Source organism: Glycine soja, chromosome 16 (assembly GCF_004193775.1).
Source record: "Glycine soja cultivar W05 chromosome 16, ASM419377v2, whole genome shotgun sequence".
NCBI classification, from domain to species: Eukaryota; Viridiplantae; Streptophyta; class Magnoliopsida; order Fabales; family Fabaceae; genus Glycine; species Glycine soja.
In genome coordinates this window covers 31,624,826-31,747,450 of record NC_041017.1, presented here as the reverse complement: position 1 = coordinate 31,747,450, position 122,625 = coordinate 31,624,826, and the positions used below count along the sequence as shown (strand labels likewise).

General features: G+C 31.1%; 16 protein-coding genes, 1 long non-coding RNA gene and 1 other non-coding gene across 26 annotated transcripts; 11 read left to right on the top strand and 7 right to left on the bottom strand.

Moving 5' to 3' along the window:
- The first annotated feature begins 2,191 nt into the window (after nucleotides 1–2,191).
- Nucleotides 2,192–4,978, top strand: LOC114389438. Its single transcript, XR_003661771.1, has 2 exons — nucleotides 2,192–2,564; nucleotides 4,597–4,978. It is a non-coding gene; the product is annotated as an uncharacterized LOC114389438 (long non-coding RNA).
- An 849-nt stretch (nucleotides 4,979–5,827) lies between these two features.
- LOC114390216 (WPP domain-associated protein-like) lies at nucleotides 5,828–12,551 on the top strand. The gene is made up of 6 exons (XM_028350917.1): nucleotides 5,828–9,119; nucleotides 9,223–9,349; nucleotides 9,686–9,787; nucleotides 9,931–10,011; nucleotides 10,622–10,852; nucleotides 12,420–12,551. The coding sequence occupies exons 1-5, from the start codon at nucleotides 6,382–6,384 to the stop codon at nucleotides 10,667–10,669; spliced, it is 3,096 nt and encodes a 1,031-aa protein (XP_028206718.1). The 5' UTR covers nucleotides 5,828–6,381; the 3' UTR covers nucleotides 10,670–10,852; nucleotides 12,420–12,551.
- A 456-nt stretch (nucleotides 12,552–13,007) lies between these two features.
- LOC114389088 (tyrosine-specific transport protein-like) lies at nucleotides 13,008–17,050 on the bottom strand. 2 transcript variants are annotated; one of them, XM_028349680.1, is made up of 8 exons: nucleotides 16,861–17,050; nucleotides 16,529–16,757; nucleotides 15,794–16,184; nucleotides 15,458–15,595; nucleotides 15,216–15,375; nucleotides 14,721–14,868; nucleotides 14,485–14,601; nucleotides 13,008–13,641 (listed from the first exon to the last, which is right to left on the bottom strand). In XM_028349680.1, exons 1-8 carry the CDS (start codon nucleotides 16,998–17,000, stop codon nucleotides 13,447–13,449), a joined length of 1,518 nt encoding a protein of 505 aa, XP_028205481.1. In that variant the 5' UTR covers nucleotides 17,001–17,050; the 3' UTR covers nucleotides 13,008–13,446. The 2 variants fall into 2 exon arrangements, with proteins under 2 accessions (XP_028205481.1, XP_028205482.1); XM_028349681.1 differs by having other exon boundaries at nucleotides 16,529–16,754; nucleotides 16,861–17,049.
- A 2,589-nt stretch (nucleotides 17,051–19,639) lies between these two features.
- Nucleotides 19,640–23,904, top strand: LOC114390393 (alpha-(1,4)-fucosyltransferase-like). The gene is made up of 3 exons (XM_028351117.1): nucleotides 19,640–20,224; nucleotides 20,954–21,127; nucleotides 23,228–23,904. Exons 1-3 carry the CDS (start codon nucleotides 19,664–19,666, stop codon nucleotides 23,792–23,794), a joined length of 1,302 nt encoding a protein of 433 aa, XP_028206918.1. The 5' UTR covers nucleotides 19,640–19,663; the 3' UTR covers nucleotides 23,795–23,904.
- Nucleotides 23,905–25,040: 1,136 nt separating this feature from the next.
- LOC114389660 (septin and tuftelin-interacting protein 1 homolog 1-like) lies at nucleotides 25,041–31,399 on the bottom strand. 3 transcript variants are annotated; one of them, XR_003661795.1, is made up of 4 exons: nucleotides 31,078–31,399; nucleotides 27,734–30,379; nucleotides 27,118–27,349; nucleotides 25,041–25,725 (listed from the first exon to the last, which is right to left on the bottom strand). XR_003661795.1 is itself a non-coding variant. In XM_028350386.1 (3 exons), exon 2 carries the CDS (start codon nucleotides 30,359–30,361, stop codon nucleotides 27,773–27,775), a length of 2,589 nt encoding a protein of 862 aa, XP_028206187.1. In that variant the 5' UTR covers nucleotides 30,362–30,379; nucleotides 31,078–31,399; the 3' UTR covers nucleotides 25,041–25,725; nucleotides 27,734–27,772. The 3 variants fall into 3 exon arrangements, 1 of the variants encoding a protein (XP_028206187.1); XR_003661796.1 differs by having other exon boundaries at nucleotides 27,268–27,349; XM_028350386.1 differs by lacking the exon at nucleotides 27,118–27,349.
- Nucleotides 31,400–33,369: 1,970 nt separating this feature from the next.
- LOC114389192 (probable inactive shikimate kinase like 1, chloroplastic) lies at nucleotides 33,370–36,865 on the top strand. Of its 4 annotated transcripts, XM_028349813.1 has the most exons (11): nucleotides 33,373–33,496; nucleotides 33,527–33,591; nucleotides 33,695–33,735; nucleotides 34,456–34,510; nucleotides 34,649–34,721; nucleotides 34,796–34,883; nucleotides 35,476–35,558; nucleotides 35,854–35,980; nucleotides 36,081–36,159; nucleotides 36,264–36,328; nucleotides 36,579–36,865. In XM_028349813.1, exons 1-11 carry the CDS (start codon nucleotides 33,396–33,398, stop codon nucleotides 36,645–36,647), a joined length of 846 nt encoding a protein of 281 aa, XP_028205614.1. In that variant the 5' UTR covers nucleotides 33,373–33,395; the 3' UTR covers nucleotides 36,648–36,865. The 4 variants fall into 4 exon arrangements, with proteins under 4 accessions (XP_028205613.1, XP_028205615.1, XP_028205612.1 ...); XM_028349812.1 differs by having other exon boundaries at nucleotides 33,370–33,591; nucleotides 36,087–36,159; nucleotides 36,579–36,862; XM_028349814.1 differs by having other exon boundaries at nucleotides 33,370–33,591; nucleotides 36,264–36,356; nucleotides 36,579–36,862.
- A 2,294-nt stretch (nucleotides 36,866–39,159) lies between these two features.
- On the top strand, nucleotides 39,160–45,659 carry LOC114389436 (syntaxin-132-like). Its single transcript, XM_028350109.1, has 13 exons — nucleotides 39,160–39,359; nucleotides 41,222–41,332; nucleotides 41,464–41,520; nucleotides 41,667–41,715; nucleotides 42,194–42,282; nucleotides 42,366–42,439; nucleotides 43,213–43,255; nucleotides 43,345–43,405; nucleotides 43,510–43,535; nucleotides 43,633–43,710; nucleotides 43,874–43,954; nucleotides 44,674–44,739; nucleotides 45,276–45,659. The coding sequence occupies exons 1-13, from the start codon at nucleotides 39,342–39,344 to the stop codon at nucleotides 45,447–45,449; spliced, it is 927 nt and encodes a 308-aa protein (XP_028205910.1). The 5' UTR covers nucleotides 39,160–39,341; the 3' UTR covers nucleotides 45,450–45,659.
- A 3,833-nt stretch (nucleotides 45,660–49,492) lies between these two features.
- On the top strand, nucleotides 49,493–50,828 carry LOC114389433 (ethylene-responsive transcription factor ERN1-like). Its single transcript, XM_028350105.1, has one exon. The coding sequence runs from the start codon at nucleotides 49,602–49,604 to the stop codon at nucleotides 50,610–50,612; it is 1,011 nt and encodes a 336-aa protein (XP_028205906.1). The 5' UTR covers nucleotides 49,493–49,601; the 3' UTR covers nucleotides 50,613–50,828.
- Nucleotides 50,829–53,632: 2,804 nt separating this feature from the next.
- On the bottom strand, nucleotides 53,633–58,874 carry LOC114389432 (tubulin alpha-3 chain-like). Of its 2 annotated transcripts, XM_028350104.1 has the most exons (6): nucleotides 58,663–58,874; nucleotides 56,830–57,041; nucleotides 56,557–56,756; nucleotides 55,515–56,023; nucleotides 54,020–54,140; nucleotides 53,633–53,934 (listed from the first exon to the last, which is right to left on the bottom strand). In XM_028350104.1, exons 1-6 carry the CDS (start codon nucleotides 58,773–58,775, stop codon nucleotides 53,857–53,859), a joined length of 1,233 nt encoding a protein of 410 aa, XP_028205905.1. In that variant the 5' UTR covers nucleotides 58,776–58,874; the 3' UTR covers nucleotides 53,633–53,856. The 2 variants fall into 2 exon arrangements, with proteins under 2 accessions (XP_028205905.1, XP_028205904.1); XM_028350103.1 differs by having other exon boundaries at nucleotides 53,633–54,140.
- A 964-nt stretch (nucleotides 58,875–59,838) lies between these two features.
- On the top strand, nucleotides 59,839–63,539 carry LOC114389235 (superoxide dismutase [Cu-Zn] 2). The gene is made up of 7 exons (XM_028349865.1): nucleotides 59,839–60,049; nucleotides 60,133–60,234; nucleotides 60,858–60,953; nucleotides 61,052–61,083; nucleotides 61,363–61,438; nucleotides 62,824–62,877; nucleotides 63,281–63,539. Exons 1-7 carry the CDS (start codon nucleotides 59,956–59,958, stop codon nucleotides 63,307–63,309), a joined length of 483 nt encoding a protein of 160 aa, XP_028205666.1. The 5' UTR covers nucleotides 59,839–59,955; the 3' UTR covers nucleotides 63,310–63,539.
- A 1,212-nt stretch (nucleotides 63,540–64,751) lies between these two features.
- Nucleotides 64,752–67,905, bottom strand: LOC114391092 (eukaryotic translation initiation factor NCBP). Its single transcript, XM_028352079.1, has 6 exons — nucleotides 67,619–67,905; nucleotides 66,607–66,702; nucleotides 66,402–66,506; nucleotides 66,160–66,237; nucleotides 65,381–65,500; nucleotides 64,752–65,266 (listed from the first exon to the last, which is right to left on the bottom strand). The coding sequence occupies exons 1-6, from the start codon at nucleotides 67,781–67,783 to the stop codon at nucleotides 65,135–65,137; spliced, it is 696 nt and encodes a 231-aa protein (XP_028207880.1). The 5' UTR covers nucleotides 67,784–67,905; the 3' UTR covers nucleotides 64,752–65,134.
- An 8,008-nt stretch (nucleotides 67,906–75,913) lies between these two features.
- LOC114390829 lies at nucleotides 75,914–77,998 on the top strand. Of its 2 annotated transcripts, none has more exons than XM_028351724.1 (2): nucleotides 75,914–77,001; nucleotides 77,608–77,769. In XM_028351724.1, the coding sequence occupies exons 1-2, from the start codon at nucleotides 76,318–76,320 to the stop codon at nucleotides 77,632–77,634; spliced, it is 711 nt and encodes a 236-aa protein (XP_028207525.1). In that variant the 5' UTR covers nucleotides 75,914–76,317; the 3' UTR covers nucleotides 77,635–77,769. The 2 variants fall into 2 exon arrangements, with proteins under 2 accessions (XP_028207525.1, XP_028207524.1); XM_028351723.1 differs by having other exon boundaries at nucleotides 75,949–77,001; nucleotides 77,627–77,998.
- A 6,581-nt stretch (nucleotides 77,999–84,579) lies between these two features.
- On the bottom strand, nucleotides 84,580–84,708 carry LOC114391312. The gene has a single exon (XR_003662105.1). It is a non-coding gene; the product is annotated as a small nucleolar RNA U19 (small nucleolar RNA).
- A 3,351-nt stretch (nucleotides 84,709–88,059) lies between these two features.
- Nucleotides 88,060–88,618, bottom strand: LOC114390120 (arabinogalactan protein 14-like). Its single transcript, XM_028350801.1, has one exon. It carries the CDS (start codon nucleotides 88,497–88,499, stop codon nucleotides 88,332–88,334), a length of 168 nt encoding a protein of 55 aa, XP_028206602.1. The 5' UTR covers nucleotides 88,500–88,618; the 3' UTR covers nucleotides 88,060–88,331.
- A 9,517-nt stretch (nucleotides 88,619–98,135) lies between these two features.
- On the top strand, nucleotides 98,136–98,948 carry LOC114389964 (mucin-7-like). Its single transcript, XM_028350657.1, has one exon. The coding sequence runs from the start codon at nucleotides 98,136–98,138 to the stop codon at nucleotides 98,946–98,948; it is 813 nt and encodes a 270-aa protein (XP_028206458.1).
- A 674-nt stretch (nucleotides 98,949–99,622) lies between these two features.
- On the bottom strand, nucleotides 99,623–100,913 carry LOC114389506. The gene is made up of 2 exons (XM_028350193.1): nucleotides 100,490–100,913; nucleotides 99,623–99,930 (listed from the first exon to the last, which is right to left on the bottom strand). Exons 1-2 carry the CDS (start codon nucleotides 100,646–100,648, stop codon nucleotides 99,826–99,828), a joined length of 264 nt encoding a protein of 87 aa, XP_028205994.1. The 5' UTR covers nucleotides 100,649–100,913; the 3' UTR covers nucleotides 99,623–99,825.
- Nucleotides 100,914–110,400: 9,487 nt separating this feature from the next.
- LOC114390140 (glutamate dehydrogenase 1-like) lies at nucleotides 110,401–115,334 on the top strand. Its single transcript, XM_028350826.1, has 9 exons — nucleotides 110,401–110,635; nucleotides 111,136–111,249; nucleotides 111,756–111,977; nucleotides 112,114–112,188; nucleotides 112,620–112,736; nucleotides 113,118–113,368; nucleotides 113,784–113,859; nucleotides 113,952–114,038; nucleotides 114,863–115,334. The coding sequence occupies exons 1-9, from the start codon at nucleotides 110,528–110,530 to the stop codon at nucleotides 115,046–115,048; spliced, it is 1,236 nt and encodes a 411-aa protein (XP_028206627.1). The 5' UTR covers nucleotides 110,401–110,527; the 3' UTR covers nucleotides 115,049–115,334.
- Nucleotides 115,335–116,365: 1,031 nt separating this feature from the next.
- On the top strand, nucleotides 116,366–120,562 carry LOC114391194 (ADP-glucose phosphorylase). Its single transcript, XM_028352221.1, has 3 exons — nucleotides 116,366–116,972; nucleotides 118,529–118,819; nucleotides 119,644–120,562. Exons 1-3 carry the CDS (start codon nucleotides 116,505–116,507, stop codon nucleotides 119,908–119,910), a joined length of 1,026 nt encoding a protein of 341 aa, XP_028208022.1. The 5' UTR covers nucleotides 116,366–116,504; the 3' UTR covers nucleotides 119,911–120,562.
- The last annotated feature ends 2,063 nt before the right edge of the window (nucleotides 120,563–122,625 follow it).

Sequence of the window (122,625 nt, the reverse complement as noted above, 5' to 3'; positions counted from 1 at the left end):
GAATGGTTGCGCCACTGCAGTGGTAGCAACACACGCTGCGAAAAGTAGTCACTACACACGCTGACATAGCCTGTCCAAAAGTGATTGCGTCACTCTAACTGTAGCAACCCATTGCGCAAAACTTTTGACACAACAACTCAATGTCACATGTCAGTTCCCCGTTGAATTGCGCCCCTGCCTTTGGCGTAATGCAAATAAAAATAGAGCTCTTCGGTAAATAGTTTGAAAATAACCTCCTTTTAGTAAATAGTTTGAAAAAGGATCCCAAACTGATGCTTTTGGATACGTAAGGTTGGGTGGAGAAAATAGTATATACTAGTTATTTTTATTTATCCTTAAGAATTAAGGATAAATATTAAAAACTTATAACTCATATATCCTATCCAACTAATTAAATTGAATTTTCTTAGTATAATATATTAACCTCAATGTAATTTTGTTTATCCTTGATGTAGGAGTGATCACAATATTTATACTAACCTCACAATTTAATTTTGTTTATCCTTATTGTAGGAGTGATTGCAATATAATTTTTTTCATTCTAAAATGTCATCGATCGAAATCAAACATAAAAATAACTTATGTCCATTTTCTAGACACCTTTTTACAATGATTTGTTTTTTTTATTACATCACTCACTGGATATTGTGCTTGTCTCTTCTTGTTTTCTATCTTTTCATTGGAGAAATAATTGAACAAAAGAGTTATAATTATAACATATTAATTTTATGTTAACTTCGTAATAACTCCATGCATCCATACAAGTCCCGTTCCCCTCCTATGACCTCCCCATTGACAGGTTTTAATGAAAAGTCCCACTTGTTGGGTGTCAATTTCATCTTTTATCTATATATTTATTATGAGCCCCACCCTTCTTAATATAGAGGTGAGGCCATGGAAAGTGTCAACCTACAGCCTGAGTCTATGACCATCGCATAGCTTCTTTGGTTATTGACCAAATTTAGCAACTTGATACTTCCTCACCAACCTTTATTACAAGCCACTTGTTTTTTGGCCCAAACTTATACACTAGTGACAATTTCAACTCAAAGTCCACAAACCTCCATAAGTATTGTCTAGAGAGAATTTTTTCATATTTGAAACCTCAATTTATGATGATTCTTGAGTGTTTCGGAGTAAATAATACAAACTAAGTTGAACAAATGGACTTCAAACGAGTTAAAATTCACTGTACTGTTTATGCATCAATTAACTTTTGTTGAGTTATGTTCAACATCAAAACACATGGAATAAGACCAATTTTCCTTTGGGATTTGTTCAACTAAAGCTACTCCTTTTTTCTGTATAAGTATTGCGCCAAAAAAAATAATAATAAAGCTTTTGAAGCTTTGAATATCGATTAAAAAATGGTGGTATCTAGGTTTAACTATGTGATGGAGAAGACCAGAGATTGTTATTTCAAGAGAAAAAAATGTTTCGAAGTTATTGGAAATGACTAAGTTATTGGATGTTTGGAAGTTAGAAGACCAAAATTGAAATAAAAGATTAAAGAAAAAATAAAACAAATAAATTAAAAGTCCTAAGCACAAATTTTACTAATAAGTATATTATCAAATAGAAGGGTATATATTATCATATATAAATAAATATATTGTATTATATACAGTCAACACAAATAAAATATAATCAAAATAATAAAAAACTATTTTTATTAAATATTTTATTACAGTTACTTTCTATTATTTACATAAAGTAACAATGATGTTATTATTATTATTATTATTATTATTATTATTATTATTATTATTATTATTATTATTATTATTATTATTATTATTATTATTATTATTATTATTATTATTATTATTATTAAAAAATAATCCATCATGACCCTTCCCAAGAAGATATAGGTTTTTTCTCACAAACTCAATATTTATTGATAAATATCAACTGAGTTATATTCATTAGATTTATTATATTTACTATTAATAACACAAATTACATATTATATATTTATTGGAAGATAGAATAAAATATCTTTACACTTTTTTTTTTTTGCTTTCTTTCTAACCTGTATTTTTAGAACATTGTTTAAGGAATAAAATAAAAAATTATTATGTAACATGAAAAAGATCCTCAGGAATATAATTTTTTGTTTTCTAATAAAACATTTTCTTAATCATACTTAGGAAAATAATTAGCATTTATTTATTTTTCTTATCTCTCTAACTTTTGTAGTCTTCCAACCTCAACTCAAGCTCCGACTACTAGCAATATAGCATATAGAGAGAGAATCAAAATTATTCAAAACCCGAAATTTATCAACTACAATTGAGACATGCATCTATGGCCGACAAAGAATCTCCGAGATTCCTTCAAGCATTCATACCTCAAAAGGCTCGAATGGAACTACCAGAGAATGAAAGCGGAAAAGGACCAACAATCTTCAACGGAACAGAAACTTCTGGAGAACGAAAACCAGGATCAGAGCAACAACGGTGACGCACCCAACCTCCTTAATTGCGAAGCTGGCTCGGTCTCTTCCCTGTTCCAGGAACTGTTGTTGGTTCTCTCTTGCTGCTACTGCTGCTTTTGCTGTGGTGGTAAGTAACTAACTAACTAACTCACTCTCTAATAATTAATAACCCCTTTTGTTTCTTGGTTTAGTTTCTCATTATTTGATTTGTTTTGTTTGGATTTTTAATTGCTTGGAGGGGGATCGTTGTTTTGTTTCAATTGGGTTTGCGGATTGCTTGTGAAAAGTGTTGTTTTTTGTGGGAATTTTTATCTGGGGTAATAGGTATTGAAATTGATGGTTTAACGTTTTCTAGGTCTGGTGTGGTCGTTCTGGCTGAAATGGAATTGGTGAACTTTGATTAGGATGAAACTTAGATGCTGTTTCTTAGGTGATTTTGGTGGTGTTTTCTGATCAAAGTTAGAGTTTTAGCTTGGTAACTTATGTTGACCTTAAAATGCAAACCTTTATTACGAGGATTACTGAAGTGGAAGTGTGGAACTTCAATTCTGATTGGAAAATAGTACTAAAGCTCCTATGGAACTGCATCAAAGTTTTTTTCTCCTTTTGATTACTTGTCAAGTTTGTTTTAGTTTTAGTTTGAACATGCTATCTAGTATTGATTGAAATCTATTGGAAATCACTAAATTTTGTAATCTCACCTCTTATGTAATGAGTTTCACTCATGATTTTATCTTATCCAACTAATTTTAACAAATAATAGAGAATGGGTTAGAAAGAGTGTGTTGCTACCACTCTTCTTTTTTGGGTTATTGGTTTTGGAATCAACAAATGTATGGTTGTTCTAGCTATTAGGGAATCGGTCAGTATTGATTACACAAGGAAGTAGTTCTTGTGATTTTATTTTTTCTTGTTGGTTCTCCCTTGTATGATTGATTGAGCTGGAAGTTAGATAAGAAAAAGAGAAAAAAGGGATCGATTCATGGATTGCCAAAATTGAGTTGGAGGAAGGGATAACATCAACATGTGTTGTATTAATTCCAGTGATTAATATTCAAACAGTACTACTGTACTTTAGAAGCTTTTCTAGAAGATTTTATGGTCTTAAAAGCCAAATGACCGTTGTGGATTTTTGTTGGGAGAACTTTTAAAAATTTAAATATGCATAGACTTTGAAGAAAAAAAACCATTGAGAAGTTTCTTCCAGAGGATCAAAGAGACATTTCTTGCACTCTTTCATTGCCTTGTGTCCCCCTTTGTCCTACTTTTCTCTCCCTCACTCTCTTGTTTTAGTTCAATTGAAGATGCTTACAATCTGTGGATTCTGACTTTATCCCGCATAAGCTTCATTTTCACACTAGCTAGCTTATGTTTCACGCGGACACTGCAGTTTCATGATCTGTTGTTTTGCATGCAACTTTTTTCTTTTATTTCAGCCTTTGTTTTGAACACTTCAGCCTTTCTTTAAGAAGCTGCAACCTCTGTTTTGGAGTTTCACATTACTATTCTGTTTGGTCCTCTCACTTTCTTCGTTTTCTTTTCTTGGGAATTATATTTACCTCTTTTCTTGTCCTGGACCTAAGAAAAATTCACTTTCACGGCTTTATACTGATTTATGTTGTTTATGATTGAATTTAATATCAGTATTTTGTTTAGTTGATTTCAAAATTGAAATATTTTATTTTTTGTTTTTTGGGGATGGGAGTTCTTTACTAAGTACTCATTTACATGATGTCTCTAACTTTTCAGGAAGATCTGATCATCCCAGTATTATTTTGCTGTATGGGGTTGAATATTTATTACTAATTCAATTGTATATAAGGCTTCTAAACACTTGATTTATGATTATAATATCCATATGTGTGTGTTCTTCCTCTTTGCTACGGAAAGATAATGTATTGTTAATTTGTTCTATATAAAAAGACAACAAAATTGCCATTTCTTTTTAATTCCAATACGTACATTTTAGCTTTCCTACATCAAACTGCATTACCAATAGTTTTAATCTGGATAATCAGCATGGTTAATTTGCCATTTTGCTTTTCCTTTGCTTTTTGAGGAGGGGCATAGTAGTTTGTAGGAATGTCTAGTGCATTGAGTTTGCTTTTTTTATTTTGAAGCTCCCGTTGTCTCATCTTAACTGTGTTTTTCTCTTGAAGCTTGTGTTGATGAGAAATAAGGAGCTACATGGCAGTGCTTCTATTCTATCCTCGATGCTCTTGGTGAAAATTTGTGCATAGTACAGTGATCAAGTTTTGTACATCTGGTTATTGATTTTCTTATCATTATTTAGATTTTAACATTATTATACAATTATTCTGTTATGTGATTCGTAAAGGGTACTAACTAATAGACTGATTGATAGGATTTGGTTCCTCTTTATATTTTCTACAACAATGCCTTTTTTTTTCTTTCTAGTTTAGATTTATTTTCATGTTAAATGTCTTTTCATTGAAATGACATCAAGGATGAGCTCATAAACAATTTATAAACGACCTCATTGTTGATCAAATGGATAACGTTGTAAGGTACATTTTCATATGCTTCCAACTTGTGATTAAGGATTCTGAATAGGTTATTTTAAAGCATATATATGAGGGGTGGAAAAAATAACAAATCATGCTCTTCAGTTAATTCAAAACATAGCATAAAGCACACACTTGAGCTTCTCGCTAAACTATGCTCTTCCTTTGCTCACGTTCAAAACAAAAGGGTAATGGTAATGCTATGCTCATGAATCAATTTCTCATTTAAAATGTATTAAGTTTTGAAGTTTGTTTCTAAAACAAGCATTTTAAAACTAAAACAGTTAGATGTTTTCTCATTTTCTTCTTCTGTTTTCTTCAAATGCTCTTGTTCGGGAAGTCGATCAACATTATCATCTTTTAGGAGTGACCCTTTATTGGTATATTTTAGAAAATTGCGAACTGTTTTTCAAAATAAAATAGTAATCAAACAAAGCTTTTAAAATTTGAGTAACGTAGAATCACAAATGTTTTCCTTTCCCTGTCAATAATTGAAATAATTTCATTTTGTTTTACAAGATTCTCAGTATTTTCTTATTAACATTTATTAGTGTCTTTCTATTTACTTAAATACAAGTCGTTCCTTATTAAATTTATCTTTATCAACAACAGCACAAGAATCCTATTTTATAAAAGATATAATGTGCATTTTATTTGAGAACTATTTGTTAATAGGGCTGATCTGAATTATACGAATGATTTATTTATTTTTAAATAAATAGTGATCGTTTGTATTTGACAGAAAATAAGGTTGGTAAATATAAAAAATGTTGACCAATCAAAATCATTCATGTCTTTTGTGCAGTTGATCTTTGTTTCAGCATTTCCTTTTTACTTTCGTAAATCTTATTTACTACCATATTTTTTACAAATAGTATTCATCTAATTCACCATTAGTTTTATTTTTAACACATCTAAATATAATTTGAATATTTAATTAGAATATTTTAAAAATCACGTTACCTACAGGATTCTACGTGTATATATTTTTACCACAATTTCGGATACAAAAAATTAACTATATTTTTTCAAAAAAATGGTAGGAATTAAAAACATTGATAAAATTCTTTACGTTGTCTTGCACTATTAATTTACAATGCTTGAAGCTTTCGTGTGGCCAGGAAAATGAATAAATAAATACAAAGAGCCACATTAAATATTTCAAAGAACAAACATATAAAGCTCCTTAAAGAATGCCTAGAGACATGCTTATTGCTTACCACTAAAGTTCCTGAAAGGGTCAATTCTATCACCCGCTTCTAATGGAAATTTCAGATCAAACTTGCATTTTCTTTTACTTCCTTTCAGGTTCTGCATTTCAAACTTATTTGATGAATTTTCTGTAGATTTTAATGATCACTACCTCATTGTTGTAATAAAGTTGCAACTGGCTCTGTGTAGTGTGTTTTTCTTGGAGAAATGGATGGGATTTTTGAATGTATTGATGGAAGATTTGAAGTATCTTTAGCAGATTCTACAATGATGTGGATTGTGCACTATGCCATGAACAAAGCTCAAGAGAAGATGAAGGAGAAAACAGGAGTCATTGAACGGTTGAATGAGATATCAAAGTTCTATGAACTAGCAGTGATGCAACTTGAAGGTTGTCTAAGCATTGTTCATGCAGAGACTGAAAGCAGCTTTCTTGAGAGCAGCCATGAAGAGGTACTCAATGATTTGAGAGACATAAAAGATCGCCTTCAATGGCGTCTCAAGGAATCTGAATTAGCCATAGTAGAGAAGGACAAAGAGTTGGCACAGAGATTAGAAAATGAGTTGCAACTCAGGCATTCTTTAGAGCTGAAAGAAAGACAATTGGTTTCTTTGGGTGTTAGCCATGGGATTGAAATAAGTAATCTCAAAGCTGAGAATGATGAAACAACAAGAAATGAGCATGGTGTTGGTAATGGTGAAGGCGGTTTCTGTGAGTTGAGTACTAGTGAGAATCAGCAAAAGCTTGAGCCACAACATGACATGTCAAGTGAGGTACAAAATAATGGTATTGTTGGCAGGAAAAAGGTTGAAGAGATGGGTTCTGACATAGATATACTAAAGCAGACTATGGATCTTGCTTTTGGGAAGATGCAATCTGCCCTTTTCAGGTGTGAGATGAGGTCAAAAGAGAGGGAATGGAAGTTGACAATTGAAAAGGATGTAATGTCTATATCAATTGGAAGCTTCATGAGGGATTTCCAAGAGAACATTGAAGCAAAAGTGAAGAGGGATGAGAATCAGGTTGTCAAAGTTTGGAAGGACCATTGGCCGCGATTGATGAATGAGTTTACAAATTTGCAGCTTGAATTTGCCACTTTCCATGACACATATCCTGAGGATTCTGACTGTTCATCACTTTCTTCCCCATCAAAGCCTTCTTCACCGACAAAGCCTTCTTCACCAGAAGGAAGTCATGAAATGCCTAACAGGTTCTCTCAGAAGATGGAAGAGACAGATAAACCACCCGAAGAGGAAGAAAATGAGGATGGGAGCAGCAAATATGTTGCTAAGTTGATAAAGAATCATGAATCTATTATTCGCCGAAAGAGTGAAGAATTGAATTTGAGTAAGCATGGAATATCACAAGAAAGAAAGGCCTCATACGTGAGGAGAAGAAAGGAACTAAATCGTGTGAGAGAAAGAATCCATGTTGTCGTTGAAAAATTGGACAGTTTTATACGTCGCAATGCTAAACTTATCGAATCTCTTTTCAACCAAAGAGCTATTCATAATGCAGAACCGTTTTCAGGGAGAAAGTTATCAGAAGTAGATGAAATCCATACTATCAAGGATGTTGAAAGTCATAGAAGTGCTGAAAAACAGGTAAAAGGAGTCTGTGATGCTGAAAATGAAAAACAGAATGAATTAATAGGGATGTCACAAATAGAAAGAAAGGAATATAACACAACGCAAAATTTAATATTAGAAAATGTGTGTGGTTTTGTAAATGATCAGGTAGAAGAAATCAATAGTAAATCCTGCAATTTTGACTTGGAGAAGCAAATACAGGAGTGTGTATATAAATACTACTTAAGGGAAGTAATCAATGAGTGGAATGGAATCATTGAAAAACAAACAATTGAAAGGAAAATTAGAGATGAAATATATTTGATTGTCTTGTCTGAGGCAGTTATAGATATCCGTGCAAATCAAGAATTTGCCTTAATCAAGGGAAATGACGGTGAAGCTGAGGAAAGTTGTTTACAGTGCTTGACATGTAGTAACCAGGTAGATAAAATAAATAGTACCATAAATGACAATATATGCATGCTTGTCTTTAGGAAAACTGTTGATGAATTCAACAAAATGATGGCAGATTGCAATGCAGACTGTGTCATAAGAGAACATATACATCATATTGTCTTTGGTGAAACATTGAAAATTTTTGTCAATTATGCAAGTTTTGCTTCAAAGGAGCGAGAAAACAGGATTCAGAATGATTTTCTAGATCAGTTACAGTTTATAACCATAGAAAGTTTTCTGAAGGAGGATGTGTGTATGGTTGTATTTAAAGCTATGGTTATGGAATGGAAATTGGAACTAGATAACTATTATATGGAAAATTACATCAGAGAGAATATAAATCAAGTTTTCTTGGCTGAGACATTGAATGATGCCTTTCTCTTGTCCATGGAAGCCAAATCAATGGTTCAAGACAATACCATAGAAGATAGTTGCTCTACCTCTACTATGATGTTAAATCAAGTTCGGAAAGTTCATGGAGAAGAGAACTTGACAATTATATTGTTAGAGTCTCTACTTAGTTGTTTTGAAGCAGAGGAGAATCTGATGCTAAGTGCAAAGTGTGAGATCAAGGAACAATGCAGGGAACTTGACTTGGGTTCAGAACGTGGAGACCTACATGAGCACGAAATATTTGAAGATTTGATAACTGCGGAAGAACAGACATTCTCTTCACTGACCAGCAAGGTAGAAAATGTCTTGCAACAATTAGGTATAAGCAAGGCACTTCTTAGAGAGTTAGGCACCAACTTAGGGCACAGTTTACGTGACTCAGAAAGTTTTCATAATAAAAAATCTGCTAATGAAGAAGGTCAATTGAGGCTGTCTTCTTCTGCTTTCATGCCCCTTTTGAATCTTTTACTGACATTTGCTGAATTTGGGTCAATGATATGCCAGAAATTTGAGATGATGGCTGTGAGGTATTCCACCAGTCATTGTTCATCAATATTTTTCGTGTATGTACCATTTACCTGTTACCTTATGCTTCCTTCCCCTTACATTTTCCCAAAACTATGCATACAGGTTGGCAAAGATGAAATGTTGTTTGGATCCTGTTATTGAATTGGTTGGTTGCTTGAGAAGCAAACAGTCACTTTACCAGAAAGCCTTCTTTAAAAGGTGCCAGAATCTCCAAAAAGCCGAGGCTGAGGTCTGTAGCATAATCTCAAAGTCTGTACATTCATGAAATCTAAGGCTCCATTTGGTTTGAGAAATCACTTCCTGTATTCACTTTTAATTACAAAAATACCACTTTGTTTTCACTTTTTGTTTCCTATTTCAAAAGTTTGTATTGAAAACAATGAAAACATACTATTGAAAACAAGTAACAAAATGAAAACAAGGTGACATTTTTGTGATTAAAAGTGAAAACAAAAAATGTTTTCTCAGATCAAACTGCCCCTAATATTTATGGTTGGTCGTTTTATTGGAAATGCTAGTATTGTTGGAAACTACTCAAAACTAAAGTTTATCTCTTTAAATATAGGTTGATCTTCTAGGTGATCAAGTGGATTCACTTTTAACATTACTTGAGAAGATATATGTAACCCTTCATCAGCATGCACCAGCTTTGCAGCAGTACTTTGAGGTAAGAAGTTCACATTCTATTTGATTTTCTAGTTAAAACTATGTCCTGACCTCAAATCATTTTGAAATATCATTCTCTTGGTTTATATCTTAAATTTGGTGCACCATGATTCTTCAATTATTTTTTTTCTAAATCTTCAACAGGTCTATGAAATTTTGGAGTTAATAAAAAGAGAGCTGACTAGCGGAGCTGTTGAGGCTGCAAGTATTGTGACACAAACAAATGTATGCTAGCTGTATACCTGTTGAATATTCATTTCTATTTCTGTTTGAAAAGCACAGAAAAATTGTGTCCTCCATCAGAAAGTCCACAAGAAAATAAGAGCTCTTCCAATTTGCTTAAACAGTCATTGATCTGAAATGTAAAATTGCAAGTCAAGTTAGAATATGAAGTCAGGTTAGATGACGAGTCTAATATCCCATTTTTTTTGTAAATAAATTAAAAAGGTTTTATTTAAAAATAAATGTAGTTTTAGAAAAATGTTGAGATTTTTATAATTAAATAAATAAGGATAAATGATGTTATTAATTAAAATAATGGTTTGAAGGAAAAAAAAAAGATATTTAATTTATTCATTTGATAGGAAATAAAATAGAGTATTTATTTATAAAATAATAAACAAAAAAATAAAGTAAATAATAGGTTGTGAGTATCCTACCAAGTTCGGAACTCATTTCTGAACATGCTCACCGTGGGGAAAAACATGTCAGAGCCGAGAGAAATACACTTTGTATCGTAGCTTTTTCTTTTCTCGCAGAAACCCACAACGGTCTCAGTAAAACTATGATCACAGACTCTTAAATCATTGGATTGTTGTGAAATTTTGATATGTAGTTCCCGACTCATTTACGCACATCTTCACTGTTGGAATTTGCAAACTAATGTCTATGGAGGGAGAAATACTCATCGCACGTAGATAGTGGAATGGAAGCTTCAATCTCTTCTCCTTCTCTCCAACGCTTGGAAATCCTATCAGAACAATAAGAGGAAAAGCTTGAAGAATCTCAGGAAACCACTAGAGATGTCGCTATCGCTGTCACAATACACACGTGAGCCCGCTTAGAGGTAAGGGATGAGTTATTCACAATTGGGGGTAGTGAGAACATGTGTAGGGATCCTTAGAGTATCAATTGGAATGAGTTTTTGGGGTGTTTCTGCAAATTTTGATTCTATTTTTATAATTATAACTGTGAATTATATATGTTTGATGAATCAATTGATGTCCCAATAAGAAATTGCTATGGAATTGATGTGTTCTTGTACTGAATGTGAACCCTAAAAAATATTAAGTTCTTTTTATTCACGTGAATTATACTCTAAATAATATTATTTTAATCACTTATTTTATACAAATTATTATCTTGTTCTATATTTTTCCACGATGATAATCAACATGTTATGTGTGTGTGTGTGTGTGTGTGTGTGTGTATATATATATATATATATATTGTAATACTAAAATAATAAATTAAAGAAAATATGTGTGTATGTGAGCTATGAATTATATAATAACCCGATCAGTGTTTATCTTGAAAAAAATGTTGATGCGTAGTGTTAAAGGAAAAATGTAGGTTTCCTAATTAGGAATCAGTATTAAATTGTAGCGCAATGTGTAAAACGTGTTTGAAACACGTGTGATGTCGTGGATATTGTATAATTCATGAGCAGTGTCTGCTTATAATATTATTGTTGAAATCGAGTATAAGTACAAAGTTAAACATGTGTTAATTTGTGAGATACATGTAAACTTGTGATGGTGGATTGTGACATTATGAGATGTTAAATTGTGGGCATGATATTTGGTTGTGAATAAGTGTGTGTGTTTTTAACACTTATGCAACGATAATTGTGTTGTGAGCTGTGAATTATACAATAATTCGACCAGTGTTTATATTGAGAAAAATGTTTATGCGCAGTGTTAAAGAAAAGGTGTAGGTTCCTAGTTAGGAACCAGTGTTAAATTGCAGCACAATGTGTTAAATGTGTTTGAAACACGAATGTGAGGTCATGAGTATTGTATAATTTATGAGCAGTGTCTGCTTGCAAAAATTGTTTCAGTGGTTGGACCTGAATCAGGAAGATGAGGACCTAACGGATTCTTTAGAGTCTAGGCCTTAGGGGTAAAGACACTTGGTTTGAATGCTCTTGTAAGCCTATGTTGATCTCATATTGTTGGAGCATTCTCGCAAAACAAAGTGACTCTGACTAGTCACCTTACGATTTTACTTAGTGAGAGTGACCTGACATACCCATTGTGTGGTGTGTCTTGTTATGTACTCCTAAGCGCCTCAGGATAGTTTTTCACTTACATAATACCACATTGCATGTAGTCTTGAGTCTTAGTATAATTGTTGCATAACGTTTGCTAATTATTTATTATAAAATTGATTAATGTTATTGCGTCTTGACTCGAGTGTGTGATTCATGTGTAATGAGATTAGTGATTGAAAAATGAATTTTAAAGATAAAGTGGTGAAGTGATGTGAGTTGTATTAGGCTGAGTTATGTTATAAATATTTCCATAATTTATTTTGATTACGTCTTGTTATTTTTTTTTTTGTGATAACTCACTCTGTGTGCTATTTGTATTTGGATCTTGTGATGATCTCGAACCTTGTGTTCGTGGGAGCAGATGACTAGGTGAATGACTTTATGGATGACTTTAAAGAACCTCGTGTCAGAGAACGTTGAGACACAATGCTCTAATAGGATGTGATATTGAGGATTAGTTTTTATTTTAATTGCATAATATTATTTTATTTTACCTCACTGATTAAACAAAATATTTTTTGTAAACTTTGACGGCCTTATTTTGAGCCAAATATGTTTTTAATAAGTCTTATTTGGTAATAGTGAAATGAATGTGAACCTTTTAATCATGTGAATTTGTTGATCAATGTTTTTATATGTTTTATTTATTTATATGTATATCGAGGTAGAAGGTATCACAAAGAGAATATAAATTAAGAGCAAGAAAGATAGTTTCAGTTGGCAGGTAGTGGTTGTTTTTTGTGTAAGGACTGCCTTCGATCACCTAATTCATCTTATAATATGAGAATGAAATGTATGTAACTGCAGAAGCATTTTTCACATACAACTTGTGTTATATATATCATAGGACAAAATATATCATTTGTGGTCAGATTCAAAACTGGCTTTGGAGCTTATCCAGACCAACATTGATATCTTTCACCCTCTCGCTAATCTTTGATCAGACAAATTCAACAAATGCTGGCTTTTAATTGGAACGCTTGCTTTAAACACTTTTTACGTGAAGCTAATGCATGTGCTGACTGGCTTGCAAAACAACATGGAGCAATCCATGCAATAGCCCCCCTAAATTTGTAATAATGTCTATTACTAATGGTTATTAAAATGCAGTTTATGTACATCCCGAAGAAAACGGACATGAATCAATGACCGAACCAAATATTTGAATAAGGCTTCAAGCTTAGCAGCCTTTGCTGCTAAGTCAAATGTAATGAGCAAATTCTATATTGCTTCATAAATTCTTCAGCACCAAACTTTTGGCATGCACCATGACAAATCTCCCTTTCCTTCAAATTCAGCACACATGATTCTATTCCGAAGCAAGCGGCATGAGGAGGAAAACCTTGTACAGAGAATTTTGGTAAATGTTTAAACAGGAAAAAAGGTATTTATGAGTGCAGAGCTGGTATATCTTGCAGGATTTGCTCCACCACAATGCCACAAGCAAATAGTTCAGCCACAACAAGTGCAACATTTGCATTTAATAATTCCTTTCGACCATAAAGCTCGGGTTCCCTCTTGTGCATTGCCCATGCCATTGCTGGAGGAAGCACTCCATAGAGCACTGTCATGCAATAGCCCCCCTAAATTTGTTCAAAATAAAGGATCAACCATTTCACCATAAAAACCAGAATTTGTTGCATGTGATTTAAAGGAACATCTACTTGATTTAAAGCATTAACCATTTAATTTGAGAAAACGTTTTCTATCTTCATTTTTATTATTCGTAGGAATCAGGCGGTAGTGTTAGACTCCTTCTCTTTTCTATATTAATTTTTAGATTAAAATATGTTTTCAATTTTTAATAAATATTTAATTTTGTATTTTTTATGATAATTTTTTCTTTTGCATTGAATCCTTAATAAAATAATAATTTTATTTTTAGTTCTTAATATTTTTTTAATTATGATAAATTAATAAATTTTGTGTTTGTTTTCTTGATAATTCTTTATTTATTATTAATTTTTCTCAAATAGACTAATAACAAATCAAAATTTTATCAAAGAACAAATACAAAATTGGTTATTTTACTTGGGATTACAAAAATGTCAATGATGAAAAATAAAATTTTTATTTTTACATGGAACAAAAACAAAAAAAATATATATTAGAAAATAAATACAAAATTCGGATATTCATTAAAATTCACAAACATTTTAGTTTAACTTTTAATTACAAAAATGTTACCTTATTTTCATTTTATTTCTTGTTTTAAAAAATTTATATAGAAAACAGTAAAAATAGAATATAAAGATAGAAAACACTCTATTTCCTATACAAACTTTTGAAAATAGAAAACAAAACGAAAATAAGGTGTCATTTTTCTAATCAAAAGTAAAAAAAATAATGTTTTCTCTACCCAAACTAGCAGAATCTTCCACTGCCACACAAAGAAAAAAAAAAAAAAAAACTATTTCTCAGCTTACAGCAATATCTGTGGCAGCAGAGAATGCATCCGGAAATGTTGTTGAGACAAAGAGAGAGGGAGCAACTACCATTGTTGCAGCTATGACATTTATTTTATTCCTGCCCCACCAATTTTCCTGTCCAAAGAACTTTCTTCATTAAAACATAGCATGATTCTTTATTGACTGTGTTATAGGCAAAAAATGTAACAAATTGCAATTAATAAAGATATTAAAAGTACATAATTTACTTTTACCTTTTTAGTGGGAAGGGAATGCCAGGTTCCATTTTTAAGTTGCTCCTTGAAGAACTCTGAGAAGGCTAGGAGGGTGCCAATAAGTGATGTACCTACTGCCAAAAGTGAGAAGGCAGCAACCATAATAGAAACACCATTCCATCTCAACCTAAAAAATTGACATTTATGAATTTTAGTTGTTTGAGGTTGAAATTTAACAGTCTAAATATTTGAGACATAATTGTGGAAAGCTCTATTTCTTGTGATAGGTGGAGATTAAGTAAAAAAATAAATATATGGTGTACTCCTTGATTCATGATAATGGATAAGCTTGCATCAATACTTTCATATTCATAATATATTAAAAGTCTAATTGCATCTTGCAATCTATGTAACCAACCTCACCTGGTGGGATAAAACTTTTGTTGAATGATTTTTACACTAGGTTTCTTAAAATACTTTATGGTTAATTATCAACGCAAATGCCCCCAAATTGTTCTGCAGGAGCAGAATTACCTATATAACAACTGAACCGGATCAACCACTTGTTCTGCTTCAGCTGCAAGACCAAGTGCAACTGCATCCCAGACAAGCACTGCCACCAGTGGCACAAGAGCACCAAGAAAAACAGAAGTTTTTATACGACGAATGTCACCTTCCAAATAAGAGCATATAACTGCAAGGTTTTAAAAGCAAAATGTTTTAGCAAAACTACTAGTTTCAAAATATATGTAACATTAGAATTTTCTCATTCTTACATGGTGTTAGATCATGAAACACTAGGGAAAAAATAATCACAGGTATTGTTGGTGGAATTTTTGTCCAGTCACTAATGCCCCCAACTCCTGACCATCCCCCAAATACAACAGCTAGCACCTCAATAGCCAACAATAAACCTGCTTACAAGAAGCTACTCATTGTTATGCAGTCAAAATGTTACTCATCACAAAATTCTAGATTGAAATACAGCCAGATAAACCATAATAAGAAAAAACACAAAATAATTCAATATTTGTAAAACTATGCTCAAGTTTGCACAGTGGCAATAATAAGTTACAAAGCATGAATAGCTTAAAAATCAAAACTTTATGCACCAATCATGGAAGCAGTTAGATACTGGTTGACTCGATCAGTGGCGCGAGTTCCCCAAATTGAGACAAGCATTGTAAAGAGAGCAGTGAATAGAGAGCCTGAAACTGGTGCTGGGAGATTGATGAGTTGGAAAAGGATCTCCCCAGATTTGGAACTATATGCAACCATGGAACTATATCCCAAGAAAACATAGGCAATAGTAGCTATTGTTCCACCCCAGTCCCCAAGTGTTTCTTGGGCCATGGTTCTGATAGAAATGACATCCAACTCATTGTCTTCCTGTTTCTTTCCTTTGTTCCTCATCAAAGCCACATTAATTTCAACCAGCAAAAATGCTTCAATGAGAAGAAAAATCCAACACACTATCACTGATATAGAACTTGGTATAATTCCCTGCAATTGTACATAAATGTTCTGGACATGTCAGCATGAAAAAGACAAACACTTTCGACTATTTTTTCTTAAGTAAAATATGTTTCTGTTCCCACCAAATCTCTCGAAATTCAGTTTTAGTCTGTATAAAAATTTAATACATGTTCAGTCCTATATTTTAACAGAAACACACGATTTTAGTCACCAATGAGGGACTAAAACCATACCAATTTTGAAAAAATGTTGGGACTACGCATTTATTAAATTTTTATAGGGATTAAAACCAAATTTCAAGATATTTGAGGGGAAAAAATATTTTTATCCTTTTTTTTTTTCATTTTTTCAGCTCAGAGAAAAGGGAGTACAGCAGGGAAGGCTTTCTCTGGAAGTGCAAGAATTCCAGTACCAATACTAGTACCAATGATAAGAGCAACTGCACCAGCAACAGTACCCTCTTTCTTCTCAGCTACTTTGCTAGTTCTCTTGCTCAATCCAGTGGAGAATTTCTGGGCCTTTCTAGCAAAATGCTTCCTTCTAATCACTGGCTTTTGCTGTTGCCAGTGGAGATAGCACAAACAGCTATTATAGCTTCTGCTGGGAGGAGTTGGAACTCATCATATAAGATGCAGAGAGAGAAGAGCAAATACACTTCTACAAGGCAATATTAGAGAATGAATCATGGTAAATCATGTCATACTTGCGCATTTTAAACTCAGTTGTTGTTGTTGTTGTGTTCCTGTGTAGATTTCTTGCCCATGATGGATTTACTTTTGCATTTCTCTGGATTTTGAGACGCAAATGTAAAGAGGGAGATGAAGTAATGCATCTTGAATCCATGAGAGAAAGTGCAAATGGCTAAGGTGAATCAATTGTATGGTGTCCAAATATCTTGTAAAATGGTCCCTACGCTATATTGAAAACAGTCGAGTGTTTTTTTCCCTAATAATAAAAACATATTATTTTGGTTGCCAACAGGTCTCCTCCTTCATATTTATTCTTATTTAAGGCATGATTAGACCCTAAATATAAATATTTCTTTCAATGAAAAATCGAGTATTAAGAATATATCTTTCAATGAAAATTCGAGCATTCATTATGAGGGGCTGTGAAGCTACTCAATTTGATGATCTAATTCAAGTGTACCAAAAATGAAAATTTGTTAGATGAACTATATGATTCAAGCTCAACACATTTTTTTTTTTATTTGATATGATGATTTCGTGAGAGATCTGAATTTTCATTATTACCTACGTGTGATCTTTGACGATATTTTTTTTTAACATTTAATAAAAATATTATTAAATTTTTTTGATAACATTTAAAAAATATAGTCAAATTACGAATAAATGTTATTAATTTATTTTTATGACATTTTAGACTTTAACAACATGGATTATATATAATATTTAATAAAATATCAAAAAAAATTAATAATATTTATTTATAATTTAACAATATTTTTTAATTAGTGTTAGACACAAAAATATTATTAAAGGTCATATATATATATATATATATATATATATATATATATATATTACCTGTATTTTCATTACCTTGTGATCTTGTTGTTACTACTCTTTCATTTATTTTATTTTTTGTTCCATCTTACCCATGACTAAATTGCTCACCTTTATCTCATTTTGATATAATTCTAGGTGTAGATCGATTATCCTCCGATCATGCCCTTTTGAACTGTTATGATAAATCTTTAGTATTTAGTTAAATTTCCAATGTCAGTGAGCTACCCATGGTTTATGAATCTCTTGAATGTGCATCTTTGATTTTAAGTCGAGTAAATGTAGCTTGGATAAAAGAACTTTAGTAGAGTTGTGAGAGTAAGTATGTACCCAGATATTCTCACACTCAAGACTCTGTTAAAAACCTTTCCTCTATGCATTAAACTTCCGGTGTGCCTTTGCCCCAACAATTCTAATTTCTTCTTGAATAACAAAACCATTTAATGTTGACCTTCAAGAAATGGTTAAACAATAATGCAAAAGGGTACCGGTTTTATATATTTGCTTTGATCTTGGTAGATTAAACTCACCATTTGAGAGTGAAACTACATGGTTTAGGTACCCAAATCGTGATTTGAACTTGTAAAAAGTGTCAACTTTGCAACTGCATAACTCCTTGCACGGATTGTTTTAAAACATGACTTTTTCCTATACTTTTATATTGACAAAGTCTAAATCTCTCCAAAAACCAAAATCATCTAACTTTTGTAGCTTAATTTGGACCTTTCGATCATTTTGATAAAAAACTAGTTCATTTTAAAGTTTAATAACTCAATTTGCCGGTAATAAATTTGAGTGGAACTAATGTGTTGCATTTCGTAGCATATTTCGCATGGAGTTCTTAGTTGTTTTACATGCATTTTGTTAATTAGGATTGATTGATCTACTCTTATTTTCTTAATTTTGTCACTCAGGACTTTCAAGGAATTGTCACTTGGGACTTTTGTATAATATTAATGAGCTTTTAAGAAATAATTGGGATAAAATTAAAATTTAAAATATCTATTTATAAAATCTACTCCAACATCTACCACGCTGACCCTAATGGGTTAAATGCATAAAATTAAATGTAGTTAACATATGTTTATTAATATATAAAATTGTTAATGTTAAATTATTAAGATAAGGTTAAAATTAATTTTGACTGGAATATTTTTTTTTTTAATTTGAGACTTAAACACATTTAAAGTTCACCGTTCATCCTCATCAATATATTTTATGAGGATCTCATCAATATATTTTATGGGGATCAAACTCAAGTCATCTCTCACTAACTAAGTTACACCATTGAGTTGATTGGAATAGGTATTTTACCTTCAAATTGATTCTAAAAACCCTAAAATTCTTGTTTTATATTCGTTTTTACGTATTAAACCTTTGAAAGGTTATGATAATTAATTTAAATAAAAAAACTATTGCTAAACAAATTAAAGCATTCATTACCATTACAAGTATCATACGTCAGAAATAAACGGAAAGCAAATCAAGACAGAAAATGTGTATCGGTTTTCCTAGTTGATATTTGTTTGGTAGTAGTGTTTGTAGGTTTTTGTTGATGCTAAGTTGTCTCCAACTCACTAATTGTCCAACTCAAGCATGCACGCAAGGAAGGTGTCACACTTTAAAGTGGACACATGTTTCAATTTCTCAAGGCCAAGCATGCCTCAACCGAACATATATGAACTATTTCACTGGGTGAAGGAACTATAAACCCTCCAAAAATATCCACTATAATGAAGACAAAAATGTTGTTGTATTTGAATTGGTTCCAACCCATAGTAGAAGAATGACGTTCTCAGATTTTTACACTATCCCTATCACTCGTTACTTTCCTCCCTTTAAGGGTAAAAAGAGGAGAAATCTCATTTCATTTTTTTTATTTCATACTATAAAAAGAAGAATTTGGAGTACGTGTAAACAATAATTGATGGCGTGGAACTATCATTATTGTATCGTATAATTTAAGATATTCTCTTGTATATGTTATTAGTGTTGTCTACCATTCATTTCACATTTTTCACTTTGCACTCCGAAGAGAGGATGAGAGTTCCCAATTGTTCATCATTCTTCACTCTACCCCTACGTCATTTCATTACCTTAGCAAACACATTGGGTTTCATTCTCTTGATCTTGTTCATATCTGGGATCATTGAGTTCCCCTCTTTTTCTTTATTATCACAATTCTCAACCCAACCAATCAAAGACCAATCAAAGGCTTTCACCGACGTGGTTGGTGCATTCAAAAAGTGGGACTCCGAAGTGGGGTGTGCCCGATTCAAGAAAGAGATAAACCAACAAAGAAATGGTTCAAATTATGGTTTTTCTACTTCTTTGCAAGATCAATTTGGTGGCCAATTGGAATGTGGGGTGCTGAAAATGAAACATGTGAGCATCTTGGTGAAAGGGTGGACATGGATTCCTGACAATTTAAATAACATGTACATTTGCCCATGTGGATTGAGTTGCTTGTGGACAAAATCACTGGTTCTTGCTGACAACCCTGATGCCTTCTTGTTTGAAACGACTAAACCTCCGGCACAAGTAACAATTTTTTTGGGTTATGATGTTTACACTTATTGTTTTTTATTATGTGTTGTGTGGATGATAAAGTTTAGCTATATATTTTATGTTATTAAGTGAATTATATACGGGTCTAGATCGATCTCATGCATTCAATAAAATAGAATTTGCATATAATTTATTGAACATATAATAAATAGTGTGTTAAAAGTTGTGATTTTATATTATTTAATATGTGCAATTTTAATTGTAACATTACAGGTTTCTTTTTTTTTTAACCAAGAATGAGAATTTACATAGCAAATGCATGTGATTGAAAAACAAGTAAGAATTTACACTTATACGTGTCCTTTTTTAAATTTCTCTTAGGAAGGCACAAATTAATATTCCTCTTTGCATCTTGGCAATACATCAGAACTAGTTTATTTTAAATGAGCTTACTGTTGGACAATCATACTGTCTCTTCTTGTTACTCACACTGAATTTTTTTGTTTTATTTAGATTAATAACAGTTATTAATAAATTGAATGTAGAAATGTTACAATTGTCATAGTAATAATTGCTTGCTCATGTTTAGTATGAAATGTTTGATTTGCAAGGGTTGTTTGTTTGAAACTTTGTTGAACTTTGAGCATCCACAATTGTGTTAAATAAATTTGTTGCCAATGACTTAAGAAACTTAGTTTATCAAAAATGAATTTCATTTCCTATAAGAATTGACTTAGTTGTTTCTTGTTCTTTTGAATTTAGAGAAGCATTGGACAACCACTTCGTGTATACATGGACCTTGAACCTAAAAGAAAGCGATCAGGTCGTGAAGAAATATTTATTAGTTATCATGCTAAAGATGATTTGCAATCAACCTATGCCAGTTCCCTATTCCATAATGGTCGAAATTACCATATTTCTTCCCATAAGAACAATGTAAGTAGTTTTTAATTTTGTATTTTTGTATGACCAATTGCTTGTTAAAATTGAAATACCAAACTAAAAGTTAAAAAAAAAATTGCATTAAATTCTCACTATATGTTTTATATACTCTATTACAAAATCCACTAGGTTGCCTTAGTGGTAGGAGATTAGGATAGGTGCATAAGGACTTGTATTCAATTTTCATTGCCACCATTGTACACACAAAAGATACTTGATTGCAAGAATTTATTCATAAATGTAAGAATTGTTTGGTTTGAAAAAATATTTTTTATTTTCAATTTTTTATATTTTCATTGTTTTATATACATTTGTTTAAGAATAGGAAATAAAGTGGCGATAATTTGACATTTTTATAATTAAAGAAGAAGAAGAAAATGTTTTCTCAAACCATATAACCCTAAGCTTTTTTGTTCCCTTTCTTATTCTTTGAATGTTTTTCTTCTTGTTCTTTTTCTTCTTGAGTGCCAAATTCATTGATTAGTATTGCATAAAAATGAATGCAAAATTATTCTTTGCATATATCTCTTATTTTAAAGGGATTGAAATCACTTATCTTGAACTTTGTCTTTTTCTCTATCCTATCAATGGCATTAACTCAATTAATAAAAGTTCACGTCATCTCTTCATAGTTTGGAAACGTTTTGGTGTGTATTTGGAATCATTAAGTAACGTGGATCACATACTCTCTTTTCACTTCACAGACCTAAAATACACAGAATTAAGTCTTCATAACTTTCGGTTTACATGCATCAAGTGATACCCGAAATACTACAAAACACACTATTAATGTTACACTCAATCGCTCCCTTTTCTATGTAATGGATCCCTCCTTTTTTTAAGGTTAAAAGGCCTTTATCCCTGCGAAATTAACGTTGGACGTTTTCCAATACAGTGTAAGATATTAGCCTGGCCTCAAAACAAAGTTTGTGATATGGTGAGAGACAAAGCTTGAGTGTAGAGATTACATGTTTTTTTTTTTAATTGAGTTGTGTGATTTGATTGATGGGACAGAAAGAGAGATAGAATTTGGGAATCTGTAATTTGAATTCATGTAAAGAAAATTATAGAGCCTTTGGTTTAGGAAAGAAAAAAAAAAGCAAAGTGGAAATGTTTTGATAGGTTGTTTGATGAAAAAAGGTAAAAGCAAAGAAAATTAAATATGCAACTAAAACACCAAAAATACACCTTATAGGAAGAAAAAAAGTATTCAAAAGTAAGAATATTTTAAATATTTATTAAAACATTTCATCTCCTCCTTTCTTTCCGTTTCAAAGAGTTTGCAAAATTCACGAGTCCTGCCTACGTTATATATATATATATATATATAAAAGAAATAAATGATAGTATGTTTTTTGTTTTAAAATATAGAAAACATATAATTGTTGATTTTCTTTTATACCCTTTATTTATTATAAAAAAATTATTGAGTTATTAAGAATATAACTCATACTCATTAATTAAAAGAAATATTCTTTAAATTATGAGTAATTTCACTATATCTAACCACCACTTAAATTAATTAATTAATTTTATGAGTACTTTTAGAATAAAATTTAAATTTATGATAATATTAATTAAAATAAACTATTTTAATTATTTTTATTAATGTTGAAGAATTAGATATTTATTTCTTATATATATAAATATAATTATATATATAAAAATGAAAGTAATATATACTAAGACATTTTCTTTTACAAACATAGTGTACGTAGAAGTGAAATTTGTGGTTTAGCATTAGTTCTAACTCAAATAGACATCGAAACTTGTGGTATGACAATAGATGATTAGGATAATAATTAATGGATTATATGTTTAAAGGTGTCATCATAATTATTATATGTAAATATTAAAATAAACTAATATATGTTATGTAACTGATAAAATATTATTTTTGTACAACATTACAGTTCCCGTCAAAGTTAGATGGATGTTAAAGGATTTTCAAGAGATTAGTTAAGAAAAATAATTTAACAAGATTTGGGTTACTAATCTGTTTACAGTGTTGGCGTGTGCTTTATGTATGAACTAATCAATATTTCAAAAGAAAAGGTTTGTAAAACTTTCATTAATTTTGTTCATCATTTCTAGGTCCCACTTGTTTATTGGTCTTCTTTCCCTTGTACAACTCAAAGGAACAAACTTGCCCACAAAATCCTTAGTTTATTGCCTCACCATTCACTTGGCAAATGCCTAAATAATGTTGGAGGAAAAAATAAGGCACCACGTTTATATCCTGAATGTGTAGATAATGCTGCAAAACTTACCAAATGGTGGAATCATTTACACTGTGTGATGTCTCACTACAAGTTTGTCCTTGTAATTGAGGGCACTTGGACTGAGAGTTATATTACAGAAAAGATATTTTATGCCTTAGACTCTGGTGCAATTCCAATCTATTTTGGTGCTCCAAATATCATGGATTTTGTCCCTCCTCATTCAATAATAGAAGGGGTGAAATTCAAGTCAATGGAAGAATTGGCTTCGTATGTGAAGGCCATAGCAGATGATCCAATAGCCTATGGAGAATTCCATGCATGGAGAAGATGTGGTGTGTTGGGTAACTATGCAAAAACTAGAGCACTGAGCCTTGACACCTTACCTTGTCGGTTATGTCATGCTATTAGCAAAAAAGGGGGAAGAAATGCAGATGCCTAGTTTTAGATACATATTAATGTTTAAAGATAATTTATTTATTTGTAATGATGGGAGGAACTATACTTGATAACTATATTGATTAGTTCATAAAAACATAATATGTTTAGATATATATTTGATTTTGCTTAATAACTCCTTTGTCATCACAATTATGGTTTTTACGTATAACTATATATTCCTATGTTTAGTTCAAATTAAAAAGATGTGAAATGGTAAATGTATTATTTTAGTTAGTCATGCACATACAAATCAAAATCGCGTCTCAATTAAAAGGGATCACTATTTCAAGAAACTATGATGACTCACTTTAAAGACATAAGACTCTAAATTGAATATTTTAAAACTTAAAAAATCAAATTAAATATAATTTAAGACATAAAGGACTAAAATTATATTTTAATCATTTTTAACTTTTCAACTCAATTTCTAATTTATAGGCTTTAAGCTAACTTATGAGTTAGTCTTAGTAAACACTTCATTAGATGCTAATGAGGAGGGCCACTCTAAAATGTCTATTCAACAAGAATTTGTCACCACATAACTTATGTCATGATCAGTTAATTCAAATATTTAATAAGCTTACTATGTTTGACATAACATTTTTCTTTTTTTCATCTTAAAAACTACTCCAAAATTAAAGTTAATAATAATACCTTGAGATAAAAAATAAAAAATAAAAAAAAGAAGTTAAAACTATTGGATAATTTTATGATTCTTTTAACTTCACATTTACTTTCAGCTTGCAATGTTTTCAACTTGAAAGTTTCTTTCAACTCATTAGCTCTTTGGGGGACGATCATCGAGGAATAAGGAAAAACAATAATGCATGAATTGCCAAAGCAGAGCCATTCCAAGACAACGGATATAAGAGCTTTGAGAGCTAATGCATGTGGCCACATATTATAGAATTCAAAATAAAGAGAAATGTAATAGAAATAGAATGTCATTGAATTGACTGGATGATTAAGATCAAGATCCTCTGGATGATTAAGATTAAGATCAAGATCCTCTGAGGTTCAAAATGTAACTGCATGCCTGCAATTCAATTATAAGGATATAAATTTATGTATATTTAAAAGTTTTATTTTTCTATAAATTTATATATGTTTAATGGTTGAGATAATTTACTCAACTGGATAGGATCCTGATCCGAATGATTAAACTTTATACACACTTACAGCATGTTTGTTTCTGGGTTGATACCTACTTTATCTCCCCTGAAGCTATAAAAATAAAACCTTCCACGTAACTGAACAGATATGACGATTTTGTTACTGTACCTGCGTTTGTCCAAACACACTTTTTTTTTGCTCAGCGTCCAAACACACACTTGGTCTATTGAAGCATAAGCAGGGTAAATAGATACCCTCAGTCCCTCACCATATCCCCAAAAGGACATCAAAATTATCAAAAATGCAGTTGCCTTTCCTCTTTTGGCATAATCGTTTGCTCAATGAATCCAATACACAATGAATACATTATTTCGAATTTCAAATACCTCATGGATTCAGGACAAATATCAATGACACATGAGAGCCACAACTCCTTCCACCAGGAAGCTCAGGGTATAAAATTTGTAACAGAAAAGCTTGACCCTCATACATGGGAATAAAAAAAATTATTACCTTAGAAGTTTGAGATTAGGTTACCAACATGTTTCTACACCCTTTATTCTGACCATGGAACATTCACTTCCCTTAGAACCTTTGCAGCATCCTCGGGGAACTAAGTATTTATGCAGCTCCCGGTTCCCAGCTCAAAACCCGCAATCCCAATTGAGGTATTATCTGTATAAACCAATGAGTGTATGCTAACTATGACCCGTTGTCTTGAATTGGACTAGTGTGAATCATAAAATTGAATGGTTGATTGTTCAACTGCAAAGACATCTTCCTGAGCATTATTTTCAACAAACCTCCAAGTTCAACTGCCTGCAAAATAAATGTCAAGGAATAATGATTAACCTTTGGAACAAGAAAAACCGAATAAAGGACATATTAGTACGTGTATATAGTTGATACTGGCATGACATAGTGCACATTACAGCAATACAAGGAGGATCAGTGCTATGCTAAACCCATAGCATAGCAATAAGCAAAATCCAATACGTGCAGGATAGCTTAAGCTATCTGTGTGCAAATAAGGATGCTCAATTTGTACTATATTCTAATTCTAATATAATAAATCCTCAGAATTCTTATGTCTGTTGGGCACTAATGCATTACTTATTGGTCACTATCCACCTCTGAAGCACCACCACCTCCAACACCAGGACACTGCTAATGTTACAGCTATCCACTATCCATCTCTTACAAGGATATCACCATCCTCTTGCAGATTCTGGTCAAGTTCTGAGTTCATCTGCTGCAGCATCGCTGGTGTCTACTGCAGAACAGTGTTTTCCACCAGCTCTTGCCAGGTAATCCCAAATTCAAACCTTGTCTCTTACTCTCTTTCAAACTTTCCCCCCTTTCTCCTATATTTCTTTTATCTTCACAGGTCAGAAACATGGGGAACTTCCCAGCCAGCAGTTCGTTGCTGATGTATGTGTGTCACACTCCATGCTTCTCAGCTATGGCCTCTGTCACTTCAAATGCCTAACATCAACATGTAATGCCTTGACTGCTTAGCTCTTTCAAAGTTTCAACAAGGACAGTTTTTCATTTAAGTCTTTCATAGTTTAATGTATTTCATGATTAACTTAAAACTTTGGATGAAGATGGAGTTGTATTTTTTTTTATTTTTCATAAACAATAGAGATTTTAATTGTCAATTTTTAATTATATTATATACAATAATATAAAGTGAGGTTATACTGTGTTATGCTATTTGCTATAATATAAGGAAAAGCATGCTATAATAGTTCACTCAGATTACCACACATGAAGATGACATGAAAAGTATTTGCTACTCGGTTATGTTTATGACACCTAATAGTGACAGTTCCCTCACAGAACTTGGCATCCCCATGTCTAATTATAATTTCTAAGCACAGTTCATACCATATCCAATCTCATTATTCAAGCACCAAAGAAAATACAGTTCTAATCCAAAATACCATAATGGCAATAGGAATGACCAACCGTCTAACACCATTTCAGATCTACTTGTTCAACATGTTTATGTCACATGCAATCACCCCATATTGGGATTTGGCATCAAGTCTCAATCTCTCAGAGAACAACTAAAATTAAGCCTTTAATCCATGCCTTGTATCAGATGCACTATATTGAAACAAAACTAAACATTTTGCACTTAGGCTTTGCAAATAATGGAATGATAACTTTTCAACATCCAATTCATGGAAGTGAGCAGAGTGGTACCGAGAAACAATCCATATCCCAAAAGGAAATGTAGCAGCAAAAGGAAGTTGGTAGATGAATCAATCAAAAGATCTTCACGATGAATTTCATAAATAAAACATTTCCCCTGTTTGATCAAAATGATATTTGCAAGATGGGCAGAAATACTACTTGGAATAATTGGCAGGGCCATCATCTGACTGTGAGAATGACTCATTTATGCAGCAGCTGAAGTACCATGGTTTATAAACACCTTCAAAGATTAATAACAGCAAGTTTACTTGATAATTACATGATGAAACAAGAGCAAGAAAAAGAAAAACAGTAATTTATTTATGCAGAATGTGGAAGGCTAGATTATTTGCAATTATTGATTTCATAGTAAAAAATTATAGAAATGTAGCCTGCAACTACCATTTGACTAATAGTTGGGCGCACTGCAAGTGAACTAAAACAAATTTATCAAAGTGCAAATAAATCTAAATTCCCAAATCCACACAATTTCTGAATTTCTGAATTATCAACACATATAATGTATGCTGCATAGAAATCACAACATCTCAACTCTCAAAAGCCTAAAATAGTACTAGTAATCAAGATAATATAAGTCGTACAAGAAACTAGATAAATAGAGCACCTGAGAATTGAGATACTTCACATTTGGCAAATGCAGAATTCAGCATCTTTTACTAAGGGATTTATTATGCAACTCTAGCAAACCATGAAGAGATTCCAAAGACCACATTTCTTCATTTTGGGCATATACCTTTTGATTTAGGGAATCTATTATTATGCTGACATTACCAAACCCATATATTTGATGACCATTGTGCATTCTACCAGGTTTAATCTTGAATAGCAAACCATGTTGCTGAGCATGAGCCTCAATGACTTCTTTCAAGCTCAATTCATGAGCACCATCTGCGTTGACCGCACCACCCAAGCTAGCAGCAGCTTGCTGTAGAGTATAGGCTGCTGCTTTCTGTTGAGCCTCAAATTGCCTTTGCTCAAGTACCCTAAGATAGCTTATATTCTCTTTTAAACCAGGTTGGACCACCTCCATACCTTCAACAGCCTGGTTCATCATATCAAGACCGCGATTAAGCTGGTATCTGATACTTTCATTTGCCAACAGTTCTTTTGGAATGAGTTCTTTCCATCCCAAATACCATTTTGTAACTTCTTCGAAATTAGGATTTGAGCACAACCAATGATACAAAACCTGAAGCCATTTGGCAAAGAAGAATTTATCCATCATATCAACCATCAGGTGAATAGGAATAGCAGAAGCCCAGTTCATAACCCAATAAAACTGATCAATATTCTGACTTGCCGGGTTCACCTGGAACTCTTGCAAGACAAGCTGCAGCTTCGGTACAATAAAACGAAGCATAAGTTGTTCCCAACTTGCAGAATCAAATACAGTCTTCCAAGGAGACAATATAGCATAAGCAGAACCATCACTTGGGTGCCAGGCACCAAGAACAGTACTCAATTTAAAACGAATCACCTGGTAAATACCCTCCAACTTGTTCCCCAGCAAAGGTAGCCATGGATGCACCCAAGTGTGAATAGGAATGGTCTCACGGTGTGGTTCCCAAGTATCTACAGCACTAGATAATTTTGGCATGACTATATTGTCTAATATGGTAGCAAGGACTGAAGAAGGAAGTAACTTTTCCCACGATTCCAGAAACCATAACATTGGCTCAGGATCCCGTGCCTGCCAGGTATTAATACCAGATATTCTGACAGCTGGCAATACAACCTCTGAAACCAATTGAGTATAAGGTGATGATACATCCCATATATCAAAATAATCTTCTCCTTCAAGCAATGCCTTCCACTGTGACACCAACTCCAACCCATGAGAAGGATTTCGAAGAGGATCCCATCCTTGGAACACTCTGATAAATAGAGGTAGAGCATATGAGCAAGCAATGCATGACAAGTTACACAACTTGTAGTTATCAGCAGATCTTTTGAGTAAGTCCCTAAAGTATTGAGCCAGAGAATCCAATGTTAATGTTCCCAAAGTGTTTTCTTCTCCAACACGGTCCAACACACTCATTATTTCCTCCATATTATCCAGCTGCTTCTTTTGAAACACTGTCTCTGTTTCTAACTTCTCTTTTTCATTTTTCAAGCTAAGTGCTGTCTCCCTCTCTCTCCTCAAATCTCTATCAATCTCTTGGATGTCAGCCTCAGCCAACCGAACTATTAACGCAACATTATGCTGAAGTTCTGGCATCGGGACATCATTTTCTTTTGCTTTCTCCTCGGCATTTAAATCAGACAAATTTGTTAATACTCGAACCTGTGGCCCCCTCATATCATAAACCTTCTGAACAACCTCCAACTCTTGTTCTTGCTTGCTGGCCAACAACTCCTCTGCAGTTATATATTGTTCCTCCTTTTTCTTCTTCGACCTTGCTTGCTTTGACCATAACCTCTCCTTCATTCTGCCAACCACAGGTTGGGTGATTTCCGGCACATTCTTTTTCTCTTGCTGCAAAACAGGCAGCGGCATAGTCTCCTTAGACTCATTAAACCCAATGCCAGAATTCTTGGCCCTCAATTTCGCCTCAATAGGAGCCAGAATACCTTGCTCATTCTTTCCAAGCCCGCCTCCTTTATAACCCATCTTTTCCAACAGCTTCAATCCTATCCCTTTCGTATGCTTCTCGAATTTTCCAACATCACCAGACACATCTTGACCTGCACTCTGATGCTTCCCCCTCTTCTTCTCCAACCTCTCCCTCTCCCGTTCCCTTTCCCTTCTCATCGCCCCCTCCTTAATCTTCTTCCCAAACGCTGTAGGCAAGAAACTATTATCATCATTCTCATCAGAATCATCATTTCTATTAGAACCATTCGCAGCATTACCAGAATTAAAACCTAAACCAGACCCCATACCAAAACCTAAACCTAACCCTGGCCTATCCTCACTAACATAACCGTCTTTCTCATCCTGCTCTTTGGACTTGTTATCAATTTCCTGATTAGGCATAAAAGTGCCTGTAGACACAAAATTCACAGGCTTGGTGAGGTCTGGCTTCTTCGAAAAATCTTTCCTCCGTTTTCTACTCGGATAATCATCGTCGTCATTGTCATCAGAATCTGCAAAAACTCCATAAAGAACATCATCCTTGGTCTGAGTGCGTTTTTCTTTACGATTCTTATAGTAAAACTCGCCGCCAATCCATTGGCCACCCTCATAATCATTCTCCATTCCAAATCTCTCCATCTCTTGATCTTCATCCATATCTTAGGGCAGACAAGCCTGTAATTTAAAAAGAGAAAAAAAAAAGTAAGTTTACAACCTAAACAAATTACACAGTACAATCACTGTTCCATATTTCTTTTTGCAAAAACCCTAAACTTATTGCATACAAAAATATGAAAAGCGTGGAAATAAAATCAAAATTAAAAAGGAGCCTGAACAGAAAAATGAGCACAAAAATTAATGAAAATTGAACAAGGCAAAGTGTAATGAAATCTAAGTGGAGTGGAGACACAGGTGTAGAAGATAAAGAAGCCTGACAAGTGATAACCGATGGCTGTGAAGCTCAATCAAACATGCTGGTATCTATCTAGCCTTATGTATAAATATGACAAACAAGTTGTGCTCAAAATAAACTTTCAATTTGCTATATTTGAGAAGGCAACTCCCAAATTCAAACTTATATCTAGCCTCCTTGCAGTGCTTAACGTTATCTAACAAGATTTTGATCATTAATGTCAGTCATTAGTTTTTTAATTAATTAATAATTAGTGGTTTAGAAAAACAATTTATGCACCTGATATGGATAGAAAAAGTTCCTTCCGTGTTACACCCATCAAAATTCGCGCGTTCCTTTTCATTTATGTTCTGATATTTTATTTTACTTCTCAACCATACAATAACACATTTTCTTTTGAAAAGCGAGAAAATTAAAAAGCAATAAAATGAACTATGATAGGTTTAGGTTTAGGGCTTACCTTGAGAAAACGCAGAAATTGGTGCAGAAGTAGAAATCGCTAGCGAGAGAGCTTGAGTTCGAAGAGCGATAACGAGAATTTCAACAATGGATCAAAGGAGCGAGCAAGTGATTGCGGTTCGTTCGTCGAAAGGGGGTTAGGGTTTCGGTGGAATCAAATAGAATTTTTTGGGAGTGAATTTTAGAGAACGTAATCGGTGACTCTGCTGTTGTTGGATGAAGAAAAGAAAGAATAAAATTAAAATTTGTTTTGCGGGTAATAAGAGGCTGCGTTAGCGGTGGAATTGAAGCGAAAAAGGTTAGGTTATTGTTTCAACTTTCTATATTTTTTTGTTGTTTTTTTTTTCTTGAATTAAAGATTAGCTTTTTGTTTTATTTTTTCACATGACTTATAGTATAATTATAATTATCTTAAAATTCATGTTTTTCATGATTTATTTTTTTATGAAACAGTAGATAGAAATTGAATTCAAGGTTTTTGGATGTATAAAACTAGTGCCCATACCCGTGTTGCTCGGATACTTTTTCCATTTTATAAATTAAAACATAAATAAATTAATATATATAGTTTTTTAATGACAACTTTTTATCCAAGCTACATGATTACATATATTAAATTAAATATATTATATTTTGTGAAATACTTTTTTATATATAATATTTTTAATATTAAATAATCTTTAATTATTTTTATCGCCACATATTAATATTTAGATATATTTTTTACTTTTAATAGGATAACAAATAATTATTTATGAAAAACATATTTAAGATGTCACCGTACCATTATCAATTATGTTTTTCACTTTTGACATAACTCATTAAATTTTTATGAAATAAAATTGATATTTCATGAAAATAATTTAATAATTTGTTAATAAATCATTATTACATACATGCAGAAAATCTTAACATTATGATACAATCTTATTTTAGAATCATTTCAACATAACAAATGATTTCTTTGTTTCTCCAATGGAATATAGGTTTCAAAGGTAAATGACTCGAACTTTTATTCTCCAATGGGATAAACAAATAAGTCTTCAATTTCTTTACAACGGTTGTAAATAAAAATTACTTATTATTTTTATGAACAAATTTTCTAATTTAACTTAAAATATATTTTTAAAACTATAAGATAGAGATTTTTTTCCCCAAAGAATCATCTTATACCAACACATGCATATTTAATAAAGAAAACTGCAATTTTAATTAAAAAATGTATATAACTTTTTTACTATCTTCCTTATTTTATGCTTTTAATAATTATACTTACAAAATATTGAATATTCGGTGCATTTGATCCACTATTGAATTAAATATTTTATATAAAACATAGATATTAAAATATGGAAATATAAAGTGTAATAATAGGACAAAAAGTATTATAATGCAAAGAAAATTTCAGAAAGGGCATTACCGGAAAATCACTGCTCTATGAACAGTGAATTGGAGCCCCAAAGTCCCGTTAGAATTGTTATGTTATAGATATAGGTTTTTTTCCTGTCTACAAATATAGGTTTTATTATTTGTAATTATAATCCTTTTTCTATAATTCTCTCAATGTTCTCCAAAATTAAATAGTATGGTTAACTTCTTCAATCTTATTGTCGTGCATGAGACTTTTTTTCAACTAAAAAAATATTCTAGTTATTATAATACATGGTTATTTTTGTCACATTTTAGTTTTTATATATTTTCTTATTCATTTTTTTCAATTTATTTAACATTATTGTTTTATTCTCTATAAAAAAATATAATTTTTTTACCGTAAGTCACTTATTTATTTTAGTCTCTATTATTTAAACAAAATCATATTTATTTTTCCATCTTTATAAGTTGCATTATCACATAAATACTTTTTTTGACATATATCAAAATAAAACAAAAAAAATTGAATAAGACTATCATAAAATATGAATAAAAAATATTTAAACTTTTATAATATATATATTTTTTATTATCATGATATTTGATGCATAGTATTTAATAATTTTATTAATGATTTATTTTTGTCTTGACTAATTATTTTTAATGAAATTTTTTATTCAATTATATTTTTTTATTCATAAAATTTGAATATGAATTCTTGCTTTTAGAGACTAACCCCAGAACTAACCCCAGAACTAACCCAACCATGGACTTAATAATAATGGAAATAAAATAATTATGATTGACTATTCTTAAACATGTGATGAGCATTGGATTTCTAGGTAGGATGTGTGTATGGAAAAAGATGTGTAAATGATAATAATAATAATAATATTTATTTTAGTTTATAGTTGAAACTTAAAAGAGGAATAGATAATAAGATTGGAAATGGAGAAGGTAAGCCCATGCCACACCAACACTCCTCTCCCACTTCCTAATCGCCCTTCCAATTTTCTTCAATTCAAGCACCAAACTTTCTTCTTCAAGTTCCCGAACCCGAACCCGAACCCGAACCCGAACCCGAACCCGAACCTCGTTCGATTGCGCAGGCTCAATTGCTCAGTATCAGACGGCACCGTTCCGTGTAAGCCTCGTATTGCATTTCTTTCCCCTGCGGTTTCTGAATTCAAGTTTTGTGCAGTTAGTTAGTTGATGAATGTTGTTGCGTTTACATTCTTATTCTTCAGCTTCGGTTGGTGCCACGGACTCTTCTTCTCTTGCGGTGAAGGTGAGACTGATGAAGATTGTTGTATAGATAGAATATCTTGTTTGGTTTCGCCTCAAAGAATAATAGTTCGAAATTGATTTTAGATAAATTTTTCACATATTTTACTTTCATACCCAAAAAGAATTCAGAATTAGTTTTCAATTAAAGCAATTTTAGATAGCTTTTGGGTAGTATAACAATATTTATACTGTTTTTTGGTTTCCTAGGAATTATAGGTTAAAAAATTTAATTTCTCATGTTTGATAAGCATTTTGAAAAAAATAACATTCTTGAGAAAGAATGTTCCCGGGAATATTTTTTTGTCTGCTTTCCACAGAAACTTTTTTGAGTTTAATTTACTTTCTGGAGGTTAATTGTTCTTTTAATACAGCAAAAGCATCAATTATTTATTAAATTATATAATATGGTAAATAATTAAAATAATCAATAAAAATATAGGTAACTTTTTAATTATTAGGAAATTTATTTAAATATTCTCAATAGTCAACCAAACAAATTTTATTCAAAATATGGATCATGATTTTCAGGAATGAAAAAATTTCTCCCTTACCAAATGCCTCCTAAATTTTACTCATAACTTTTATAATAAAAAAACATTCAAACAAAAGTCACATCAATTCAAAATCAATTTTAACCAAAATTAGTTTTGGCAACCATCATCTAAACACGCACGGAATAGAATAGAAGATTGTTTTAAGTGTTTGTTTAGTCTTTGTTCAGAAGAAAGCAGCAGAGGTGTCTTCTGAGCTCAAAGGGACCTCCATATTTCTGGTTGGTAAGAAGAACACCAGCTAGCTTTTCGATTAATGGGTTTGGATGTTTGTTGTTGCTTATTGTGACACGATCAAATTCTGTTTTATTTTTTTTTTCTCTTTTTAGTTTACTAAATTAAATTGTGTTAATTTGATTTAAGGTTTGAAGAGCTCTTTTAAAACTAGTTTGGGGAAGCTGCTGGCGGATGCATTGCGGTATTATTATTTCGACAGGTATGTATTTACATTGTTTGTTTTTCTCTGATAGAAAAAGGGAGTTTTACTTGATGGTTATGTACTCTGTACAGTGATAATTTGGTGGAAGAAGCTGTAGGTGGTGCACTGGCTGCAAAATCATTCAGAGAGAGTGATGAAAAAGGCTTCTATGAGTGTGAGGTGATTGATTCATAAACATATGGTGAATTTTGGTTTTAGTCCCTATAAAAATTTTCAATGGTTTTGGTTTGCTTATCATAGATTTAATTTCTTTCAATATGGTTTTTGTTGTCATTTAACGATGACAAAAATGCTATTTTTGCAACTTTTCTGAAATGACATGTGATGCGACATATCTAGATACATGATGCATCATCAGATGGATTATTTTTTTTAAAAAAAATTATAAAGATCAAAATTAACAAAAAAATTTTTTACCAATACTAAAACAAGCATTTGCTATATTTGCAGGAGCTAACAAACATATTGAACCTTGATTGTAATAGACTTACTGAATGTTACTTTGGATGCATGCTTAATTGCTGTATGAGTTCCTATTGGCGGGTCATCTGTACATTAGAAAAGTGTGACTTTAAAAGGGCATGAGGTTCACGCCTAGCGGTGTGACCATAGTATACTAATTTCTTTTAACTACCTTGGCTGACATCTTCCTTTTCTAACTGAATTTTCTGGATAAATATTGCTCATTTCCATCACTTAACTGTTGAATTAGAATATCAAATTCTTATGTATTACATGTCAAATGCTGCAGACTGAAGTACTGAAGCAATTATCATCCATGGGTCGACTAGTGGTTTGTGCCGGAAATGGCGCTGTTACAAGCTCAACTAATCTGTATGGCTTTATAACTGCTAGCTAAGAGCTCACTATCTGGATTTAATGTAGTCAATTTTTTCTTACATTCACAGTTAGTAAATCAGAATTGTTGGGTGAAGATTGAACAACTCATTTTGTCTTGGTAAATCAGACTTAAATCACGCATTTGAGATTTGATCCACTCGATTTTCATCTAACAGTTTTGATTCGTTGACTGCGAGAATGAGTGAAAAAAACTACCTGCAGCTTAAATAGTATGCCAAACTCTATTTTAACCTCAGTATTATCTTGACTTGTTCTTAAATTGACATAGGGCACTTCTGAGACATGGGATTTCGTTGTGGATTGATGTGCCTCTAGATTTTGTAGCCAGAGATGTAATTGAAGACCAGAGTCAATTTGCTCCATCTGAACTATCTATTTCAGGATCATACCCAGAGGTTTATTCCCTGCTGTGAAAAGTGTAGTGGCACAAGTTTACAAACTTCCTTCAGGAAATTTAAATTCCTAATTGTTAATGTCTCTGATAAATGATGTTAGGTACAGGATGAACTAGGTGCTCTATACGATAGATACAGAGTTGGATATGCCACAGCCGATGCTATTATTTCAGTTCAAAGTACACAACCCTCCCTGATTTTTTTGTTTACAGTTTTTGTTAAGCAAGGGGAGGTTGGGGTGGTTTAAAATGTTTGTCTCAAGTCCGCTTCTTTCTTTTTGCAGAAGTAGCATCTCGGTTGGGTTGTGATAACTTAGATGAAATTACAAGAGAAGACATGGCTTTGGAGGTTGTAATTTTTATGCAAGCAATTTGAAGCATGCCATAATAACTGTTTCTTGTTAGGAAGTATTAGATGAGCTTAATTTTTTATATAATGAGTAAAGCTTTGTTTTTGGCTTTGAATGGTTGATTGGTTCCTAGTTCCTAACCATTTTGACTTATCCAACTGTTATTGAATCTTGACAAATTTTGACTGTATTTTTTTTTCTGACTGTGTAGCATTATTCTTATCAATTGTTATTCTTAACTAATTTCAGGCTCTTGGGGAAATTGAGAAGTTGACCAGAGTAAAGAAGATGTTGGAAGAGGCTGCAAGACCATTTTAACCAGCTTGGACATGCTCCCTTCTCAAATTTCAGTTTTCTTTTTAGTTGTTTTCCTTTGAAATTTCAGTCTTCCTTTTGATGTTGTTTAAAGACTGACACTGTACTAGAGTGTTATATTGGGGAGAAAAAAATTACTCCTTTCTGTACCTACAGTGCAACTTTTTTCCTACTTTTTTTTCTTCTTTTTATCAATGATTAGTTGATTTCTTCCTGAATTAGCTTCGGATATCTTTACCCTATGAATTTCCTTTGGTTTTTAATTCACTTAATTCTTTTATTTTTGGATTAGAATCTAAGAAAAAGAAAGGAATGAAAAAAAATAGAAATTAATAATTCAAAATCAAATTATGAAAATTTTTGTTCCGATTAATATTAATATAGTACAAAAAAATAATAAAACCAAGAATTATGTGCGGACAATTCCCCCTTCACCATCCAATTTGTTCAATTAAGAGAATCTCCATTTCTTCAAGATTAAGTGATTGATTTTGGCCCCACAGCCCTGAAAGAGACAGCTAGAAGCCTTGAATGTCAAATTATAGTCATAGTTATTAGTTCCCCTACAATTTCTATTGCATCTTCTTAGCTGACAGCTGTTACCACAATACCACACTCTGTTTCTTAAAGTAATTTATTTTTGTTACACTTTGGTTTAAGTATTGATTTGATGTTGTAACTAATGGAACTATTATTGTCGATTGTTTGATTATTCAATAAATATAAAGTAATTAATAGAATTTAATAACTGTGTGTTTATCATATACAATAATTAGGTATCGGGTAATATGTTATTCGATCACAAACTATCTTATTTTATAATTTTTAAGATAATTTTATAAAACTAAACAAACTTATAATACATAATTGTTTAGAATACAATGAAGCCTAAAATTATTTTACATTATTAATATATAATCTTTTCTTAATTAATTTTATAACTTTTTAGGTGTTTATGTGAAGTTTATTTCTTATAAAAAATTCAAAGCAAACCAAAAGAGTGTAATAAGAAACATTTATTTATTTACTTTCGAGTATAATAGAAAAAATGTTATTTTAAAAATAAGAAAAAAATTATTATTTTAATTTTTTTATGCAAAAAAATAATTTTAATTTATGTATAAGTTATAGATATACATAGATATAGATAAGTTAATTTTAATTTATTAAAAAAGATTATATTATTTTATTGTTTTATAAGTTCGTATAAAAAAATTATTGTCAAACCGAATCTAAAGGTCAAAACGAAATGAAATTATTGTAAATCATTTTTTTAAACTTTGTTTAAACTAATAATTAGGGATAACAATGAATAAAATATGGATAAAGTATTACAATATTCATGTACTTCAAAAAATCTTCATACCGCATGGATAGTAATTTTAATATTGCGTCCTTTCCATTGGGTCGTTGAATGTCTATACCCATAGTTGTTACCAGCTTTAAGTTAATATATGAAAATTTTAAATTTAAATAATATTGATTAAAAATATGATAGAAATTTAATTAAAATCTCATTCATTTTTTTATAAAACATAATTACAATCGTAACATAACAATTTTCTTATCTAGATTCCGTACTCAAAATTTAAACCTAAGACCTTTTGGTTAAGCTATAAAAATCGGACGCCAATTAATTCACATGTTTTATGGTAAAATATAACAAAAATTAAATTTTTATTTAAAAATCATTTGCAAAACGTGATTTTTTTTTTACAGAAACAAAAGCATGATCTTTTAGCAAATAAAAAACGTGATTTTTTTGTGTGTGTGAATTAATAATCTATCTCTATAAGGAATATGATTTTTTCTTTTGTGGTGAATCAAGGAATGTTATCTATCCCTGTAAGAAATATGATTTTTTTTTAATTAAGGAATGTGGTCAATCTCTTAACACATTAAAGAATGTTATATTTTATTGGTGAATTGAGAAACATGATCTATCTTATTATTATTATTATTATTATTATTATTATTATTAATGAACATATTTTATCTCTATAAGTAACATGATGATTTAAGTAACATGATCTTTTAGTAAATTTTTTTTTTTGAATTAAGGAACATAATCTATCTCTGTAAAAAAACACTATCTATCTTTTAGTATAAATTAAGAAACATAATCTATCTCTATAATCAACATGATATTTTTTGTGATAAATTAAGGAATATGATATTTTTTTAGTGAATTAAAGAATGTGATCTACTTATCTATCTATTTATCTATCTTTGATGAGGATGATTTTAACTAATTGACAATATAAAATAAATATTAACATTTATTTGAGATAAATTGAGAAAAAAAAATCATCCAAACTAATAATAACTTTTGTTTTATTAATTTTTTAATAATTAATTTCCAAATCACCCAAAACTAAACCCTTCAAAAAAGCTGTTACCTACCTGTCTAGGTCGGTGGGTTCCATTTACAAACTTTCCATTCTCAGATCAGAATACAACCAAACAAAGAAAGAAAAATAAACAAATAAATAAATAACAAATAAACGAAACTAAAAAACAAAAAGTTTGAAAAAACGTCTTATATCTTTCTCTTCTTCTCCGTGGAGAATGCATCTCTGTGGCCTGGTTTCTTGTTAACCAGGTCCTCACCAGCTTTTAAATACTTAAATTTCAATCAATCCCGATTTTCTCACATTCCCTTTTTGCCCTTTCTATCTCTCTCGTCTTTCTCCCACAATGAACGATCTTCTAACGGTAACCTTCAATTCTCCACCTTCTCTTTCTACTTTTTTTTTTTTAATTTTATTTTTCAATTTCATCATTGTTGATTCAACTTGTTTATTTCTTTTTTCTTTTTTGCATGCATTTGGGTTTTTTTTTTTTCTCAGATCTAACTTTGTGCATAATGTGCAATCCTCCTGATTTGCCTTTTTTTTTTCCTGCTTGTTTGCTGAGAAAATGAAGAAAACTTGTGGGGTTTGGGGAATGTGGGTTGAGAACTTATGAAATTTTAGCGTTTTTGTGAATTTTCTTCACGGTTTTGTGATTTGTATTCGTCAGTGTCTCGATCTGTTTCCTCTTAAAAAGTAAAAAAAAAATTATCAAAGAGGTTGCCATGGATAGTGACAATTAAATTAATCTAGACTTAAGCTTCTACTCGTGTTTAATTTTCAATGGTCAACTATGTTTGAGTTAATTAAATAAATAATGGATGCATTATGTATCATTTAATATATTCTTCAGTGGCCTCTTCTTGCCAATGAAGAAAACTTAGTGACTAATCAGATCGTGAAAGTGGGCTATGAAGGCTATAAGCTTATAGAGCTGTGATCAAAATAAAATTATTCTTGTAAAATCTGCATTTCCACTTCCCAGAATCCTATTTTTATTTACGTTGAATATATTTTTGTACTTTTTTATTTTTAAAATTATTCCTTCCAGATTATGTAACAGTGAACTTCTTAGAGACTCCATGATGTGTATAAAATGTTCTCTGATTTTTGTCTTTCTAATATTCTATGAACTGACAGTATACTTCGCTTTCTTTTAGCTACAAGTTGAAGTGCTGTTGAATGTTGATTACTACTGAGGCTCACACCCATACACATACACATGCTGCTCACAAAAGCCCCATTTTCCATAATGAATATCATTTAATAATCCAACAGAATTCTAATAATTAATTAAACAATGATAATCTACTAAATAAATTAGGAGAAATCTAACATTCTTGCATTTGGATAGCATTAGTTACATGTTGCTTATGAAAGCTCTGTTCTTTGGGATAATGCATTTATTGGCCTAGAGTACTCAGTTTGGTATCAATGAACATTCTGAGTTACCTGCTTAGTGCTCACAAAAGCTCCATTCACTGGCCCTACTTAGGAGTTGTATTCTTTTTGTTACACAACAGTTTTCTCAATATGATAATAAATTTGTCCTATGCATGAATAAAGTTGTGGATGTGTTTAAAGTCTGTGGTTGCAGTCTTATTGACATATTCATTATTCAATTGTCAAGTAGGCATGCCTATCCCCTAATGTTTCATGCCAAAGCTAAGGGAAGTCCTATTTTAATATTTACAAAGTTTATGAGATTTTTACAGAAGCTGTATTATGAAATTCTTTATTTGCAATATGTATTGAATGCAGTTAGACCCTTAACTTTGATTTGTACAACGAATTGGGCTGAAATTCAATCCTTCAATTGACTGTTACTGGGTCACAAAAACTGAATACCTGTGCACTAATGAAAATTGAAGCATATATTCATCTTTTGTTAGGTCTTAGAAATTAGAATAACCTGTCACAGTGTCACTACATAGGTCTTAACAGTAGTGTAGTGCTTAATAATTAAAAAGTCTTTGTAGTGAGACCATATCCAAAATTTTGAAAATGATTATTTGTTCTGTTTGTTGCAATTTGGGTTTTACATGCATCTAAGATCAGTATGTGCTTTTGTTGTATGTTGAATATTGTGCTATTTTGTCTATTTACTGTTTTCTAGGATAACAATAACTTTTTGCGGCTAGTTTTCCAAGGCCATGAAGATAGCAACATCAGTGTTAAGGTTGAACCATATTATATTAATTTGATGATCTGTTTTTCTTTACTCAGGAATCATTTGAAATTCCACGTGGCCAAGGTCACGGAGGTGGTGGTGACATTGAGTTAGGAGAATATGCAAGGAATTCAGGAGACCTGGGCTTGGATAGTTTCTTCAAGAAGGTGGTTATCTATATTCTTTATATATTCATCTTTCATTATTTCATTCCATTCCTTAGCTAAGGTTAGCCTCAACATTCATGTTCAATCATGTTGCTCATCTGATTGAATGATCCTATGACTTTTTTTAATAGGTTCAAGAGCTTGATAAACAATATGCTAAGCTGGATAAGCTTTTGAAAAAGCTCCAGGTAATCTGTCTTTACAAACTTGACTGCTATTGTTGGCATATACAAATTATGAAAGATGTGCTTCCTTGTTGGTTTATACTATGAAGTATGAACTAAAGATTGCTTGAAATTTGTCCTCACCATTTTTATGCAAACCTTGTATGCAGGATGCCCATGAGGAATCCAAAGCTGTGACCAAAGCTCCTTCCATGAAGGGTTAGTATAATCTTATTTTATCGTTTTTTCAAACAATCTTATGCATGTTCCGTTTTCCTTTTTATTTTAATTTTTAAGCACCATAACTAAAATAATAAAATAAAAACTATTTAGTCATGCATCCCTCCTTTTTCATTTAATTTAAAAAAAAAAATTATAGTGAGAGACACACAATGTGGAAATTACTACTCCTTTTTTAACTCATTGAACTTTTAGAGGAATATATATTGCAGGTGTTAATGAAATTTTGTATTGTAAAATATAATTAAATAATAGAGTAATAGTTTGCAAGCAATTATTATTTATAGTTTGAAATTATGATATTGATATGAAGAAGAATTTGCCGTAGGACTGCTTCTAGACGTTAAATTGCTCTTCTGATAAAAGGACAGATTTGAAGGTAGTTGTTCTGCGGATGCAAACGAAGTTCACAAGTGTTAAACTAATTGCTTCAGCTTGATCCTATGATTATTTGCAGCTATAAAACAGAGAATGGAGAAAGATGTTGATGAAGTTAAGAAAACTGCACATTACTTAAAGACCAAAATTGAAGAACTGGACAAGGAGGTGACTTTACTGAATGCCATTAATTGTCTTATTCAACCCATAGATTCTTGGTGTAAATCGACTCATTCCATTCTGTATTGTAGAATTTGGCAAACAGGCAGAAGCCTGGGTGTGGAAAAGGATCAGGTGTTGACCGGTCAAGAACAGCGACAACCATGTCAGTGATAATCCAGCTTTTTAATTCGTTATAATTGTCTCGTAACTTAGACAAGCTTTAGAAATTGAGTTTCTCATTGCATTTGTAGTTTAGTATATGTAATTCTCTCTTTGCTTTCATAACTTTACAACTATTCATTTCTCAAATTCTCTTGCAGTACAAAAATTCAATTGCATAACCAATTAGATACTTAAAATTTTACTTGATAAATACCAGTCTGTAAGAGAGTATCCAGCATGAATATTCCTCTTCTTAGGCAACTAAATTTCTAGTCCTTTTGGAGTCTAAAATATTATTTTGTCCTTGGCATCTTGGATGATATTCAATCAACTTTCGTAATATGATTATATATTATATATATCTGGAAACTAAGGAATGCTTAAAAAGGATAAATCAAGAGTAAAGGAAGGTGTTGTCATCTCAATCTAAATGCCGAAAGTCAATGTAACTTCTTTATATCATGAACCAAGTTTTTAATAGGAGACTTTTGTACCGAAGCTTCTTTAATCCTTAAATATTATTACAATAAAAGTTATGTTAATTTTTTGTGGTGGGCTTGTGGTCTAACTTATCTTACATATAATTAGTGATTACATGATAATTTTTCCACTTATTTCATGGCTTTCCACTTATATGAATATGCAACCTATGCTGAATCATAATGAGTAAACCTGGGGATTTTTCCAACCAGGATTAGACTGTTGGTCTTCTGAATCATTCTTCTTAATGTTTTATTGGACATATCTCATCTGTACCTTGTATTAATTTTGCAGTTCTTTAAAAAAGAAACTGAAAGATAAAATGGCTGAATTTCAGGTGGGTTTGTCTCATTTTTTTGAGATTTTTTTTATTCTCCTGTTCTTTCAATTCACCTGACCTGAGTCCATTTTTGAAAATCTTTGCAGACCCTGAGAGAGGCCATCCATCAAGAGTATCGTGAGGTGGTTGAGAGACGCGTTTTTACAGGTTTGAGTTGTTTACTCATTAGTAGTTGTATTCTATTTTATACCATTAACTTTCATGCAAATGGAGTTAATTTGTTTTTATTCTCTATTTTTCATGATTTTCAGTTACGGGCACAAGAGCTGATGAGGAGGTATTCTTTCTTTTCTTAACTATTATTCATTAGCTGATGCAGAGCTGATGGAAATGTCTTTTAGGAGTTTATCTTCTAATCATATAACTATGTACAGACAATTGACAGATTAATTGAAACTGGAGATAGTGAACAAATTTTCCAGAAGGCTATTCAGGAACAAGGACGAGGCCAGGTTCATATCTTGCTCTTGCTTTCTCCTTCAATTCCTCCTCAAATGCATATTCAACTTTTTATATTATCCAATATTAACATGAATATCATTCACTCATCTAAACCCACCATTCATACAAACCTACCTTGCCATTGTACACTCATAGATGGAGTTATCTTTGTAGATAATGGACACCTTGGCTGAAATACAAGAGCGACATGAAGCAGTTAGAGATGTTGAGAGAAAACTTCTTGATTTACAACAGGTATTTAATCAGTTTGTTCAATTAATTTGACTGTGATAATGTAGCTTCACAAATTAGGAAACTTAATATCCTGAGTAGATGATGACACAAACATGCGGAAAATAGTGCATAAAATAATTGCTTGTGCAGCTTTACCTTTTTCTTTTTACATTCTGTCCTGATAAGTACAACTTTATGTATAGTAAGGGCCTATGCTATAGAACCATTATATCACTAGAACAAAAGGAGGGGGAGGAGGGTAATGGATTGAGATTATTTTGAACTGGAAAATATTTTGTTCTTTATTCATATCATATGATGATGGATTTAGTCATATCACACGATAAACTATAGTGGTATCACTTCACTTCTGAAGGAATTTCCTGCTACAGTTTTGCTGTTTAGGATATTTATATTACCGCTTCATCTTCCTTCCCAGTTCACACACAATCTAGGTCTTCTTATTTTGATATATTTATGTACATCTTGCACAAGTGATCCACACAGGGAGATAGGAACCATAAAATATATAACAGCACTACACCTGTGGGAAGCTAAAAATTGCTTTTGCAAGTCATTATTAGAGTGCCATAAGAAAAGAGTAATTAATTTTCAAAAGTGTGATTAGATGTTATGCTGGCACAAATATGCACATAATGCACACACCCGCTTGCCTGCTAGATATGTGAAGGTAGAGATAGATATCTAGTTTGGACGCTAATCACTTTATGTCTTGGCAGATATTTCTGGATATTGCGGTGTTAGTCGACGCGCAAGGAGACATGCTTGACAACATAGAAACACAGGTATTTTTTATCTTATTGCTTATAAGACCACACACACATGTAGGGTGTCAAGTGAAAGATGAGAGCATGAAATGAGCAAATTTTGACTGTATAATTCAAATGGAAGTATAGTTAAGATTAAAACTAATTAAAACAATCTTCACTATCCATGTATGGTTATATGACCAAGATTAACTCATGTCACCTCTCACTGGATATGCCCCCTATATATATAAAAGGATTAGTTTATCAGTGTGACACTCACTCTTACCTTAAGGTGGAGATATAAGGTTGGTTGGGTGGTTAAGAAAGAAGGAAAGGCAGAAAAGGTTGCGGGTTTGATTCCTCCTACTAACAAAAGAACTAACAATTAACATTTGTCGATAAAAAAAAAAAAAACTCTGACCTTAAGGTACATCAAGATTAACTCAATATATACTTTTAAAATACATGAAAATAAGAGTTAGTTGATTATTTTATTGTTGTTTAATTTTTATAAATTTATGCACTATGTGTATTTATGCGTTGATCAAAGTTGGTTTCTGCTCTTGCATCAGGTTTCAAGTGCAGTGGATCACGTGCAGCAAGGCAACAATGCCCTCCAGAAGGCAAAGAAACTACAAAGGAACTCTAGAAAATGGATGTGCATTGCAATCATGATACTTCTCATCGTTATTATAATCATTGTTGTTGCTGTCATCAAACCATGGGTTACCAAAAAGGGTGCATAGTATCCTATCACTTATACCTCATGATTCTTTTTCCTGATCCATTCTTTTATTTCCGCATGTTTTAAGAACATTCTTTCCGTGTTGTTTGCACCTGAAAGAAACATTGGACCAACAAATATTGAATTGAGTTGTATACTATTGTTACATAAAAGAAAATGTATTGATTACTATCTCCAACACTTCTGAAAGAAAACAAATTACTTTTATTTATCTGTCATTATTTAAAATTTAAGATGACATTTATTGTTTTCTCATTTTGTTTTAATAAATTAGAGAAATAAAAGGCATATTAAGAAACCACAATTAGTTTTAATAAAAATGAGAAAATTAATTATTTTTTTAATCTATTTGTTTTAACCTTAAATGAAAATTAGATAAAAAGACACAGGAAGTTTCTTTTGACTTCAAATTATTGGTGATTGTGAACTTTTATTCATTTATTTTGGGAGACTGGTGAACATTTAACTTCCACTTCTCTTAAGTCATTGATTGAGACTATGTTTAGATTGGTGGAAGAAAATGAAATGAACAGGAAAGAAATATAATGTACTCATTGATAAAACAAGGATGAAATATATTGAAAATTAATGGAATTTATTTCATTCTATTTTATTGTTTATCTTCATCTTCTCTCCGATTTGGAGGAATAAAACAAAATGAAAAATTTGTTCAGTTCCATCATAACATATCAACTATCAATTTGATTTCTGAAAGTATAACACGATGATATTTTAGTCCTTGAATCGAAAGAAATTACAAAAAATACCTAAAAATTGTATTTCGTCTGTCAAAATTGGATGTCCATTAACAAGTCCCCCTAACATTTTTGATGTGGTACGTTAAGTGTCAAGTAGTGTCTTCACTGCTTTAGTCCTTAGATTGAAAGAAATTATATAAAGTACCTTCGCCAGTTAGACTAGAATAAAATTGAATGTCCATTAACTAATCCCCTCAACATTTCTGATGTGATGCATTAGGTGTCAAATAGTGTCTTCACTAGTTTGTTACCTGATAATCACATTAGCAATGACGAAAATAAAAGATTTTTCTTTTTAGAATTATTCAGCTTCATATTCATTGTCACTTTATAAGCCTCATTTTACCAACTACCAAGCCCTCGGTGGACACAAGGCCAATCACCATAATCTTGTTGGCTACAGTGAAATCAACCCACCTTCATTGATGTTGCTGGTTGTGATAGTAATATCTCTGTTAATACTTTAATATACGTTGAGTCAAAGATATTTGGTTTACCACAAACAAATGTCAGCATTTTCAGTAGTTAAAACGCAAGGAAACAATTGTATATATATACACACACATTCAATGACATTCATAGAATGGGGTGCCAAGAACATGTTATATATATCATCCATTATTGTATGATAAGATTTAAAACCTTTCTTATAAAATTCATCAACACTTACTCTATAACCAATATGCTTTATAATTTCAACCTTGAATTTTCAAACCATGTTAATCTAGCAATTACTGTTAGCATGATTAGTTAATTATTATGGTCGTTTCATATAAGCAGTGGCACAATTGCTGCGATTCCCTCTATATATATACAATTTTTTTTTATTAGTTGTAAATATATTATAACGTTAGTGGGAGGATTCAAATCCACAACCAGTAACTTCTCCTTTTTCCCTTCAACCATTTAACTTGTTTCTCACCATCAATCTTATAATTGTTTTATGTACATAATTTTGAATTTTAGATAGATTAAGATAGCATTGTTTCCATTTTTTTATAATCAATGTTTTTTTATAGATTGGTCATGGGTTCGAATCCGGAAACAGCTCTTTGCATATGCAAGGGTAAGGCTGCGTACAACATCCCTCCCTCATACCTTCGCATAGCGAAGAGTCTCTGGGCAATGTGGTACGAAGTTTAATGTTTTTTTATAGATTAAGGTAGATTAAAATAGCATTGTTTTCCTGTTATATACCCAACTTGCTTAATATAGTAATGCTTGCGTCCTTTTCATTATATTTTCATTTCGCGTGCAACATGGGATTCAACGTGAACACTTTGGTGGTGCGCAATTACTTATCAAATTTCATTTCATCATTAGAAAAAATATATATAAAAAAAAACTAAAACTAAAACTCTGTCGATTAACTCAAATTGAAAAAAGTTTTTAGGTTGGCTTTATTGTCTTTCTTGGTTAACAAATAAGACAACGACAATGTCTTGTATTTCACAAACATTGTTGGATTAGTTGAAAATGGTGAACATATGAATATAAAGGTGGAGAACAGATGGGTTAGTCAGTGACGTGAGGACAACTTACAACAAACGCAGTTCACACGGCATGATATGAGCATAAATATCTTATAAAAAATTATATTTGTATACACTATTTCTTTATAAAATAATTTGTATAATACCAGATAGAAAATTGTATAATAAAGTACGATAGGAAGAGAAAATCAAAGAGAACTTTATAATAATATGATTAATGTGGTAAGGAGAGGAGAACATACGATATTACAAAAAGTATTGTAAAGTTGATATATAAATTTTACATATTAATGAAATGTGTTAGTTTCTACAACTTTTGAAAATTCATTTTTTTAGTTGCTAGATGCAAAGAACGTTAATGAAAGTGGAAGCATTCTCAACATTTGTCATTATATGTTTTCAAACGTCGTGTAACCATTTTCATTAAAGTCGTTGACTTCTAGAGATTAAACGATTTTTTTTAATTATAGAGATTAAAATAACCTTTTTTTTATTTGATAGATAACAAACAGATTTATCTTAAGTCTCAAATTACTAAAAAAACATAATTAGGTTTCTTGAGAAAAAAAATACAATTGAGTTCTATAATATTTTCGTCTTGAATAAAAAACTATGAGTGTTTTTTACTTTACTGGTCAAAAACTAATCTTACTCTTAGTATAATTGATGTTGATAAAAAAACTACATATAAAAAGAATTAAACATAAATTATATAATATAATATAGTATTTAAGTGTGTAGTGATATAGATGGTGAATAATGACTTGGTCCACCTTAATTAGTGCTAAGCATGGCCTTTTGAGTGTTTGTTTATGGATGCATCTCAAGGATCATTAGGGAGCCTCCACATGGAGGACATTGACGCCATCACCACTATCTTTTCAAGTGCTTGAGCCAGGCAAAAAGATGGGAAGAGGGGACAAAAACTAGCTTGCCATTGACCAAGGTGTAAAGATGGGATGAGGGGACAAAACTAGCTTCTTGTTTTGTATTTTCCTCACTTGGTTTTGTGTAGATGGTTTGGTGATTCTGTTCTGGCTTCCTAATCGTGGCCAGAACACCGTTGTCAAATTTGGCATTGATAAAATGACATTTTTTTGTTGACCATATATATATATATATATATATATATATATATATATATATATATATATATATATAATGAAAGAGAAAGATGAAAGAAAAAAAATGAAAAATTTGATAAATAATAGTAACATGGAGCTATATTGAGAGAATGTAATAGATAGGTAGAAATGAGAGGGAATATAAAATTGATTAATTTCTATCTAATCTAATTTATTGACAACTAAATTTTGATCCTTTATTTATAATTTAGAAGATATCACTCTAATCGCTTAAAATTTTTGTGTCTAACCAAATTAATTCTCTCATGAATCTATCACACTACTACAAAAAGATCAAAGTAATTTTTTTTAACTCAATAAAACAAATTGAAATCTAAAATATTGATAAGGAGCAAAATTCTCTTTCAGCATTCACAAAATAATTACATCAAATTGATTATGTTTTAGAGTCTGCATCTAAAATAAAAAATAATAATAATAACTTGGTTGTGTCAGTAATGCAATGCCAACAAACGAGACAGGTATAGCGATCATTCCGAACAAAGTCAGGAGAAATTGAATATGACTGCTAACTTGTCTTCATCATACATAATAATTTTATACATTTTAAAAACTAACCACAATAAAAGGAAAAAAAAAATTCAAGAACTACTCTTGTAATATACTAAGCCCACTTGCTAAATAACTACTTTTTTCTTCCATATATTATGATCTCATCACAAACTTGCAAGAACAACATGAAAATTGAGGAACCAAACCAAACCAAATCTATCTTTGTGAGTTGTGAGAGCTAAGGAAGTTTTTCTGCTACTTTGTGATGGAAATTCAATTCCAGCATCCAAAGCAGCACTTGAGAGCAAACACACCAAAAGGAGGCAAAGTATTCAAAGGGAGAAACAACAACAAAACCAAAAGCAAGTATGTTGGGGTGAGGCAAAGAGCATCAGGGAAATGGGTTGCTGAGATCAAAGACACAACACAAAAGATAAGAATGTGGCTTGGCACATATGAGACTGCAGAGGAAGCAGCCAGGGCTTATGATGAAGCTGCATGCCTCCTTCGTGGATCCAACACTCGCACCAACTTCATCACACGTGTGTCCCTCGATTCCCCTCTCGCTTCCAGGATTCAGAATCTTCTCAACAGCAGAAATGGTACCAAAACCAAACATCAAGAACAAGATGTGGAAACTTGTCACACAAGGATCAAGAGCAACCGACAAGAGTCGTCGGTTGCTCTAGCAGAAGGAACTTGTCCTCCACAACATGGTGAATTAAGATTTGAATCTTCGTTGGAAGACATGTCCACGTTTAGTATCCCACCGTATATTGATCAGGATTGTCTCCAAAAGAAAATACTTGTGAAAAACGAGAAAAGAAGAAGGGTCAACAGCACCACTAGTACTGCAAGTGCTAGTACTAGTAATAGTACTAATTCAAGCAATAATAGTGACACATGTGAGAACTCACTTTCTAGTGAGACAACACAAAACACACAACAATTTGATGATGATGATGATGCTTATAGGCCTGATTTGAGCAATTTCATAGGGTCTGAGTCAGGTTCTCAGAACAATCCTTCATGGGGATTTGAACCTTCTTCTTTTGTTCATTTTCCATTTAGCCAAGTAATGGATGTGGCAAACCTTCCTGATATAGCTGGCTTGGAGCTTCCAGATTTTGAAAGGATGAAAGTTGAAAGGCAAATATCAGCTTCACTTTATGCAATTAATGGTGTGCAAGAGTACATGGACACTGTCACTGTTCAAGACTCTAATAATAATGTAGCTATCTGGGATTTTCCACCCTTGTGCTCATTTTTGTGTTAAGCCTGAAGGTCTAAGTATGATCCAGCAAATCTTTCTTCCAATTTGTCTACAGTATTTTTTGTTCTTCTTTTACTTTATTTCTGTTTAAAAATAGGAAAGAAATAGAATTCTGTTTAACTGCTTTCAAATATTAGCAGGAAGATATGTGAGTTGCATTAGCTGCTTGAGGAATCCCTTTTCAGTCATTATTATGTAAGAAGTCAGAGCATTCATGTATGTATTTGGCAAAAATAGCAGACAACTACAAATTGAAAGATGAAAATTGATATTCTAGCCAATTCAATCAAATAAAATTACTTTTTTTTATGAGTAAATAAAATTACGTTGAATTTGTTAGTAAGTGTAAAATAATATAAAACAATAAATTTAATTACTTGACCTTCATTGAAATTGGTTATATATATTCAAATAGATGAAATAATTATCACTTTTTATATTTCAATTAATTTTAAATTATTTTTCATCTTAAAAATTAGGATGACAATTTTTTTTTCAATTTTATTCATATTTTTATTTGAAAAACTATTTTTTTTTTATTATTTTAGTTTTGGGAAGAGAGTACTTACTTTCCTAAACATTACCTCTAAACTCTTAAACTTTAGTTCCATCCTACTTGATCCTTAAAATTTACTCTTCTTCCAAATAAAATACTCTTGCGCATAAAAGCTTAATTTCAAATTTCCAAAAAAAAACTTAATTTCAGTTTCATCTCAGTTAGTTCTTACAGTTTACTTCTTTCATAAATAGTCTCTTATATTAAATCGGAATGAAACTACTAATATAAAAGAGATCTCAACCATTTATTTAGTTTACATCCTTATCATTTATTAATTTTATTTTTATAAATCACTTTTTCAAACACTGAAACATAAAATTTAGAATTAAAAGAAAACCAAATAAAGGTTTAATTTTTTTTATTTTCTTTTTCCTAAATTTTTATTTTTATTTTATTTTATTTAATATATGAAAAAAATTAACAAAAAAGATTAATGAACGATTGACGTTTAAGATGAATAATCTAACTCTAAATTGAAAAAAAAACTATTAATGAAAAAATAATTTAAGGATCAATCAGAATGAAATTAAATAATCCCTCACAACGACGAACTAATATTTGAAACCCTAATAAAAGAGACCGAAATGATGATAACCGTTAATAACCAAAACAAGATTGAAAATAAAGTTCACAAGGTTTGCATTTGTAAAAGCGATAAAATTAAAGATTAATTAAAATGAAATTAAAGTTTACAGTGTCTATTTACAAATTAGATAAAACTTAAGGGATCAAACTAGAATAAAATTAAAATTTAAATGTATCTATATATAAAAGGGATAAAGTTCAAAGAGTAGAGTACTCTTTTCCTTAGATTTTTATTAATAAAGATCAAATAATTTGTTATAAGATAAATAAACAGAACACTAAACAATACATCAAATATGATTAAAAAGAGAGAGAGGCTCTAGAAATTAAAAAGGGTAAGGGAGGAATTGTAAAAAGATAGGGAAGATAAAAGTAAAAAAAAAATAGTCTTATATTTGTTTTTTTGGTGATGAGTTAAGTCTTATAAATTTAAATGTTAGGTATTAATACTCGGGTAGTATGATAGAATTGTACTCTGATTTCTTAAGGAAAATTTGTAATTTAAACTATGTGAATGAAAAAGATGTAATTAAAAGAAAAATTACTAAAAATTAATTATTAATAAAATAAATAAATACTTCGTACATGTAATATAATAATAAAAATAAATAAATGTTACATGAAATAGCATTTGGAAAATTTTTATAAAAACGTTACAATAAATAGTTTGTTTTATCAAATATATTTAATTTGATCAAACCAATTTTTAAATTAGGAATTAACTTAGAAGTATTTCTAAACACACTTAAATTAAAGATTAATTTTCCTCACATTTCATATTTAAAATATCTAAAGTAAAGCATGCAGTCTATTTTCTGTGTCTTTCCGAATTCCGAGTAGACACAAGTGAAAAAATATAGACTTTAGAGACAAGGTGCAGCAAGAAAATTGGGATCTTGCACCCCAGGGACAAAATCCCGTTGACTATTCTACTTATGTTTCTTTACATGCATCAACAGTACAATTATACTCCCTTGAAATTTCCTTAACGCTAGACTATGTTTGTTTGCATTACAACAACAATAATTATTATTTACTAAATGTTGGTTTTAATCTATTATGTATTAATGCTGTTTTTTGTACTGAGAAAAAAGAATTGTGCAATGATAGTATAAAAGTTTTTAAATATTCATCCTATAAAAAAATTTAACATTCTTAGTACATAGATATTAAACTTTTTTTTTCACTTTAGTATATTAAATTTTAAAAATTTTATTCTAATATTTTATATTTTCAAAATTTTTATTTTATTATATTATGTTTTAGAAGTTTTATTTTATTTTAATTTTTTATGTTTTTGATGAACATAGAATTGACCCACTGAAAAATCTTTATGCCGAGATCACATATGTCTCTAAGTAATTATAGAACTGAGCTTAATTTTATCACTTATTATCACATCCAAAGATATGCTTAGATGTTGCATATTGTTCAAAGACACCATTTCACCTGCCTTGTTCATGCTATCAACCTGGTATGAACCGGCCAATTTTCCAAATGAACCATCGGCCAATTATCCTTGAATGTTACACGATAAATGCATGTAACTTCTCACTGTCCCATGTGATATCATCTTTCATGTTGTCCCATGGGTATCCATTTAATTGTCCATTTTCAATTTCTAGCAAGTTTATCCACCTGTGTGTGGGATTTTTTGTCATCCCTATTCATGCTAACTAGATTAAGAAACTACAATAAAATTCAGTCATGTGATGTGGATCACTAATGTGAAATAGCAATGGTCAAGGAATATAAGAATATGTTTTCTCTGATTCGGCTCATATATAGAATGAATAACTCACTAGATGTTTCGGTATATGATTCCTTGGAGGATGAATAATATGTGATTCATCAAAATGACATGACAATTACACTGCCATTGTACATGAATTAAACAATTCTCTCAACACTTTAATTTAAAACAATCATAAGATCAATGTTACACCATACAACAAAAAGATGCATGCATAAAAATAATGAACAAGGACAACATTACATGGCAAAAGTCATAATAAAAACTTAGGAAGATGTAGGTAGCTACTAGCTAGTGAAGGAGGATTAAATGATTAATTACTTCTCAGCAACTTTAAACATCATCTTCATCTACACCTTCATCCCCAACCTCTTCATAGTCCTTTTCAAGGGCTGCCAGATCCTCTCTGGCTTCTGAGAATTCACCTTCTTCCATTCCTTCACTCACATACCAGTGCACAAAGGCCCTTTTGGCAAACATGAGGTCAAATTTGTGGTCAATGCGAGAGAAAACCTCTGCCACAGCTGTGTTGTTGCTTATCATACAAACTGCTCTTTGCACCTTGGCAAGATCACCTTCTGGTACCACTGTTGGAGCCTGGTAGTTGATACCACACTTGAAACCAGTAGGGCACCTGAAATTAGTCATCAAAACTGTTTATTCAGATGTTTAGAAAGAGAAACAGAAGTCCAACGATTGAGGTACTAACATTTAGTTCAATTTATTTGGAGTTTATTTTAACGAGCAAATAAATTATACACTGAGAATATAAAATAATTTTAACAATTTTATGTCAGTTGATTTAGATGTTTGGTGATATTAAACTTTTAGTTTAACAATCCAACTTAATACAGATGCATACATAGGACTCAAACTTAAGATCTCTGGTTAAGTCAAAACAACTTCATATTAATTGATCCCCGCACTACTCTAGTAATAGCTTTTAACTTCTATTTCCTTTTTTCTTCTTTATTTCTAATTTCAAAATTCAAAATCTAAGAACACGCTAGCAAAGACATTAACTTAAAATAACTTCTAAACTTAAAAAATATAAAACTACCAAATATCTTTAAATTTTAGAGCAAATTACAACTTCTGAAATTTAACTAAATTACACTTGATATACTTTTATTACATTACTTAGATCTTCCTTAATTTATATAATTGCATAAGAAATTACATTACTTATGTTGATGTGAACTGTTATATTAATTGAGGAAAGTTTGTCTATGGTAAAAGAAAAGAAGGTTATCAAATGAAATGTTGTTCAGCATCAAGGGGTATCAGCATAATTTATACTAAATTTAAAACTCATTTTTAACTTCAAAGTTAAAATAGTCTTTTAAGTTAAAAAAGCTACACCAAACATTTCCTTAGTCTCCCTTAAAATAGGATTGAACAAGGAGTCAGTTCAGGTCTTTCAATCTCATGAATGAGCAGCACCTAATAATTATATTGGACAAGACCTAAAAGAATAACTTGTTTTACTGCACTAGCTTATAATTTATCAGTCTTTCTACTATCAATCTTTTAACAGTGTCTGATTCAACCCATAGACCTAATTGAGCCCCATACAAAAATTCACCCCATGAACCTTTCAAGAAAAAAAGAGCCCCAAAATTGGGACAACTCTTCCTAAATTTTGTTGAGATGTTTCAGTCAATAATCAAAACAGAGCAGTTACAACTTTCATGATTTCACATAAACAGGTCAAAATCATAATCAAACAACAGCTTTTACCACTCAGGAGTGTCATGCAAATAAGTTTAATATTGATAGTTCAGCGCTTATTTTCCTGGTACTATTTTCTATAATCTCAATCTTTAAAACAAAAGAAAAGGCAAAAATATAGAAGGAACTAGAAAAACTGACTATGGAAAGTCCATACTAATGATCAGATAGTTAGGACCACAACAGAAAGAACAGAACAGGAAAAGATCATGCAATCCAAATTCTATATATATATATATCATAGTATGATGTTGTTCTTCCAAGGAAGTGTAGTTACCAGTCAACAAATTGAACTTGTCTCTTTGTCTTGATATTTGAGACAGCAAGGTTTACATCTTTTGGAAAAACATCCCCACGATACATGAGGCAGCATGCCATGTACTTGCCATGTCTTGGATCACACTTGACCATCATGCTTGATGGCTCAAACACAGCTCTGGTGATCTCAGGCACTGACAGCTGCTCATGGTAGGCCTTCGCAGCAGATATCACAGGGGCATAAGAAGAAAGCATGAAATGGATGCGCGGATATGGCACAAGGTTGGTTTGGAACTCAGAAATGTCCACATTGATTGCACCATCAAATCTCAAGGAAGTGGTTAAAGAAGAGATGATTTGAGATATCAAGCGGTTCAAGTTGGTGTAATTTGGCCTTTCTAATTCTAGTGATCTTCTGCAGATGTCATATATTGCTTCATTGTCCAAGAGCACAACTACATCACTGTGTTCAATAAGAGAGTGATTGGAAAGAACAGTATTGTATGGTTCAACAACTGCAGTAGATACCTGCATGTTAACAACAACACTACAGTAAGGACATTCCACTCGGACAATTTGGTATAATGATATAGAAATGTGGATAATCAATAAGAAGCACAATTAAGGAAGCCAAGAATATTCTAAAGTGTGTAGAGCAACATATGTGAAAGCATCTCTAGCAATTTAACATCATATGTTGGAAGTTAACATTACTGCAATGTATATGCAATTTTCATCATGTACTAATACAGAGGAGTGCTAATAACATAGTCTCGAACACTCTTCTTAAAACATTCTTTTTTATTGATTGAAATTTATGTACATCCCACTAGTTTGGGATTAGGATCCCCAGTAAATGAGGAATAGAACTCACATGAATTTCACTCAATTGGAGAGAAAATGTCACAAAAATTGTTAAAGGGTGTAGCATTTCTCATTACTGGAATATTCTCCACTAGAGATTTTCTTCATACTGAAGGATTGGAATAAAAGGTCATAGCATGTTGTAAAGTCAACAAATGTTTGATGCTCCACCACAAACAGATTTCATTTTACTACACCTGAGGAGAAGGATAAATGATGAAGCCAAGCTTTGACTTCTTCCCATAATCTACAGACAAACGTTCCAAAAGCAATGACCCCAAGCCAGAACCAGTGCCACCACCAACAGCATTGAAAACCAAGAATCCTTGCAAGCCAGTGCAATTGTCGGCTAACTTCCTGATACGGTCAAGGCACAGCTCTTCAATTTCTTTTCCAACTGCAGCATATAGACACCAAATAAGTGACACTGTCAGATAGAACATACCCAATTTTTTTAGGAAGTGACTGACCTGTGTAATGTCCCCTTGCAAAGTTATTAGCAGCATCTTCCTTGCCAGACATTAATTGCTCTGGATGAAAGAGTTGTTTGTAAGGACCACATCTTATTTCATCAATTACACTAGGCTCCAGATCAACAAATAATGCCCTTGGGACATATTGGCCAGTTCCAATTTCACTGAAGAAGGTGTTGAAAGCATCATGTGCATCATTTGAACCATCACTGCAAGCACATGTACATGAAATTATGAATCAGTGCCAAAAAAAGTAAAGGGAGAAACAATTACATAGTATTTGTTAGAAAACCAAGGTCTGATTTTAAGTTAATGAGAAAATTAAAGCTTAAAAGGTGGGAACAAAAATCATTTTATTACAAATTTGAGCTCCAATTTGTTTCATTCTTTATATTCTATGACAAAATACAGGTAAATGAAGCAACAATTAACCATTTGATTTCAACCCTTCAACTAATGTGAAGAAAAGCAGTATAGCGGATCCACTTTTGAAGCCTCAAAGATTGCCAATAAAAAGGCGCTCATAAAATGTATTAATGTGACTAAAGAAATAAAGGGTGGCAGGAAATGGAGTAGCTATCAGCTAATAAGAAACTCAACAGAAACAGAACAAAAAAATTATAAGAACCCACAGTGTTGACTCATAAGGTTTCTAAAAGCAAGTTTAAACATAGTTATTTCAGAAACATAACTATAGAAAGTGGAAGGAATATATATAGACCTAGTCTATAAGTTGGTAGCTATCTGTGTTTCTAAGTTGAGTGCAAATCACTAGCTACAAGCAATACCTTGGCACAAAGATGAAATTAAGAGTTGAATGCCTTGTAAGTGATGCACCTTTTATGTGTGGAAATGAAAAAATTAAAGGGACTATATTATACTGAAATGGCTTAGCTAACTACATGACTTTAGATCACCTTTTCTATGGATCTGCAATGATATTACATCACCTAAGAGCAGATAGCTAAAGAAATTCCTTATTTGAGTTAAGGCCATAAATTTGTCAAAATTGATTTTGACATGTCAATTACTACATTATCACATAATTAACAAAGATTTCCAAATCCAGGGAAGGTTTAATCAATCCATGAGGGAAGCACATCGCCGCAGCCCGCAATGCATTTAATTGAAATTCATGTTAATACACTTCACAAAAATGATCATAGAATGATAAAATGGAATACATGATACATAAACCAGAAACGTAATAATTTAGAAATAAACATGTAATGTGCTAGGTTGATTGATACTTTAATTTAAAGCACAGCCTATAAATGACCCCACTATGTAAACATAAAAACTAACAATAGAACGCAATTCTTTTTTCAGAAAAAATTAAGTCCGAGGAATGATCAAAGGAGAAAATTAAGGAAGCAAAAGTTGAAAATAGATTAAAAGAAGCTTTCCTATGATTGATACTAACAAAAAATAAAGGATCACTAATGCTACAATGATCCAATACAAAGCTCAGGCATGCATGACATGACACGACGTTAATCATATATAACAATGTACAGGCATTTGAATCGCAATATATTGATCATAAACGCACCCAAAGAATCAAGAAACTTGTAGGTATCCCCAGAATATATTGCACCTAGTAAATCAACGTAACATGTGACATAGAAATTGGATCTTGGCCTTGGATTAATTTTAAAGAAATTGCTACATTATGTTTCAAAATTAATTTTTTCCAAAAAAAAAAATTATTCTAACCAAAAATTGAAGGCCAGGTGAGAGTATTTAAGAATTGCCTAAAATGCAATAAATATATAGAAAACAATATCTTATAAAAAGGGACGTAGGGAGTAGAAGAAAAAAATATAAGACCTGGGCATTGTTCCATCAGGTTGAATGCCATGTTCAAGGCAATATAGCTCCCAACATGAATTACCAACCTGAATTCCAGCTTGCCCAATATGAATGCTTATTATTTCTCTCATATTCTATGTCTCTCTTTTCTTCTACGATTCTAGTTATGTTTAACAATCGAAAAATACTAATGAAAAACAATAATCACAAGACTCATAAAAAAAACTAATAGTAATTACTAGTTGGATGGGAATGCAAAACAGAGAAATCAAAGAAGAAGAAGAAGAAGAAGAAGAAGAAGAAGAAACTCTTATTTTATCCCTTCCTCTCTTAACGTGGCTATTAAGGGAAATCTTAATTAGTGCATGAAGTTCCAAATGCCATAAGCACTGAGTTTAACCGGTGATTAAATCCTCAAATTATTGAACGGTTTTGATTACTATTAATTGGGCACCGACCATTTGGCATCTGATTGGAGGGGTTGAATTTATTTTATTCTTAATTCAAAAATATTAACAGAGATTAAAATAACTAGGAACTCTACCGTGCAATACATAACACAAAAGGGTAGTAACGCATTCTAATAATTTTTTAACCTTTTTTTTATTGGTTAAGATTTTTAGGCCTCATTAATTTGTTATTTTAAATGAATTGTCAACTAGATAAATTTTATAATGAAATATATTTTTCTAATTTATGATGATAAAATTTGAAAGATTGTCAGCTAGATAAAAATTACTTTTAAAAAATCATCTCTAACAAAATTTATAATTGATTGAGTAGTGTAAATTTTTTGCACACACTCATATATTATTATTATAGAATAAAAAGTATATACACCTGTAAAGAGTTTTTAATTTAGATTTTTCTCTCTCTTATCTTGTAACTTGTAAGAACAAAATGAAAGAGAAAAACAATTCATTTAAAACAACAAATTTATCCACATCCATAGTCACTACATCATAAAAATATTTAACAGAGACATTTTTTTCTTTTTTTTCTTTCAATCAAAAGCAAAATAAATATATACTTTTCTTTTTACTCTTAGTCATATATATATATATATATATATATATATATATATATATATATATATATATATATATATTCCTCTCGATTCGAAGCCCAAAACGATTAAAAAAAAAGAGAAAGAAATCTCTTATATAATAATAATATTCCATTTTATTTTCCTTTTCTGTGTTTTTTAACCATCCGAACACAGATTAGTGTATTCCACTATCTTCATTGTTTTTTTCCTAACAGGATCATTTCGTTCGGAGCTGAGGAGGCAGAAACACAACAACATATGAGATGGAAGCTGCAAAGGGAACCGTCAAAGGTGTGGCTATCATCATCGGAGACAACAACATTAGAGGCTCTCTTCAGTTTCTTCAGCACCCCAATGGTTTCTCTCTCTCTGAGTGAGTGTGTTTATTCAGTTAGGAATGTTTTGTTGCTTATTGGTGTTTCATTGTGATTATTGTGTAGGGACCACCCATGTGACAGGGAGAGTGACAGGGTTGTCCCAAGGCTTTCATGGGTTCCATATTCATGCTTTTGGTGACACCACCAATGGCTGCAACTCCACTGGTTCTCTCTTCTCTTCTCTTCATGAATGATTATCATCATCAAACTTTTACAATTTCCTCTTACACCTATCTTTTGTAGGAAAATGAAAAAGGGAGGGTTTAAAATTGTAAAATAGGAAGATTGACAATAGTTGAAAAGAAAGCCTGGCTGGATTCAGTTTTGGATTGACTTGCTTTGTGTGTGTGCATAATGGTTTATAATTCAATTATAGAACTTATGAAAAAGGAATTTGATTGAAATACACTTTCTGTGCAAGGGCTTTTTTATATTATCATCCAATCATGGATTGTCATATAGTTAAAAATTATTGACTTTTGTAATAATTACTTTTAAGTTCATATGTCTAGAGTAGGGATTATAAGGTTGTCTTGGTGCTGAAGGAAGAAGGGAGGGGGGAGAGGTCGTGAGTTTGAATCCCCAACTAACAAAAACTAACAAACTATCAACTAACATTTGCTGATGAAAAAAAGTTCATATATCTAGAGTGATTTCTACTAATTGATTGAAATGTAATATCAAAATTATACATATAAAATTTTTTTTTTTCCTTCTGAAAGGTAATCTAAGTTAAACATGCAACTGTTTCAATTAAATTTTTTTAGTTTTAACCTCCTCTACCCCAGGTCCTCACTTCAATCCGTTCAAGAAGGATCATGGGGCTCCTTCAGATGATAAGCGCCATGCTGGTGATTTGGGCAACATTGCTGCAGGCCCTGATGGTATTATCTTCTTTCTTTTTCATATTTATTTTGATATTTCTTACTATTCTTTACGAGTTGTCTGCACAGAAATTTCCAAAGAGCTTTCTGTTTTGTAGGAGTTGCTGAGATTTCTATTAGAGATAGACAGGTAAAGAATTGAACTCTGGGTGTTCTGTGATGTGATGTTTACTTGGTGTCACTTTGGTGATTCTATTCTCTTTGTTCTTTTAGATAATCATCACATGTGATCTGATTTACCCATCTGCGCAATTAAATCAATCACATGTTCAAATGTGCTTGTGTTCTGCAATGTTGATTTTCCTTTTGTATTGTTTTCATTTGGTTGATATTTTTGTTTATGAAATTTGAATGTAGTTTAATTGGGTCTAGAACACTTAATTTCCTCTTTCTCACTTTCAATATGTAGATTCCTCTAACTGGAGTTCACTCCATAATTGGAAGGGCCGTTGTTGTGCATGCTGATCCTGATGATCTTGGAAGGGGTAAGATTTTAAAATTTGGCCTCAGATCATGTTTCACTTGGTTTCCTCTTGTTCAAACTTTAAAATGTAGCCTTTCTTTTCCCATAGTCATGTTGTTTTGTATTATAATTTCATCAAAAGAATTTCCTATGATAGGAAGTTGTATTGAGTACCCTTCATGCTTGATGTGGTAAGCTTAATGTGTAAATTACTTAGAACAAATGGTGAGTAACTAATATAAATATGTATCAAATTTCATAAACTTTCAAGGACCAACTAGTACATTTAATGAAGTTTAGTAACTAACCCCAAATGGTGAGTAACTCCAATGTCTAAATTCCCTATTTTTATAACATATGGGTGACATATGTTATTTAGAACAAAGTTTTCTCAACTTATTCCTCCCACCCCTAAAAGAATGTATTTCGTGTTTGTTATACAGTTGAATCCCCATTAATAGTGATTCAGAAAGTTGTAACATTTTAAGATTCAAACTAACCTCGCAACATAATATTTTACAAGTATTAAGAGGCTAGTGACTTCCATAATGATGATGGCCTAAACAAATGGGGGCAATCACATAATAGGCATCCTTGTAGATCAAAGGTTTAAAAATCACTGCAAGGATGTGATGGAGGTCCAGAAGTTTGGGCAATTTTAAGTGAGAACTAAAAGTTGAATTCTTGTCTGGTTAGTGGATTGTCCATTGCTGCCTAAGATTTTTTCTTGATGCACTACACTAGTAAAAGCTGAAGTTTTTTTTTGGGATGGTTATCATACAAAAAAATATAAAAATAAATAAATAAAAAGAGGAATATTGGCACCCATGGAATGATTATGTCTATATATGAAGTCACTTCTTGTCCTGGATAAAAAAGATTGGAATAATTTTGTATTTGTATTATTTAGTATTGAAAAATCATAAAGAGGCTCCACTGTATATCTGCATTTTAGGTAATGAGGACAGTAACCAAAGCTACCTAGTATTGCTGTTTAGATTTTCCAATTAATATTTCAGTATTACTATTTTTTTATTGGCAAATGTCTTTTGTTAGCAAAGGGGATCGAACCCGCAATCTTCCCCCCCTTCCCTTCTCCCTTAACCATCCAACCCACCTTATATTTCCTAATATTTCAGTATTATGCTTGTGTAATCTTCAGATGAGTCCTTGTTGGTTCCCCTTTAATGTCTCTATTGGCATGATGTTGCTGGTTTTGTTTGAGCTAATGGCTGGAGAATAGAGATGTGATTTTTTTCTTGAGCTTGTTTGAATTTCTAGAGTTCAGGATGGACTAAAATTCTGTTCACCACTTGCCCTAGCGTTCTAGTCTTTTTTATAGATAAAGTCCACAGCTTTCGCTGTTTATTTTTAGGAGCTTTTGACTTTTTGTTTATTGTAAAACAGGTGGGCATGAACTCAGCAAGACTACTGGGAATGCTGGTGCAAGAGTAGCATGTGGTAATGCTCACTTTTCTTCGGATTGTTTCCGGACATTAACAAATTATAATCTATTCCACAAGTTTAATCCATTGCATGCATAATTTGTTAGTGGCTTGGTGCCTCTAATATGAATTTTTTTTCTTGTCAAACCATTAAATAGGCAGGATTGTAGAAAAACATTCTAGTTTGGATGATAGAACGTTATTGACTCATACCAGGATAAGTTACTATAGACCATATAGTTGAAGTAGTTGTAAACATAGTCATTCTTATGCACACAGTATTACAGTCAGTAAATAAGTTAGGTTAAACACAGAATGACAGAAAAGGTATGTGACATATAGAGTTCAGTTAGGTTTTATACAGCTTGCTGCTACTTGCTTTGTGTGTTGAAACCTGACAATTGCTAATTGTTGATCAGGTATCATCGGGCTCCAGTCATCTGTTTAGGATAGTTTACCTAAAGATGATGTATTAACAGATGGTGTATGCAATGTCATTTGACTTATGTGTTAGATCACAGTCATGCTGTAACTACTTTTACAGTAACTCTAATGACAAACTAAAGTTGTACTACAGTGTTACTTGGGTGGAGTTGCTATGCTTGTTGCGTTTAGTACATATAATATAAGCTATAAGTGCAGCAAAAGATTATAATCAAGTTTATGGTTAAATTGAAATTTTGGTCTTCCCATAAGTTTTTAATCACAATTTTTGTCCCCTATTTTTAAATCTGTGATTTTGATTATTTTTAAAATTACACAATTTTAGTCCTTCAATCCATTAATTGTTAGTTGAACGTCACTTGATCATGATGTATCATTTTCATGTTGAAAGATGCGGTATTTTCATGTTAATATGGACAAATTACGTGAAATTTCAATGTTGATGTGAATGAATAATTTTTTTAATAGAATGAGGGTAAAAAGGTACAACTAAAGATTTATGCAAACTACTCACCACTCAAGCTAGTAACAAATTTCAATATAAATATTTATCTAATGCAAAAGCTATCAAAAATTACATTAAACCAATCAATTATTCAACTCGAAATTAAACAAGTAAATGTTTACTTAAAATCACATTAGCTAATTTTTTAACATGAATTTAGATAAACATGAAACCAAACAGCATAAAGCAATAAACATCAGAAACTGAGTCTAAATCAATTAAGTCATTGAAATTTTAAATATATCATTTTAATCCTAAAACTATCAAACAAATCTTTTTAATTCTTATTGTTGTAATTTCAAAATTTATAATTGCCAGCAATTCTAAATCTCAAAAGACTAATTTTGTGTACACCCTCTAAAATATCCAGAATTGAGACACTCGCAACAATTCAATGGAGATACCAGTTTAAGATGGAGACTGGTGTTTGGAGGCCTTCTCACTCATGTCTCTCACCATGGAAAACAACTTCGTAATTATTAGATTTCTATATTTTTTTGTTTAGCTGATGGGTGACATTTTTTCTTTTTTTCCCGTTTTATCCTTTTTATCTCCATCCTCACTCTACCTCCATCTTCCTCCTTACACCCACCGTCGTAGACCAGTGTGCACCGCTGCCAAAGGCAATTTCCAGCAAACGACATTTCATTATTTTTTTTTCAACAATCTACCTCCCCTTTCTGTCTTTTCTCGTTTTTTTCTTTCTCCTCCAAATTTGCAAATCCACTTTCCCAACCAGATGCGACCACAAGGCCACCACACACCAATGAAAAAAATTCAGTTGAAACTAGATCAAACCGACAACCAGGAAACTAATTGTGCAAAATTGGAAAATATAAGAAAAAAGAAAGAAAAAAATGAGCCATTGATTTAAAAATTGATACATCTAACTGTAGGAAATAATTTTCCCACAGTAGGAGACTTGATCCCTTCCCGCCATATTGATCGTCTCAGTTAAAAGGATTAATGCCTTTATGTAAAAATGCGCTACAGAAGTAATCTATCATACATCATGGGAGAGAAAAGCCATGATTCTCTCCATAAGCGAGGTGAAAAGCAACAAGACGAACGAGTTTATTTACAAAAACTAAGAGACACATTACACAAAATTAGAGTGAACCGCAAGTAACCAAATGAAACTATTTAAAGTAGTAGCAATGTAGCTGTCGTACATTGAATTCAAAAGACAGAAACCAGTCCTGGAACACCCAGCACCATCACTATCACTAGACCGAAGCCAATGATTAACTGGCTGAGTGAAAGCTGCACCAATATGCAATGTAGCTTCCACGGCGGGGACTTTGGCAAGAACACAATTGAATCTCTAGCCTCTCAACCAAGTGTTCCTGTAAGATGAATTGTCTCGCAGAGAGGCATCATGGGGCTTGTACTCCATAACATAGCTATGTGGAAGCTTTAAGTGACGTTTGATTGAATCTCTCAGAGCCATTACAGCCTGTAATGAGAAAGCAGGAACAATACTAAGGATGCTTCTAAAAAAAAGGAACAATACTAAGGACGTGCATAATGTACATATGTAAATACAAATAGGGTCCATAATAATGCCAACCTGATGGTCCGAAGCATTGCGATTCCAGACACTCAATATATCCTCATTGAATCGAATGCTAAGTACTGCACCACATATGTTATCCCCATAATCCAATTGGTCACCCACCAAGGCAAGAACCTGCACTTAGTATGTAGTATTATTAAAAATTCAAGTCTCCAACAATAGAAGACAGAAATATAATATCAATCAATGTTACAGCTCATGGAATCAAAATAACCGAACAAGAGAGATTCCAAATGGTACTTTACCTGGTCAATTAACTTCAGAATTGTAGGTTTCTGTCTTCAGTTTCAGTGGTGAAAATCAATAACAAAACATTTGAGGCCCATAAATAATTTTAGGAGAAATGCTAGCAACACATTCTAACACTCTTTTGAACACACACTACTATTCGCTGAAATTTATTTGAAATCACATTTTTTTGCAGGTCTTACTTCTTATTCAGCAAGTCTCTCAAAATTTTGTAGTTTTAAATAAATTGGAACCAATAGTAGTGTGTTAAAATGGGTGTATTAGAGTGTGTTGCTAATATTCATCTAATTTTAATGAAAAATTTAGATATTAACGACAACAACCAACACTTAGGCTACTGAGTGGGATCAGATCAACTATATGTATCAAAACAGGCCATTGAGATTAAAAAAAAAAAAGTGCAAGTACAAATTAAAATAATCACTCAATAAATTAGAGTGTTAATATTTTCCATAATCATGCCATACCCATACATTTTATCAAGGAATATACAAAATACTACAGATGAAAATATTTGCACTTACCAGGTCCTCCCAAAAACGACCTGAGACAACCTTTTTGAATCGTATAATCCATTTACCACCATTGCAGTTAGCAGAGTCCTTCAGAAGAATAATCATGCAGTGTGTCAGTGAAAATTAAAAGATATCTAAAGGATACACCTTCCCCCTTCTCTCCCTCCCCCACCCCCTAGAAAAATAGGAACAGCTTATAAATTCTCAATCAGCAAGAAATGCAACTTCAGCTACTACTTTTAAGTATCTACCTCCCATAGAGGACGGATTCCTTCCTTGAAAAGGTGCAAATCTGTTGGACTAGGTAAAGAAGCGGGACGAGCAAGATGGCAGTAGCAGACCCAAAATCCTTCAACCTATTAATACATACAATCACGAAATCAACAAGGTAAGAAAATTTGTAATGAAGTATGAACTCAGATTCAACTACAAGCATCAACAAAGCAAAGACCTCACCGTACTAAATTCAACAATTTTCTTTATGTTGTCCTCGTATGATGTTTGATTTCGAACTCCAGGTGTTCGGCGCGTGTACCAGAAGACAAACTTGTGCTGCTCACAGAAATCACCACCAACACAAAATAAATCCACCAAAATTTCAAATTGCACTAACAGCCTCAAAGCAGGATAAAAGATAGAGTGAAACAAACATAACTACCATACGTAATCAACAAGCATGTCAAATCATCAAGATCCACAATCTAATCCTGTGCATAACCATCTCTTATATAACTACTTCAAAGCAGAAGCAGCCAACACAGCATTCAATCAACTCTTCCAGAATTAAAACCACTCCTTACGTCAAATTGAAAGATCCCAGAATCATAGTGATACATCAAAGCAGGATACCGTTACACAAAACCTTAACAAAGAACCAATCCAAAATTTTAATTTCTTTATCATCTTCCTCAGCAAATAATAAATACGCACAATCCGAAACTTCCAACTTTAGCCATCACATCGCACCTCAGCATGTTTATGCGTTAGTGCAAACATCAGTCAGGCCCTTAAATTGCCATTCTCCAATAAAAACACCAAAATTCAAAAAACAAATTAAAAAATAAAAATCCTAGATATCAGTCACCAACTTCTCATTGCAAACCACTTCGTCCCAAATACAAAACCATAGACCAGGCTCAAAGTCAAAATTATCCCAATGTAAGGAACAAACACATAATAATAGACAAAACTTAGATACAGTTCTTCATATACTTTTGATCCCATTCTCTAATCAAAATTGAAGTTTCATCTCAGTAATCCGCGTAATGAAAAGTTTACATATCCCACTATAGATTATCAAGTTGAAACTCTCGTTCTAATAGGAGAAAAGCACCAAAAACGTATCTAAATTTTATTCTAACAACAACAGCAATACTAATAATTGTTGGAAGTGTTTGAGCGATTGAGTGGTGATGAAATGAAAATAGAAGTGTGTGTGTGTGTGTGTGAGAGAGAGAGAGAGAGGAACCTTGAGGGGGTGAAGACCGGCTTTGAGTTCACGAGCTTGTCGTTCTTCGATTTCTTTGTTGCTGGAATCAAGTGCCGATGCCAATTGAGAAGAAGAATCTAAAGTTGTTGGATGAGCATTTTCGGTGTTGCTCTCTGATTCCTTCTTCTCCGCTGTGAAATCCATTGTTGTCGCTGCTTCCTAAACCCTAATCCCCTTTTTCCCCTTTCTGCGTTCAGCGTTGTTGAGGTTCGTTTCGGATCAGAGGAAGCAACGCGCTTGGGTTTTATGCTTTATAGGTAGGCGTCACTTCAGAAATATTTTAACCTTTTTTTATGTTTTATTTTTTTTCTCATTTCTTGTTGTGACTTAGAAAAGACTTGTGTAGTCATATACAATCCAATTTGGTTTGAGTATATGTGATACTTTGATTTTTATGCTAGTTATTTTTTATAATTTATTGATAAGAAAAATAAATTTATTGTTCATTTTATATTATTAGCATACGTTTTAAAAATATATTATTATACTATAGTTTTCTTAGTAACTAAAAAAAATAGTTTTCTTAGTAACTAAAAAAAATAGTTTAAAGAAATGTCAACTATTTATTTAACATTTTCTGTTATTGTTATTTAATTATTTGATGAAAACATGATTTTGGTCGTGAAAGGATGCGTTGTCACATTTTTTTAAGGTCTGAACAAAAAATAAGTCATTAAAATCTTAAATAAATCCTTAAACTTAATAATTTATTATTATTTTAGTCTTTAAAATATATTTTTTAATTAATTTTCTTACACTAGGAACTAATATGATAAATTTATACATCTTCAGAACTCAAATGATATGTTTATTAATTTTTGTAATAATTATTTTAAAAGTTATATAGATTAGTTGATAAATTAAAAATATTTAACGTTAAACTTTTAAAACGTTTAAAAGTTTAAGGTAATATTCATGACTTTTTTGTTATATTTTTATCTTTGCTTAATTTTTAATAGGTTAATTATTACTTGTGATCCATTAAGATTCAATTCTTTTTGTTGTTACAGTAAGTTTAAAAGTTTCATTTTTAACAACATCTAACACTATTATAATTAAATGTTGTTAACTAAAAACATAAGAAATGAATATAAAGAAATAAATAAAACTTAATGTTGCAAAAAAAATCAAGCATAATGAATCAAAAATGATATTTAATTTTTTTTAATCTTTTTACTCATTCCATGTGCATGTTTAACCCTCATGCTTCCTAATATTATAAAAGTGTAAAAATAATATAAGATTAAAATTAATATGGTGTGACATAATTGATAAATAATCTTATATCTTAAACATATAATTATGAGTTCGATGTGTGACTCGACTTTTATTGGGAGAGATTAATCTCCTTTGATAGGAAGTTTTTACTTTTTCATAAATCTTAAAATATAAAATTATAATTCTCGTGTGTTTGATATACAAAATGATTGTCAGAAAACTTGATTTTTGGGAATCAATTTTAGGTTCCTTCCTACAAAAATATTCTCATAAAGCATATTAAAATTAACTAAACATATTTTATTCTTTTTCAAAAATCACATTTTTGCGATATGAAAAAATCTATCCCCTAATAAACGTTCTCTAAATGAATCTCAATGTTTCATAGGTTAGTTTGTGGCTTTCGGACAAGAGATCCTTTCAGGAAAAAAAAAAAGTAATACAAGATTAAAAAATAAATAAAGTGTGGAATTTTCCACTTTTCAAAAAACAATGGCTATTGAAAACAAAAACACATCTTAATCTTTCTACATGATAAAACAATTCTTTCTACGTACACTGGAAATTACCTCTTTTATTTGCTGATGGCTGTTTAAGATCAGAAACTTCCTAATTGCACCCGACTTTGATAAGTACACCCCAATCTTCCTTTTTAAATCTTAATTACCCATTATATCTTTTATTTCATCTCTCACACATTGTTTCTTCTTTAACGCTGCATTATCCGTACGGATAATCCTAATAGTTTTTAAGCATATGAATGTCTGAGAGAGGAGGGAGCTGGAAAGGTTCCTAACACAATATACAACAATAAAACAAAGACGAGAGAGAGACTCTAAAACCTTTCGTTCTTTTTTTTCCCGTTTTGCCATTTTACTTTTCTCCTTCCTTCATGGTACCTCGTTTTTTAGATTTTTGTTAATTTCCATGTGTTGAGCTTGTTTTGTGCTCTGTGTTTGTTTGTTCCTATGTTTCTGGTTTTATTAGATTTTATGTTTCAATGTTTGGATACTTTGATATTTAACCGACCTGAATCATGTTGCTTGATTCATATTGCTATTCATTAATAGGGACAACTTCATACCTGTGAATGGTTTTGAAGTCTTGACTTTGCAGGCTTTTGGAGATAATTTCTCATATTTCCTTATTTTGGTTAACTATTTTATTTTTTTTAAACTGCTTTTTTTTTTATGGCAAACAATTGAATTTATCGTAGTGCCTTGGACCTTAAAGATTTTGTTAGGATAAAGATTGCTACGCTTAATTGCTTGTAAACGAATAACTATTGTACTTGTCATGGCTAGGATTGTGACAGAGAAGTGAAAAATTTTAAAAATATTTTTGAAAATGGAGTTGTTACCAATGTTTTCATGACCAGGATGGTATATTGTTTGTGGTCTTTGACTTTTTTTTGGATCCTTTGGCATCAACTTGAGTTTGTCTAGTTAAAAGCAAAAAAATTGAGGAATGCTTTTTGTGAGTTTAGGATTGGTGATCTAATAGAAGCCTTCTGTGGAACCATCTTGGGGTCTTATTTGTTTTGTTTGTAGCTGATTGAGAATTAGTTGACTTTATTCTTACTGGATGGCATGGTCTCACTGGTATAACAATAAAATATGTACATTTGATGTCCTCGAATAACCTCTAAAGAGTGATCCATATGTATAATTTAATTGTGATAATATATATATATATATATATATATATATATGTGTGTGTGTGTGTGTGTGAATTATGGCTTTGATTCATGAGGAGATTGCATAAATTTCTTATTTTACTTTTAGCATTAAATTTTTTATAGATGGCTATATAGTGTTGTTAACTCTTACGATGTTCTCTAGCATCTTCAGAACCACTGCAACAACTGTCATTGTATTCTATTCTTGAAAAAAGATCATGTTAAATCTTCGGATGATTATATTTTCCTCAGGAAAATAGATAATCTTTTGATTATTTCAATTTTCTATCAAGTCACTCACACTAGCTTTAGTCTGAATACCAATTATAGATTTGAGTAAATACTACTTCTGTCCCTAAAATGTAAGACTTTTTTCTTCTCTCATTTTATAAGATTCTTTTCATGTTGACTTTTGCATTACTTATTTTTTCATCAAAATACCTTTAATTACTTTACAATAAATGCTAAGAACTAAAAGGATGAATGCATTCTCTTTCTTATAAGGATTGAAGAAAAAAACTAGCACACATTAATTAATTAGATAGAAAGTAATTAAATAAAAAGAGAGATAATAAGTTCCATTAATTTTAAAGATAATTTTGAAAAAATAATAAACAAATTACTAACAAATTTAATGTTATTGAATTAATTAACTAACTCTCTTAAAGGGTATGAATTAATTAAAAGAATCTTATATTTAGGAAAGGAGGCAGTAGTCACAAAGATATGAAGATTTACTGTTATAGACTTGTAACAATTTGCACATTCTAATGATTTTTTTTTTCTTTTTGATTTGTTTAGGTGGACGAAAATTTTGTTGAAGGAATTTTGTCTGACATAAAGAGGATAGAGTATACGTCTATACTCTTTTATGCTTCTTGGTGCCCATTTTCTCGTAAAATTCTTCCTCAATTTGAAATTCTTAGTTCCACGTTTCTCCAAGTAGAACATTTGGTTCTTGAGAAATCATCAGTTTTGCCAAGGTTTTGAAGCTATCCCTTCTTCTATTTTAAAGTTTCTAAATAAGGATGAAACTATTTTTTTTGTATGTTGTTTGCCTACTCTGGCAATGACATGTAATTTGCAGTGGTTAGTTCTATTCCTGGATCAACAATATCTAATTTCCTATTAAGGAATTCTAACGCTACTCTCTCTGACACACTTTTTTTTAACAAATTCTATATGAATAAATGAAAGCCATGTGGAATCCACTAAATACGAAACATAAGCCTTGTAATTAAGGAGTGAAAACCTGCATGGATTTTTCACACAACTGCTAGCATTTCTCAATTTCCTGTTAGGCTAATGCAATAAGTAATATATACATTCTTTTCATTTTTCTACTTTTTATTTTATACATGAATTTGAAATTTAGCAGAAATTATGACATGATCAATAGGCTATCTTTATAAATGTATGTTGATGTCAACATTTGTTTTGTTGTGTAGCTTCTTTTCAAAATATGGAATCCACAGCTTGCCTGCAATATTACTAGTGAACCAGACATCAAGGTTGAGATATCACGGTCCAAACAATCTTCTCTCCCTTTTGGAATTTTACAAAAGAAAGACAGGTAAGCATATCCCAATTCTTGTTTGTAAATATACAATGTATTATTTGTTAGAATTAATGTCTCATGTGAAAGACATGTAACTTATATAGGGACTAATAAGTAAATAATTAACTATTAAGGGTTAAATTATAATTGGGCTTAATAGGAGAAATTTCTAGAGTTAACTGATACTTGATGGGAGTAGTGGTTATAAAAGAAGCTTAATACCCACTAACGTGAAATAAGGACCAAAAAAGTGTTATCTCTCACCCATAACCATCACGAATGGAGAGAGGCAGAAAAGAAAGGCCTAAGGAAGTGAAATCTTATTTCTCTTCTCTTTCAAGGAAATCAAAGTGCACCGGATAAAAGTTCCTATGAAGAAAGGTACAAGTCTTCCTATGGAGAAAGATACACAAAACATTATCTATTGTTTATTGATTGTTTGTGAGAATCATAAGTTTCAAGATCCTGTTGTTTCCTATAATTGATAGTTTAGGAAACCCCTTAAGAATTTTTTACATTATTTAAAAGCAACATTTTTTCCGCAAGTGAAGTGTAAGAAACTTCAATGTTTGATAATATTATTTTACCCAATTTACCTCCATTGACTTGTCTGCTTGTATCAGGGTTTGCACCAAGTAGTAATATTGTTATTAGTCAATCAACCAGCATGATGAGTGATGAGAATTCAACTACAAACCTATTCAGTATGTCTATGAAAGAAACATGGAGTAATATTGTTATTATTATGTCATTTTGAGGGTACTTAAGAGTTTATTTTATCAAATAATTTTAATATCCTCAAGCTTGCAGTGAAGCTTGGCAACACATAGTCTTCTTCTCTCTTGCTAATCTTGCTGTAGTATTAATAGCCAAACGTTGATTTATATTTTAAGCTGGGCTTTGGGAGGAAGCAAACAAGCATGTAAATTTGAGAATTGTTTCCTTTCATGTAAGTTAGTTGTTTCTGAATGAAATCATACACATCATTGTGATATGAGCATGAAGCATCCTTCTCAACTACCTTTCCCCAACACCCACATTAGCCCCACTTAAAGCACTTTGAAGCTCAACCAACTTGCATTGTTTTCAAAGTCTGGAAAAAAGAAAAATTCAATTCAGGTATTATCTATCATCTATTTGTCTATTAATCTAAAGATTTATCTTGTATTTATTAGTAACACACTTTCTAATACTCTATTTTGAACATATTTTCTATTATTGACTAGTAGTTAATGAGATTTATTAATGATTTTATAATTTTTAATAAGTAAAGATCGTGTTAGAAGTGTGTTGATAGCACTCTTCCTAGTATACTTGCATCCTTGTGCTTGCAGAACAGGGTTCATGTGTTTGTTTGCATAGGCAACTAAGGCAACATGCGATAATTACTTATGGTAGTGTCGAAGCTTGCAGCTCTCTTATGCATGTGTTTGTTTATTGCTATGTTTCAATTTCAAGTTTTTGTTGGTGGAATTGATAGGAAAGAGTCTTGAAACGTTTTTCATTGGGATAAATACATTAAATTAGTCCCTGGAATTATGAGTAGCAGTTAATAATTTCTAAAATTACAAATTAAAAATGTCATTTTAATTTATGAAATTCAAATATAAGTCACTAGTCTTTAGCTTTGTAATTTTAAAGGCTAAAATAATTGTTGATTAGTAACTTCAAAACTAACAAATTATTGTCGTTTGATTATTTCAAACATATTAATATAATATTTTTTTAATTTTAAAAATTAAATTGGTATGTGCTCATAATTTCAATTGATGGTTAAATTTGATATATTACACTTTTTCTTTCAAGTGTGGTTTGTTACCTCTCATTGCTTATTACTTCTTCAGGCTAGAAGAGTACTAAAAAATGTTGCACACCTACGATATACTTTTAATAAAAAAAATAAAGAAATTTGTTTTTAATATAAAAAAAAAGTAATAAGAAAATTGTTCTATCATGGCCATTGGCCAACAAAAATTCCCAAAGACTATTTCCGTAAGTATTGCTTTTGTGATTTGTCACTCTTGGGCTGCCCTCTCGTAAGTCATGTATCTATATACAAGAAGTGTCTGAAGTGAAAAAGGTTAAATAGAATAAATTATCAATCTTAATTTTTTTACTTTTGCATGTCACATTTATTTTTAAAATTCACATAATACTTCTATTTTATGAATATGTGATACTTAAATTCAAAATATTAACACACAAAAGTAATAAAAACATCATTATTATAAATTTTAGTTTTTTTACATAAATCCTTTTTTTAAAATTATTATACAAACTTTTTTATTTTATAAATATATTATAACTAAATTTCTCTCCAATAGTAAAAACTGGAAATCATTAAATATTTAAATGATAAAAAAATTGCTTGTAACAAACTTTCTATGTTGTGGTTAAATTGAAGTTTCATCGTGGATTTTATCTTCCAAACAAATCCCTTCAACTTCATAGCTTTCCACCATTCTGTGAAGTTTCTCCGCAGAAATGGTTCTTTCTCTTAACTTATTAAATGTTGTGGTTAAATTGAAGTTTCACTGTGGATTTATACTTTCAAACAAATTACTTCAACTTTATAACTTTCTACTATTTTGTGAAATTTCTCCACAGAAATATCACACAAAATATGTGTTGTAGGACTGACATCGCCTCTTGCATGACAAGAATCAATCCCTGTCAAATTGAACACAAAAGTTAATGTTGTTTAGTCCCTTACCTGGTTCACTTACTGACAATATAGTCCCTAAAAAATTTAAGGCTTAAATACCAAAATTTTGTTTTCTTTCCCAGTATTTTTTTTTTTTTAACTTGTTGGTCCTTACTATTTTTTTATTTTAATAAAAAAATGAAAGCTTTATTTTTCGCACACAACGCAGTGATGCACTGGAGCAAGCAAACAAAACAAAGCCTCACCTTATATAAAATATTAAATGTCACCTTTGATTCTTTTATGTTTTAGTATTTATTTATTTTGGTACATTAAATATTAAGTTTTAGAAGTTTTATTTTGATTTTTTATGTTTTTGAAATTTTTTTTTCTTTTCATTAAAAATATATAATATTTTGTTAATTTTAAATTTTAAAACAATAACAGCTAAAAACTGTCCCTATATGTATTTTAAAATAAATTATATAAAAATGTATTTGTATTATTCGGTGGAGTCAAATTTGTTTGGATGGTAAATTATGTAATTTGTTTTAAAAGGCACATAATGGTGATTTTTAGAAGAGATGGTGGGAGAATATTAAATATTTATTTAAGATAAATTTTTTATATCAATTAAATTAATTATTTTGTTGATTAATTATGATAAATTAAGTAATTGAATGTTGTAAATAAAAATAAAGGTGCCAGTATTACAATAAACGAGGAAAAAGACATAGTTATAATTAATAAAAAAATCCACTTGACAATATTACATTTTAGTGTTATTTAATAATTGATATGCCAGAAAAGTGTACAAACTTATGGACAATGTCAATGTCCTGTGCTGAGGTCTCACTCTAGCTTCCTTCTTTTACTTTCTTTATGTCTTTTTCAACAAGCAACCGACAATGTCTCTCCCCTTCTATCTCTATTGATCAGAACAAATGCAACAAAAGATTCATTTTATTTTTCTTCACATGTGAAAACACCTCTCTACTTGTAGTTGTTACAAAATCGCCGGCTGATAACAATAAATAAGAACTAAAAGGTAGAACCTAATTTGCTTGGCTTGGTCATTTAGTCATTACTTCGTTTTTGCGCACAGAATCAAAACTGAGCTTTATCCTAAGTAAACCGTCCATTATTATTTAGGCATATAATAAAGTTTTGTTTTATTTCTTTGGTGTACTTTAATACTCTTTTTTGGGTGTACTTATAAGGGAGTTTAATAATCCAATAGAAAATTGGAAAGAAATATCCAGGAATGCTGTCTTAGAGGCAATTATCCTTGGTGGGGCCCACATGTACCATACTCAAATTTGTCATCTTCAACAAAGATAAGCACTCAAGCCATGCATATGCTGATGGCCTATGAGTTTCATCAGGACACATCCATGGTGGCATGCTCTTTCAATTCCCAATTGAAATTCCCCCAAAGCCACCTTTTTTTTATTCAATAAATCAACACCCAATTTTCAAAATTCCAACTTGTAAATTGTAATCAATTTTCTTTCCATTTGTCAAACCATACCAATCAACCAACCTCGTTGCTTCTTGTGATCACTCTTTGAACCACCCTCATGGATATTGATGAGTGGGAGTTTCTCTCTGATGATGGCTACCTTGATTTCAATGAAGAGGGTGGGAAGCAAAAGCAAAAGCAAAGTTCCTTTGGAAAATTGGACTCAAAGGGTGTCTTTGACATGGACTACTTTTGCTCATCACCACCACCAAGGGTGAGAACTCAACTAGTCCCTTTGCCAATTCAATTGGAGCCAAGAATTGGGAAGGCCCCAGAAGATGTTTTGGTGAAAGACATCATCAAGAGTAGTCCTATGGAAGTGGCTGTTATGGCCCCATCAGAGAAAACCAAGGAGTTTGAGGCTGTGGAAGCTGATAGAGTGAAGGTTTTCTTCAAGATCAAGGAGAAAAGTGAGTTTGTGGACATGAAAAGGGGGATCTTGCCTCCAATGGATGCCGGTGCCTTGAAATTTGAGGACAAAGGTGAGGCCATGGAGATCATCACCTCTCCCAGAAGGAAGGTTATTGAGAAGGATGTGTGTGACAAAGAAGAGGAGACCACTTGGGAGGAAGAGAACAACAGTGGTTTCAACTTGTGGAAGTGGAGTTTGACAGGTGTTGGAGCTATCTGTTCTTTTGGTGTTGCTGCTGCTACTATTTGTGTTCTCTTCTTTGGAAGCCAGCAGAGGAACAAACTAAAGAAGGATCAGAAAATTCGGTTCCAGATCTATACTGATGACAAGGTTAGCTAGTCTCAATTTTTTTCATTTGGTTTGTTGCTTATAAAAATCTTAAAATCAAAAGTTTTATAAAAACTGTCCTCGACTACAATTTTAGCTGCAACCTCAAGGTTTTTGAAGTTTAATAGGTCTTTTTGTATAATTCTCCAATCAGAATTGAAGTTTCACCTTGGTAATCTGCATAGACATTTAGTGAAAGCCTTTGGCAGATTATCAACATAAAACTCCAATTCTAATTAGAGAATAACATCAAAAGCACCAATGAAATTGCACATAAGTTTTGTTCTTTGAAATATTCGCAACCACAACAAGACTGAAATTGTGGCTGAATAGGTTGCAATATCAAAGATAGTGACAAAATTGTGACCATAATTTTAAAACCTTGGTTGAAATAGTAAAAGTTTGTGTATGATTTAGTATAGGGTTGCGTTATTTGTTTATGAAATTTTTTTTTTTACTGCTTGTTTAGGAAATGTTATGGATAGAAAAAGTCTGCTTATTTTGTGCCAAGTTTGGAATTTTACTATGATTGGAATTTGGAATACTGTATAGTTTACTGGTTTTAGTCCAATTGTGTTTTATTTAATGGGTTGTTTGGTGTTGAAGTAGTCCTTGACTGTGATTTCAGAGGATTAAGCAAGTGGTGCAGCATGCGACCAAATTGAATGATGCAATTTCTGCAGCAAGAGGTGTTCCTATGAGCAGAGCTCACATAAGCGTTGGTGGTTACTATGATGGTCTTTGAAAGCATTTGATTAGGTGCCTTCATGAAGCAATTGGAGTCTACAATGGATCAACCATGCCATAAGATCTATTAATCTGGCCATATCCTATATTGCTGTAAATAACATGATGCCAGATGTTACCTTATTGTTGATGTTTGTTCTGTATATTTTCTCTGGTCTTGTAAATTAAGTCACAGATTAGCGGCACTTTCATTATTATTATTATTATTTGATTAATATTTTGGAATTTATGTATCAGGATGTTTCTAGCTTTAGTTTTGGTTTTTGGTAAGTGACAGCTCAGGTGAAACAGTGAAACAATGCGAAGTTTTAAATATGTAGTGAATCGTCGACTTATAAAGGTAAAATGATCTAAAAATTGAAAATATCAATGATTCTCCAAATGTTAATATAGTCTAAGGAAGATTTACATTCAGTATGATATATGACAACTATTACCGAAAGAAATTTAAGAATTCAAAGCGTAAAACTTCTTAACTATGAAGTACTGACTTCCACATATCAAATACGATGCTGAATACAGATATTAGACACGGTTAATATTCAAAATATAGGCCACTACGACACCCCTTATATATATATATAAAATTGGGAATAAAGATTTATATCATTCACATTCTAAAAACAAAGTTGTTAATAACGTTTCACAATTTTCAAATAATACGAAGAGGGATCATTTCATAATACAATCTTTACAAAACAAAAATAGCAACATAAAATGAATCATATATCCTAAAAGTTAAAACGAGTCAGCAAAAATAATGCTACAAGCCTCATAATATTTAAAATATAAGTTAATTTTTTTTTATTTTTGTATGATAGTAATGTCTAACAAGTATTTAGTCAAGAATAAGTGTCAATTCAGTGTCTTGACTCATGTCCAAAGAGTATCAAAGAGGTGTTCAAATAAAAATAAAAAAAAAACTAGTAATATTATTTAATTGGAACACAATAAAGAGGTGTTTGAAAGTGTTGAAGATATGTCATTCTATAGATGTGTTTGGTGTTTCCTAACTTCTTAGCATATTGTGAATAAAAAGATTTATTTTATAGTATCTTTTCATGTAACTAAAATTGAAACTTATGAAAGTATGTTTGACAATGAGATAATGAACAAATTTTCATTTTAATCTTTCAAGCTATTGAGTTGTAAACTTTGAATTTTATATTCAAATGATTCGAATATTTTTCAATCGATAACATTATTAATTTATTTGATATTGTTAGAAGGAAACATTGTTCTAAATATAATGGTTGAAGAAGAATGTTTGAACAATATCTAGATAGATCAAATGATTAAAGTTCTGGTATTTTAAGATCAACCGAAAACGAGTTATTTAGGTTTTCTTGCTTTAGTCAAATTATGACTACATCTTTAAAAAATGAAGACAGTATAGAACAAAGTTTTATTCAAAGAAAATACCAGTTCCTCCATATTTTCTTCCTCCAGGTTTTGTGCCTATCTTGGGAGTTGGGATGCTATCATAAACTTTTGGAAATACGCAAAATACATATTCTAGCACAAAATCTATGACCGCAGAGCCCAAATACTTTGATTGGGTTTGATTGGGACAAGTTTGGATAATTATCAATTCTGTGCAATTAACTTAAACCAGGCCTTTGAACAACTAATTGTTTTATTTTCCAGCCAAATTAGGTTAGGCCAATGTTTGATTAATGATCCTCTCCTTTCATATGGTTTAAGCCCGTACCTTAGTGTTACCTATTATTTCTTTCTTAATTATAATATAACTAATTATCCATGTTTTTCATCAAATTTTTAGAACTTGGAAGGAATCTTAAGTACATTAAAGAGGGTACCTTAATGTTCTATTCTGTTTCTAGATTATTATTTTTTTTTTCCTTTTTAGTTCCATCAACCACTGAGGTAGCTAGTCAAGGCAGGGGTTACTCGTTATTGTCAAGTAGTTACTTCTTCATTCTGCTTACGTCTCTAATGAAAAAGAGAAACCCACATAAATCTAAAGAGCAAATTGACAAGAATTCCCCCACTCACGTGAAGATATTTGTGATATGCATGAAGTCACAAATTGTGATGAAGAGAGAAAATGAGAGATTGAAGAAGCCACCCATCCAAACAAAGTAAGATTAATTGAGACATGACCCACTTGGGACAATGACTCACTCTAGCTGCCTTTGTGGACGATCACCAATGGGCCACGGTGTTCATTGCTTCATTGTCAACATAAGTGACGTGGGGTGGTGAATGTTCATTTAAAATATGAGAAAATTGGCTGTGATGGTGATACCCCATTTCGGATCTATCTATTTGAATGTACCCTGTATTTTGAATTGGAAGCAACCATTGGAATTGTGGGGTTGCCAAAGATTCCAATAATTCGAGATTCACAACTTGGGGATCAAAGAAAAAGCTCACAAAGGATAAAAGGGAATCTTGGGTATGTTTTTTTGGTGTTCGACATGATGTACACTAATGTAGGCATATCTTCTAAGTTTTAATAAAAATTTAAATCTTGATTTATTGTGAAAGAATAATCCTCCAATTGATAGAAATCTAGGATATATAGTGTTTTGCTTGGTGATTTTTTGCTTTGTTTATGTAAATGGATTTTTTGTTTTTGACAGAAAGAAAGTGCCTGTCAAATATTAACAATGGTTAATCAACATTTAAATAAACTAGCGATCAAACTAAGCTTGGTTTTATTTTTATTTTACTGAAAACTAAGCTCGATTATTGATTGAGTTTTCATGGGTGCTTTTTATCAGTCTTAAGCATATTATGATCATATGTATAGTAAATATAATAAATTAGTAGAAGTTGAACAATGAAATTCGTTGTTGATAGTTCAAGCGTTTCTTCTTTGCTCTTGTAACGAACATTGTCACATTTACAACTTTTAGCATGCAGGCTCTCCGACTCTCTTTTCCCTGTTAATTAATTGGAAGTTATCGGAAATTTATTTCATTTTGTATAGAGTAATGAATATTTTTTGTGAAAGAAACATATCCTTCTAAATATAAGTATAAAAAAAAATACCCTTCTAATAATAATAATAATGGTCAATGAAAATGACATGAAAATATTTTGCATCAAAGTGTTCATGATTGGATTGATTTAAGTTTATGATAAAATCAAATTCGAAGAGTTTTTTTTTATATACTTATAACTAATAGAAGTATGATTATATTATAATTTAGTAACAAGATATCATTATGAAAAACAGAGAAAATTATAATTTTTATTATTAAATCTTCATTAATAGAATATGATCATGTGGAAGAGTTTTTTTCTTACTTATAACTAATGATGATGGATCTATATTTGATAAAAAGAAAACTCTTCAACAAGATCATATTCTAGAGAGGATACAAATTCTGTTTTTTTTTTTACCCATATTTCAAATCCATTTTGTTTTTTTTAGAAGAAATCCATTTAGGTTAATAGATGTTAAAAGTAATTGATTTGGCTGCTAATCATGAAGAACCAATGCATTTTGTTTTAATTGAAAGGGGAATGCCCCCAAAGAAGAACCAACACATGTAGATTACGCATTTAATACATAAAATATGAGAAATTATAAACGAAATATAAATTTTAGTAAAACTAACTGAAAAGTTAAAAGATAGAAACTTCTAAATTAGTTTATTAAATTATAAATATTTAAAAAATATAAAATAACATATTTAAAAAATATAATAAGAAAATTGAATAAATATTTTAAGGATAAAAAGAAAATAAAAATATTTCAAAAAATATTAGAAACTAATAATAAAATATTAAAAGTTATTGAAAAAAACTTATTTATCCAACAATCAAATAAATTTTTCAATTAATAAAAAAAACTAAAAAAGATCTTTCAATTAATAAAAAAAAACTAAAAATGATCTGAAATAGCTTTGTGAACATAGTCCAAATGAAAAGAAAACCATTTGAATGGGTTCTAAATCAAGTCCTTTTTTCATTTTATAGTTGCATCAGGGCCTTAACTCTCCCAAATTTAAAGGAATTGCAATTTTCACCCGGATGCATCAATTATTTTTCCAAAATGCCCTTACAAAGGAGATATGTTTTTGTTATATTAAACACACAACAAAAACATATTTTTGTTATAATATACATATTTTTATTATAATACATGGGGATGCAAAAAAGATATTAATGGAAATATGTTTTTGTTACAAAAATATTTCCATTTTGATTTTGTCCAATATTATCACTGAAATTGCATATTTGATATTGTATTTGGACTCATTTAATTTTATTAATCTAAAGTTAAAAAATAAAATTATTTTTAAAATATCTTTCATTGAAACTTACTATCATAAATATAAAAAAAGTCATCAAAAATAAAAAAAAATAAACAAAAGATGTTTTAAGAATAATAACATTAAAAACAATAAAATTAGTGAGATTTACTTATTTTTATTTTATTCCAAATCGCAGCATTGATTTTGAATTAACAACTTTTATTGTTAGTGCCATCAGACTAAGACCCGGTCAGTCGAACCACTTGACACAAAAACCGACCGAACAACTCAACGATCAAACTCGTTTGGGTTTTTCCAAAATAATACCTTTGTGTTGCGCTAAGCATTTTAGATCTACCTCAAACGACATGTTTAGCTAGTTTGACTTCAAATTTATAATCAATTTGAGTATTTGTTAGACTAAACATGCTTTTGACTTTGTAAATTTATGATCAATTTGAGTATTTGTTGGACTAAACATGCTTTTGACTTTGTATTAATGTCATCAAATCAGTCAGAAATTAGATTAAATTGGTGTTGAGCAACCCAAAAGAAGCAAAAAGCTTTTCTTTCTCTTTGTTGTCCCTCATACAGGATACACATAATAAAAGTTGGTACTCTCATGCTGTTAAGTTGCTACTTAAAGCTACTTTTCTAAATCTGGCGTTCTTTTTCGAGTTTCGCATATAAAAATCACTATTGACATCTTTGGTCATTGTGAAAGATGACGTCTAATAAGAGGTTAAAGCAGTTTACTTTTTTATGCATATTTTTTTTTAAATTGACAATGATATTAGAGCCCCTCATTAAAAAGTAATTGAAAACCTAAGGAACTAGCACATAGTATCGCACGTGTAACAACAATTAGGAAACGTTGTTCACTTGTTCTAACTTCTGAGTGTAAATTAGATCTAATTGCGAAGCAAATATACAGATCAAAATGGAGGAAGCACCGAGCAACAACTTCAGTGTCTTCTAGGGTGTGATTCACGCACTATCAAAGAAAGAAAGACGAAAGATGGTTGTGGTGGACGAGTTAAACCCTAGAAATGTTAGTGGAAGGTGAAGGGTAAAAAATTCCCAATGTAGATATGATCGTAAAATTGTAAGAAAAAGTTACACTCTCACCACATCAGCAATACATTCCAATTTTATTTGTTTTCACTTGTCTAAAAAAAAATTGAAATAAAGAAAAAAAATTCAAGTTTTATGGGCAATGTTAGCATTAGACCATTATATACGAGACTTGAGGGAGCAATAGTAGAACAAGAGACATGAAAATATCTAATTTTAATAAAAATTTTAGAAACTTATTTGTTATTTATTATAAAATTCTCTAATTTTTTTTTATTTTTTTCTTATATCCTCTTATTTAATTATTCTCTTTAACATTAATAAGAAATAATTAAATAAATTAAGAGATATGAAAATGTTATTTGGAAATAATAATATAATTAATTTGATATACACGAATTAATTAAAAAAATATAAACCTAAGATATATGACCGAACAAGGAGAAAGAGAAGCTCTTAGATTCTCCTAATTTGCACAACACCCACTTAAACCCATTTTTATCAATTAAATTAGATTTATATCGAGTTAATAGCATGTTCAATGTAAAAATAATAACTTTAGCCAAATTTAATAACACTGATTGAAACCATTTTCTTTTGATTCATAACAGAAAAATTAGATAACATTGGTTAATAATCATAAAAAAAGGTGTCCGAATCTAGATGAGAAAAGAACAAGAATAAAAAAAAATCGTTCCTCTCCTTCAAAAGATTCGTCTAGCTCTTGGCCTCCGTGCGAACCGAAAGACCTAACATTTTTAGTTCTTTCAGCTTTCTGGTGAAGGCTTTTAGAGTCTTTTTCTGAAACATAGAGAAAAAAAATACCCAAACATATAACTCTCCTCGTATTTTCCAAATCATACAATTTTATTATACACCATGCAAATTCGGATTGGGAGACACAGATTTACACTATATTTTATAATTTTTTTTTTCAAAAACCCGTTAAGAATTCGAATTTTTAAGAAAAATTATTTTTTAAAAGATTTAAAAATAATACAAACAAAGAAAGAAAACTATTTCTTGCTCAATGTCTTTCAAAATGTTTCCCACACAATATTTTTAAACTATTTATATTAATTTTAAATCTTTAAAAAAATCACAAGTCAAATTCTCAGCAAATTTTTGAAAAAAAATTTAAAAAATATAGTGTAAATTCGGGTTTCTTTATCCCGAATTTACACTATTCACAATAAAATTATATGTTTTGATAAATAATGAAGAGAGTTGTATATTTGGATATATAAATTTTTTCAGTATGTTTCGGAAAAAAATGGAGACTTTAATAATATACAAATGATAAGGTTTCAAATTAATAATCTTCAAGCCAACAAAAACAATTAGCAGTAAATTAACTATAAAGCATTTAGAAAATTGAAAATAAAATTAATAACAATAAAGAAATGTGAATATCCGAATATATCTAGGTAAAGAACAGCGAATGATGCGTTCCGCACCATCAAACGTAAAACGGCGTTTGTTTTCACCGTTTAGTTATTCTGGAGGCAAAAAAAAAAAGAAATTATAAAAAAAATGTGAAAGGCTGCTTGAGGAACAATTGATGTGAGAATGCAGAGAGTCCCTTCAAAAGGCCTTTCTCTGAATGGAAACAAACGTGAATTTGGTTCCGATTGATGTGCGCCTCCTAACTAAGCCGCGTATGAAATTGGGTATTTTCATAGGGCTACTCAAAGAGGCGTGCAAAAACGCGATGCGATTGCGATTGCGATTGAGAAGTGATTTGTGAACGGAGAATGTGCGGTGTTAGAAACCTATTTTTCATTTTGAAGCGGGGTTGAATGAACTGGAGAGAAGTAGAACGCGATTTTATAATGAAGAAAAATGGAGAGTTCGAGAACAATGGGCTGTGCGGCGCAGGAGCAACGTAAGATTTATGCTGAGGTTTTCAGTTTGGGCTTTAGGGTTTCCTCCTTGTTGCCAATTTGAAATGAAGGTTTTCGGATTCAATTCACCTTATTACCCTCCGTTTCCTTGTTCTGTTTTTTTTTTTTTTTCATGAACCATATTTCGTACCAGACAAGGTCAATATAGGTAATAAAATTTCCTCTCAAAGTGTTTATTTAACATAATTATATATTATAATTATATATTCAGAACTAAAAGATAAGACTTCTAGTTAAGTTTTTTCCTATACAAGATCTTTTGTTGTATTGTACCACTCACACTAGAGGTAAAATTTAGGGAAAGATATGTTTGTTTTTCATATAATTTTGTGAAATTTTGTTTTTATTCATCAAGGTTTTATATTATTTAATTTAGTTTCTATATTTTACAAAAACTTGTTTTTAATTCCTTCTTACAGAATTTTTACAGACAATGTTAACTTTTGTCTAAAGTGATAAACGTAGTATAATTTTTAATAAAAAAAATGATTAAAATGATGCTGGAATTGTTTTATTTTTTTTAAGTATTAATGTCTCTTCAAAGATATCAAACCAAAACTTTCAATGACTCTACTTTTTCTTTATTTTCATCATTGTGTTGTATATTTATTCTTATGTCTTTTTTTATTTTTATTTTTTGTTTATTGAACATTACTTCCATGAATTTGCATGGCACATAGACAATATAATTTATTTGTTATTTAGGAAATGATTTCAACACTATTTGTGAGAAAAGGTTAAAAATAAGTTTTTTTAAAGTTCATAAATTAAATTAGATGATATGAAACTACAAAGACTAAAAAAAAAGATTTTATAAAAGAATAAAGACTAAAAACATATTTTTCTCATAATTTAGCAAAATAAATTTTAGGATGAATGATTGATTTGGTCCTTGAAAAAACACAATGAATTTAGTTCTTGAAATTAGTAAAATGACAAAAAAAAAATTTCTAAAAATTTCTATAATGTCATTTTAATCTCTAAATTAACTATTTGTTGTCATTTTATTCCTGACAATATTTTAAAATTATCAATTAAGTCACATGACTTTTTGAATTTTTGAATTAAGATGAGTGACAAATTATATTTTCAAAAATCTTTCCATCATATTATTATTTTTAAGGACTAAATCGACGGTGACTCACATTTTCATGATAAAATTGACTATTTATTTTAAATTTTATCTTTCTTAATAAGTTTTGTTATATTTAATTAAAAATAATTATGTATGAGCCCCTCGATAATTACAAATACCAATATTCAGAATAAATTGCATTCTCCTCTTTTAACATATGCAAATGTTACTCTACCTTCTCTTTTTATGTAAACATATGCACTCCTTTTTTTCCAGACAAATTTAAATATTTGATACTTTATCTATTTTTTAAAAATGTTAAAATTTTGTTCGTTTTTATTAAAAATATTTTTTAACAAAAATGTCAAAATTTTGTTAGTTTTTATTGAAAATATTGTCAAGATATCTTTTATACTATCATCTACTGAAATATGTAAGTGTTGTATCATTTTTTCTTGTATTAAAATTTGAAAATTGATTCTAAAAAAATTGAAAATTAAAATACAAAGTCACCCCTTAATAATTAAATGTAAGTATGTAATATAAATTTTTTTTCTCTCTCCCTCCCCCTCATCAGCTAACACTTTAGGTGTAAGACTAGTAGGGTAAGCATCCACAATGACCATTTATTGCTCATTCAAAACTCCCTTCTTTGCAAGCCAATCAGCACAGCTATGTCCTTCTCTTAGAGTATAATGAAAACTCAAGTATATAAAGATTTGTTCATAAAACTTTTTATAAATATTAGTGTGCCAATAGTTCTTATAAAAGTTCATGATAAATTTTTGGGAACGAAGAAGTTTTGAATTTAAAACGTATTTAAATAAAAAAGTATTTTATCTCTTAATTTATTTGGTGTAGATTTTATTTGTGGCTGGAGATTTTTTGTCATACTTAATTGCTGATAGCCTTGTTAGGCATGAAGCATCACAAGACAGCCAACTTGTTGTTTACAATGCTTGTCCTCACAGTTTAAGTGACAAGCTTTTAGCATATGCAATAGGCATTTCATTTGTTAGATTTTGTTAGTTTTTTTTTTTCTACATCATAAAAAGAACAAAGTTTGAAAGGACTTTCTTGAATTTTTTTAAATTATACAAATATTTTTTAGTTTTTGGTTATTAAGTGTTAGATTTTGTAAAAGTTTTAGTTTTTGAATAACAAGTTTCTATATTTTTGGACTTTCTTGAGTATCGGTTGATTGTTGTGGATCTTTTTGTGGGAAGTGTGGCTTTTTCTAAGTTAACTTATATTAAAGATAAAGAAACTAAACAATATTAAATCCTAATATTTTCTTAATTTTCAATCGTAAGTCACATAAGAACAAGCAAGTGAGCATCACTCATAAATCCTGATTGACATTTGGTCTGAAATCAATTTTAGAAACGCTTGACATCAGCAACAACAAAGTATCTGCAATACTTCTATATTATTCTATTCGATAGTCCTAAAAATGCAATCATGCGTAAATCCATGATAATAAACTATATTTAGTATATTATGAATTGAAAATGGACACATATATTGTTTTATTATGGATTCCGAAAATGAGAGTGCAAGAGGTTATTATGGTTTATATAAAATAATTAATAAGTATATGTTTTTCTCTTTAGTTTTGTTTGTTTTCTACCTTAAATTATGTTTCCTATATAAAATAATTAACATTTTGATTATCAAATTATAAGTATTTTTCATAAAAATCAATGCATATATAAGTATCCAATATTTTTTTTTTTATCAATGGTACCCCTAATAGCCAAGTTTGGCTCCGTCCCAGACCATCACGGTTAAGTTGTGAAAAGAATTAAAGTTTAAAATCGTTATGCAAACTTGATTGATATGAGCCTAAGAAATAACTGAAAGACCAAATAAAGTGTTATAAAACATGACACACCTTATGGTGCACAAGACATTGAGTAAAGAACTAAAAAGATAAATATTTTTATTGAAAGATACAAAATTATATTATTCATGATTTTTTTATAACTAGATTTTCTTTCGGGCGAGAAATTGTGGATGATAGCAAAGAAATTGAAATAAGCCTCATAACTTCATAAAGAATAAGAAGAGTGCTCAATAATCTAACCAAAAGAAGAAGGGCATCATGAACAAATTCATGAAACCAAACAAATGACATTAATATTACATCATCAAATTCAAATTAAAGCCCATAATATAAACATAACAAACAAAAAAGTACAGTGGGAAATGAATGTGTCACAAAGTAATATGAATCATAAAAATGATGAAAACACAATGAATCCCATACAATACAATTAGTTGCTTGCTTCATTGTTGACAAACTCAGAAGAGAAGCCCAAAAGCAAGAGCAACGAGTGAAGCAACCGCTGTTGGCACGAACAAGGTGGTAGCATCCGATGTAGGACTTGGAGCTGGTGAATCTGCAGCTGATGCTGCCATGATCAACATGGCCATGACAACAAAGAAAAGCTTCATCTTCAATGCCTCCATTTTTTCTCTGAAAATAAAATTTGGTTTCTTTTCTTTCCTTTGAGAAATTAAAGAGACTTGAGAAGATCGAGGAGGCAAATGCACAAAACTAGTAGTGGGTGGTGAAAACAAAGTGGTGGTGTAGGGTGTTTTTATATAGTTGATGCAAGAAGAACACAACAAAATGTGTAGGGATTATTGTTTTTTGTAACGGGCAGGCTATAGCTGCTGCCCCAACATTATTTTTTTTAATTTTCGAGGATTTCAAGGCTGCCTTATGGCTTCCCACAAAGAAAAGAGATTATTTATGGGTTCGTCAGCTTTTATTTAAATATATGTCATAATTTATGTTGTAAAGTGTCTGTATGCATGGGGCATTTATTATTAGGACAAGAAGAAAAGCTTATTCAGAGTTTGTGTTTTATTTTATTTTAGACCTATTATCATCGTTTAGTAAATAAGTTTCTTTTTACTTGTGTTTAGTAAATGGGTATGAGAATTTTTATGGTGACCCCAATAATTTAGGGTTTTTTAATATTATTAATTTTTTAATCAATTAAATTATAGATTATGTTCTTATTAATTATTTTTTATTTTTTTCAAATTAATCATTGATTATTATTTTTTAAATTATAATTTTTTTTAAATTAAAAAAAAATGATTAAAGATAACTTCATAAGTTTGAACCCTAAAATCTGTTTAGTTACTTTTAACACTTTTTATAAAACATATGTTTAAGAAATAACAATAAGAATTTTTTAAACCTTAAACCCTAAATTCTAAAAGATTTTTTTTTTTATAAAGAGTGTTGAAAGTAACTAAAAAGATTTTTGAATTTGGACTTTTAAAATTATCTTTAATCATATTTTCTAATTTAAAAAAGTTTAATTTCAAAATTTTAAAAAATAATAATTATGGACTAATTTGAAAAAAAATGATTAATTAGAAGATTGCATATAATTTGATTAGTTAAAAACTAACAATATCAAATTTTCTAAAATTATTTAAGTCGACATAGAAAGTTATGTTTAATTTTTTTAAAGAAGAAGCAATATTGGACTGATTTAAAGTTAACTTTTCTATCAAAAAATAAAATTAGATTATTTTATTTAAATATATAATTAAAAATCTATAATATTTATGTAACTCATCATAGACCAATGCAACATATTAATTTAGAAAGAAAAAAAAATCCAATTTACACCATTCATTCCTATATTATATGCAGTTTAATACAAAATAGTCACCAAGCTTCTCAACATGTATAAATTATAGCATGGACACAATATTTTTAGCCCCAATTATCAACATCAATAATCAAATAAATTTTATAATTTATTTTTTTTGTAGTTTTTAAATAAGAATAAAACATAATGAAATCATTGTATATTGTATAAAAAATATATTATATTAATATACAATTGATAAATTATTATAAAATTTTCATTATATATGAAAATAATAAATAAATAATCTAATTAGTTATATCCTAATTCACTTTATTAAGAGTTTTCAAAAAAGATTATATTTTTGAAATAATGCCTTTTTACAATACTTTTAGATTCATTTATAAAGTTTAGTTTTGTTGTATTAATTGTGAATATAAATATTTTCATTATATAAATTAGTTTAAAGTAATTGCTATAATATTCAAGAATCTTATGATATACAATAATTTATGATTAAATAATAATATTAAAAAAATAATACATATTTAAATAATGTGGATTGAGAAAATTTTGTTAAAAAAATATAATTCATTTCAATGATCTTTCCGCCCCAAATATAGTCTTATAACTTTTGATTACAGAAATATCTTAATTTTAGCAAAAAAAAAAATAATACAATCAATATATTTTAATTAAATTTGAAATATATAAGCTTAAGTAAAAAATTATTGGGTAATCCTTTCTCAGATTTCCGGTCAGCCGCACCTGCCCGTTTGGTTGTTGGACAGGGTGTCTTATTGGGCTTCTCGGTGCCATACAGCTGTCGCCAACGGTTTGCAGGCCCACTACTCTTCTTTCATGTTTTTTTATAGTTACTTTCCTTTTCTTTTCTTAAAATAAATTTTTTTATTGCCTTTCTTTAAAGTAAAATAATTGAGTGTGAACTTTGAATATACTTCGTCCGAGCCTGATATTGTTATAGTACTTGGTTTCAAAATGAATGCTTTTTTATATTAATAAACTAAATAATGGTTATATATTTTCATTTTATAAAATTAATTTGTTTATCTACTTGAACCAAATAAAATTTGCTTGAGTGTAAATTTAAGAAGGCGCTGACCATTCATGAATTTAGAATGTGAAGAATAATTTGTTGGGGAACCTTAATTATCATTACTATCATTACATGTTTAGCTTTCATATGTTATTATATAATAGATGGATATATAATAAATTAATGGTTCTATTAATTAATAATTTCTGTAAAGATTTTCAGTGATTTAATTTGTAGTTAATATGTTGTTGTTTAGGTATTTCCAATGTGTGGATAATTTAACAAAACACTGAGAGTGATGCCTGTTGAGCTGGTTTATAGACTTTTGTTACCTGGATTCACTGGTCCTTCCAATTGTGTGTATATATTATATAAATATAAAATGAACATTGATAATTTTGATGTCGACTAACTAATCTCATTAACTTATTCTCCCGTGTTGGCCATGTGGTTCGTGATGATTGAGCAGTTGAAAAATACTACATTTTTGTTGGCAATACTTCCATTAAAAAAATTGAAAAAAAAAATAGTTTTGCTATCCCATGGCAAAAGGTTTTTTGTTGCATTTTGCACCTCTAATTGGGTGTTACATGATTGCCTCACATTCAGTGTTGATTAGGTGTGACATGACAAAAGTTTGGCAAAACTCAATTCCCTTTGCCATGAAGAACTCTTTCAAGGTTTATAGACATGGTTCAGCCAGAGTGGCTTAAGCTATTTAAGCCCCTATAATCTATAATCTAATCATAGAATGAATCATTTATTTTTTGCATATCAAATAATATTTTTTAATAAAGGTATTTATAAATTTTACATGCATAAAAGGATGTGCAAGTTTTCTCTTGAAAAAAAAAAAAGATGACTAAGTTCCATTTCTATTCATATATATATATATATATATATATATATATATATATATATATAACAATTTAAAAATTATGAAATATAATTAAAATCATTAGTAAATACCTTGTTTAGTTTTGCTAAGTTTGGTCTTTCTTTAGACTTAGGTTGTCAAGTTTTTTCTCATGTTCCTTCTTTTGTTTATGGCCAATTATTAGGTGATGCTGATTGTATGTTTTTGCCTATTGCATTATAATCTTTCGTGGGTGTGGAGCTGATTCCTCTCCCTTTTCAGCAAAAAATAAAAAACGTAAATACCTAATTTGAATGCAATGGGAATTGTTTCTAAGAAAAACATTTGATGAAAATTAAAAGACAATTTGTATAAGAATAACGATAAAAACTAGAGAGGAAGGAAAAAAAAACCCTCAGAAGCAAATAGTAATTGATTAATACTATAGTAGTGCTCCTCTCGTCAATAGCATGAAACTCATTTGTTCAGTGGAAGCGCATATTCAGTTGTGCTACATTCTTGAGGAAGTTAATCAAATAGTAGTAGTTTATTTACTTGATAAGTGTGTGTTTGTGGACTAGTATTTGTAAACTTGATTTTGTAAAAAATAATTTTGATTAAAATTGATGTTATATGAATGCTAGCTTTAATCTTGAAAGCTTGTTTATTATATAATTTAGTGTAAAATTTTCAACTCAACACAAAAGTTACTTTTTATTATGGGTATTAAATGGGTTTGCTTTTGAACCAGGGTAATTATTTATGGCAACTGTTATTTTTACTTCACCTCTTTACTATTATACTTCCCTTTTCTTTTTCTTTTTCTAACTAGTAAATGCGCACTCCTCCCTCATCACTTCCTCATGTTCTTTAGAAAAAAAAACAAAAAAAACAAACCTTATCTGCAAATTTACCAATTGTATCATACCCCCAACGTTTGTTTTGTACGTTAAGAATCCTACCAAGCATCTCAACATCTACAAGAGTCATGTTGAAGAAATTCTCAATCCTTGAATCCTCAATAGTCAATCTTGTACCGAAACCTAAACATCATTTCAATCAAATAAACCCCCTTCTCTCCCCTTAGATCCGTGCTTGCGCCCGAAACAACACCAATTTGAACCCAACACCTGCTGACGAAAAAAATGTTCCAAACTAGGGAAAGGGGCAATTGTGATGGTAGGTGATGTGGAATGATCAATGACAAGTAGAAAGAATGTTATAAGTAGAGAGAGATAGAGGAGAATAAAACTCAAATAGAAAGACATTTGTTGTGGTTATGATGGAATTGCTAAATTTGCAAACAAGGGGAGTGTGTGTTTTCCTGAAGAACGTGAGGCAGGAAGTCATGAGTGAGGAGTGTGCATTTAAAAGGGTATTTTAGGAAAATAAGAAGAAAGGGGAGTGTATTAGTAAAAGGGGGAGTGAAAATAGCAATTGCCTTATTTAAAATTAAAAAAAAAAAAAAAGCGAGTGCGGCGTTCGGGGTTGGATACTATCCTACGACTGTAGGCACATATAATAAAATCTGTAGCAAAGGTTTGATTTTCTCTGTATTTGGATTAATATTTATAAAATTGATTTTGAACGAAATTAATTTTAATTAAAATTGATTTTAAGTGAAGTAATTTATTTTGAATGCTTTTATCTTGATAGCATGATTGCCATAATACTTGTGTAAAATTTTCAACTCCATACAAAAACTACTTTTTATTACTTCTAGTCAAACCAAGATTTTGAGACAAAATCAATTTTATCTATCAATAACTAAACATCTATATTTTTATAAAATGAAATTCAACTCTAGTGAAAATCAATTCTCATTATTCTAACCATCAAACCAAACACACTCTTAAGTGGGATTTTTTGAATTCAATTGGTTTGAGTTGTAATCTTAATTGACTAGTTTGGGTGGTAATTGGCAAAATATTATTTTGTAATTTTGTGCTAACTTATTTGTTGGATATCATCAAAGTAAAAATATTAGAATTTTCTATTTTAATAATTAATGTGGGTTAATATTATAAGACAATTATATTAATTATTTATTATTATTGGATTTTATTTTATGTGATCAAATTAAATGAGTTTGTTACACAACTAAATAAGATGATATGAACTAAATGAGTATATGTCAGTGTTGACCCATTAAGAGATAATGAAAATCCTATTAGGTTAACACGTTATAAGAAGATTATGATTTTCAATATACCGAGTCATCACACATACTTTCTTTTTTTCTCTCCACCTGAAGACTTAAGAAGGTCTCATTGAGAAATAAAGAGGCTCCAGTCGAGGAAGAACCATAATGTCATTGTTCGTTATCGTGATGGATAACCGCAAAGATCTTACAACAAATATCGAAAAACACTTAGATCGAGAAACAAAATCTAGGTATTTTATTTAATCTTTTATAATTAAACATGTTGTAGATCCTAGGACTTTTGGTGAATTGTCCTAGATTATAGATCTATGAAATTTTAGCTTTCACATAAAGAATAAAGATTAAAGATATTCTAACAAGTGATATTAAAGCAGGTTTTCATTGTTTGATTGTTAGGATTAAGTTTTTCTATATAAAACATTATGTGTCATTGCAAATCCTTGGATGCCATTGTCTTGATGTTACACACGTGGCAAATTTTTTTTGGATGAATATGTGCCTTCTACTTCCTTGATACATGAAACGATGATGCTATAATAAATTTGATATAGCGTGATAACATTATTTACATATGTGATATTTATTCCATAATTTAAGTATAAATCAATGATAACGTTAAATATATTTTAAGGATGTAATATTTAATTGTCATGATTAATATTTTTATATTTATTACTATCATGATTGAGTGCAAATTTAGTAGTTACAGATTCTCCCCATTGACTTGTATGTTTGGTAATCTTTTAATTAAATTGATTGATCGACACAATATATTACCAAAATAATTTTTATTGTAAAAATTGACTTGATTAAAATTACATAGATATTCGTATGAGATTATTTATGTGGATTGTCTTCCGCCTAAAGAAATATGCAATTTGGTCAAATAATAACATACATGTGATGATAAATATATGACAATTATAAAGTATTTTCATGTGAATAATTGTCATTCCAAAGAAAGATTATTATTTAACATAACTAATGGTCAATATTTGATCTTAAAAGTACCCATTACAAATGAATTTCTCTATCTAAAGACTATGAATTAATGTTGTGGTGAGTATCTTTTGATGAGTTTATTATTTAAAATATTTTCATGTTTTGTTAAATATTATATATATATTATATGCATTGTTATTTGTAAACATGTTATATATTACAAATGGTTCTATGTAATTGACTAAGCAAACAAATGGCTCATGGCTGATACAAGGTCAATGTACAAAATATTGATTTGGATACAATATTAGTATATATCACATTATCCATAAGTATAGGTGGTCTGAAAATTCATATGATTGTATGTTATTCTATTTTTTTTAATCAATCGCTAAAGTCATTTGGATTTTGGATATAATGAGATGTTATTTAGCATTTTTTCTTAAAAAAATTACATCTGGTGGGTTGATTATATATAGTTGTGATGTAATTTTATTATGGTAATTTGGAATTAATCTTTTATGATTATATATAATATATAAAGCCTCGTGAAATTGAAAATTATTTTGAAAATATTTTTTTTCATCAAAGGATTGTTTACTAATTATATAATCATTAAGCAATAATGTATAATACGCTTGTGTGTAAAGATGTGTAAATTTAAGATCTCTAGTTTCAACTAAATTGTCTATCCAAAGACAATCATTATTTGATAGAATCTATATCAAATTCATTTTTCATGTAAATAATGGAATGTCCAAAAATAATCATTGTTTGACAGAACTTATCATTAATGTTTGATCATTACATTGAGAGTATCACTTATGGTTAATTCTTATAGATTAATTGTGTGATGGATATTTTGTTTAAGTCTTTAAATTTACTATAAAGATAAATCGACTGGATCTAATACCCAAATCATGGGTTCCTCTTGTTATGGCGCGGCTGCAACAAGGCCTCAAAGGTGTGTCGCTCCTTAGTAGGAATTGCCATGCGCTCTTGCTGGATGACTTCTGCGTGCAGGTAAGCAACAAAACTCTTCTTCCTTAGTGGTAGCGATGGACGAGACCAGAGGGTGCGTGCGCGACGTCATTAGGTTTGGGATTTTTTTTAATCTTTTGGGGATGCAAATAACACCGCTTTAAGCTTTCAAAGATTAATTTTGGTATTTATCGTTTTTTTTGTTCCTAATCTTATAATGTATAAAACTAAGATAAAATTAACTTTATCACCTAACAAAGTCAAAAGTCAAATATTACATAGGCGGTTTTATTTTAATAAATAAGAGTTAATGGTTAAATGAATTTATTATATTTTTATATTTTTGAAAATTAAATTTTATTTTTTCATCTTTTAACATAGAACAGGCTTCATACTTTTAATGATCAATTTGAGTATTTATTTTTTTATTTTGGTGTCTAATCTTATAATGTATAAAACTAAAATAAAATTCTTCACAAAAAATATAATGTATAAATATTTTAAAAACTGTACTAATAAAAGACTATTTTTAAAAAATATTATTATACAAATATTCTACATGTTATAAAGAAGTGGATTGAGCCTATAAAAAAAAAAAAGCGTTAACGCATAAGCTTTTCGTAATGCCAAAAAAGTTAAATTAACCATTAGGTACTCCATCGGTCTCTATATATAAAATCATTTTTAAAACATTATTTATTTCTTTTCATAAGACTATTTTTTAATTATCCTTTGCATAAAATATCCTTAATTCATTAATATTTTTGGCCAAAAAATAATAAATGCTAAAAATTAATGAGATAAATTCTTTCTCTTGTTAGGATTAAAGAATAACAATTAGGCGAGATGCAATTAGAGTATTTTTAGTACTCTCATTCCTTGACGAATTGCTTATTTTAAGATACGTTGATGTTTATTTTTATCATTTTAAGGGATTTATGTGCTATGTTAAGTTGCTTAAAATTAACTTATGTTATTTTTATAAGTAACAATTACTTATGATTAAAAAAAATTATTGTCTCATTTAAAATAATAGTTTAAATATGTTTTAAATTTATGATAAATTAATACATTTTATTTTAGATTTCTAATAAAAAAAATTATCTTGAGTATTGATTTTTGATATTTTATTTTAGTTTATGATAAATTAATGAATTTTATTTTTCATTCTTGATAAATTTTATTCATTTATTATTAGTTCCAATCAAGTATTTTTTAAAGAAATTAATACAAAATGAACAAAATTTATTATGAATGAAAAACAAATTTTACTAATTTATCAAGAACTAAAACAAAATATTATATAGACCCATTGGAGGCACGCCATCTAGCACTAATTTTTTATGTTTGGAATATTATTTTAAGCAAGAGGATAGAAGATGCAATTTGTCTCATGTTCATTGTGAGACAAATCAAATTACTAATTTATTATCAAAGCATAATCTTTTCCTTCTTTTTTGATGCCCAATCTATTGTATTTCCTCGTGATTTTTAATAAAATTTTCTTTTAGGGACTCTTTGTCCCTTTCTTCCAAAAAAAAAAGGACCCATTAGAGGCACGCCAAGCTTAAAGCTACTAAGAGCAACCTTCTCTTTTTCTTTTCCTTTTTCCATTTTGATGTGAAAAATTGGTCTTATATACATTCTTAATGTTGTTCCAAACATGCGGATGGTGTGTTTCAAGTGATGGTGCTTCAAGTGGAAATTAATTATCATCAAACATGCTAATAGTGTGTTTAGAGTGAAAATACGTCAAGTAAAATCAATCAAGTTTCTGCCTTGAGCCTGAAACAACATGTCATCAAACACACTGATAGTGATAGGGATAGTACTGCAGGAAGCTAAGGGTCTGTAAGAAGTATAATGCCCAAACAAAAGGCAACAACCTCAGCCCAATATGGTTAGTTGTGACCCATGCATTCATGCATCAGTACGTGGAAAGTGCAAACCAGCAAACCTTAGGCTAGCACCGTATCTTCTAATGATAGGGATAGTACTGCATGAAGCTAAGGGTCCACAAGAAGTATAAGGCCCAAACAGAAGGCAACAACCTCAGCCCAATATAGTTAGTTATGACCCATGCATTCATGCATCAGTACGTGGAAAGCGCAAACCAGCAAACCTTAGGCTAGCATCATATCTTCTAGAAGATGTGTAGTGTAATAATAGAATATTTGATGTTAGGATATTGTGATTTGCTTTATCTTTTATGTTAGTGCTTGTCGGGCCTTGTCCCCTTCATAGCTATATATATATCTGTGTAATGGCACTTGCTGGGGATATGAATGAATGAAATAGCAAAGTTCCTCCCCTTAACTTTCTTCTTCTTCTCTTCTTCTTCTTCTTTTGGAGGTGTTGACCCTCGAAGTTCAGCAACCAAGCTGCCGCACGTAACAATTTGGTGCTTTCATTGACCTCTCATGGTCGCCTTACATGGCTGCCACTCACCCTATGAAGCTTCCATGGCTGCCACTCACCATACAAAGCTCCCATGACTACCTACCATCACCCACACTACTCGTCGTACGGAACCTCCATGGCTGCTCTCCACAGCTGCAAGACCACCCTCTACTACCCCCCACAACACCACCTTAAATTTTCATCCGCCACCGAGGATTGCCTTGAGGCTGCCTTAGCCAAACTTACCCTCAGCCAACACAACCTCGCCGCTTCCATCGACACCTTGGCCACCACCATCGACAACCTTCTTCAGCGACTGCCTCGCAATCCCACTCCACATTTTTCTTCTTCCATTCTGGCGCAAGCACCGACACCAGCCGCAATTATATTGACTCCGCTCATGTCATCTCCATGGCTCATGCCAACTCCGTCTCAGACTTCGTCGTCGCCTCCGCCACCGCCTCCGCTGCTCAAGCTAACTCCATCACCCACGCTCACCGCATTCACGACCGAGCCACCTCCGCCAGCCACGACGCCTCCGCCAGCCACAACGCCTCCGCTGCCACATTCGCCACCACTTTTGTCTTTGGTACCCATACAGCCATGGCCCACAACTTGGTCGGGCTCGCTTCCTATGTTTGTTCTTCATCTGTCCGATCTCGTTTGCACCATCATTCCCTTCATCAAGCTCTTCAGCATTGTTCCTCCTTGTGGGACTGCCATGGCCGCATACACGCTTCCAACAATGACCGTTGCATTTTGCACAACTACTAAACCAGGTGCAATTCCCCGGAATAAACCTTGGGATCCCGGTATCACGTTTGGAAGCGATGTGTTGATCCCCCAACACCTTGAGGACAAGGTGTTTTTGATGAGGGCGGGAATGATAGGGATAATACTATAGGAAGCTAAGGGTCTGCAAGAAGTATAAGGCCCAAACAGAAGACAACAACCTCAGCCCAATATGGTTAGTTGTGACCCATGCATTCATGCATTAGTACGTGGAAAGCACAAACCAGCAAACCTTAGGCTAGCATCGTATCTTCTAGAAGATGTGTAGTGTAATAACAAAATATTTGTTGTTAGGATATTGTGATTTGCTTTATCTTTTCCGTTAGTGCTTGTCGGGCCTTGTCCCCTTCGTAGCTATATATATCCGTGTAATGACACTTGCTAGGGATATAAATGAATGAAATAGCAGAGTTCCTCCCCTTAGCTTTCTTCTTCTTTTCTTCTTCTTCTAGAGGTGTTGACCCTTGAAGTTCAACAACCAAGCCGCCGCACGTAACAAATAGTGTGTGTTTATAGCCGATGCATCAAGAGAAAATCATATAAGTTTCTGCATCGAGCCTGATACAACATGTTACCAAACACGATGGTTGTCAAGTGAAAATCAATTAAGTTTTCATATTCCTAATATTTTATATTCGTGATTCTGTATTTCTCAATAAGGTTGGACAAACCCCACCCCCCCCCCCCCCCCTGAACAGCTTATCTAACTCTAGTGTTTGTCAACTTCATTCACTAAATTTATGTCTTAGCCAGCCCAAGTGCAGATCTAAAAATAGCGATGAGAGATACTAACAATGCTTTGCAAAACATACGACAACCTGCAGAATGATGAGAATTCCACAACGTTTCTTTGGCCAAATTTATCCACCAAACATTCTTGAACCCACAAACAAGGATAAAGAGAAGTGGGAATACAATAATTTACACATACATTTCCACAAGACAAATCACTAAACAAAGACTCATGATTAAAGAAGAGGGTTAGGTCACTAAGAACTCTTCAATTCGGCATCTTTGTTGGTTGGCCTCAAATTCCTCCACAGATAGCTCCCACTAGCCATGTCAACGAAACCCCAAAATCCATTCTGAATCATCTGAAAACCCAATCAACATTCTGGTCAATAAATAAAATAACCAAAACTAGACCCCAAACAAAAAATCTCCAAATTTTTTCCAATACACATTGATTTAAAAAATGTACAAATTTAAAAAATCTTCAAGAATCCCAAATATCAACTATAAATTTTGAAAAATTAACTTATCCGCCGACAAAATTCTCAAAAAATGAATTTGAGAGTTTATTCTCCCTCCCCAACAAAAAAAATCTCTAAATTCGTTCCAGCAAAATCCACATTAGTCTAAAAAAAATATACAAATTCCAAAAATCCTTAAGAATCACAAATATGACTCCAGAACTTTCGCATTTTAAAAGGAAATTAACTTCTCAAACATGAATTAGGAAGTTTATCTTTTTATCTCTTAAAATATCTTTAATTTGTCTTGAAAAAAATTGTACAGCAACCTTAACAATAACAAACCAATTGTTCATTCTAGGAAAGTAATTTGTCCACCCCTAAAATTTTAAAAGGTGAATTTGCATGTTAATTATATTTTCATATGATGATCATTGTAGAAAGAGGATTATGAGGGTACCTTCTTGAAATCAAAATCTTCCTTCTTGAAGGATTTATCTTCATTGGCAGAATCCTCGGAAAACACCTCGATCTTCGGGTCAGAACGCACCGTTTTCCACGCAAAATAACCCGCCAGCACGGCGGAGAAGAACACCAAGATAAACCTTAAAGGGCACATTTCTCTCACAGCAACAAAAAAAACACCAAGGAATAAAAAAAAAACAAGGGACTTTCAATTTCAAGGTATGATTTTTCAGAAACAGAAAATGAAAAGAGGGAAAATTGTTGACAGCCCAGGAAGGATCAAGCGTACGAGAATGTTGGGGTTGAGTTATTTTTTTCTAGAAGGTGTCTATAAGAAAAACTAGAACGCGTTGAGTTGTTCGTTTGTTTTTCTTTGGAAAAGAAAATTCTCAACCACCACTTTATGACTTTGTTTGCTTGCTTAAGAATGAGATTTGTTTTGTTTACAATGTCAAAAGGCACCTTCTCCAACTGCTCTAATTTTTTGTATATTGGGTCAGCATTTTTGGCTAAGTCCTCGGTAAGATGATGCTGACAAAAATCAAAAATAGAATATTGTATAAAATTTTAACAATTCAATTGAAATGTAGTAATTAATAATAGTTACACTGTTATTTAATAATTAATTTTAAAATGTATATATACGAGAAGTTAGTTAACTTTTGTAATAATTAATTGTAAAATATTGTAACAATGAGTTTTGATTGGGTCATAATCTAATTTACGTGCGAATGTAAATTGAAGAAATTATTAATTTATTTAATGACAAAATTATATTTTTGATCCTCCATTTTGTCTTTAATTTTAGATTTGATCCTCCGGTAAATTAATTCACAAATTTTGTTCTCCTATTTTCTAAAATCATGTAATGTTAATCCCCAAGACTATGATTGGACGTTATCCGTTAGTAAGTGATGTTGATTGTCACGTGTCACGTTCTTATACGTTCTTATTGGATGACGATTGTCACGTGTCATGTTCTAATTGGTCAATGAAAATATTAATGCATTTCATTTTTTATGGAGTTGACATCCAATCAAAATATGATACGTGGTGTTCATCATCTAATAAGAACGTGACACATAATAGTTAACATCATTTACTAACGGTCAATATATGATAACCAACATTACATGATTTTAGGAAATAGAATGATAAAATTTATGAATGAATTAATTTACTGAAAGACCAAATCTAAAATTAAAGACGAATGGAGAGATCAAATTTATAATTTTATCATTAATATATCCGGATAAAATATATGCGTATGTATCTTTAGTCAACTTTGGAGGTTGGCGTGCATCTAGAGAAGATAGCCCTGAAGTAGTGGGACCAGCTCACACCATGATATGATACAATTAACTTTACTTTAAATAATTTGGGGTCCCTATCTCATTCCTTGCTATCGTTAGAAGTTGTTATTTGATAGAAGGAAACATACATATACTAATTTCATTATCAAAACAAAAAAATATATACTAATTTGGTTTAGTGAAAGAAAAATATACAGATTTAGGAACGAAATTGTACCGGTATATCATTCCTTGCATAAAAAATATACGTACAATGTCAATGTAATTTGATATATATACCTTCTTATTTTGTTAATATACCTTTCTTTTTATTATTATTTTTTAAATATCCTCAATTCAAAACTAAAAGATTTGGCCGAAAACCCATTTCCGGAGACATGCTTTGACAGACAACTCCTTCAGGAAATGGGTGTACACTCACAGAAATGAAATCGGGTCATCATTTAAGCATTTTTCATTTTCAAAAGACATTGGGCTTTCATTTCTATTTTTTTCAAAAACGAAGGAATCGTGGTTAACGTTGTATATGGATTGAAGAGTCTTAAAATCAAGACCGGAACCTAAAGTTGATTTAGCATCAACAATGTCAACAATCAAAGCGCACAATGGTGAAAGCAAAGTACATCTTAACTTTTTTGTTGGAAATTTTGGCTTCCTAACTAATCCGCATAGCATGCATAACCAAGGGTCAAGACATACCACAATTATGCCTTATCTAGCCAACAACCAATTAAAACCCTTCAAAGATTCGTAGTATATCTTGAAAATGTTGGATAATTTTATTATTAATAATAAATATTTTTTATTAAATAGAAAGAAATTGCAACTATATGGGATACTAAGGTAATTTTATCCTTTCTGATACAATGTTTCTTTTGTTTCCTGTTCCAATAAATTATTTCATATGATGAGGTGAGTATTTGCATACTGCAAAAACATTTCAACACTTAAACAAGAACTCAAGAATTCGTTTAGGATTGAGAGGTGTTTGTCCTTGGGCAAGGGGCGACCACGCCCGAAGGATAACTTGAAGATTTGTTCACTTCATGTTTGTTGTTATAAGGTGTCTGGTCCGGGAGAGAGGGTGCTTTGTTGTTCGGCTATGGTCAAACGAATGCTTGCTCATGCCCTTAGTGGTTAAACAATCCTTATGGATACAAACATTAATATCGGTCCAGATTAGTTCAACAAACCCAATCATTCGAACCAAATTAATTGAATTGGTTTAGATTTTTTTGTATGTTTGAGTTGGACTTGAATCAAACCAATTGAAATATGATATTGATTGATTCAGATATCAAATTCAAACTTTCCAATTATGAACCAACCTGAACCAAACCAACTCTACCCTTTTCAGTGTGTTTTACTTCAATTTATTTTTAGAACCAAAGTTTGTGTTGGACGGTTTAATTTATTTCTTTTTAGTTATTATTTATAGATGGAGTTTTATGATTTATTTCCTTTTTATAATTTATGTTATTATTTAGTTGGTTATAAGTCAATAGCATTCAAATATGTTGGTTACATTATATTATTACATCATTATTTGTCAAAAATTGAGAGAAAATCATGTTATTTTTGTTAGTTTTTCAAAACTATTTGTAGAAAAAAAATTAATGAGATATCCAATTATCCAAACCAAACCAACTCATTCATTATTGGATTTGTTTGATTTAGGTTAGACAAAAAAATTTTGAAATCTAAATTAATTAAAATCAATCAATTCAAATTTTATTTTCTTCTGAATTCAAATTAAACCAACTCATAAACATTCCTAAAAATTAAAGTGATAGGATTTTTTTTTGGTAGATATGGAAAATTAAAGTGATAAGACATTTAAAATTGAGTTACAGACATAAATTATTTAAATAAAAATAGAACTTGTTAAAATGACATACAATAATCTTAAAATGCAATTTATTTACCAAAAAGAGATATATATTCAATTTGATATAGCTTATCAAGATTTAAAATTTAAAATTTAAATTTAATAGAAATTAAAATCAAAGAGTATTATAAATTATAAAATACAACCAGGGAGATTGTTAATTTCTTATTCTCATTGCTCTCTCAATTAGACATTCTCAATGTTTTTTCTTATCTCTTTTAATTCGGTGATGTATTTCGCACACTACCCATACAACCAGGCAAAAATTTCTTTCAGCCATCTCAAACTATTTTTTTATCTATATATTTGATCTTCTTACTTGTCTATTCCTTTTTATCGACTATCTTTTATGTCCATCTCTTATTGAATTTTAATACTATTTTATTTAAAATGAATTGTCAATAATTGAAAATAAATTTATATGATAATTTAAATTATTCATTATAAATAGAAAAAAAATTATATATTTAAAAATATGTATTATGAATTTTATTTATATAATAATAAACACTTATCATATGTAATGTGCAAGTAATTAAAAACTACTAATTAAAATAAAAGGTGATACTCAAATGTGTGGAAAGGTACTTTTTTTGGAAAATTCAGGAGATCGCGCGAAAAACACCTTAGATTAAAAAAAAACTACGTAATAAGAAAGAAAATAATTTGTAAAAATGTTCTTATCCAGGAGTAAGGATTCAAAATTATAACATAGTTATAAACTTTTAAAGAAAAACATAAATAATCTAATGAATTGGTTTTTACTCATTAATTCTAATCCAACTCAAAATCCATTACAATCATCCGTTTTACCTCTCCAGATTGAGCTATTAGAGTCTTTAAAAAACTTGACGTAAAAAATATGACTGATATAATTGCAATTGCATTTGCCATATGAATGTAAAGGCCCCCAAAAATTTTGTTCTTGCAACACAGCTGCCATTCCAGATTGCAATTTTAAACCTTGGTGGCCGTGTGCTGAGAGTGACTTAAGATATGATGTGTAGTTAACTAGTTATGAAATGGTGTGTCATGGATCACAGTTAATTGTGTCTTTTAAATATATGACAATTAGTCTAAAAAAAAGTATATGGCAATGATTCGATCTTTAAAGCCAAATGTGCTTTGAAGAATATTGGTTAGAAAAAATTAACCTTTTAAATAGATTTTAATATCTCAGTGAATCAGTCTTAACTGCCGGTTGAGGATAGCTTGAGTTCAAGAAAAAAAAAAAAAGATATGATGCATAGTAACTGCCTAGTGGTTGCAAGGACTCAAGATAGGACATTAAGGATATGTTTTGTTTAACGTTAAGATGATTGAATACAGATTTTCATGCACGTTTTGTAAAAAATAAGAATTCAAAACTTTTGATTCAATAATTGTTTAGGGACCTTCCAACGAAAAAACCAAACACATACTAAAGGACCCCAACTCGTATAGTTTTATTTACCGACATACGCATCATATTCTCTTGCAGAATTGTAATTCTGATCAAAGCATGCATACATGTTGGAATTGGGTTGCTTGCATCAAGGATTTTGCTTTTGAATTTGATTCTCATTCCCCTGAGAATGCATTTCTGATTCTGTTACATTTTTGGGTTTCTTCTCTCCCTTAGTACCACAACCATAGTGTGTGTATGAATATATATATATATATATATTATTTTGTTAAATAGTTATTTTTATTCTTAAATGTGTAAAGTATTGACAAATTTATTTTCAAAAGTGAAAAAAGAAATACGATAAATTTATCTATTTGTTAATTTTAATTTCCATAAAAAGCCTACGTGACACAAATGGATAAAAATGTCATAAAAATGATTATCAACATGACTGTTAAATAGATTGGACCAAAATGTCAGTAATTTTTCATTAGATCAAAATATCAGTAATTTTTTTATATCAAAATATCAATAATTTTTCATTAAACCAAAATGTCAATAATTTTTTTTAGACCAAAATGTCAGTATGTTTCCATTTGACCAAAATGTCAGTGAGTTACTATTGGACCAAAATGTCTCTAATTTTTTTTAGACCAAAATGTTTGTACATTTCTATTGAATTAATTTGTCAAATCCCAAATTTCGTTTCATTTAAGGATAAAATATAATTTAATCTTCATCTTTTTCTTTTTTTATCGTTACATGCATAACATTACAATAAACACTTAAAAAAAAGAAAAACAAACATAAGTTAAAATAAACATAATAATAAGCATAATATTGGTTAATAAGTATGGTTACTTTAACAAACATTGTAACTCAAATGCAACCATAACAACATCAATAATATCTTCTAAAATTTAATTAATTATTTTTATTGTTGATTACAAGTTATTTATGTTAGATGTTACATATTTGTAGATAAGATTAATTGCTCTCAATCTACTCCACAAGTTGAACAACCTCTGTCTAATTTTGAAGTACTCTAACTCTTAATGCTGAAAGTGTTCCAACTCCAACTCCATCTACCACTCAAAGTGCTATGAGTGACTTTTACATATAACTGATTAGTTATTGTTAAATTATGTTATGTATAACTAGTCACTATTTATAATGTTGTAGGAAACAAACATCATACCTCCACCACTGTCAACTATGTTTAGACCACCTTCAGTTAGGCCTTCAACACTCATTCGAATTATATTCCCAGATGTATCATCTGATAGGATGAACCAACAAAATTACATGTGCTTCATACCCATGTCAGGGCTACCTGGTCGCCAAGATTCAAAGAAGTGAAATATGAGATATGTTTGTCTTTTATTTATAATAGATTTTGACTAATTAATATAATTTGGATAAATTTGTAATGTACACTGTTACAATGTTTATTTTTATACATTGGTAGAATATTTATTTTAGAAAATTTTGTATTGTGACAGCAATAGACAGTAATAGGTAGTGACAAAATCAAGTTGGTCCTTATTTTTTGTAAGGATTAACTTAATGGTTGTGCATTTTTCTTTGAGTATCATATTTTGGGTAAAGTATTTGTCACATTAAAAAATTCATAGCAATAAACAAACTATGTTTATTAATCAATATTATGTTTATTATTATGTTTGTTATAACTTATACTTGCTTTCCTATTTTTTTAAGTGTTTATTATAATGTTAAACGATAAAAAAATGAGAGAAGATAATGATTAAAGTAGATTTTACCCTTAAATGAAACGAAATTTAGGGTATGACAAATTAGTCTAATGAAAACGTATTGATATTTTGGTCCAAAAAAAATTCTTAACATTTTGGTCTAATGAAAAATTAGTAATATTTTGGTTCAATGGTAACTTATTGACATTTTAATTCAATGGAAATGTACTAACATTTTGATCTAATGAAAAATTATGGACATTTTTGCCTAATGCTCATATTTTGATCTAATAGTAACTTATTGACATTTTAATCCAATCTATTCAGTAGCCATATTGATAATTATTTTTATGACATTTTTATCCCTCTGTGTCATAAAGGAAAATTGAAAAGAAAGAAAAAAATTAATTTTTTGTTTTTTAAAGTAAACTTTTCTTCTGATTTTTCTATTATTTTTTCTTCAATAAAAATAGAAAACAAATCATTATGTGTCTCAATTTTCATTCCTTTTAAATGGATCCTAAAAGTATTAATATAGCTTGGATTTTTTTTAAATCATTGGAATTAGGATTTTTTTTACTTTTTGATGAAACTTTTAGGCATTCTTACAAATTTCAATCTTTTGAAGTGATTATAAAACTAATCATGAGACTTAGTCACATATTTAAAACTTCGCTTGATTCCAATGATTAACGGTTGTTTTTTTTTTTTGGTAAAAATGAGTTCACATATCCAATGATTAAAGCAAGTGAAACTGACGTGTAGTTTAACTAGTTAGATTGGAAAGAGTAGTATTGATAAGGATTAACGTTGCGAAGACCCAATACTTGGTAGTTGGGCTGCACATCTTTAAATTGAGCCCACCTATTTTGAATATCATCTATGTGTAAGCAATCACCAAATCAATGTTTTCAACGATTAAAATAATCCTTTAATTTTTTTTTTGGAAAAAAATGTAAATTATATTAAACCCAAAATGATACAATAATAAACGGGGCATACCCCGCAGTTAAAGAAAATCAAAAGTCTCTCTAATACAAGAAGACATATATCAAGATGCTAAAACAAATACAACAGGTGTGTTTGTCTATACATAAGAAACTTAATCTTGCTAATAACCTCTATGACAGAAAATTGATAATCTTTAAAAATCAGCTTGTTCCTAGACAGCCAAATGCAGTAGACTGTAATTGCTATAGCCATACAACGTAATTTTCCTTGAACACCTGATGTGGATCTGCCCCTAATTAAAGAGTCAGTAATGCGCTGTAAAGAAGTGAAACGCTTGCGGAAAGGAGCCAAATCACAAATGTGAGCCCAAACTTGGAGAGATTTCCTGCAAGAAAAGAACAAATGAGCATTTGACTCAGACTCATTTGAACATAAAGGGCAGAGGGAACCCTTGTTCAAAAAAGCAACTTTGTCAAGAGTAAGCAGCCGATTCCTTTTAGCAAGCCACAAAATGAAAGACATCTTAGGGGGGATTGCTGGGTTCCATATAACAGAACACCAACTAACAGTAGGCTTGACACCTCTAATGTATTCATAGACTTTGTCAACAAGCAATTGTTCATTGGTGCTCCAAGATTGAATCATCTTTTTGGCCTCTTCCGTACTTAGCTCTTTAGAGATAATAAAGTCCCTTATTTGAATGATTTTCTTTATCAAAACTGAATCTGATGAAGAAGAATTGTAATTCCACACATCGCTCCCTCTGAAATAATAATGGTGAACCCACCGAATCACCCATAGAGAATCCTTTAATTTTTATATATGAGTGCCATTAATTTAGAAGCCAGTTCCTGTACGAAAAAATATCATGTTTTAGTGCTTATAAGAAATATATAATGATGTAGGACACTAACTAATGCATACTAATAAAGATGTGGGTATATATAAAAAAAAAATAAGGATGTATAACAATTTTTTTCGTTTGAAGACTGTTATTAAATAAGTGTGATGTCCAAAGACGAGAATGGTGAATATAATTTTTCGTTTTGAATAAGATAACACCTTTTGTTTAATTATTATTTAATTGCATTAGGGTCCTCACGATTTGCCTAATATGGTATTCCAAGTTATGCATTGACAATTTGACATTGACATGATGAATGCACGTATGCAGCTTTTACCAATCTTGACGAAGCTCGCTTATCTTAAGTATTAACTTGTGGCAACAAGCAGTAAATGGCCAGATGAATCATCTTCAATGAATAATATATTTAAATTTTAATTTTAATATTTATTCTGACTTTTTATTATAATAATGTAGATTTAAAAATTGCTTAATAAACTATATTCACACTATTGAAAGTAATTAGTTAAATAAATACATTTTCTGATAATTTAAAGGCATGAAACATTTATTAATTATAAATGTATTTTATAATTTAAGACAAAATTCTTACATATAATTATTTTTTTTCATTTTACAATGATTTTAATTACCTTAATTAAAACATATATATGTGTTGATAATAATAAAATTAAATATTTTAATTTAGAAGATATGATGGTTATAATTGCCTATTTATATATTTTTATGATTAAAAAATTAAAAAATTCTCTAAAATTTTCCTGTTTATTTGCACAAGATTTTCCTTTCAGAATTTTTTATTTTTATTATATTATTATTCATCTACCTATTACACGTTGAGAGATGAAATATTTTTATGTTCTTTTTACATTAAATACTTTTATATTAGATTTTAGTATGTTAAGAGAGAAAAATAAAACAATTTTAATAAGTCTCACTAATTAGCCTAAAATGTTCGCTCATATTTCCTTTATGAGAAAAAAATACAGAAATAATTTTAGAACTCATTTTGGATCAGTAACTTTATTTTTGTCCCCCTCTCCGATCTGAAAGGAAAATATAAAATGACTCAATATTCGCTTGAAAATAATTTTTATAAAAAATGTTTTTCTCAAATTTTTTTTAAATTATGTAAAAAAAAAACTTTAAATTAAAACAAGACATCGCGTGACATGACCTGAAACAAATGCAACTTGTGAGTATTATTAGGAGAATAATTGGTAAAGAAGTCTTATTTTCCATAAAATAAATGACAAACAATAGACACGTTTTGTAATTGGAAGATAAACGTGTGTGCAATAAAATATCTTATGGTAAGAGGTCATATTCTACAAAATAGACCAAGAGGTCTTCTTTGATTCCTATTAATAAAAAAAAAATGTACTTCTCAACTTAGTTAACAATAACCTTAGGTCCAGCTAAAAACTCTAATCAAGAGTAGTTGGTTAAAAAAATAATAACAATAATCAAGCAAATCAAACCAATAAGATAACTCTTGTCTTAAAAAAAAAAAATCACTCCTGTATATTTTCCTATGATCAAACTATTCCTACCTATTATTAAGTTAACATACACCTTTGATAAAAGGGACATAAAATATGCTTCACAAAAGCAACTAAACGCAGCAATTTCTCCTAAATTTTAAGAACATTGAGGATGTCATTATTTTCTTTTCCACCACCATTTCTATACTATTTGCTGACTTTGATCCACGTGGTGTGTCACGTTGATCAAATATTTTTGTTGACGAGATGTTGCTTGTTTGTATTTCCTACTTTCCTGGCACAAATAGATTATCTTTCTTTCATTCCCTTTGATAGCTATATATACCCGTAAGAAAAGCAAAGTTGCAACATCTATTTTCCGCGTCTCAAAAACATTGGAATTTTGTGTTTGTCTTTTACTCTTTTGGAAACAATGAATGCACTAGCAGCCACCAACAGGAACTTTAGGCTGGCCTCTAGGCTCCTTGGATTGGATTCCAAGCTTGAGAAAAGTTTGCTGATTCCATTTAGAGAAATCAAGGCAAGTAAACCTGCAAAATGATTTGTTCTTACCATATTTTTTTTCTTTCTTTCACAAAGAAAATTGTTTAAGACCTCATATATTCTACCCCAGTCCTTCACCACTAGGCCGACCCAAGTGGGTTCAAAGAAAAGTGTTAGATGGTACAAAACAATTTTGTTGAAGAAAACCTTTTTCTCTCCTTTCTTCCAGATTTTTTGCTGTCATCAATGAATCAAAACCGTTAAATGAAGATCGGACAACTCAAATATTGAATGCATGTTTTAAGTCTGATTTACCAATGGTTCCGATGTGCTAACTGTGTGATAAAACTGACTTCATTCTACACCTACCTCTACCTCTCCCTCTCCCTCTCTTTACTGCCTGAAAAATAATTCATAAAACTTCTTAGAAAAGTCATTCATAGTTTTGTTGTGCATACTATGTCTTTAACATATATGATATGCATAACATAGTTTAGCAACTCCTCCAGTTCTAAATCTTGTTGAATGAAAATGCAGGTTGAATGTACCATCCCCAAAGATGATGGCAGCTTGGCCACTTTTGTTGGATTCAGGATTCAACATGATAATGCTAGAGGCCCCATGAAAGGAGGGATCAGATACCATCCTGAGGTTAGTTATATTCTGACTTTCAAAAACCTCAGTTACTGATCAACAACTCTAAACTGAAAACACAAACTAGCTATAGATTTTTTTTCTTCCCCTTAGATGGTTACACCTTTGGCCAGAAATACAATGAAGTCCCTTAATTTTTGGTCAAAATTTATCTTAGTTCCTAGACTTTAAAAATGTTTTGGTTCTTGTATTTTTTTATAATTGATGAATTTCGTCCCTCACTCTGATATCTTAAGTTCAATAAAAAGGAACAAAATTCACCAATTATAAAAAATACAGTAATCAAAATCAAGAACTAAGATTAATTTTGACCGAAACTTAAGCGACCTAAAACATATTTTACACTATAATGAATAGAAGGATGATTCCACTGAATAACCAACCACATATGTAACAAAAGCAGCAAATTGAATTTTAGCTCATAACTGTTTAGTATGCTTTTAGTGATTTTTCTGTTTATAAGGTTTAAGTTCCCTCACACAATTATGTATTGGCTTGAGTAGGTTGAACCAGATGAAGTGAATGCTTTGGCACAACTAATGACATGGAAGACAGCTGTAGCAAATATACCATATGGTGGTGCCAAAGGAGGAATAGGGTGTGACCCTGCAGATTTAACTGTGTCAGAGTTAGAAAGACTCACTAGAGTTTTTACCCAGAAAATTCATGATCTGATTGGAGTTCAGACAGATGTGCCTGCACCTGATATGGGAACAGGACCACAGGTCAGTACAACAATTCAGCTTTGTGAATTTGCTGATGATTATTATGCTTATTTGTTATATGCTCTCTTTTCTTCATATTGGATTTCAATACAAAACACTCACTAGCTTACTACATGGTTGTGACTTGTGAATGCAGACTATGGCATGGATTCTAGATGAGTATTCCAAATTTCATGGCCACTCTCCTGCAGTAGTGACTGGGAAACCTGTAGTAAGTAGATTAAAATCTTTGTATTTCTCATTTTAATGGGCATTGAACTGTGCCACAACAGCAACTTATGAACACACTCTTTCTAACACTTTTTTTTACAATTGGACTATTAGTTGAAGAACAAAACTTAGATACAGTTTATAAGTTTTTTCCAATCAGAATTTCTATGTTGATCTTTAATGCAAATCTTTATTATGTGAACTATCAAGGTGAAACTCCAATTCTGACAGGAGAATAACACTAAAAAACTGTATCTAAGTTTTGTTCTTAGTTGAAATTCATGTGAATTCTACTAAATAAGGAGGGGTTCCACTCCCTATTTAGTGCATCAAACAAGAATTTCAACCAAAAATAAAAAGTGTGTTCAGAAAATTTTGCTGATAACATCCCCTAAACCAATTCCCATATCTAACTTTTCATGTTCAAACAAGGAACTCGGTGGATCTCTAGGCAGAGATGCAGCTACTGGACGAGGAGTCCTCTTTGCAACGGAGGCTTTGCTTAAGGAGCATGGGATGAGTGTATCCGGACAGCGGTTTATCATACAGGTACTACTTGTTTTGTATTACTTAAATTGATCTCTATGCTAAATGAAAACAACATTCATTATATGTTAATGTAAGGACTGGTGCTTCTAACATCATGCACAGTAGCTTGAAAATAATGTTCACAACAATGATTGATAGAGATAAACTTCGTACCCCATTGCCCAGAGGCTCTTCGCTATGCGAAGGTATGGGGAAGGAATATTGTACGCAGCCTTACCCTTGCATATGCAAAGAGGCTGTTTCCGAATTCGAACCCATGATTGATAGAGATATATTAGTAAAATGTAAAAATGCTCCAAGAAAAGTTCATCAATGCATACCTAATATTTTGATGAATTTGAGACAAAATCCTGCAATCAATCCTGTTGTGTGTCTCTTCAGGGATTTGGAAATGTGGGGTCTTGGGCTGCCCAATTGATCAGTGAGAAAGGTGGAAAAGTTGTTGCAGTGAGTGACATAACTGGGGCCATAAAGAATACCAATGGCCTTGACATACCAAGCTTGCTCAAACATTCTAGAGAACACAGGGGAGTCAAAGGATTCCATGGTGGTGATGCAATTGACCCCAACTCAATATTGGTTGAAGACTGTGATGTTCTTGTCCCAGCAGCTCTTGGTGGAGTCATCAATAGGTGCTTTTGCTTAACTACATAATTCTTTTGTGCATATTGAACTACTAAGATCACTTAATTATCATCACATCTTACCTTGGAAGTAAACACCAAAATATTGTCAAGCACCACACGTTTTTTCTTGAGTAAACCTCCATTTAATTAGGCCATGTGATGATTTAATCTCTTACTTTGCAAGATTTTTACTTTGGTCTTTGGCTTTGCACAGTATTGCGAAACATCATTTACTGCATTTCCAAATGTCAGTGAAAAAATGTAATATAAAAAGTTTAAGGACACGACATTTTGCAATATTTTACAAATTTAGAGGAGCTTGACAATATTGCTTGTTGCATAAACTTATTGCCTGCAATCCTTAAGCATCCTAAACATAAGTCTAAACCTTTTTCTTTACCTCTTTTTTATATGGTTGAAGGGAAAACGCAAATGAGATTAAGGCCAAATTTATTGTTGAAGCAGCCAATCACCCAACTGACCCGGAGGCTGATGAGGTTAGCTTGTATTCTTTCTTTCTCTTCCTTTTAAAAAAGGAAAACAATAAGAAATAAGCCTTGTTTTTAATTACTACCTCCTTGCTTTGCAGATTCTGAAAAAGAAAGGGGTTGTGATCCTCCCAGATATATTTGCAAATTCAGGAGGAGTCACAGTTAGCTACTTTGAGTGGGTGCAGGTAACTATCTTGATAATTAACTGTTATGATTTCAAATGGATGCATTTCCTTTCATATTACTTTGTCATATTATTTATAAAAAAAACGCTTAAAAATAATCATAGTAAGAACAAATTACGAGAAATATTATTAACACATTCTTTTAATTGAAATTTAAGTGAATCCCACTAATTTGGGAATGAGAACCATTATATATTATGTGAGATTTATATGAATTTCACTGGATAAAAAAAATGTCTCAAAAAGAAAATCTTAGAAAATGTGTTGCTAGTAGTTGTTTTAACAATATTTATAAAGTGTCTTTTAGTTGTCTTTACATTTTTTCTTTCATGACATAACATTGTCTTATTTCCTCTGTTCCAAAATAATTGTAATTTTAATCTTTGAATTTTTTTTAAATTAATTAACATTCTTACTTTTCAAATAGATATTCAAACATCTATTTCAGTCAAAGAGATATTCAAACATCTATTTCAGTCTTTTCTTGTAATAAATAATGTTGTCTTAAAAGACTTAATATACATTTATTGAAATTAAAAGAAAAATGATTTTGCTAACTAGTGTCCTTAGAATATTGGTTAAGAAACTAAAAGAAAAAATATTTATTATACATAAAAGGGATATTTTAATAAAATTATTTTCTAATAAATAATAATTTTCTTGGAATACTTGCTTTCTATATGAAAAAACCTTAAACATCATTCATTTTGGAACAAGGAGAGTATCACTTTAGTGGTTCCAAATTCTTTTACATATATGTTAATCCACTTCATGTAACCATTATAAGGATAATTAAATGATGATTATAATTATGTAACACACAGAACATTCAAGGGTTCATGTGGGATGAGGAGAAGGTGAACAACGAGCTAAAGACATACATGACTAAAGGGTTCAAAGATGTGAAGGAGATGTGCAAAACCCATAATTGTGATCTTCGTATGGGAGCATTCACCCTTGCAGTTAACCGTGTGGCAAGGGCCACTGTACTTAGGGGTTGGGAAGCTTGAAATCATAATACTGTTGCTCCTTTGGACAAAGATTCAGAGCTCCATTGACAGACTCAGCAACACCTTATACAATTCTTGCATACGCATCCGAAATTTTACGGATATTTTTTAAATAAAGAAATTCATTTCCACTTTATGATTGTTTTATTTATGCCTTAGATATATTTTTAGAACACAAGCAATTGTATATCCATTTTATGCCTTAGATTGGTCCACTTGCAATGAGGCATCACTTGTTTTCTGATGCTTCAGGTGTCTCTTTTTTAAGGATGTTGTTCCCTTTTCCTGTGCTGTTTTGTTTTTTCATCCCCACTCATCAAAAAAATTCTATTTAGAATTTCTTTAGAAAATAACAGCGTTGAACCACTGAGCCCGAATCATTTATCTAAGATCACATTGGCTAATATTTCAACTTGATTTTGGATAATTCAACCTAGAACCAAACACACTTAACTTCAATTGTTAGAATAGATTCCTATATCATAAATTGAGAATGACACCCAAAGACAAATTTTTCACCGGCGAAATCATTTTAAATTTGACTAAAGAATTCTGTTACTTGTATAACTTTCTGGAACATTAATATCATATTTTTATAACTTTTTTTCTCTCACTTTTATTGCGTCACAAAACTAATTATATGTTGACTCCTATATTGATGAACATACAAAATTTTATAAATCCAAAATGGTCAAGTTACAAATGCGTTTGGTTTGAGCATCTTTGCCGTATACTTAGGCACTAATTTAAATTATTTCCTGAATTTTTTTCAAAATCCTCTATATTTTACTTATCTCCTACTTTTGACAGTGCTTTATAGATGCAACGTTTCCACCAAAAAAAAAATAATTATAGATGCAAAATTAAACTCCATTACAGGAAAAAAAAAAGAAGCAAAATAAGTGTGCACTAATCATATTTAGCATAACAAGAATGTAATTTTGGTCATTAACACACGTTTGAGAACACAATCATTAAAGAGTCCTAAAGCCTAGTATGAACTCAAAACATATATACTGAGACAATGTATTGGATGCTTCTTCTATCCTTTCACATATAATTTAAATATAACTAATAAGATATTGGGGTGAGTTTGGTTTGTTTAAGTAAAACCTCTTATTCAAATTTTATAGATAAAAAAATGTGATTGAGAGAAATTTTTTTATTAAAAATGTTTAATTAAATTTTCTGATTAATCATCAATAAAATTAATAAATACTATATATTAATATTATGTTAACAAACAAAATATGGTTTGATTCCACAAGACAATTTTGGAAAACTAGGGAAAGAAAAAGCAAAAAAAAAACAAAAACAGAATAAGAATCAGATGCGAGAGGGCAGACAGTAGAGTGGAGAAGAGATTATCCAGCTGGTAAGTAAGACAAGGTATTATGAGACTGAAAACTGAAAAATAGCGTACAGTGATCAAAGACAAACTTAACAACGTAAGACGATGGCTTCATCCTCCTCAGGAAACCCGAACAACCCAGAAGTGAGAAAAGACATCGTGTGGAACCGCTGGGTGATATTCTCACCCGCTCGTGCAAAACGACCCTCGGACTTTAAGTCCAAGTCCCCCGCCGACCCGAACCCGAACCAGCAATGCCCCTTCTGCATCGGCCACGAGCACGAGTGCGCGCCCGAGATCTTCCGGGTCCCGACCCATGACCCGGATTGGAAAATCCGGGTCATCCAGAACCTCTACCCCGCCCTCTCCCGCACCCTCCCCGAACCCCAAGGTTCGGCTTCCACGACGGGTTCGGTCCTGACCGGGTTCGGCTTCCACGACGTGGTGATTGAAACCCCGGTTCACCCGGTTCAGCTCTCCGATCTGTCTCCTTCACAAATTGGGAAAGTTTTCCTCGCTTATACCGAGAGAACTCGACAGCTCGCGAGCCATGAATCCATCCAATACGTGCAGGTTCGTTCGTTCTTTCGTTCTCTAGTGCCCCCCAATTTTCATTATCGAATTATTTAATTGCTGAATTGGTCTATAAACGTGTATTCCATCAAGAAAATTAGTCCTTGAAATTGGTTTTGGTTGTGTGAGTGATGACTAGTGAAAGAAATGCACATTTAAGGAGCTTAGGCATAAATATCACCCACGCTCAAGGTTTATAATTTTGTCACTTATTGTGGTCGTGGTGCAGTTGTGGGAAGTCCAAATACCATTACTTGTGGCTGCAGACTGTTTTTTAAAACTTTGCCCACACTATTATATCCTTGATTTTGAGGAACTAAGTTGACCAATCACTCTATGAGTAAAAGGTGATATTAGTTTCAGAATGGTGGAAATTATGTATTAAGTCTCCAAATATGTATTTTATCAGTTGCTGACTTTGAATTTTGCTGAATCTTCTGAATAAAATGTGAAATTAATCCCTAATGTCTGTGATCCTGAATCTGTATTATGTTTTCCTGCCAAATTAGTCCTTATGATTTATTTAGATCCTAGCATAACTTTGCGATGTTTTGGTCACCGCTTGCGCTCCAAGATGTTCTTTTTGCTTCAAAGGGTGTGTGAAGCCCTTTGATGGCTTTTTTGGTTGTGTTCTTATGGAGTTTGATGCTTTAACTATGTGATGTACTATGAAGCACAAACACCGGACGATACTTTGACACGACTAATATCTAAAATCTAGCACATGGGGACATTGCATACATACACAAATAGAGAGACTTTAATGAAATGAAATATGAGTAATATATAACAAAATATCTAAATTGATAGTATATTCATCTTTTTAAATAAACCTTCCATAAGTTTATGAGTTATGCAAAGGTGACAGCTTAAGTGTTCAAGCCAACAAAAAATAATTTTTAAATTAGACACCTAATAAGAAGTGTCAAACAAGTGTCGGGGTGTGTGGTGTTGGAAACACGTTTGACACGGCGACACTTCAAACAAGAGAGGTGTTCATGCTTCATACATGAAGTTGCTTTCTTCTATCTCTTGTTTTCTATTATCATTTTTTTTTTATTTCATGCTCATTTCACAAAAGCTAAGGCAGGGATTTTAGATGTAATAGTATGCCATATATGCTTTCTATGCAGCATATGTTATATGTGTTGATATGTTGTGTTAATAGTTTTCAATGCAAGGTATAAACCCTTAGATGAAATTCAGAAATAGTGTGTGGATCTTGGATTTATTTGCACTTAGATAAATAGTAGTATGTTTTAGTTTGGCTATACGTATAATTGTTGATTTTACTTTGGGTAATGAGAGAAGTTGAGTAATAAGCAATGGCTGCGTGCCTGCTTTGCATCACTGATGATAGATCTAATAACGTTTATGGTTACAGTTGTAACTGTATTAATCAAATGGTAGTTGCAGTCTACATTTCTGTCATTTTCTACAATGGCATTAATAATTGCAATTGGTCCAGTCTTACACATTTGGGATAAATAAATTACTGTTTTTCTTCTTCTTGCACTTGTTTTATCACGTAAACTTGCTTTTATTAACTTTTGAAGGTGTTCAAAAACCATGGTGCTTCAGCTGGTGCATCAATGAGTCATTCTCACAGTCAGATGATGGCCCTGCCAGTTATTCCACCTAGTGTTTCTGCCCGTCTTACAAGTATGAAAGATCATTTTGATCAGACAGGGAAATGCTTTATTTGTGAAATTCAATGTAAAGATCTTTTGATTGATTCATCTACCAACTTCTTTTCACTGGTTCCTTTTGCTGCTACTTTTCCTTTTGAGATATGGATTGTTCCTCGGTACCACACTGCTCACTTCCATGAATTGGATGCTGAAAAGGTACCACTTCTTTATTTGCAAAGTCTTGTTGATGCTTAAGTGCCAAACATTTAGTTTGATCTCAATATAATGCATCTTATATGAGGTGTGAATTAAAGGCTTAACTAGTTGTTTTCTGAGGCTTGATGCTGATTCCTATTATGGGCTGATTCCATGTGACAGAAACATACTGAACAAGTAGATCCGAAATCATGTTAACAGTCAGTTGTTCCTATTGCCATTTTGGAATATAAATGGATTATCTTTGGTACTTGAGTCATATGAGATTGGATATGGTCGGTGCTTAGAAATTATGATTAGATATTGGAACGCCAAGTTCTAATATGGAACTGTCACTATTAGGTGTCAGAAATGTAACCAAGTAACAAATGCTTTTCATGCCATCTTCATGTGTGAGTAAACTGAATAGTGTATGTCTATGTGTTCCTTATATCATAATTGTTGATAGCGAATAACACTTATATGGCAATAGGGGGCTCTTATTGCTATACCGCATAGCATAACATAATCTTACCACACTTTATAACACTATATATTTAATATAATTAAAAATGACAATTAGAATTTTGAAGATTTATTATATTATAATACAGATTGAGCATCTTTGTAATAGCACACAGATAGCTCAAGCTATTGCTACTCATAGTGGATTTTGCAATGCTATGCGTTCAACATAACATAGCACCGATTCACCTCGTATTGCTAAATTGGAATTTGCACTGTGTCATGCCATTATCAACTATATACACTTGTGCTAATGTCTCCTCTATTTGTGTTTTCTTTTTCCAAAGGTTGGTCATTATTTCTTGATATTTATTTTGCAGGCAGTTGAACTTGGAGGTTTGTTGAAACTAATGCTCAGGAAGATGGCCTTGCAGTTGAACAATCCACCGTTCAACTATATGATTCACACTAGTCCACTTCATGCTAAAGGGTCGGAGTTAGCATACAATCATTGGTTTATACAGATAATACCTCAACTTATTGGGATTGCGGGTTTTGAGCTTGGAACTGGTTGTTACATAAATCCTGTGTTCCCCGAGGATGCTGCAAAGGTTCTAAGGGAAGTGAAAGTTCCAGAGTCAGGATAAAGCGTGCAGAAAACATATTGGTTATCTAATCTAAAACTTGTTAGGTGGTAAGTTTTTCTTTGATTCACATACGAGGGACAAGCTTTTTTTGCTACGGTTTTTATACTGAGTCTCCTAGTGAGGGAGTTTCGGCTCTTACAAATGTTGGTCATAAAACATCGAGATGTTGGAAATTTGAAATAAAATATTCATTGTGTATTGGAGTCATTGAGGAAACGAATATGTCCTTTTGGGGGTAATGGAAGGGTTTCTTTTTGCCGGCTTATTATGCATTAAGAGACTAGGGCTTGTTAAGAACTTTCTCTTTTTCCAGTAGTTACTATTCGTAGCTTACAAGGAAAACGCAGAAATAGCTGAGGTTTTTTCTTTTTGACAAAAAAATGTAATTATTATAAATTTAAGACTATTTTATGAATGGTCGAAAGTTTCATATTTTGTGAGCTTCCTCTGAGTCCAACCACTACTGAGCCATCACCGTCAACATTAACGGAGACGATGACAACACGTGTAACAAACAACTGGATGCTTAGGGAGTTGAAGTGTGGACTGTTCTTGCCTTTGTAATTGACTATATTAAGGGTGTGTTTAGATAAAAAGTTACCTTCAACATAATTGGCTTTTATCTTAACGAGACAGAATACTTGCTTCTTAATTTGGTGACAAAATACTTGCTTCTTAATTTGGTGCATTGGAATGTGTGTGTGTGTGTTTTTTTTTTTATTTGACAAGTTTCAGTTGGGTAAAATAGCAAAAGATTTAGATGTAAATGCATGAGTGTTTTCACGGCGGTCAGCTACTCATATATTAAACGTAGGTTACAAATGAAGTTTAAGGGTAAAGTACACTCAACTCCTAGCCTACTATCTGCTACTCAGCAAAGAGTAGGTACACAAGAAAAGGTCAAAAGTAAGCACAGTAAGTTCGAAAAATATGGACATAACCTATTTTCTAACACAACCCCCCCCCCCCCCCCCAAAAAAAAAAAAATCCAGGGCGGATAAATAAATAGTATGAACGAAACTTGGAGCATAAACACTGAATCCTAGGTTCTCTCAATGTTTTTAATACTAATTTTCTTAGTGAATAACTTCTCTGGAATAAAGTGACGATCAATTTTTATGTGTTTGAGTTTTTCATGAAATACTGGATTAGAAGTAATATGACAAGTTGTTTGATTATCACAACATAGTTAAATTTATGTTCTTGGAGAAGTTGTTTGACTCATATAAGTTCACAAGTGGTTCATGCCATGTTCTTATATTCAACTTTTGCACTAAATTGGGCAACAACATTTTGTTTCTTGCTCTCCCAAAAAATGAGATTTTCTCCCATGAATACACAATGTCCAGTGGTAGAGCACCTACCTAGGAGAGCTTGCCCAATCAGCATCACAATACCTAGTAACATGGGTGTTGTTTCCCTTATCTTCATATAACAATCCTTGTCCTAGAGCCTTTTTAATGTACTTAAGGATGTGAGTTACAACATTCTAGTGATCAATGTGAGGAGCTTGCATAAATTGACTAACAACCCTAACTGCAAAAGAGATATCAAATCTAGTAATTGTATGGTAAATGAGTTTTCCAACTAGTCTCCTATGTCGTTTGGAATCTGCACAGCCCTATTCTACCATCCACTTTTGATTTGGATCCATGGAATTGTCAATGAGCTTACACTCAATCATGCATGTTTGTTTCTTTCCAAATATCCAAAGCGTAATTTCTTTGAGAAATAATGATGCCTTCGTTTGATTGAGTCACTTTAGTACCAAGAAAGTATTTTAGACACCCAAGATCGTTGATATGAGAGTGACTGAATAAGTGAACCAAATCGGATACGTTGAGATTCTTGGCATGTGACCAAAGCATGACAAACTGATTCTTCTTCCAAACCACACATGGGGAGTAAGGTGTCAACTAATATGTTCTTTTTAGCCAAATTCTTTTTCATTGGCAGTATATATGAGCAAGCATGCCAAATGAAAATTTTAAATTTAGGGAGAGCTTCATTGTTCCAAACCGGATTCCATATCATCTATGAATAATTAGATGTTGAATCCACAGGTTTGTACTTCATTCTAACTAAATGACATCCAGATTTCACTATATATATTTCAACAAATATAATTTTCTAACATTATTATTCTAAGAGGAATAGCCTTTATACTCGCTGTTGTACTAGGTGGGATGAGTCTCTTAATCAACTCAATACTCCATGTTACAACATGTGTTGGGTAATCAATGCTCCCGCAAATAAAATTACTCACCCCCACAAAGGATCGTAAAAACACACCAAAGATTACACCGTAGAAAAAATAATAACAAACGCAAGAATTTAATGTGGTTTGACACCTCTTGCCTACGTCCATGGAACCGACTCAAAGTATTTCACTATCACAAAAATGATTACAAGATTGTAACTCACCCTAAATAGTATATCACTCTACAAACACGAGTACCAAACTCAATGGTTACAAGAAATGACAACACTCTCACACAAAGACATTTTTCTCTCAATAAAGTTACTTTGTTTCACAATCTCCCTTCTCACACACTCTCTCCTCATGTGTTGTGTTTCTCCACTAATTGTCTTCTCTATTTATAGTGAAGATTGTCACCAACTATAATAAGTAAGCTCTCTTGGAAGTTAAAACAAAAATAACTTCCAATGCATCCATTCAACTAAGGTTCATCTAGTAAAATGCAGTCTTTCACT

Excerpts from the sequence above, each read along its gene's own strand:
- LOC114390216 (XM_028350917.1), top strand. The coding sequence starts at position 6,382 with ATGGATGGGATTTTTGAATGTATTGATGGAAGATTTGAAGTATCTTTA. Across the intron at positions 9,788-9,930 it reads CTTTGCAGCAGTACTTTGAG|GTCTATGAAATTTTGGAGTT; the intron begins GTAAGAAGTTCA and ends AATCTTCAACAG. Across the intron at positions 10,012-10,621 it reads GTATTGTGACACAAACAAAT|TTCCCGACTCATTTACGCAC; the intron begins GTATGCTAGCTG and ends TTTGATATGTAG.
- LOC114389088 (XM_028349680.1), bottom strand. The coding sequence starts at position 17,000 with ATGGATTCAAGATGCATTACTTCATCTCCCTCTTTACATTTGCGTCTC. Across the intron at positions 15,596-15,793 it reads TCTAACTGCTTCCATGATTG|GTTTATTGTTGGCTATTGAG; the intron begins GTGCATAAAGTT and ends TCTTGTAAGCAG. Across the intron at positions 14,602-14,720 it reads ATTCCCTTCCCACTAAAAAG|GAAAATTGGTGGGGCAGGAA; the intron begins GTAAAAGTAAAT and ends TTCTTTGGACAG.
- LOC114390393 (XM_028351117.1), top strand. The coding sequence starts at position 19,664 with ATGTTATTAGTGTTGTCTACCATTCATTTCACATTTTTCACTTTGCAC. Across the intron at positions 20,225-20,953 it reads CGACTAAACCTCCGGCACAA|AGAAGCATTGGACAACCACT; the intron begins GTAACAATTTTT and ends TTTTGAATTTAG. Across the intron at positions 21,128-23,227 it reads TTTCTTCCCATAAGAACAAT|GTCCCACTTGTTTATTGGTC; the intron begins GTAAGTAGTTTT and ends CATCATTTCTAG.
- LOC114389660 (XM_028350386.1), bottom strand. The coding sequence starts at position 30,361 with ATGGATGAAGATCAAGAGATGGAGAGATTTGGAATGGAGAATGATTAT.
- LOC114389192 (XM_028349811.1), top strand. The coding sequence starts at position 33,396 with ATGGAGAAGGTAAGCCCATGCCACACCAACACTCCTCTCCCACTTCCT. Across the intron at positions 34,884-35,475 it reads AAGGCTTCTATGAGTGTGAG|ACTGAAGTACTGAAGCAATT; the intron begins GTGATTGATTCA and ends CAAATGCTGCAG. Across the intron at positions 36,329-36,578 it reads GAGAAGACATGGCTTTGGAG|GCTCTTGGGGAAATTGAGAA; the intron begins GTTGTAATTTTT and ends AACTAATTTCAG.
- LOC114389436 (XM_028350109.1), top strand. Across the intron at positions 41,333-41,463 it reads TGGATAGTTTCTTCAAGAAG|GTTCAAGAGCTTGATAAACA; the intron begins GTGGTTATCTAT and ends TTTTTTTAATAG. Across the intron at positions 43,406-43,509 it reads TGAGAGACGCGTTTTTACAG|TTACGGGCACAAGAGCTGAT; the intron begins GTTTGAGTTGTT and ends CATGATTTTCAG.
- LOC114389433 (XM_028350105.1), top strand. The coding sequence starts at position 49,602 with ATGGAAATTCAATTCCAGCATCCAAAGCAGCACTTGAGAGCAAACACA.
- LOC114389432 (XM_028350103.1), bottom strand. The coding sequence starts at position 58,775 with ATGAGAGAAATAATAAGCATTCATATTGGGCAAGCTGGAATTCAGGTT. Across the intron at positions 56,024-56,556 it reads TCATTTATCCTTCTCCTCAG|GTATCTACTGCAGTTGTTGA; the intron begins GTGTAGTAAAAT and ends GTTAACATGCAG. Across the intron at positions 54,141-55,514 it reads CAAGTTCAATTTGTTGACTG|GTGCCCTACTGGTTTCAAGT; the intron begins GTAACTACACTT and ends GACTAATTTCAG.
- LOC114389235 (XM_028349865.1), top strand. The coding sequence starts at position 59,956 with ATGGAAGCTGCAAAGGGAACCGTCAAAGGTGTGGCTATCATCATCGGA. Across the intron at positions 60,954-61,051 it reads CATTGCTGCAGGCCCTGATG|GAGTTGCTGAGATTTCTATT; the intron begins GTATTATCTTCT and ends TCTGTTTTGTAG. Across the intron at positions 61,084-61,362 it reads TTTCTATTAGAGATAGACAG|ATTCCTCTAACTGGAGTTCA; the intron begins GTAAAGAATTGA and ends TTCAATATGTAG.
- LOC114391092 (XM_028352079.1), bottom strand. The coding sequence starts at position 67,783 with ATGGATTTCACAGCGGAGAAGAAGGAATCAGAGAGCAACACCGAAAAT. Across the intron at positions 66,507-66,606 it reads AAATTGTTGAATTTAGTACG|GTTGAAGGATTTTGGGTCTG; the intron begins GTGAGGTCTTTG and ends ATGTATTAATAG. Across the intron at positions 65,501-66,159 it reads GTCGTTTTTGGGAGGACCTG|GTTCTTGCCTTGGTGGGTGA; the intron begins GTAAGTGCAAAT and ends TACTAAGTGCAG.
- LOC114390829 (XM_028351723.1), top strand. The coding sequence starts at position 76,318 with ATGGATATTGATGAGTGGGAGTTTCTCTCTGATGATGGCTACCTTGAT. Across the intron at positions 77,002-77,626 it reads AGATCTATACTGATGACAAG|AGGATTAAGCAAGTGGTGCA; the intron begins GTTAGCTAGTCT and ends CTGTGATTTCAG.
- LOC114390120 (XM_028350801.1), bottom strand. The coding sequence starts at position 88,499 with ATGGAGGCATTGAAGATGAAGCTTTTCTTTGTTGTCATGGCCATGTTG.
- LOC114389964 (XM_028350657.1), top strand. The coding sequence starts at position 98,136 with ATGACTACCTACCATCACCCACACTACTCGTCGTACGGAACCTCCATG.
- LOC114389506 (XM_028350193.1), bottom strand. The coding sequence starts at position 100,648 with ATGTGCCCTTTAAGGTTTATCTTGGTGTTCTTCTCCGCCGTGCTGGCG. Across the intron at positions 99,931-100,489 it reads AAGATTTTGATTTCAAGAAG|ATGATTCAGAATGGATTTTG; the intron begins GTACCCTCATAA and ends TTGGGTTTTCAG.
- LOC114390140 (XM_028350826.1), top strand. The coding sequence starts at position 110,528 with ATGAATGCACTAGCAGCCACCAACAGGAACTTTAGGCTGGCCTCTAGG. Across the intron at positions 111,250-111,755 it reads GGATCAGATACCATCCTGAG|GTTGAACCAGATGAAGTGAA; the intron begins GTTAGTTATATT and ends TGGCTTGAGTAG. Across the intron at positions 114,039-114,862 it reads GCTACTTTGAGTGGGTGCAG|AACATTCAAGGGTTCATGTG; the intron begins GTAACTATCTTG and ends TGTAACACACAG.
- LOC114391194 (XM_028352221.1), top strand. The coding sequence starts at position 116,505 with ATGGCTTCATCCTCCTCAGGAAACCCGAACAACCCAGAAGTGAGAAAA. Across the intron at positions 116,973-118,528 it reads AATCCATCCAATACGTGCAG|GTGTTCAAAAACCATGGTGC; the intron begins GTTCGTTCGTTC and ends TAACTTTTGAAG. Across the intron at positions 118,820-119,643 it reads ATGAATTGGATGCTGAAAAG|GCAGTTGAACTTGGAGGTTT; the intron begins GTACCACTTCTT and ends TTTATTTTGCAG.